The sequence below is a fragment of the Pristiophorus japonicus genome, chromosome 23 (genome assembly GCF_044704955.1).
Source record: "Pristiophorus japonicus isolate sPriJap1 chromosome 23, sPriJap1.hap1, whole genome shotgun sequence".
Classification (NCBI taxonomy): Eukaryota; Metazoa; Chordata; class Chondrichthyes; family Pristiophoridae; genus Pristiophorus; species Pristiophorus japonicus.
The window spans coordinates 57,969,353-58,105,958 of NC_091999.1; the positions used below are offsets into that span (position 1 = coordinate 57,969,353).

The window sequence follows — 136,606 nt, forward strand, 5'->3', positions numbered from 1 at the left end:
GCAGTCCATCAGGCCCTGGGGATTTATCGGCCTTCAATCCCATCAATTTCCCCAACACAATTTCCTGACTAATAAGGATTTCCCTCAGTTCCTCCTCCTTACTAGACGCTCTGACCCCTTTTATATCCGGAAGGTTGTTGGTGTCCTCCTTAGTGAATACCGAACCAATGTACTTGTTCAATTGGTCTGCCATTTCTTTGTTCCCAGTTTTGACTTCCCCTGATTCTGACTGCAGGGGACCTACGTTTGTCTTTACTAACCTTTTTCTCTTTACACACCTATAGAAACTAATGGACCAGCGGGGAGCTGGGGAGGCTTCATAAACAATCGGTGCTCACTGCAAGCGCGGAATAATAACCGGAATATCGGCGGTTGCAGCTTTGGGGCTTTCTCCCGGTCACAGGCCCAGGCCAACGGCGGCCATCTTGGTGCAGGAAGGCATGTTCACGCCGCCAATTTGATTCACTGAGCAGCACAGCGCAGGCATGGCCATCTTGGTGCAGGAACAAAGTGAATGATGTCAGTGTCTGGAACTGAACCCAGCCAGAGTCAGGACCTTCAGGGGAGGGGAACCAGTGAGTGTAGAACTGAACCCAGCCAGAGTCAGTACCTTCAGGGGAGGGGAACCAGTGAGTGGAGAACTGAACCCAGCCAGAGTCAGCACCTTCAGGGGAGGGGAACTAGTGAATGTAGAATTGAACCCAGCCAGAGTCAGCACCTTCAGGGGAGGGGAACCAATGAGTGTAGAACTGAACCCAGCCATAGTCAGTAACTTCAGGGGAGGGGAACCAGTGAGTGTAGAACTAAACCCATCCATGGTCAGTACCTTCAAGGGAGAGGAACCAGTGACAGTAGAAGTAAACCCAGCCAGAGTCAGCATCTTCAGTTGTGGGGAAAGAGGGGAGGGACGGAGGGGACCCAGTGATTGCAGAAATGACCCCAGCCAGAGACCGCACCATCAGGGGAGCAGAGGTAGGGAACCAGTGAGTCCGGAACTGAACACAACCAGACTCAGCATTTTCAAGGGATGTGGGGAACCAGTGAGTGTCGACCTGAACCCAGCCACAGTCAGAACATTCAGGGGAGGAGAGGGACGGGAACCAGTGAGTGTAGAACTGAACCCAACCAGAATTGGTGGTGAAAACTGGGAGTAGAGGAGAAACAGGCTAGAAATGTGTGTTGATTTGGATTTCAGCGCTGCAGGAGGGACACTGTGTGGGATAGGGATTTACAGCTTTGGATGAACAAGAGAGAAAAGAATGTTCCATGGAAACTAGATGTGTCTATCCTGAATTTGTGTCTTGTACTGACAGTGATGAGTTTTGTTATCTCCTTTTACAGCATATTAGAAGGGGAGATTTTCAGACAGGAAACACAAACCAAACATCGTGTCAAGATCTGACGGAGTCAATCGATTCATCAGGACCTGAATATCATCGGCCTTTCAAAGTGGAAGGAGAAATGTTTGTCTGTTCTGTCTGTGCGAAAAGATTTCAAATATCTGTGGAAAGAGCTTTAACCAGTTACACAGCCTGAAGAAACATCGCACCATTCACAGCGGGGAGAAACTGTAAACGTGTTGTGTGTGTGGGTGAGGCTTCAACTGATCGTCCAACCTGGAGAGTCACAAGGATACCCGCACCATGGAGAAACCGTGGAAATGTGGGGACTGTGGGAAGGGATTCAGATCACCATCTGTCCTGGAAATTCATCAACACAGTCATACTGGGGAGAGGCCATTCACCTGCTCTGAGTGTGGGAAGCGATTCACTCAGTCATCCGACATGCTGAAATACCAGCGAGTTCACACTGGGGAGAGGCTGTTCACCTGCTCGGAGTGTGGGAAGGGATTCACTGCATCATCCGACCTGCTGAAACACCAGCGAGTTCACACTGGGGAGAGGCCGTTCTCCTGCTCGGAGTGTGGGAAGGGATTCATTTGTTCATCCAACCTGCTGAAACACCAGCGAGTTCACACTGGGGAGAGGCCGTTCACCTGCTGTGAGTGTGGGAAGGGATTCACTTGTTCATCCAACCTGCTGACACACCAGCGAGTTCACACTGGGGTGAGGCCGTTCACCTGCTCTGAGTGTGGGAAGGGATTCACTCAGCCATCCATCCTGCTGACACACCAGCGGGTTCACACTGGGGAGAGGTCGTTCACTTGCTCTGAGTGTGGGAAGGGATTCACTCAGTCATCCCACCTGCAGTCACACCAGCGAGTACACACTGGGGAGAGGCCGTTCACCTGCTCGGAGTGTGGGAAGGGATTCACTTGTTCATCCAACCTGCTGGCACACCAGCGAGTTCACACTGGGGAGAGGCCATTCACCTGCTATGAGTGTGGGAAGGGATTCACTTGTTCATCCCACCTGCTGACACACCAGGGAGTTCACACTGGGGAGAGGCCATTCACTTGCTCTGAATGTGGGAAGGGATTTACTCAGTCATCCAACCTGCTGACACACCAGCGAGTACACACTGGGGAGAGGCCGTTCACCTGCTCGGAGTGTGGGAAGGCATTTACTCAGGCATCCCACCTGCTGACACACCAGCGAGTTCACACTGGGGAGAGGCCATTCACCTGCTCGGAGTGCGGGAAGGGATTCACTCAGTCATCCACCCTGCTGAAACACCAGCGAGTTCACAAGTGACGACAGGAGTTGGATTCTGCTGTTATTGAGGCTGTTAATCATATCCTGACTGAACCATGTTCATTCTGACAGTTGGGGTTTGTCTCTGTTGATGTTAATAACCCTGTAACTGGGCTGGACTTTAATATTCTGGATATATTGCTGATTGTGTTCTCAGGGCTGCAGTGTCCATTTAAGAAACACTGTGGGTTATCTTTCCCCTTAATTCAGCAATTCTCAACATAAATTTAGTTTGCAATAAAATGATGAACTTTTACTTTAATCCTAAATTGATCTTTGGTACAAAATCTACAATAGTGTGTGAAAGTTTCCACTGAATAAAATCTCCAATTGGAAAGAGCTTGCTGACAATTCTTAATGACTTGCTCATTACACACAGTGGCCCCTCCATATCCACCAGAAAGAAGGGGAATGGGAATTGGTGGGGAATCAGTGTACTCAAATGTTGTCCTTCCCATCTGGGTGTATCAATCCTCTCGGCACGAGAATGGAGACAAGTCCAGACCAAAACTGTGCGCAGTAGCCCAGGTGTGGTCTTACAGTTGTAGCAGTACTTCTCTACTTTTAGACTCCATCCCCTTTGCAATAAAGGCCAGCTGTACCTGCATGCAAACATTTTGAGTTTCATGTACAAGAATCCCCAGATCTCTCTGTATAACAGCATTTTATAATTGTCCACATCTAAATAATAATTTGCTTTTTTTTTCCTACCAAAGGAAATCACCTGATATTTTACCACATTATAGTCCATCTGCCAGATTTTTGCCCACTCACTGAGCCTATCTATACCCCTTTGTCGATTCTTTGCGTCCTCCTCACAACTTGCTTTCCCACCTATCTTTGTACCATCGGCAAATTTGGCTGCGTTACACTCGGTCCCTTCATCCAAGTCATTGATATAAATTGTAATTAGTTGAGGCCCCAGTACTTATCACTGCGGCACCCCACTAGTTACTGTTTGCCAACCTGAAAATGATCCATTTATCCGGACACTCTATTTTCTGTTAGTTCGACAATCCTCTATCCATGCTGATATATTATCCCCAACCCCATGAGCTCTTAGCATGTGCAGTAATATTTTGTGTGGCACCTTATCGAATTCTTTCTGGAAATTAAAATATACAACATCAAGTGGTTCTCCCTTATCCACTCTGCTCGTTACATCCTCAAACAACTACAGCAAATTTGTCAAACCTGATTTCTCTTTCATAAAACCATGCTATCTCTGCCTAACTGCAGTATGGTTTCCTAAATGTCCTGCTAGTACTTCCTTAATGATGAACTCGATTATTTTCCCACTGACAGCTGGTAAGCTAACTGATGTATAGTTTCCTGCTCCCTGTCTCCCTCCTTACTTGAATAGGCGTGTTACATTTGCAGTTTTCCAGTCCACTGGGACCTCTCCAGAATTCAGGGAATTTTGGTGGATTACAACCAATGCATGCATTATTTCTGCAACTAATTATTTTAAGACCCGAGGATTTATGCCGTCAGGTCCAGAGGACTTGTCCACCTTTAGTCACATTAGTTTGATTAGCACTTTATCTGTAGTGATAGTGATTGTTTTAAGTCATCCCCCCCACTCCCCCTCCGCAATAGCTCCTTGGTTATCAACTGTTGGTATGTTTCTAGTGTCCTCTACCGTGAAGCCTAATACAAAATATTAGTTCAAAATCTCTGCCATTTCCGTGTTTCCCATTAGTAATTCTCCAATGTCATCCTCTAAGCGAGCAATGTTTACTTTAGATACTCGTTTCCTTTTTATATCCCAGCAGAAGCTCTTACTGTTTGTTTTTATATTTCTTGCTAGTTTGCTCTCATCTGCTATCTTCTCTATCTTTTTCATTTTTCGTCATCCTTTGCAGGTTTCTAAAAATTCCCAATCCTCTGGCCTTCCACTGTCCTTCACAACATTATCTGCCATTTTTTCCAATTTGATACCATCCTTTACTTCCATGACGACACTTGTTGCACACGTGATTGACCAGGACATGAGAAGTGTGGTTGCTCCACAACGACAGGGTTTCATCTGTTTCAACAGAAACAACTACACTGTTTTATTTCCAGAAATAATCCCCGCTGTCTGGCCTGAATGAATCCATGTCACTACCAAATGCTGCAATGTTTCCTCCACCCCACAGAGTTCCATCTGTTTAAAGCCACGACAGAAATGTCCCATTTCCTCCTGGAGTTTGAGGGACATCAGCTTTAACAATGGGGCAGAGTTTCAGCCAATGAGCGAGATCCAGACCCAGCCCCGCCCACTGCGGGGCTGCAAGCCTCACCTCTCACACAGTCTGATTGGCTGGAGGACCAACCGCCTGCCTGGTCCTCCAGCCCCGCCCCCATTCTCCCTATTGGTCGGGAGCTGCTGTCAATCAGCCAGGCAGTGTGAACTGAGCATGCACACTGGGTGAGTCAGCAGGTGAGAGATGGGCGGAGGGAGGGAGCGGGTTAATAAAGAACATGCTTATTTGTACTGCCAAAATGGCCGCCACGCCGCACCATTTGTCTATGATTGGTCCCTTGGAGGATAAGCCACACCCTGAGATTTCACTGGAATGTGTAACTGGAACCGCCCATCCCAAGGTCTCACTGACTTTGCAAATTGAAACTTGATCCACTTTGAATTGCTGAAGTGCCAGAGGACAGAGCTCCCCATAAGATAGCAAGGGCCAGCCAAAGTACCTTGCCCCCATCCCAGTGCATGCCTCCCCCAGCCGAAGTGCATTACCCCAGTCCCAGTACATGCCTCCCCCAGCAGAAGTGCTTTACCCCAGTCCCAATACATGCCCCCCCCAGCAGAAGTGCTTTACCCCAGTCCCAATACATGCCTCCCCCAGCCAAAGGGGTTTACCCCAGTCCCAATACATGCCTCCCCCAGCCGAAGTGCTTTACCCCAGTCCCAATACATGCCTCCCCCAGCCGAAGGGCTTTACCCCAGTCCCAAGATATGCCTCCCCCAGACGAAGTGCCTTACACCAGTCCCAGTGCATGCCTCACCCAGCAGAAGTGCCCGACACTAGTCCCATTGCATTTCTCCTCCCGCCGAAGTGTCTTACCACCATCCAAGTATATGCCTCCCACAGCCAAAGTGCCTTACCCCAGTCCCAGTATATGCCTCCCCAGCCGAAGTGCCTTACCAAAGTTCAAGTGCATGCCTCTCCCAGCCGAAGTGCCTTACTCCAGTCACAGTGCATGCCTCCCCCAGCCGAAGTGCCTTACCCCAGTCAGAGTGCATGCCTCCCCCAGCCGAAGTGCCTTACCCCAGTCCCAGTGCAACCCTCCACCAGCTGAAGTGCCTTACCCCAGTCCCAGTGCATGCCTCCCCCAGCTGAAGTGCCTTGTCACAGTGTGAGTGCATGCCTCCAACAGCCAAAGTATTTTACCCCAGTCGCAGTGCATGCCTTGCCCAGCCGAAGTGCCTTACCCTAATCCCAGTATATGCCTTCCCCAGCCAAAGTACCCTACCCCAGTCCCAGTGCATGCCTCCCCCGCCGAAGTGCCTTACCCCAGTCCCAGTGCATGCCTCCCCCAGCCGAAGTGCCTTATCCCAGTCCCAGTTTATGCCTCCCCCAGTTGAAGTGCCTTACCCCAGTGCCAGTGTATCCCTCCCTCAGTTGAAGCGCCTTACCCCAGTCCAGTCTATGCCTCGCCCAGCCGAAGTGCCTTACCCCAGTCCCAGTGCAACCCTCCCCCAGCTGTGGTGCCTTATCCCAGTCACAGTATGTGCCTCCCCCAGCCGAAGTGCCTTACCCCAGTCCCATTGCATGCCTCCCCCAGCAAAAGTGCCTTATCCCAGTCACAGTGCATGCCTCCCCCAACCAAAGTGCCTTATCCCAGTCACAGTGCATGCCTCCCCCAGCTGAAGTGCCTTAGCCCAGTCCCAGTGCATGCCTCCACCAGTTGAAGTGCCTTACCCCAGTCCCAGTGCATGCCTCCACCAGCCGAAGTGCCTTATCCCAGTCCCAGTTTATGCCTCTCCCAGTTGAAGTGCCTTACCCCAGTGCCAGTGTATCCCTCCCTCAGTTGAAGCGCCTTACCCCAGTCCAGTCTATGCCTCGCCCAGCCAAAGTGTCTTACCCCAGTCCCAGTGCAACCCTCCCCCAGCTGTGGTGCCTTATCCCAGTCACAGTATGTGCCTCCCCCAGCCGAAGTGCCTTACCCCAGTCCCATTGCATGCCTCCCCCAGCCAAAGTGCCTTATCCCAGTCACAGTGCATGCCTCCCCCAACCAAAGTGCCTTATCCCAGTCACAGTGCATGCCTCCCCCAGCTGAAGTGCCTTAGCCCAGTCCCAGTGCATGCCTCCACCAGTTGAAGTGCCTTACCCCAGTCCCAGTGCATGCCTCCACCAGTTGAAGTGCCTTAGCCCAGTCCCAGTGTCAGTTGAAGTGCCTTAGCCCAGTCCCAGTGCATGCTTCCCCCAGCCGAAGTACCTTACCCAAGTCACAATATATGCCTCCCCCAGCCGAAGTAGCGTTTCTCAGTGCAAATGCATGCCTCCATCAGCCAAAGTACCCTACCCCAGTCCCAGTATATGCCTCACCCAGCCAAAGTGCCTTACCCCAGTCCCAGGGTATCCCTCCCCAGCTGAAGTGCCTTAGACCGGTCCCGGTGGAAGCCTCCCGCAGTTGAAGTGCCTTATTCCAGACCCAGTGTATCCCTCCCACAGTTGAAGTGCCTTTCCTCCAGTCAAAGTGTATTGCTCCCCAGCCGAAGTTTCTTACTCCAGTCCCAGTGTATGCCTCCCCCAGTTGAAGTGCCTTACCCCAGTGCCAGTTTATCCCTCCCCCAGTTGAAGTGCCTCCCCCAGCCATTGTGCCTTACCCCAGTCCCAGTGCATGCCTCCTCAGCCAAAGTGCTCTAACCCAATCCCAGTATATGCCTCCCCCAGCTGTAGTGCCTTAATTCAGTCCTAGTGTAACCCTCCCTCTGTTGAAGTGCCTTACCCCAGTCCCAGTGTATGCCTCCCGCAGTTGAAGTACCTTGTTCCTGTCCCAATGTATCCCTCCCACATTTGAAGTGCCTTACCCCAGTCCAAGTATATACCTCCCCCAGTTGAAGAGCCTACCCCGAGTCCCAGTGCATGCCTCCCCGAGTTGAAGTGCATTGTTACAGTCCCAGTGCATCCCTCCCCAGCCGAAGTACCTTACCCCAGTCCCACTGTATCCCTACCCAGATGCAGTGCCTTACCCCAGTCCCAGTACATGCCTCTCCCAGTTGAAGTGCCTTACTCCAGTCCGAGTGCACACCTCTGCCAGCCGAAGTCGCTTACACCCGTCCCAGTGCATGCCTCTCCCAGCCAAAATGCCTTGTCCCAGTCCCAGTATATGCCTCCACCAACCAAAGTGCCTTAAACCAGTCACAGTTTATGCCTATCCCAGCCAAAGTGCCTTACCCCAGACCCAGTGCACACCTCCCCCACAACCGAAGTCCCTTACCCCATCCCAGTGCATGCCTCCCCCAGCCGAAGTGCCTTGCCACAGTATGAGTGCATGCCACCCCCAGCCAAAGTATTTTACCCCAGGCGCAGTGCATGCCTTGCCCAGCCGAAATGCCTTACCCCCATTGCAGTGCTTGCCTCCCCCAGCCGAAGTACCCTACCCCATTCCCAGTATATTCTCCACCAGCCGAAGTGCCTTACCCTAGTCCCAGTGCATGCCTCCCCCAACCGTAGTGCCTTATCCTAATCCCAGTGTATCCCTCCCCCAATTGAAGTGCCCTTAACACAGTCTCAGTTTATGCCTCCCCCATTTGAAGTGTCTTATTCCAGACCCAGTGTAGCCCTCCCACAGTTGAAGTGCCTTTCCTCCAGTCCCAGTGTATCCCTCCACCAGTTGAAGTGTCTTACTCCAGTCCCAGTGTTAGCATCCCCCAGTTGAAGTGCCTTACCCCAGTCCCAGGGTATCCCTCCCAGCTGAAGTGCCTTTGCCCAGTCCTGGTGTAAGCCTCCCGCAGTTGAAGTGTCTTATTCCAGACACAGTGTATCCCTCCCACAGTTGAAGTGCCTTTCCTCCAGTCACATTGTATCGCTCCCCAGCCAAAGTTTCTTACTCCAGTCCCAGTGTATGCCTCCCTCAGTTGAAGTGCCTTACCCCAGTGCCAGTTTATCCCTCCCCCAGTTGAAGTGCCTTACCCCAGTGCCAGTTTATCCCTCCCACAGTTGAAGTGCCTTACCCCAGTCCCAGCGCATGCCTCCCCCAGTTGAAGTACCTTGTTATTGTCCCAATATATCCCTCCCACATTTGAAGTACCTTACCCCAGTCCCAGTGTATCCCTCCCCAGCCGAAGTACCTTACCCCAGTCCATGTGTATCCCTCCCCCAGTTGAAGCACCTTGTTCCTGTCCCAATGTATCCCTCCCACATTTGAAGTGCCTTACCCCAGTCCCAGTGTATCCCTCCCCAGCCGAAGTACCTTACCCCAGTCCATGTGTATCCCTCCCCCAGTTGAAGTACGTTGTTCCTGTCCCAATGTATCCCTCCCACATTTGAAGTGCCTTACCCCAGTCCCAGTGTATTCCTCCCCAGCCGAAGTGCCTTACCCCAGTCCCAGTGCATGCCTGCCCTAGTTGAAGTGCCTGAACCCAGTCCCAGTGCATGCCTACCCTAGTTGAAGTGCCTTAACCCAGTCCCAGTGCATGCCTACCCTAGTTGAAGTGCCTTAACCCAGTCCCAGTGCATGCCTGCCCAAGTTGAAGTGCCTTAACGCAGTCCCAGTGCATGCTTACCCGAGTTGAAGTGCCTTACCCCAGTCCCAATGTATCCCTCCCCCAGCCGATGTGTCTTACCCCAGTCCCAATGTATCCCTCCCCCACCGATGTGCCTTACCCCAGTCCCAATGTATCCCTCCCCAGCTGAAGTGCCTTACCCCAGTCCCAATGTATCCCTCCCCCACCGATGTGCCTTACCCCAGTCCCAATGTATCCCTCCCCCAGTTGAAATGCCTTACCACAGTCCCAATGTATCCCTCCCCCAGTTGAAATGCCTTACCCCAGTCCCAATGTATCCCTCCCCCACCGATGTGCCTTTTCCCAGTCCCAATGTATCCCTCCCCCAGTTGAAGTGCCTTACCCCAGTCCCAGTGCATGTGTCCCCGACCCGATGTGCCTTACCCCAGTCCTAGTGCATGTCTCCCCCAGCCGATGTGCCTTACCCCAGTCCTAGTGCATGTCTCCCCCAGCCGATGTGCCTTACCCCAGTCCTAGTGCATGTCTCCCCCAGCCGATGTGCCTTACCCCAGTCCTAGTGCATGTCTCCCACAGCCGATGTGCCTTACCACAGTCCTAGTGCATGTCTCCCCCAGCCGATGTGCCTTACCACAGTCCTAGTGCATGTCTCCCCCAGCCGATGTGCCTTACCCCAGTCCCAGTGCATGTCTCCCCCAGCCGATGTGCCTTACCCCAGTCCCAGTGCATGTCTCCCCCAGCCGATGTGCCTTACCCCAGTCCCAGTACATGTCTCCCCCAGCCGAAGTGCCTTCCTCAAGTCCTATTTCCCTGCACCACCTGCATGGAATGATTCGGGCTAGGAGGGGGCGGGGCTTGCCGCTTGTCAATCACAAAGTGCAGAACCAATAGTTTTCTGGGTTAATAAACCCGGGGAGTGAGTGGGGTCACACAGCCCGAGTGTGGGCCCAGGCCCGAGAGACAACACTCCGCACCATCCGCTTCACACACACCTGGGCTCGTCCCCAGGCCCAGAATCACAGCCTGCAGACCCCGTGTTTACCCACCGGTAACAGACACGGTCAATGAGCGTCCGGGGGAGTGGGCTCAGCGGCCATCATCTTGGTCAGGGCGGGGCGAGCGGGCTCAGCGGCCGCCATACTGGTCAGGGTGGAGGGAGCGGGCTCAGTGGCCGCCATCTTCGCCATCTTGGTCATGGTGGAGGGAACGGGCTCAGCGGCCGCCATCTTGGTCATGGTGGGGGGGTGGGAGATGGGCTGAGCGGCCGCCATCTTGGCCAGGTTGGAGGGAGCGGGCTTAGCGGCCGCCATCTTGGTCTGGGCGGATCTCGCGGCGCATGCGTGGCTTTTTCAGCAGGGACAATGGGTGGGCGGGGCTTCAGGTTGTCTGTCAGTTTGATTGGACCAGATGTTTGTGACCAGGTCAGTGGCCCCTGAAAGGGAGTCTTCTTGTGCTGATTGTTGCCTGGTGACTCTAGGCCAGCCCGACTCACCTTATTGGGCCAGCCTGGGCTCAACCGATTGGGCCAGCCTGGGCTCAACCTATTGGGCAGCCTGGGCTCACCCTATTGGTCCAGCCCAGGATCTTACTATTGGGCTAGCATGGGCTCATCCAATTGGGCAAGCACGGGCTGACCCTATTGGGCCAGCACGGCCTCACCCTATTGGGCCACTCAATTGCACTCTTTTGGGCCAGCCCAGGCTCAGCCTACTGGCCAGCCCGGGCTCACCTTATTGGGGCAGCATGGGTTCACCCTATTGGACCAGCACAAAAGACGCAGTGTCCAGCAGAGAGAATCAGCAGCTCATTGATTTTATTCTCACTCTGCGCACAGCGGGTGCAGAATTGAACCCAACCTTGTAAACTGGAAATGCATCATCACAGTCACATTGGGGAGAGGACGTTCACCTGCTCTGATTGTGGGAAGTGATTCACTCAGTCATCCAACCTGCTGACACACCAGCGAGTTCACAAGTGACTGCAGGGGTTAGATTCTGCTGTTATTGCTGGTGTTAATGGCTTCCTGACTGAATCTTGTTTCTTGTGTTGGTTGGAATTTGTTTCTGCTGATGTGAATAACCCCTATAACTGGGCTGGAGTTTAATAATTTGATATTTTAAATAACAGAGTGTGTCGATATTTGATGTCTCCAAGATAAGAGGGGACTAAGTTATTTCCTGTTACCGACTGCACCATTTTGTGCATTTTCTACTTTCTAATTCTCCATTATTTCAGTCTCATATCTTTGGTTACTCTCAGGGACAAGTCCCAGTTCCTCTTACCTTCCAGAGTACCTCTCCTTGCCTTGGTATCGAGCAAAGGTGTCAGAAACACGCCCGGGATCACTAAACACAATACACCGTCTCTTAATCACTTTCAGATACTGGACTGAGTGTGTGCCCCTGTTGGAGCGGATTTTTGGACATATACTTGATTAGTATACGGGACCAAATATTTGTTTTTATTTTCCCCTTGAATAAATTTTGTAAGGGACAATACTGATGCATTATGCTTTATATAAAAAAAGCGCAGTTAGACTTCAAGGTATGCTGGCCTTGAGTTATGGAGATAGGAAAGTGAGATAATGAACGACTGGAGAGATAAGTGGGGGTATGTTTGTTTATACCGGTGCCAAAAAGCCTGCCACTTGTTTTTTTGTTGATAAAAGGAGAACTAGTCCTCTTGGATGTATATAATTCCTGTCACAATGCGAGGCTGGTTTATATCAAGAGCTCAGCCTTGGACAGTAATTGTATGAAAAGCTTTGTAAACCTTGTAATGCGATGATTGGACTTAAGGACGTGATGTAAAGTGACATAATTTGTAAGATAAAAAATTTCACTGTAGATATCAAATTGAGAAGCTGGTTCAAAGACAGGGGTCTCTAACACTTCTCCCAAAGCTTTGTCTCCGATTTAATAAACCTCTCTTTATATATTATACAGTCTCGGAAATATTTTTCCACAACAAAATGGCGTCACAAACAGGATACTGTCCGATCAGACGTGATCACTTAAGACAGTATTTGGAATCTGGTGTTTGAGACTGAGAGAGAGGTGTATGAGCACGACGGGATAGTGTATAAGATACGAGTAAGTAGATAGCAGGAGGAGGCTGACTAACCAGTTTGACTTGTCCCTTTAGCAAATAAGGTCGGTGCAGAAGGGAGCTGATCACTCCAACCTAGAGCCGAAACTCCGGTGGTAAGGAAACACACTAGCTTTGTTGCGAAGACAAAGGGTCTCCACAGAGTAGTCATGGCCGTGAGTATTACAGAAACAAAGGGAAACGTCCAAGACTGGCGAACATGGAAGGTAAGGAAGGGAATGTAAAACGCGGGCTGCCCGGGTCATTAATTAATTCCTATCATTAATTGTAACTTGCGTAATTACATAATGCCATAAGAAATCTGATAGTGACTATCTTAAGTGACATATGGATCCAAAAATAGAACTGGCCAGACTGAAGCTTTGTTGAATGAAGAGAGACTTTTGTGAATGTCTATTTTGAATGAGAATACTTGAGTGATTTTGACTGCGGAATGAATGAAAAGCCTGTTTGGGAAGGTATGGAGTGGCTGACTGTTTTAGCTCCACCCACCTTTTCCAAACAGGGTGAAAGTTTTTTTTAACCCTTCGCAGTGTTGTCCTATATATGGGAAGTTTAAGAAAGTGTGAACCTTATGGTATTACATTTTAAGTTAGAAACGCAGGTGTGGATATATTCGGATGATAAGTTACAGAGCTAGGAAATGCACAAAGGATAGGTTTGTTCAATAAAAGATAAAAAATACATGGTCCCAGTAGTTAAAAAAAAAAGAATTTATTTGACACACTCACTTACTTGTCGAAAGAAAACATGCAATTGGGTTGAAAGACATAAATTTAGTCGAGGAATGAGATAAAGAATGCCTTTTAAAATGCTCCCATTTTCCTTTGTGTAAAACCTTGACACAAAAGCTTCTAGTTCAGTAAAAAAAAAGATTTAAATTGAGAAATACCTTCAGGGATCAGGCCAACTCCTGGGCTAGTGGTGAGCTATCTGTGAAGGTGTAAAAGGGACATTTGAAAAATGCTAAAACAGTAAGCTTTAGCAGTTTAGAAAAGAAAAAGATAAAGACGCAACTTTGAAAATAAACAAATTGAACGATTGGAAAGAAAAACTGTCTTCGATTGTCTGATGATTTTCAATACAAAACCTAATTTGAAGAAAGGTGATCTAAAAAAAAAAGACGTAATACAATAATTAGGTGCTGGAAAAAATAAAGGGGTGTTTGCGATGGGTAAAGACATAACTTACTAAATACCAGTTGATATCAGCTGTGAAAAAGATATTGGTTTAATTGGAAAAAAAAATTTGAAGAGGTAAAAAACACTCTCCATTGATAATGATTTTAAATTATTAAAATTAAGTCAGTGCTGCTGGAGCCCGAGACGAACAGATAAGTATTGAGAAACTACACCAGGACACTTCTGAGGAGGAAATAGGTATGTGGACAAAGCAGGGCGCAACGCAAGGGAAGGATAATGTTTGGAGACGAAATTACAAGGTAATGGCGCTTGAATGCATACAGAATACCTTATTGGAGTTGCATCATGGCCTGTCTCAATCAGGATGAGAGGCCATGACCGGGAGTCTTGGGAGAGATTGGTGGTGGAAAGGGATGGGGAGAGATATCACCAAACATTGCCATCGATGCATTACGTGCGCACAATATGATCCAGGCCGGCCCATTAAAATTAAAATGGGACACCAGCCCCGTCAACGGGTGCCATGGGAACATGTACAAATTGATTTCACAGGTCCTTTGTCCCCATCCCATCGAAAAAAGATATTGCCTAGTGATTATAGATCAACTTACCCGGTGGGTAGAAGTTTTCCCCACACGTGATTGCACTGCCTCAACAGTGGTAAGGATATTCTGACCAAGGCACCCACTTCACCAGGAAGATTGTAAAAACAATATGCCAGCTGATGGGCATAAAATAAAAATTCCACATCCCCTACCACCTGCAGAGTTCTGGGATGGTAGAGCGCATGAACCATACCCTTAAGAACGCCCTGGCAAAGGCCATGCAAACGTCAGGAAAAACGTGGACGGAAGTAGTACCCATTATATTGAGGAAGTTAAGAGCCACGACAAACTGGACAACCGGATTAACCCCTTATGAACTAATGACAGGAAGGGCGATGCAATTACCAGAGAACATCATAACAGGGGGGGCCGATGTAGGCCCATTAAAAGACAAAATAAAAAGGTGTGCCTTGGAACTAAGTACTCAATTAAAAGGGATGTGTAAATTAGTTAGGGACAATCAGCAAGAAAGATACGCGGAAGCAGAGCTTACAAAGCTCCCTGAAGTCCCGTTGGCGGGAAGTCGCGTTATGGTAAGGGTCCTCCCGGGAAAACTGGGGTTTGCCCCAAAATGGATAGGACCATATGAGGTTATAATCAGCGGGGACACTTGTGCCTGCATCGATGTTAAAGGGAACGGACAATGGAAGCATTGGACCCAGCTTAAGGTTTTTGAACCAGCCGTTTAGCACACGTATTATTTGTTGTTGTTTGTCTATTTACAGATTGACAGCGAGAGATTCTTCAAGCAAGCCATATGGCCATTTTGCCTTTGACTATTTGTTAATTATAGAGTAATAAGATGAAACTATATATTGTGACCGGTGCGATTATCATAGTTCATGTTTGGTCCGGCCTGCTAGCTAGACCGAAACGAGAGTTACATGTGAATACCTTTTTATACATGTCTTATGTTTACGCGCAAAATGGGAACTTTTCTGGTTGCTGGGTATGTTTGCACATCCCCATACATAGCAAAGGAGGCATCCCTTTGAGGTCAATCTCCCTCAACATTTCGGAAGTAGTGGAGTGGGTAATAAAGAAACGTGGAGATGGGGGGGGTTACCTTTTGGATGCATTGATGGATGGTACCAGCCGGAATACAATAGGTCGGTACGACACCCATTCATGGTTTTGACCAACACCTCAGGAGTTGGAAGGCTCACCGCTGACATTTGTTTCACTCGAAACCTGACTGGTGAGGAAACAGGTTTTGAGCAGGATATAGCAATTGTACGCAATACTTTAACCTCACCAGGTGGAACATAACAGACAGCGAAACAATAAACCAGGGGTTCCTTGAAATGAAGGGTTTGAAGAATCAGACAAGTAGCCAGGACTGGGACCCTGAGATTAGGTGGCGACGGGGGCTGAGAGAGAGAGATTGGGATCGAATCTAAAAGCATACAATGGCACTTATTTTGTGTGCGGGCACAAGGCCTACCCCTGGTTGCCACAGGATTGGAGGGGGTCCTGTTATTTGGGATATGTGGTCAGCTTTGTCAGACGGGTACATACTTTAGCAGAAGCACAGACACCAGGTCGAATATGACGAGCTCTTACCCCGGTAGAGAGGCTATTTGGGGTCATGATGCTCCCATTCGGGATAGGACGCACCATGGATGAATTACGTAACCTAGAGAGGGTACTGGAACAGATAGTTAACGACATTGCTGAAGCAATGGAGGGCATAACGGCTGAAATGGTAGCCATGCGCACAATGGTACTCCAGAACCGAATGGCCCTAGATACTAGCACAAAGTGGGGGCACATGTGCTTTAATTGGAGCTGAATGTTGCACTTACATTCCCGATAATTCAGAAAACATAACCAACCTCGCTGATCACATAAGAAGGGACGTAAAGAAGTTATCCACGACAGCAGGAGGATCTGGCTGGTTTGACTGGCTGTTAGGGGAATCCTGGGGGTCCTATCTTATGCATGGAGTAATTATTCTGGTTGTAATAATAATTACTTGCTGTCTGATTATCGGGTGTTTTAATATCTGCTGTAAAGTTATGATGGCCCGACTGATCCAGTAGCCAGTGTAATCGCCGAAGAAGCAGCAGCACACCTGATGGAAATACCTGAAGACACCAAGGATGAAGAAACAGACGACGTTGACACTGACCACTATCTTTGAAGGGTAGCCTAGAGCTACTGGCAAGGTGGACATACGGAACATCAGGGAAGTAACATACCCCAAAGGACGAATATATGACACCATGCTACGATCATTGTGGTCATCTAGATTTCGCGAACATCCTCCAGGACCAAAAGGGGGAATATTGTTGGAGCGGATTTTTGGACATATACTTGACTAGTATACGGGACCAAACATTTGTTTTTATTTTCCCCTTGAATGAATTTTGTAAGGGACAATACTGATGTAATATGCTTTATACAAAAAAACACAGTTAGACTTCAAGGTATGCTGACCTTGAGTTATGGAGATAGGAAAGTGAGATAATGAACGACTGGAGAGATAAGTGGGGGTATGTTTGTCTATACCAGTGCCAAAAAGCCTGCCACTTGTTTTTTTATTGATAAAAGGGGAACTAGTCCTCTTGGATGTATATAATTCCTGTCACAATGCGAGGCTGGTTTATATCAAGAGCTCAGCCTTGGACAGTAATTGTATGAAAAGCTTTGTAAACTTTGTAATGCGACTTAAGGACTAGTGCTAAAGCACGTGATGTAAAGTGACGTAATTTGTAAGATAAAAGAAGCTCACTGGAGATATCAAATTGAGAAGCTGGTTCAGAGACAGGGGTATCCAACACTTCTCCCAAAGCTTTGTCTCCGATTTAATAAACCTCTTTTTATATATTATACAATCTCGGAAATATTTTTCCACAACACCCCACAGCATCTCTCTCTAAACCAATCACATCAAATAATTGGCAAAGGTTTAGAATCAACTAGATGAATAAGTAAACAAATCACAGCCGAATAACCTAGCTCTATTTTCACAGGAGAAAGTCTGTTATCTAACGCCTCGAATGTGAATTGGTGAGATGAGCGACTGAATCACTTTCCACGTGCAACAGCATCCATTCCCACTGTCCCCACATTTACAGTGTTGAGTCAGGTGGGCGCACGAGTCTCACAGGCTGAACGATTGGTTGAAGGTACATTCACACACAGAACATGTGTCCTGTTTCTCCCCGCTGTGATTGGTGCTTTTACAAAGGCTGATGATAAGGTGATCCTAATCAATCCAGGGAATCTCTCAAATCTTGACGTGATGTCCGGTTTGAGTTTCCCAGCTGCAGATCCTCCTCTTCTAATACCCTGCAAATGGTGGTTACAAACGTTGTTAGATTAAGTAAAGGATTGAAATTCAGAACACACTATTCCAGATTCTACAGAACATCCTGTCCTCTCCTGTCCCCCCTAAGCTGTAAATTCCTTATTCAAGACTCTCCCCTCCATCCTCACTCTCTAAAATCAACATTCCTTTCATCGCCTGAGATGTATTATCTCCAGAAAGTGCTGAATCTGGCTGGGTGCAATTCCACAGACATTAGAAAACCTCTCGTGCCTCACCGTCAGTCGACACAGTGAGTGCCAGCAGGATTCCCACTTTGGTAGGCATCACAGCCTCAAATCCTGTCCTCAAATGACATCCACACTCTTCCCAGTTGACGTCACTTGATCGGTCTGAAGAGCAGGGGCAGTGTCTGATTTTTACTCTTATTTAGCCCAATGGTATTGAGGACAATTATAACGCCTGAACTGCTGCCTTGGCTGAGGTCAACCAACAGCCCAGATCAAGGATTAAACTTGGGACCTTCCCAGTCAGTATTGTAGTGTTCTAAAATTTGGGGGGTTGGGGAAGGATTAGAACAGAATATTTTGAAACAAATTTTACTCCACCTTTAAATGAAATCTTCCTCACACTGCACAATTCTGGACTCTTTCCAAATTATACAATTGGATCATCAAAATCAGTGAGACATTTTAGAAATGTTCAAGTAACTGAAATGGACAGCTTTACAATCACTGCACAGTACAGAAGGGAGCGACTGTCAATGGGAACTCTGTTAGTGAAGTCCTCCGACACCCCAAGATAAACTGGACTGTCCCTTTAACTATAAAGAAGCAGAGAAAGGGGAGTCCCGGTTCCTTTAAATACCTGCCCCATTCCCCCAGGCAGTGGGAGGAGGAACAGCGCACGGTCTCTTTATATCCTGACCCGGCAAGCACCGCCGGATGGGCTGCCGCAGGGTCCTAAAATGCACATCGTAAAAACGGTCGGGTTGAGCAGAACAATTGAAAAGGGCAAACACAGAGTCTTTGCTATATATATAAATATTTATGTGTGTTTGTAAACAAAACACGACACTCTTAATGTTTGCTAGTCAATTCCACAGAGATAAATAATTATTTTCACCAATTATTTTCCAACAATTTATTTCCATTCTGTTTACAATGCAATTGCGGGGTGTTTAATAACTTTACCATTTATTGATAACACATTGTCTTGTGTGCTCTTGTTCAAAAGGTGACGTCACATTGACCATTCTGTTACAAGGTGACCATGTCTGTCTGCAGTAATCAGTGGGAAAGTGGATTAAATCACATCGAGGATAATGAGCAGCCCCCACCCCCCCGCCCTCCCCGCCGTCTCTGCGCTTTATTGTCCAGTGATCATCGCACCGTCACACAGAAGCTCCTGAGATTTACCTCCAGTGGGAAAGAGGAGCTGGGGTGAGGAGTTGTATGTAGAGAGGGAGTTGAAGAGTCGGGTTGAAGGAGGTGTATGAGTGAAAGGGATTTACTGAAATTAATCACCTCTGTTGTGCTATGATGCGGTTCATTTTTATTTTAAAATGTTTATAATTCACTGAAGTTAAATGCGGGGCAGCAGTTACTTGTGGGCACTGGGTTGTTTCTGTTGAATTAATGTGGACCGTGTTAATTGGGAATAGACTGAGTGGGATCATTCTGTGCTGAATGCAATGCTGGGCTGCGGGTTTGCACTCAGTCCCAGTGACGAGGTGCTTTCGACAACAAATCCAAAAACTACTCGCATTGTGACACCAAACCCAGGGACCGCTTACACTGAGACACCAAATCCAGGGACCACTTACACTGAGACACCAAATCCAGGGACCACTTACACTGAGACACCAAATCCAGGGACCACTTACACTGCGACACGAGATCCTTGGACCAGTTATACTGAGGCACCAAATCCAGGGACCACTTACACTGAGACGACAAAATTACACAGGATTTACGACACACAAATGGGCCATTCGGAATAACCAGTCCATGCTGGCGTTTGTGCACCTTTCGGGAATTAGAGAGTCTTAGTGTGGGCAATGGTCATGATGCTGAAACCAGCTCTAGTGAGGGCAAAAGCTGAGTAATGGATGAAGATATGACGGTGGCATCACATGGTGACTGGTGGAGCCTGGTACAGGAACATAAGTAGGAACAGGAGTCGGTCACCTGGCCCCTCATGGCTGATCTGATCATGGACTCAGCTCCACTTTCCTGCCCGTTCCCCATAACCCTTTATTCCTTTATTGCTGAAAAATCAACGTATCTCCGCCTTAAATATATTCAATGACCGAGCCTCCACAGCTCTCTGGGGCAGAGAATTCCACAGATTTACAACCATCTGAGAGAAGAAATTCCTCCTCATCTCAGTTTTAAATGGGCGGTCCCTTATTCTGAGACTTTGCCCCTTAGTTTTAGTTTCCCCTGTGCGTGGAAATATCCTCTCTGCAAGCATATTGTCGAGCTTCCTCATGATCCTATATTTTTCAATAAGATCACCTCTCATTCTTCTGAACTCCAATGAGTATAGGCCCAACCTACTCAACCTATCTTCATAAGTCAATCACCTCATCACTGCAATCAACCCAGTGAACTTTCTCTGAACCACCTCCAATGCAAGTATATTCCTCCTTAAATACGGAGATGAAAACTGTATGCAGTACTCTTGGTTTGGATTCACCAATACCTTGTGCAGTTGCAGCAGAAATTTTCAGCTTTTCTAATCCATCCCCCTTGCAATAAAGGTCATCATTCCATTTGCCTTCCTGATTACTTGCTGTACCTGCATACTAACGCTTTGTGTTTCATACACAAGGACCAATAACTCCCTCTGTATTGCAGCACTTTGCAATTTTTCTCCATTTAAATTATAATTTGCTTTTCTATTTTTTTCAATTTTGTAATAGGTTATTGTCAGAAGCACTTTTCAGACAGGCTGATAATTTGATGTAACCAGCACAGCAAACGTATACGTCTGTTCTTGTTCCAAAATACCAAAATCTAATGTCCCTAATTAAATGTTCGGTGAGATTATGTAGAGAAGGGAGGAAATGAGGCTTGCAGGAAAGAAGGTTCTTTGAATGAACAGTTTGTGAGGCAGGTTTGTGACTCGTCTGCATGAGGTTAAAGGCATGAAATGGAAAAGGACACAACCAGTGACACTTATATTGTCAATAATGGTTTCTGTGTTAATTACTCATCATCATAGGCTGTTCCTCGGAATCAAGGAAGACTTGCTTCCACTCCTGTAGTAAGTTCTTTGGTGGCTGAACAATCCAATACGAGAGCCACTGACTTGTCACAGATGGGGCAGATAGTCGTTGAGGGAACGGGTAGGTGGGACTGGTTTGTGTACGCTCTTTCTGCTGCCTGCACTTGATATCTGCATGCTCTCGGCGTTGAGACTCGAGGTGTTCAGAGAATTACTATCTCCTAAGCCTCATCATCATCATCATAGACAATCCCTCGAAATTGAGGAAGAAATGCTTCCACTCTAAAAGTGAGTTCTCAGGTGATTGTACAGTGCAATATGGGAATTATAGTCACTGTCACTGGTGGGACAGACAGTCGCTGATGGAAAGTCTGGGTGAGGAGTCTGCTTTGTCAGATGCTCCTTCCACTACCTTCGCTTGTTTTCTGCATGCTCTCGGCGATGAGACTCGAGGTGTTCAGTGCCCTCCTGGAAGCTCTTCCCTCGCTTATGGTGGACTTTGGCCAGGGATTCCAAGGTGCCTAATATCCTACTGACTATCCCAACCACTAACCCCAATCCTAACAAATAACAACAACCACTAAACCCTAAACCCGCGCCCAAACCCAGTCCCGAATCAAAGGTTGTTCACAGGGATCAGTGGAGGAGCTAAAGACCCGATAATGGAAGTATTTCAACAATTATCTTGATGCAAGAAATTCTGCAAGCTATGTTAGTAACAAGAAATTATATCAACAAAACTATTACATCAGGAAAGACAGTTAAAAAGATCACACATTTCAAAGACGATTACATATAGTAACCACATTCAAAAAGCATTAAACAATGTACAAAATAATAGATTTCCAGTCTTAAGCAACATAATACTTTCAATGGTTGCTTGAAAGGAATGTCATATGAGTGTAATGTGAAACATTCCGGTTCAGTTTATGACACCCACAAGCCGTATACTCATAGAGAACAACCTTGGTATTTGATATCATAAAAGATCAACTGGGGTAGAAGTGAAATAATCTATAGTAAGAAAAGGCCCAAAATGGAACAGTCGGTAACAGAACATTAATTAGTTATTATTATGGAGAAATCAAACATTCGACACACTGTGTTTGAACCAAGCTGATTTATTCAATATTTATAGAAACATAGAAAATAGGTGCAGGAGTCGGCCATTTGGACCTTCGAGCCTGCACCGCCATTCAATGAGTACATGGCTGAACATGCAACTTCAGTACCCCATTCCTGCTTTCTCACCATACCCCTTGATCCCCCGAGTAGTAAGGACTACATCTAATTCCTCTTTGAATATATTTAGTGAATTGGCCTCAACAACTTTCTGTGGTAGAGAATTCCACAGGTTCACCACTCTCTGGGTGAAGAAGTTTCTCCTCATCTCGGTCCTAAATGGCTTACCCTTATCCTAAGACTGTGACCCCTGGTTCTGGACTTCCCCAACATTAATAAGAACATAAGAACAGAAGAACATAAGAATTAGGAACAGGAGTTGGCCATCTAGCCCCTCAAGCCTGCTCCGCCACCCAACAAGATCACCGCTGATCGAGCCGTGGACTCAGCTCCACTTACGCGCCCGCTCCCCATAACCATTAATTCCCTGACTGGTTAAAAATCTATCTATCTGTGATTTGAATATATTCAATGAGCTAGCCTCAACTGCTTCCTTGGGCAGAGAATTTCACAGATTCACAACCCTCTGGGAGAACAAATTCCTTCTCAACTCGGTTTTAAATTGGCTCCCCCGTATTTTGAGGCTGTGCCCCCTAGTTCTAGTCTCCCCGACCAGTGGAACAACCTCTCTGCCTCTATCCTGTCTATCCCCTTCATTATTTTAAATGTTTCTATAAGATCACCCCTCATCCTTCTGAACTCCCAACGAGTAAAGACCCAATCTACTCAATCTATCATCATAACGTAACCCCCTCTTCTCCGGAATCAGCCTCGTGAATCGTTCTGTACCCCTACCAAAGCTAATATATCCTTCCTTAAGAAAGGTGACCAAAACTGCACGCAGTACTCCAGGTGCGGCCTCAACAATACCCTGTACAGTTGCAGCAGGACCTCCCTGCTTTTTACTCCATCCCTCTCGCAGTGAAGGCCAACATTCCATTTGCCTTCCTGATTACCTGCTGCACCTGCAAATTAACTTTTTGGGATTCATGGACGAGGACCCCCAGATCCCTCTGCACTGCAGCATGTTGTAATTTCTCCCCTTTCAAATAATATTCCCTTTTACTGTTTTTTGTCCCAAGGTGGATGAACTCACATTTTCCGACATTGTATTCCATCTGCCAAACCTTAGCCCATTCGCTTAACCTATCTAAATCTCTTTGCAGCCTCTTTGTGTCCTCACACAACCCGCTTTCCCACTAATCTTTGTGTCATCTGCAAATTTTGTTACACTACACTCAGTCCCTTCTTCCAGGTCATCTATGTATATTGTAAACAGTTGTGGTCCCAGCACCGATCCCTGTGGCACACCACTAACCACCGATTTCCATCCCGAAAAGGACCAATTTATCCCGACTCTCTGCTTTCTGTTAGCCAGCCAATTCTCGATCCATGCTAAAACATTTCCTCTGACTCCGCGTACATTAATCTTCTGCAGTAACCTTTTGTGTGGCACCTTATCGAATGCCTTTTGGAAATCTAAATACACCACATCCATCTGTACACATCTATCCATCATGCTCTTTATATCCTCAAAGAATTCCAATAAATTAGTTACACATCATTTCCCCTTCATGAATCCAGCTTGCGTCTGCTTGATTGCAGTATTCCTATCTAAATGTTCCGCTATTTCTTCCTTCATGATAGCTTCAAGCATTTCCCCACTACAGATGTTAAACTAACCGGCCTATAGTTACCTGCTTTTTGTCTGCCCCCTTTTTTAAACAGAGGCGTTACATTAGCTGCTTTCCAATCCGACGGCACCTCCCCAGAGTCCAGAGAATTTTGGTAGATTATAACGAAAGCATTTGCTATAACTACCGCAATCTCTTTTAATACCGTGGGATGCATTTCATCAGGACCAGGGGACTTGTCTACCTTGAGTCCCATTAGCCTGTCCAGCACTACCCCCCTAGTGAAAGTGATTATCTCAAGGTCCTCCTTTCCCACATTCCCGTGACCAGCAATTTTTGGCATGGTTTTTGTGTCTTCCACTGTGAAGACCGAAGCAAAATAATTGCTTAAGTTCTCAGCCATTTCCACATTTCCCATTATTAAATCCCCTTTCTCATCTTCTAAGGGAACAACATTTACTTTAGTCACTCTTTTCCATTTTATATATCTGTAAAAGCTTTTACTATCTGTTTTTATGTTTTGTGCAAGTTTACATTCATAATCTATCTTCCTCTTCTTTATTGCTTTCTTAGTCATTCTTTGATGTCGTTTAAAATTTTCCAACTCTTCTAGTTTCCCACTAACCTTGGCCACCTTATACGCATTGGTTTTTAATTTGATACTCTCCTTTATTTCCTTGGTTATCCACGGCTGGTTATCCCTTCTCTTACCACCCTTCTTTTTCACTGGAATATATTTTTGTTGAGCACTATGAAAGAGCTCCTTAAAAGTCCTCCACTGTAACTCAATTGTGCCACCGTTTAGTCTGTGTTCCCAGTCTACTTTAGCTAACTCTGCCCTCATCCCACTGTAGTCCCCTTTTTTAAGCATAGTACGCTCGTTTGAGACACTACTTCCTCACCCTCAATGTGTATTACAAATTCAACCATACTGTGATCAATCATTCCGAGAGGATCTTTTACTGTGAGAACGTTTAGTATTCCTGTCTCATTACACAGGACCAGATCTAAGATAGCTTGCTCCCTTGTAGGTTCTGTAACATACTGTTCTAAGAAACTATCCCGTATGCATTCTATGAATTCCTCCTCAAGGCAAAGAACAAAAAGGGCCACTGTACAGCAAAATTGTAAAAGGACAAAGGGTGTTAAAAAAAAAGCCTGAAGTCTTTGTGTCTTAATGCAAGGAGTATCCGCAATAAGGTGGATGAATTAACTGTGCAAATAGATGTTAACAAATATGATGTGATTGGGATTACGGAGACGTGGCTCCAGGATGATCAGGGCTGGGAACTCAACATCCAGGGGTATTCAACATTCAGGAACGATAGAATAAAAGGAAAAGGAGGTGGGGTAGCATTGCTGGTTAAAGAGGAGATTAATGCAATAGGAAACACATTAGCTTAGATGATGTGGAATCTATATGGGTAGAGCTGCAGAACACTAAAGGGCAAAAAACGTTCGTGGGAGTTGTGTACAGACCTCCAAACAGTAGTAGTGATGTTGGGGAGGGCATCAAACAGGAAATTAGGGCTGCATGCAATAAAGGTGCAGCAGTTATAATGGGTGACTTTAATATGCACATAGATTGGGCTAGCCAAACTGGAAGCAATACGGTGGAGGAGGATTTCCTGGAGTGCATAAGGGATGGTTTTCTAAACCAATATGTCGAGGAACCAACTAGGGGGTTGGCCATCTTAGACTGGGTGTTGTGTAATCAGAGAGGATTAATTAGCAATCTCATTGTGCGAGGCCCCTTGGGGAAGAGTGACCATAATATGGTGGCATTCTGCATTAGGATGGAGAATGAAACAGTTAATTCAGAGAACTTAAAGAAGGGAAATTTTGAATGTATGAGGCGTGAATTGGCGAGGATAGATTGGCGAATGATACTTAAGGGGTTGACTGTGGATGGGCACTGGCAGACATTTAGAGACCGCATGGATGAACTACAAATATTGTACATTCCTGTCCAGCGTAAAAATAAAAAAGGGAAGGTGGCTCAACCGTGGCTATCTAGGGAAATCAGGGATAGTATTAAAGCCAAGGAAGTGGCAAACAAATTGGCCAGAAATCACAGCGAACCCGGGGACTGGGAGAAATTTAGAACTCAGCAGAGGAGGACAAAGGGTTTGATTAGGGCAGGGAAAATGGAGTACGAGAAGTAGCTTGCAGGGAACATTAAGGCGGATTGGAAAAGTATTTATAGGTATGTAAAGAGAAAAATGTTAGTAAAGACAAACGTAGGTCCCCTGCAGTCAGAATCAGGGGAAGTCATAACGGGGAACAAAGAAATGGCAGACCAATTGAACAAGTACTTTGGTTCGGTATTCACTCAGGAGGACACAAATAACCTTCCGGATATAAAAGGGGCCAGAGGGTCTAGTAAGGAGGAGGAACTGAGGGAAATCTTTATTAGTCGGAAAATTGTGTTGGGAAAATTGATAGGGTTGAAGGCCGATAAATCCCCAGGGCCTGATGGACTGCGTCCCAGAGTACTTAAGGAGGTGGCCTTGAAAATAGCGGATGCATTGACAGCCATTTTCCAACATTCCATTGATTCTGGATCAGTTCCTATGGAGTGGAGGGTAGCCAATGTAACCCCACTTTTAAAAAAAGGAGGGAGAGAGAAAATAGGGAATTATAGACCGGTCAGCCTGACCTCAGTCGTGGGTAAAATGATGGAATCAATTATTAAGGATGTCACAGCAGCGCATTTGGAAAATGGTGACATGACAGGTCCAAGTCAGCATGGATTTGTGAAAGGGAAATCATGCTTGACAAATCTTCTGGAATTTTTTGAGGATGTTTCCAGTAAAGTGGACAAAGGAGAACCAGTTGATGTGGTATATTTGGACTTTCAGAAAGCTTTCGACAAGGTCCCACACAATAGATTAATGTGCAAGGTTAAAGCACATGGGATTGGGGGTAGTGTGCTGACGTGGATTGAGAACTGGTTGGCAGACAGGAAGCAAAGAGTAGGAGTAAATGGGTACTTTTCAGAATGGCAGGCAGTGACTAGTGGAGTACCGCAAGGTTCTGTGCTGGGACCCCAGCTGTTTACATTGTACATTAATGATTTAGACGAGGGGATTAAATGTAGTATCTCCAAATTTGCGGATGACACTAAGTTGGGTGGCAGTGTGAGCTGTGAGGAGGATGCTATGAGGCTGCAGAGTGACTTGGATAGGTTATGTGAGTGGGCAAATGCATGGCAGATGAAATATAATGTGGATAAATGTGAGTTTATCCACTTTGGTAGTAAAAACAGAGGCTCAGACTATTATCTGAATGGTGACAGATTAGGAAAAGGGGAGGTGCAACGAGACCTGGGTGTCATGGTACATCAGTCATTGAAGGTTGGCATGCAGGTACAGCAGGCGGTTAAGAAAGCAAATGGCATGTTGGCCTTCATAGCGAGGGGATTTGAGTACAGTGGCAGTGAGGCGTTGCTACAGTTGTACAGGGCCTTGGTGAGGCCACACCTGGAGCATTGTGTGCAGTTTTGGTCTCCTAACTTGAGGAAGGACTTCTTTGCTATTGAGGGAGTGCAGCGAAGATTCACCAGACTGATTCCCGGGATGGTGGGACTGACCTATCAAGAAAGACTGGATCAACTGGGCTTGTATTCACTGGAGTTCAGAAGAATGAGAGGGGACCTCATAGAAACGTTTAACATTCTGACGGGTTTAGACAGTTTAGATGCAGGAAGAATGTTCCCAATGTTGGGGAAGTCCAGAACCAGGGGTCACACTCTAAGGATAAGGGGTAAGCCATTTAGGACCGAGATGAGGAGAAACTTCTTCACCCAGAGAGTGGTGAACCTGTGGAATTCTCTACCACAGAAAGTAGTTGAAGCCAATTCACTAAATATATTCAAAAGGGAGTTAGATGAAGCCCTTACTACTCGGGGGATCAAGGGGTATGGCGAGAAAGCAGGAAGGGGGTACTGAAGTTTCATGTTCAGCCATGAACTCATTGAATGGCGGTGCAGGCTAGAAGGGCTGAATGGCCTACTCCTGCACCTATTTTCTATGTTTCTATGTTTCTACCCCGTGTGATTTCATTTGACCAATCGATATGTAGATTAAAATCCCCCATGATTACTGCTGTTCCTTTTTCACATGCCTCCATTATTCCCTTGATTATTGTCCGCTCCACCGTGAAGTTATTATTTGGGGGCCTATAAACTAAGCCCATCAGTGACTTTTTCCCCTTACTATCTCTAATCTCCACTCACAATGATTCAACATTTTGTTCATTAGAGCCAATATCGTCTCTCACAACTGCCCTGATATCATCCTTTATTAACAGAGCTAACACCCCTCCTTTCCCGTCTTGTCTATCTTTCCGAATTGTCAGATAACCTGTATGTTTAATTCCCAGTCTTGGCCACCCTGCAACCTCGTTTCTGTAATGGCCACCAAATCATACCCATTTGTAATGATTTGTGCCGTCAACTCATTTACATTATTTTGAATGCTGCGTGCGTTTTGGTAGAGTATTTTAATACTAATTTTTACACCATGATTTTTAGTTTTGACCCCTCCTGCAGCCCCTTTATATTCATACATATTGTTCCTTCTTATCACCTTGTGGTTTCCACTTCCACCAGTGCTACTCTGCTTTGTTGCCTCCTGGCTTTTGCATTCTTTCTTGGGGTTCTGTTCATCTGAGCTCTCACCCACTCCAGCTAGCTCAGAGACCTCTCCTGGGTACCCATCCCCCTGCCAAGCTAATTTAAAGCCCTCCCAACTGTACTTTCAAAACCACGCGCGGGAACATTGGTCCCGTCGCTGTTGAGGTGTATCCTGTCCCGACTTGCACAGGTCCCACCTTCCCCAGAAGCGGTCCCAATTGTTCAGGAAACTAAAGCCCTCCCTCCTACACCAACGGGAGAGTGGAGAGCACCAGCTCCAAATGTCGCAGGAGAGAGAGTGGAGAGCACCAGCTCCAAATGTCACAGGATAGAGCGAGGAGAGCACCAGTTCAAACTATCACAGGACATTAATATAGAACATTAATCTCCAGCGCAGATATAGGGGTTATTAAGATCAGCAGAAACAAACAATAACTGCCAGAATGAATATGGTTCAGTGCCCAATGCAATCCCAGTAAATCCTGTTCAATTCACCAACGCAGTATTACACTTTGAAGTGTAATTATCCGACATCACCTCCTCACCCTTCTTTTTTCTCATGCATTCAGCAGCCAGAGGCAAATCCGCAATAAATACTGCAAAGCTCGAGCCAGAAAAAATGTAATTGCCTTTGGGAAGTGTCTGCTCTAGTTACATTAGACAATGCCATAGGAACTGTTCCTTTAACCATTCAATATTGCCAGGTGTCTAACAGCGTCATTTATTACTGTTCACTGGGTACAATGTGCTCTGTGCACAATGTGCATGGTTGAAAGCCGGCTTTTCCCATCTGTCAAGCTCCAACTTGACAGATCCTCCACATCTCAGCAGCCAGCACATTCGGATGGGCAAGATTGCGTTATTTATCCATATCTTGCCCAGTAAATGTCCTGAAAACTTGAACCTGATAAAAGCATTTGCATAGCCTTCTTTTAGAGGCATAGAGTTTTAAATCATAAAATTCATAGAAAAATAAAATTTAAAACACATTTTTTGTCAAAAGCCCTGCCCACTGAGGTAAGTTTATTTTAAAGTGGAAATTAAAAAAAACTTTTAAAAATTTGGAAAGTTTTTTTTAATTGGACAAAAATAGCTTTAATTTAAATAAATATTAAATATGTGGTGTATTTTCTATTTTTTTCTTTTTGTTTTGATGTTTGGCGGGTGTGTTTCTCAATCATAATAATCGGAATACCAACTTATGGAGTTCCCATTATTTTAAATGAGAAAATATTGTATCGTGATTGGCTGCCCAGGGCCATGTGATTCCAGCTCAAGCTTATGGACGTTAAGACGTGCACGCCTCCGCTGCACAGCGTGGAGGCCTCAAGGCCTGAATTGATGGTAGTCGCAGCATTTGAAGGTCGTTCTGCAACTTTTAAAATTTTTTAGTCAATCGCCTTCGGGAAGACCTCGACTGGGATTTCTAGGCCATTATTAAAAAAGAATGTAAAGATTGCAGTTGCGACTGTGTTTGCTGACAGAAATTTCGATGTACCACATGGTCGAGACCGTGCCTGTGATTGTATCAAAACCTAATGTGCAGCGTCAGGAAAACATTGTGCCAATTTGGAACAGTAAGAGGAGGGCAGACCTTCCAATGATGAAGTTTCTTCTTGAGAACTTAACTTTGGTATTTTTTGCCCAAGAGCGCACACTTTAATAGGTTTAAAGTCCATGTTAAGAAAATACACAAAGGAATGTATTACACATTTGTTCGTGTTCCTTTGTGAACTTTGCTGACCTGACGATTTGCCAGATCATTTTGCATTATCCTTTGATTTCCTCAGGGTTAAAATGGAGTAGGGAGTGGCCTCGTGTCAGACAGAGAGATTAAAGCTTGAGTAGAGTGGGCCTATATTCTCTGGAGTTTAGAGGAATTAGGTGATCCCATTGAAATGGGGACAATTTTAAGAGGGCTTGGCAGTGTCGATGATGAGAGGATGATTACCCTCGCTGAAATTCTAGAACGAGGGTTGATAGACCCAGCATAACGGGTCAGCCATTTAGGACTGAGATGAGGAGGGATTACTTCACTCAGAAGATGGTGAATATTTTGAATTTTTATGTTCCCGGGGGCTGTGGAGGCTCAGTCGTTGTATATTCGAGGCAGAGGCCAATAGATTTTTGGGCTCAAAACGAATATGGCGATGGGAAGTGGAGATGATGTACAAGTTCAGCCATGACCTTATTGACCGGCAAAGCAGGCTGGAAGGGCTACCTGACCTTCTCCTGCACATATTTCTTACGTTCTTATGTTCTTCAGAGGAAACTAGTCACGGACGAAGGGGGCAGTCTTGAAGGGAGCAGCAGTGCAAAGCTGGCAATAGCGAATCGGCTGCACATTTTACAAGGCCGACAAAGACCAATGTCATGACAGAATGTTAGACCGAAGAAAAGAAAGACACCAAGATATAATCCGAGTAGTAATTGAAGCCGACTCTTAAAGCTTTCCTAGTTTACTAACATTACAATTCGATTGCAAAAATATTTTGCCGCATGCTTTAACTCCTCCCTGAATTTTTTCTGAGTCACTTCATAAATAGACGTGTTGGTGCAGCAACTTAGGAGCTGGAGCATGTTTCCCCTTTCCTGGCGAATGAACCTGGGGTCATTGAAATTGGAACCTGCGAAATAAGATTCGTTTGTAATTTTCACATACAAGAAATCTACAACATACGTCATCCATAACAGGATAAAACTGCCCGAGATGGTGAAGAGTAAAATGATGGACTTTCTGCGCCTCTCCATCTCTGGATCACTCTCATTCTTTCCATTGATGTGGGCCCGGAGCCTCCTGCGGGCTCTGTTGGCTCCTACAATGTCTCTGACGGTCAGAGCATTCAGCAGCAAGATCAGGAAGAACGGGAGGCCTGGGTTTAAAAGACGAGCAAACCAATCATACGCTGTCCACGCGAGTGAAGTGTAGAAGCTGGATTTAATATTACAAAACCAAGGGACCTTGTTGATTATATCGAGTGGTTCGTATATAAAGTACCAGCGAACGCTTTTTAAACAGCTCAGTAAACAGACCGTTCATATAACCACAGCCGCTGTTTTCTCGGTGCAATAATTTGTTTTCAGCTTCTGGCAACAAATGGCTACAAATCGATCAAAGATGAAAGCGACCGTTAATCAGACCGAACTCTCCGTGGCTGCATACATTACCACAGTACTAAGAGTACACGCCGGGGTCAGGGACAAGAAACTAACTGGAAAATAAATGCCACTATTCCGATTGAATATCACAGCTGTGATAACGACCAGAAGATCCGTCACCGCCATGGACACAAGGTACCGAGTGATACATCTGGAGAGACCGCACCTTCCTCGGGACAGGATCACAATTGCCACTAAATTAACTGAGAGTAAGAAGAAAGTTAACATTGGGAAGCTACCAGTCAAAGTCTCAGCAAACACCTAAGTGTGACAGTTATTCTGTGACATTTTGAGACTTCATCCAACCACATCAGAACACCGTTTACAAAATATACCCCAAAAAATATTAGTGCGTTTCCAGTGTCACCTGTATCTCGACATTACTCGCGATAATTAGTTGTCAACTGTAGGATACAGTATAATATAACAGGAAAGTAGCTTCAAAATATAATCGTCAGTATTAATAACTTTGTATTATGAGAATGTATTATTTGATAGAGCCGACCACGGTTTAGATGTGGCCATTGGGATACTGCATGATAATACTCAGTAAGCAGGAGGATTCATGTTAATGCAATTTAAGGAGCATCAAAGGGTATGTGTAAGAATTCTCGCTTGTATGGAGCTAACACGCCTCCAAACTGTTCTAGATTCTGTTGATATCTGATCTTTATAACCAAACAAACTCGATATCTTCAACACAAACACAACTCTAATCCCAGCGAGACTGGAGTGTCTATGGTGCCACACTTCCATTTACAGGTGATGTGGCACATGACAACAGAAACACGACATGAGAATAATCTCAGAATTGATAGGTTCACAGCTACTGATCTCACATCTAGGTGTATAAATCGGCAAAAGCTCACGGAGCGAAATTGCCCTGCACCCTGATTGGTGTTGGTAACCTGCTGGGGTTGGGACGTCCTGCTCCCAGTGTGGAAGTCCCACCCCGATTGCTGAATTGTGCTTATTGCCGCTCAAATGAAATGGAGTGCAAACTCGCGCATTCCACTTACTTTAGAGGCGGTACCAGCAGCGCTAACAGGGTGAGTAGTGCAGTGCTACACAGATGCTCCACATAACGCTGATGCGGTTTAATGCCCCTACCCTTCGCCTAAAGCGGACGGCCTCTGTGCACTTTGCAAACCTCTGGTGGTCTCCACTAAACCGCCAGGACAGCGTGGAACCGGCCCTGCAGCCCGGCACCCAAAAGAGAATAACGGGCTCCACGATGGTGGCTCGGACCATAAGAACATAAGAACATAAAAAATATGAACAGAAGTAGGTTATACGGCCCCTCGAGCCTGCTTTGTCATTCAATAAGTTCATGGCTGATCTGATCATGGACTCAACTCCACATCACCACCCGCTCCCCATAACCCCTTATCCCCTTATCGTTTAAGAAACTGTCTATTTCTGAATTTAAATTATTCAGTACCCCAGCTTCCACAGCTCTCTGAGGCAGCGAAGTCCATAGATTTACAACCATCTGTAAGAATAAATTCCTCCTCATCTTTGTTTTAAATCGGCGGCCCCTTATTCTAAGATCATACCCCCTAGTTCAAGTCTCCCCCATCAGTGGAAACAGTCTCTCTGCATGCATTTTGTCAAACCCGCTCATAATCGTATACGTTTCGATCAGATCACCTCTCCTTCTTCTGAACTCCATAGACTATAGGGCCAACCTTCTCAGCCTTTCCTCATAAATCAACTCCAGAATTCCCGGAAGCAACCTAGTGAACCTTCTCTGAACTGCCTGCAAAGCAATGATACCCTTCCGTATATATGGAAACCAAATCTGCACACATTATTCCAGGAGAGGCCTCACCAAAACTTTTTATAGCTGTAGCAAGCCTTCCCTGTTTTTATACTCCATCCCCTTTGCAATAAAGGCCAAGATACCATTGGCCTTACTGATCACTTGCTGCACCTGCGTACTATCCTTTTGTATTTCATGTACAATTACGCCCAGGTCCCGTGGACTGCGGCACTTTGCAATCTTTTGCCATTCAAATAATGACTTGCTCTTTGATTTTTTTCGGCCAAACCCTCTCACACTTTCGAACATTTTAGTCCATCTGCCAAATGTTTTGTCCACTCACTTAGCCTTTCAATTTTCTTTGCAGATTTTTGTGTCCCACTCACACATTTGTTTTCCTCCCATCTTTGTATCGTCAGCAAACGTGGTTACGTTACACTCAGTCCTTTCTTTGAAGTCATGAACATAGATTGTAAATAGTTGGGGTCCCAGCGTGATCCCTGCATCACCCCACTAGTTACTGGTTGCCAACCAGAGAATGAACTATTCATCCCGACACTCTGTTCTCTGCTTGTTAGCCAATCCTCTTTACATGTCACAACCAAGTGAACTTTATCTTGTGCAGTACCTTTGACCATGCCAGATGGGTACATGTAGAGCCAACCCGAGAGTCGGCAAAACGAGGAAGATGATGTCGCCGGTCTCTGGCGACATTACTTTTAACTTCTGGCTGCAGCGGAAGTCAGAAGCTGGGGTTGGCACCCGCTCGCGCCAGCCTTGCGGGAAGCGTTCTCCAAATTCCCGTGCAATTTACCAAGAGCCAGGAGAGCCCCCATCACCCCACCTCCACCCCTTGCGAAAATAGTATTTTGCCCCGTTGGCACCCCTGGAGGCACTAACGGGCCTCTAAAAAGGGCAATTTGGCCCCAGCAGTTGTCCTTTGGGACTCCTTGCTGAGAATGATCCTGGGTTGATCCATAGTTCTTATAAACCGGTGGGTATCCTACTAGTAAGTGTAGAAGTATGACATTCTTGTATGTTCTGTCAAGATTAATAAAGTAAACAAGTTCGAGAATACATGTGGTTATAGATTTTCGATATATATATGTAGATAGAGAAATGGGAGGGGGAATGTGTGCGCGAATGCTCTGTTCAAGAGAGGATGGATCCTTATACTTTATTAAGAGTGTAGCATCGGCTGCGTTTCATTTCCATTTACTTCAATGTTGAACACAAACAGCGATCATTATAATGGGCAAAGTCGATGAAAATATATTGGTGTGCAAAAGGGGCTGAGATTGCCTGCGAGACATTTTTTGGCTGGCAGCAAAAGTAGGAATCAACCCAGTCCTACAATACTGATTCAGTATTATTATTCCTAGTTAAATAGAAACCGTTACTGAATTTGAGGAAAATAGTTGGTTGAAGATTTGGCGATTTTGTATCGTGTAAAGTAAGCTGCTGTGTAACACCAAACTAAAGCGCTATAACACCCTTTATGCCGGAATTGTGTAAGTAAATAGCAATGATTACAGTTAGCAGTTTCTATTAATGTAATGAAATAAATTCGCACACACATTTGCCAAAATATAAAAATGGAAAGTCACTTTCCTTTAGACACCAAGAGCAAGCATAAATATGTTTAGCATATTATTATTCAAGATTGCAATCGATAGATTTTTGCATATTGAAGGTATCAAGTGATATGGTGATAGTACGGAAAGGTCGAGTTGAAGTCGAATATCAGTGCTGTTGCTGTGATTTTGAAGCAACGGCCTCATTTAAGCCAGGCCGGCAATTCGGGTCGCCAAACAGGTGTCCCGATGCTGCTCCTGGATTGAGATCTCCCAATATCCGGACCCTACATTCCACGTGAATTTCCTGTTCATCACTCTTTCTATCTCAATTTTTTCTCAGAGTTTTGTGTCACACTCAATTCGATGCGAACATATTTTAGATGGAAATTTCATGCAGCTTACTGTTTTATATCAAACGTTCATCTATCACTAAAATATTATAGCTTCTCTTTGCAACTAAATATAATATTTACAAGACAAAAACATCAAACTTATTCAAAGTTTATTTAATTATGCGTGGCTACTAATGTACGGTTATTAAATAAATCTTAGCCAAAAACTTGTTTTGTTCTACTGGCCTACGACGAGGCCCTGTGCCCAACTCTCAACCTCACGACCGTTTCAAGACCTGTTCCAGCTTCCCCGATGTATGCCGACCCCTCCAACTCCCTCCACGGTCAGTATGCCGTGATCCATGTTAAATTCTAATTCTGTCTACTTAGCCTCAACGATTTTCCTGTCAAACCCATCACTTCTCGGTTATCTAGCCCGGTTTTATGCTGAACGAGCAAGCAGCATGTCTTCCCTGCCATCTTCCTTGCTCATCCACTTCTGGCCATCAGGAGTGTCTCAGAATCGAGCATCGCGAAATTACCCATTAACACTAAGCAGCCATACCTGAACAACGTTCTATCCAGTAAATAAACTATTCACCTTATTTGATAGTGATACTGACTCTCTCAATTAATAATTATTGTAAAAATTAAACATAATCACTTAAGTTAACTTACCCGATAAATGTAATCATTGATTGAATCATTGATTTAACAACCTCACTTTAAAAATTCTATCCGATACATGTGATCGTTCTCGTCTGATCTCTACATTGGTTTACAAAATGTTGTCTGTATTCAGTTTATATTCAGTCTTTCATTATCAGCAACGCAATCCTTTCCGCCAGGAAACCCACTAGAAGCCGACGAAAGATCCAATTTAAAGGCCACAATTAACGCATTATGAGAAATAATAATAAAAAGTGGGTAGCAAAAATGAACCAAAACCCTCTGAAATGAAACTGCAAATGCTGCAGCTCTGAAAATAAACCACTGAGATGGAAATGCACAACAACTCAATCAGCATCTGTAAAGAACACAGAAAGAATCTGGCTTCGGTTGCAGGCCCTTCACCAGAAATGATAAATTCCTCACCAATGACCTACACATCAACCCTTACATGTCGAATGCTCCTTACATTCGGGGACACACCTGTTATTCATGTGCAACATTTCCATGTTGTCATTTCATGCATACTGCACGACAACGAAAATATTGGAGATTGCAATCCCCAATAAAAGTAGCAACTAATTAAATAGGGATAAACCCCGAGATTTTATCTCTACTGGAATAGAAAATAAAAGCCAAGAGATAATAATGAAACTATATAAGAAAAGAAATTGCATTTATATTGCGCATTTAACGAAGTAAAGCGTCCCAAGACGCTTCACAGGAGTATCATAATGAGCCAAATATTCGGAACGATAACCAAATACTTGATCAGAGAGATAGGTTTAAGGAACGTCTTTCATGACGAGAGAGAGATAGCACGGTTCTAGAGAGAATTCCAGAGCTTAACGACTAGGGAGCTGAAGGCATGGCCACCAATGGTGGAATGAAGAACATTGGGGATGGGGGACAGGCCATAATTCAAGGAATGCATTCATGATCAAAGATAGTAGGGCTGAAGGAGGTTACAAAGTCTGGAGGTGTGGTGCAATGGAAGGATTCGACCAAGGCTGATAACGTTCAAATCAAAGCGTTGTTCGACCAGGAACTCGTGTAGGTCAGCAAGCACAGGGCATGATGGATGAAACGGATGGTGGGAGTTAGTATACGGACAGCATGGTTAACGAAATTTAGTTAAGAATACGGTATGAAGTATTGCAGCATCGGAAGGATAGTGAGGCAATAGAGAGAGCAAATCACGCGATGCTGATTGGCATGATGAGATACAAATATCAATAAATCTTCCAATTTTAATATGCCGCTTTTTGATTTCTCTGCCCTCCACTCTTACTTTTCTCCTACCTATCTTTTGCTTCTGCCGCCTTTTTACTTCCCACTGCCTCCCTACAAAAATACCCATCCCCCTGCCATATTCGTTTAAACACTCGCCAACAGCACTAGCAAACGCACCACCGAGGACCTCGGTCCCGGTCCTGCCCAGGTGCAGACCATCCGGTTTGTACTGGTCCCCACCTCCCACAGAACCGGTTCCAATGTCCCAGGAATTTGAATACCTCCCCCTTGCCCCAGTCCTCAAGCCACGTATTCATTTGAACTATCCTGCTGTTCCAACTCTGAATAGCACGTGGCACTGATTGCAATCCTGAGATTCTACCTTTGAGGCCCGACTTTTAAATTTAACTCCTAGCTCCCTAAATTCAGCTTGTAGAATGTCATCCAGTTTTTTACCTATATTGTTGGTACCTATATGCACCACGATAGTTGGCTGTTCACCCTCTCCCTCCACAATGCCCTGCACCCGCTCCAAGTCACCCTTGACCCTTGCACCAGGGAGGCAACATACTTCTCTGGAGTCTCGTTTGCAGCCGCAGAAACGCCTATCTCTTCCACTTATAATAGAATCTCCTCTCACTATATACCTTCCACTCTTTTTCCAGCCCACCTGCGCAGCACTGTTATTGCTGCTGCCATGAACTTGGCTGCTGCTCCCTTTCCCTGATGAGCCACCATCCTCAACAGTATCCAAAACTGTATAATTGCCCTACCTTCCTTCCCCTGCTCTTCCTGATGGTCACCCATTCCCTATCTGTCTGTGTCACCTTTACCTGCTGTGTGACCAACTCACTAAGCATGCTATCCAAGACATCATCAGCATCGTGGATGCTCCAGAGTGAATCCATGCGCAGCTCCAGTGCCTCAATGCGACCTGACAGGAGCTGCAGCTCGACACACTTCACGCACACATAGTAGCCAGTGTCCCTGGCTTCCCACATTCCGCAGGAGGAGCAGGACACGGCTCTGGGCTCTCCTGCCATGACTTAACCTTTAGATGAACATAATTTGGCAACAATGCCAAAGGTTTCCTACTAATAAGAAAAGAAAAAGAAAACGAAAAAATGCTTACCAATCAACCAGCCAAAAACTTACCCGCTTGGTTGTGACATTACTCTTCGATTTCATTTTACTTCTATTTTGCTTTTTGTTTTTTGACGCTACACCAGCTGTTCCTGTGACTGCTCTTCCTCCCGATCTGCCGCAGAACTTTTATCCGCCTCGATCCTCCCGCTCCCTCTAGCTCCTCCAACTGATGCTCCTCCGAATCAGAGATCAAGGTTTACTCACATAATACATGGTGTACTTATACAATGCAAGCTGAAATTACGCAATACAATCTATTCTCACACAATACAAGGTTTACGCACACAACCCCAAGGTGTAATCACATAATAAAAGGTGTACACATACAGTAAAAGGGGTGCTCATACAATACAAGGTGTACACATACAACAAAAGCTTTACTTTCACAATACAAGATGTACTTACACGATACAACGTGTGCTCACACCATAAATGTTAGACTCACACGATATAAAATGTGAACTCACACCATAATATCAATACTCACACTATATAAGCTGTATTCATACAACAAAGTCAATACTCACACAATACAAGGTGTACTCACACAATAAAAGCTTTACTTATAAATACATGGTGTACTCCCACAATACAAGATGTAGTCACGCAACACAAGCTGTACTCATGCAACACAAATTCTACTCACACAATATATCGTGACTTCACACAATACAAGGTGTACCCACACAAAACAACATATACGGACAAATGTTAATCTGTACTCACACAACACATTGCATACTCACCCGATACAAATATCATCATTGGCAGTGCATCGAAACGAGGATGACTTGCTTCCACGCCGAAAAGAATGATGAGTTCACAGATGTTTCAATGAAGGACCTAATATTCCAGGTTCCAAACTACATCCTGACGGGTGGAAGATGCTTGTGCATGGATTTTTTTAACGTGTGGTGGCCGTTACACACCAGCCGCCACACGGGCTTGACAGAGCTAGGTCTTATTCCAGTGGCAAGGGTAATCCTAGATGTGCTCTGCTGCGCGGACCTAGTGACCACTGTGTGGTCTGGCCCGCGCTGCCCAATGGCCCCGAACTCACGCCTCTGCAAGCTACAAGGCTACGGACTAAGAGCTGGAAAGTGGGATTAGGCTGGATAGCTCTCTATCAGTCTGCACAAACACGATGGGCCTAAATGGCCTCCTTCCGTGCTGTAAATTTCTATGGTTATATAATGAGAAATAATTTACAATTTCGGGGGTCGATAAACAGGTGTTTAAAGGCCATTCATTTCTCTCTTTCCATATCGCTGTTAGTTAAAGGAACACAGATTGATTTCCCCTCATTATGCATCTTTAGTTGTGAAACAAAATTCTTTCCTGTTAATAGAGAGCCACATTCTGCACTGGGGGATACGGCGGGTAGCTTCAGCCTTTAAAATTCTCCTCCTCTTGTTCAAATCCCGCCAAAACCTCGCCACTCCCTATCTCTTTAACCTCCTGCAGCCCACCAACCCTCTTAATGAGGGAAAACATTTTCAGTGTCAGACGGCTCGGTAGCCAGAGGACACCGAATTAAGATGATTGGCAAATGAACCAGATGCCACACGAGCGAAAAACATTCAGTCGCGAAATGTTATGGCCTGGAACGCACTGCCTGTAAGGGTGGTGGAGGCAGATTCACTCCTTACGTGCAAATGAGATAAATATTTGAGTTGCATAGATTTGCAGGGTTATGAGGCAGAGCAGTAGAGTGGATTAATTATACAGCTTAGGATGAGCAAGAGAGGAAAGAATGTTCCAGAGAAACTAGAACTGTCTGTAGAGAATTTATATCTTGGGCAGGCAGCTCAGTCCTTTGGAATGCACATCCTGGGCAGGCAGCTCAGTCCCATGGAATGCACATCCTGGGCAGGCAGCTCAGTCCCATGGAATGTACATCCTGGGCAGGGAAGCTCAGTCCCAAGGAATGCACATCCTGTGCAGGCAGCTCAGTCACAAGGAATGCACATCCTGGGCAGGCAGCTCAGTCCCATGGAATGTACATCCTGGGCAGGCAGCACAGTCCCATGGAATGTACATCCTGGTCAGGGAGCACATTCCCATGGAATACACATACTGGGCCATGTGGGAACACCTGGATGACCACGTTGCGGGAAGTGTCGCCAGCTCCCTAATTGACTGTGTGATGCCCTCCACAACATCACTACTACTGTTTGGATGTCTGTACACAACTCCCACTAACGTGTATTGCCCTTTGGTGTTCTGCAGCTCTACCCATATAGATTCCATATCATAGGGGTGCATTTTCAGCTCCGGGTTTCGGAGCTTGAGCGGTTGCTAGCGTCAATGCAGTCTATCCGCGGGGCTCAGAGCTTCGAGGATAACACATTTCAGGAGGTAATCACCCAGCAGCTTAAAATTGTGCAGGCATAGAGGGAATGGAAGATCGTCAGACAGACAAGGTGGAACTGGCATGTAGGACAGGAATCCCCTGACTCATTAACCGCTTTCCAGTTCTGGTTAATGAGGAGCACCATGGTTGCTCTGGGGTGTGAATCCAATGCCAAGTCCACGGAACCATAGGTGGCTCAGCTGCACAGAAGGGAAGGAAGAAGAGTGGAAGAGCAATAGTGGTAGGTCAATTGATACATGGGGAATAGACAGACATAGAAACATAGAAAATAGGTGCAGGACTAGGCCATTCGGCCCTTCTAGCCTGCACCGCCATTCAATGAGTTCATGGCTGAACATGCAACTTCAGTACCGCATTCTGCTTTCTCGCCATACCCCTTAATCCCCCTAGTAATATGGACGTTTGGCGGCTGCAGACGTGACTCCAGGATAGTTATTGCCTCCCTGGTGCAAGGGTCAAGGTTTGTCACTGAAAGTGTGCAGGACATTGTGAGGGAACCGGGGGGAGGGGGGTTAATAGCCAGAAGTCGTGGTCTATATTGTCAAAAATGACAAAGGTCGAAAGAGAGATGACGTCCTGCAGGCAGTTCTGAGGGAGCTGGGAAGGAGACTAAAAAACAGGACATCAAAAGTAGTAATCTCCAGATTACTCCCAGTACCACGTGCTAGTGAGTACAGGAATAGGAGGATCGAGCGGGTGAATATGTGGCTTGAGACGATGCAGGAGGGAAGACTTTAAATTCTTGTGGTATTGCGACTGTTTCTGGGGGCTGTATGACCTGGACAAGCCAGTCGGGTTGCACCTGAACAAAGCTGGGACCTAGATCCTCTCCAAGCTGGGGAGAGCCTCAGCTCGTTTGTGGGAAAAATTTTCGACGAAATGCTGATGGATAGGATAAATCTTCATTTGGGAAGACACGGATTAATCAAGGACAGTCAGCATGGATTTGTTAAGGGAAAGTCGGGTCTGTCTACCGATTGACTTTCCTGTATAGCCACTCAAAAAATTTAATGAGGGCAGTGCATTTGATGTAGTGTATATGAATTCTAGCAACGATGTTGATAAAGTCCCACAAGGCAGACTGGTCACAAAAGTATAAGCAATTGGGATACAAGGCAAAGTGGCAAGTTGGATTCAAAATTGGCTCAGAGTCAGGAAGCAAAGGTTAATGGTTGATGGGTGTTTTTGAGACTGGAAGGCTGTCTCCAGTAGCGAATCCATAGGGCTCACTACTAGGTCCCTTTTTTATCAATAATTTGGACTTGAATCTACAGGGTATGATTAGGAAGTATGCAGATGACACACAAATTGGTCTTGTGGTTGATAATGAAGAAGAAAGCTATAGACTGCAGGGAGATGTCAATGGACTGATCAGGTGGGCAGAATAGTAGCAAGTGGACTTCAATCCGCGGAAGTGTGTGGTCTTGCATTTGGGGAGGGCTAACAAGGCAAGGGAATACACAATGAATCGTAGGATACTGAGAAGTGTCGATGAATAAAGAGATCTAGGAGTGCATATCCACAGACCCATGAAGGTTTCAGGACAGGTAGACATTCTAAATATATTAAGTGGATAACAAGAGAAAGAATGGGGCCTATTAGAGACCACAAAGGAAATGTGTGTGTGGAAGCAGAAGATGTGAATCTAATTGTTAATAAATACCCTGCATTTGTTTTCACAAAAGAGAGGGGCGATGCAGATTTTGCAATGAGGGAGGAGTGTGAAATATTGGACGAGGTAAACATAGTTAGAGAAGAAGTATTAAGGGACTTAGCAGCTTTGAAAGTGGATAAATCCCCAGGCCCAGATGAAATGTATTTCAGGCTGTTAAGAGAAGCAAACGAGGAAATAGCAGAGGCTCTGACCATCATTTTCCAATCCACACTGGCTACAGGTGTGGTGCCAGTGGACTGGAGGACCTCTAATGTTTAACCTTTGTTTAAAAAGGGAGACAAGGATAGATCGATTTATTAAAGGCCTGTCAGCCTAACCTCAGTGGTGGGAATTTTTTTTGGAAAAATCCTGAATGACAGGATAAATCTTCATTTGGAAAGACATGGATTAATCAGGAACAGTCCGCACGGATTTGTTAAGGGAAGGTCATGTCTGACTAACTTGATTGAATCTGTCCCTTCTTCCCGTTCATCCATGCATATTGTAAACAGTTCTGGTCCCAGCACCGATCCCTGTGGCACACCACTAACCACCGGTTTCCAACCCGACAAGGACCCATTTATCCCGACTCTCTGCTTTCTGTTAGCCAGCTAATTCTCTATCCTTGCAAATACATTTCCTCTGAATCCACGTACCTTTATCTTCTGCCGTAACCTTTTGTGTGGCACCTTATCGAATGCCTTTTGGAAATCTAAATACACCACATTCATCGGTATATCTCTATCCACTATGCTCATTATATCCTCAAACAATTCAGTAAATTAGTTAAACATGATTTCCCCTTCATGAATCCATGATGCGTCTGCTTTATTGCACTATTCCTATCGAGATGTCCCGCTATTTCTTCCTTAATGATAGCATCAAGCATTTTCCCCACTACAGATGTTAAACTAACCGGCCTATAGTTACTTGCCTTTTGTCTGACCCCTTTGTTAAACAGAGGCGTTACATTTGCTGCTTTCCAATCCGCTGGTACCTCCCCAGAGTCCAGAGAATTTTGGTAGATTATAACGAATGCATCTGCTATAACTTCCGCCATCTCTTTTAATACCCTGGGATGCATTTCATCAGGACCAGGGGACTTGTCTACCTTGAGTCCCATTAGCCTATCCAGCACTACCCCCGTTGTGATAATGATTATCTCAAGGTCCTCCCTTCTCACATTCCCGTGACCAGCAATTTCTGCAATGGTTTTTGTGTCTTCCACTGTGAAGACCGAAGCAAAATAATTGTTTAGGGACTCAGCCATTTCCACATTTCCCATTATTAAATCCGCCTTCTCATCTTCTGAGGGACCAACATTTACTTTAGTCACTCTTTTCCGTTTTATATATCGGTAAAAGCTTATACTATCTGTTTTTATGTGTTGCGCAAATTGACTTTCGTCATCTATCTTTCCTTTCTCTTTTGCTCTCTTAATCATTCTTTGCTGTCGATTAAAATTTTCGCAATCTTCTAGTTTCCCGCTAACATTGGCCACCTTATACGCATTGGTTTTTAATTTGATACTCTCCTTTATTTCCTTGGTTATCCACGGCTGGTTATCCCTTCTCTTGCCGCCCTTCTTTTTCACTGGAATATATTTTTGTTGAGCACTATGAAATAGCTCCTTAAAAGTCCTCCACTGTTCCTCAATTGTGCCACCGTTTAGTCAGCGTTTCCAGTCTACTTTAGACAACTCTGCCATCATCCCACTGTAGTCCCCTTTGTTTAAGCGACTGTAATATAAATAGAGACAGGGTCTCGTGTAATGAAAATAGGGACAGGGTCTCGTGTAATATAAACAGAGACAGGGTCTAGTGCAATGTAAGCAGGGACATGGTCTAATGTAATCTCAGCAGAGACAGGGTCTAGTGCAGTAATCCATTTTAAATCTCCGGCTTGTGGTTACTGTCCGTCCTACCAGTGGCAAAGGTTTCTAACTATTTACTTGATTAAAACTCCTCATAATTTCGATCGCCACTATTAAATCTGCCTTAACATTCTCGGATATAAGGAGCACCGTCCCAGTTTCCAGCCGTTCTACTGATGCACCTCATGAACATCCAGATGAGGAGTCGCTAAGATTTGATCCCATTTTACAACAGTGCCAGAATATCATCCCAGGCAAGATAAGAGTATTATCCGAGGGAATTAAACCGACTGTGTAAGACTCGTCTCAGGCTTTGAACTTTGGACACTCTGAACTAAATGACAACATCTAAAAAATTAAGCTGTGACGTGCTAAAGCCCTGGTACAATGGGATCACTCTCACCTCTGAGTGAGAAGGCTGTGGGTTCACAACCCCTCTCCAGAGACTGAGCACATAATCTTGGCTGGCACTCCCGGTACCAGTACCGAAGGAGAAGGGGAGGGGGGCTATATTGACGGTGGAGCAGTCTTTCGGATGAGACGTTACATCTGCTGAGTCTTCGCTTACAGTTGGATGTAAGAGATTGAATGGCACTATTTTAAATAGCAGGGGAGTTCACCCCGAAGTCCATTACACATATTTATCCATTAACCAGCATCGCTAAAGAACAGATTCTATGGTTATTATCACATTATGTTTGTGGGAGTTTGCTGTGTGCAATTTGACTCCACGTTTCCTACATTACAAAAGTGACTACACTTCAAACGTACTTCAATATAAAGCACTTTTGGACATTCTGAGGACGTGAAAATCGTGAAAGTTATTTCTAAAAGTCAACATTTAAAATACACGTTGCAATGGGTGAATCCTCTGGTCGCATTGTTAACTTGTTTAGTTTAAGTGGCTGGAATCTTACGCTAAATGGACATTCAGTGAATTACTGATCTGTTCAGCGAGGTTCCATTGACTTTGGTAGCAGAATTTTCAGAATTGAATTATTAATTTTAATATGTTCCCTTTGATATAAATCATATCTCTTCTAATTGAACAAACCAAAAACCGATGTCACAGCTGGAGATATTTCCATTTCTTTGTACCAACTACCAATATTCATAAAATAAACCTGTGCTGTGAGTTAAAACTAATCAGTAAATTACTTTGTGGATCTGCTTTTGCTGCCATGAACACTTCATGGAAATCTGTGAGGTGTTTCTGTAAATAAACGCAGAAATAGAAGTCCCAGATTAGAATAGTGAACGACAGAATAGAAATAAACAGAGAAAGAAACGCTAATGTCTCAACGGATTCCAGCAACAATTGATGTTTGGGATATTTTTTTTCAGTTATTGGTGAACAAATCAACGATGTTATCCGCGGCCAGAATGGGGAAAGATTCCAGTCACCATACATAGTCACAGCTCAAATGTATTCGTGGCAATTCCCTGCATCCCCTCCCTCTCTGCCTCTCTCTAATATCCCCACCTTTTGCCTTGCCTGTAAAGAATGCGTCATTATTTTACCTCACAATAAGAAGTCAATGTCTAACAAAAATGTTCTCTAAGGTCTATTTCCAGGCCTCACACCAAATTGGTAGGTGTGCGGAATGGCAGCTTTATAATAAAATATGTCGTGTGAACTCAATGATCTTGGGTGTTTGATGTGACTCTGTAGCGGGAACTTTACTCTGCATCTAACTACGTGCTGTACCTGCCCTGCGAGTGTTTAATGGGACGGTTTCGAGAGAGCTTTGCTCTGCATAGATCAGTGATGTACCTGCTCTGGAAGAGTTTGATGGGACGGTATAGAGGGGGCTTTACTCTATAGCTTACCCGTGCTGTACCTGCCCTGGCAGTCTTTGCTGGGACAGTGTTTTGGGAGCTTTACTCTGCATAGACCAGAGCTGTACCTGCCCTGGGAGAGTTTGATGGGACGGTGTTGAGCAAGATTTACTCTCTATCTAAACCGTGCTGTACCTGCCCTTGGAGATTTTGATGTTACGGTGTAGAGGGAGCTTTATTGTTTTTCGAATCGTGCTGTACCTGAGCTGGGAGTGTTTGACGGGACAGCATCGAGGGAGCTTTTCTTTGCATAGACCCGCGCTGTCCCTGCCCTGGGAATGTTTTAATGGACAGTGTGATATCACTATCGCAGAAAATTGTTTTTGTCAGTGCAACTTCCTGTATATTGCATTTCGTGTTTACCTGTTTGACATCATCACGTCAGCAACACGTAAACAATGGGTGACGTCATTGTTTACAACAAAGCAGCGTCATCAACGTGATTTGGTCGCCATTGCTACATCAGTGCGACGTCTGACCCTCAGCCAAATGGATTGCTCGATTTGACCTATATATACACCAGGGTCTAGTGCAGTAATAACCGAGACGCGTCCAAGTGTAACATAGACAGAGAGAGGATATAGTGTAATATCTACAATGACAGGGACCAGTGTAAAAAAAAAAGACACAGCGTCTAGTGTAATATAAACAGAGACAGGGTCTTGTGTAATATAAACAGAGACAGTGTCTAGTGTAATATAGAAAATAAAGGGTATCGTGTAATATAAACAGAGACAATGTCGAGTGTAATATAAAAAATACATTTTCTAGTGTAATATAAACAGAGACAGTGTCTAGTGTAATATAAACAGAGACAGTGTCTAGTGTAATATAAACAGAGACAGTGTCTAGTGTAATATAAACAGAGACAGTGTCTAGTGTAATGTAAAAAATACAGTGTCTAGTATAATATAAACAGAGACAGGGTCTAGTGTAATATAAATAGAGACAGGGTCGAGTGTAATATAAATAGAGACAGGGTCTAGTGTAATATAACCAGAGACAGGACCAATCTATTATAAAGAGACAGGGGATAGTATAATATAAATAGTGACAGAGTCCAACATAATATAACAAAGGATAAAGTGCTCTAATACTAACTAATACATGAACTATTGTAGTAGAAACATTGACATTTTCTAGTGCAATATAAACTGAGACATGTCGAGTGTAATATAAAGCGAGACAGGAACTAGTGAAATATTGACAGAAACGTGGTGTACGGTCATATAAACAGTGACAGCGTCTAGTTCAGTAGTAACTGAGAATGGGTCTAATGTATTATAACGGAGGGTCCAGTACTGTGATAACTGATACAGAGCCGAGCATAATATAAACAGAGACAGGGTCTAGTGCAGTAATAACTGAGACAGGGCCTTGTGCAATCCGAAAAGAGAGATGTAGTTATAATTAAACAGGGTCCAGAGTAATTTAAACATATAGAATGTCTGGAATAATTTGATAGTAACATTCCAGCCATGCGAATCTTCATGTGGTCTGACTGTCTATCTGTCTGTCGTTCGGTCGGTCGGTCCATTCGTCTGTCCGTCCGTCCGTCGATTCGTACTTCTATCCATCTATCTGTACTTCTATCTAATATTACACTAGAACCTGTCTCTCTTAAGATCCTGTTCCTGTTAATATTACCCGAGACCCTGTCTCTGTTTATATTACCCGTGTCCATGTCTCTGTTTATATTGTACTAGACCCTGTCTCTGTTTATATTACACTAGACTCTGTCCCAGTTTTTATTATACTGGACACTGTCTCTGTTTATATTAGTCAAGACTCTGTCCCTGTTTATATTATAATGGATCCTGTCGGTGTTTAGATTATACTGGACCCTGTCCCAGTTTATATCGCACTAGACCCTGTTTCTGTTTATATTAAGTAGACTCTGTTTCTGTTTTTATTACACTGGACCCTGTCTCTGTTTATATTACACTAGACCCTGTCCCAGTTTATATTACACTAGACCCTGTCTCTGTTTATATTGTACTAGACCCTGTCTCTGTTTATATTACACTAGACCCTGCCTCTGTTTACATTACATTAGACCCACTCCCAGTTCATATTATACCAGAGACTGTCTCTGTTTATATTAGTCTAGACCCTGTCTCTGTTTATATTCTACTAGACCCTGTCTCTGTTTATATTACACTGGACCCTGTTTCTGTTTATATTAAACTAGACCCTGTCTCTGCTTATTTTACACTAGACCCTGTCTCTGTTTATATTCTTCCAGACACTATCGCTGTTTATATTACACTAGACTCTGTCTCTGTTTATATTACACTAGACCCTGTCTCTGTTTATATTGTACTAGACGCTGTCTCTGTTTATATTAAACTAGACCCTGCCTCTGTTTACATTACACTAGACCCTCTTCCAGTTCATATTATACTGGACCCTGTCCCTGTTTATATTAAACTAGATCCTGTCTCTGTTTATTTTACACTGGACCCTGTCTCTCTTCATATTACATTAGACCCTGTGTCCTTTTATATTAAACACGACCCTGTCTCTGTTTATATTACACTAGACCCTGTCTCTGTCTATATTCTTCTTAACACTATCCCTGTTTATATTGGACTCGACCCTGTCTCTGTTTATATTGAACTAGACCCTGTCTCTGTTTTTATTGCACTAGACCCTGTCTCTGTTTATATTACACCAGACACTGCCTCTGTTTATATTCGTTCTGACACTATCCCTGTTTATATTACACTAGACCCTGTCTCTGTTTGTATTACACTAGACCCTGTCCCTGTTTATATTACACTAGACCCTGTCTTTGTTTATATTCTTCCAGACACTATCCCTGTTTATTTTGGACTCGACCCTGTCTCTGTTTATATTAAACTAGACCCTGTCTCTGTTTATATTACACTAGACCATGTTTCTGTTTATATTCTTTCTGACACTATCCCTGTTTATATTACACTATACCCTGTCTCTGTTTGTATTACACTAGACCCTGTCTCTGTTTATATTACACTAGACCATGTCTCTGTTTATAATACACCAGACACTGCCTCTGTTTATATTCTTTCTGACACTATCCCTGTTTATATTACACTGGGCCCTGTCTCTGTTTGTATTACACTAGACCCTGTCACTGTTTATATTACACTAGACCCTGTCTCTGTTTTTATTCTTCCAGACATTATCCCTGTTTATATTACACTAGACCCTGTCTCTGTTTATAATACACTAGACCCTGTCTCTGTTTATATTAAAATAGACCCTGTCTCTGTTTATATTACACTAGACCATGTCTCTGTTTATATTCTTTCTGACACTATCCCTGTTTTTATTACACTAGACCCTGTCTCTGTTTGTATTACACTAGACCCTGTCTCTGTTTATATTACACTAGACCATGTCTCTGTTTATATTACACCAGACACTATCTTTGTTTATATTCTTTCTGACACTATCTCTGTTTATATTACACTAGACCCTGTCTTCCCTGTCTTTTTTTGTATTACACTAGACCTTGTCTCTGTTTATATGCCAGTAGACACTGTGTCAGTTTATATCACACGAGACCCTGTCTCTTTTTATAATACGCCAGGCATTGTCACTGTTTATATTATCCTCGACACTGTCTCTCTTTGTATTACCCAGATCATCTTTCCTTTTCAAATATATATTGATTTCCCTATTTGAAAGTTATAATTACATTTGCTGCCATCACCCTTTCAGACACTGCATTCCAGGTTATTACTACTCGCTGCATAAAAAATCTCCTTATCTCCCGTCTGGATTTATTTTTTCATTCATCTTAATCTTTGTGTTCTGGTTACCGATAGACCTACCGATAGAATCCCCACCTTACTATTAACTCAATGAAACCCCTTCACAATTTTGAAAACATCTGTTAATTCTCCCCTAAGCATACCCTGCTATAATAAGAATAAACCCATCCTCTCTCGTCTCCACAAAACTGAACTCCCTCATGCCTTCCACCAATCTCCTCTGCATCCTCGACAAGAGCCCGACAATCTTCTTAAAATGTGGATTGAAAAAAATGCAATCTTTATTTGTCCTTCAGATTATTTCTAAGGATACATGCTCCCTTCAAATTTGACTGACTGAGAAGCATTAATTATATTGTTTTACTTGTTTTGACAAAACGGACGGTGACTGAAATGCTCAGCAACATCTGTCTCCACATGACTCATGTATCAATATGATCTCTGTCGCCACCTGCTGATAAACGACATCTACTGCAAGCTCCAGAGCTTACTTTAAACATGATTCATAACACCCACTACAATAACTTGCTTGAACGTTTAACCAGAGGATTTTTTTTAGAACAAACCACAAGAGGTGCAGATGATCAGGAAGTATCAAGGGCGGAATTAGCAAAATTATTATTGCAAATTCACCTTCAGCTCATCATACAGAGCCGTCAGATTAGATAAACATCCATAATGAATAAAAACCTCACAGGAAAAATGGTCCAACCGTGGCTAACAAAGGAAGTTAAAGATAGTAATAGATGAAATTAACAGCCATGGAATGTTGACAAAAAGAGTAATAAGCCCAAAAATTGGGAAGATTTTGGAATTCTGCAAAAGATGCACATGCAACTGATAATATGGGAGAAATATAAAATTAAATAAGCTATCAATAATCTACAAACAGATTGTTCGAGCTTCTACACGTGTATAGAAAGATGACTTAAATTAGCGTACTTTACAATACAAAGGTAGGTGGGACAGTAAACAGTGAGGATGTAGTAAGGAGGCTGCAAAGGGATATTGACAGGTTAAGTGAGTGGGCATGAACATGGCAGATTGAGTATAATGTGGAGAAGTGTGAAGTTACGCACTTTGGTAGGACAAATAGAGACGCATAATAATTTTTGAATGCTGAGAAACTGGGTAATATTGTTATTCAGAAAGACCTGGATGGCCTTGTACACGAATCACAGAAAGCTAACATGGAGCCAAAGTGAGCAATTAGGAAAGCAAATGGTAAGCAACATTTTATTGCAAAGGGATTAGAGTATTAGAAAAAAGAAGTCTTCATGCACTTATATGGGGCTCTGCTGAGACTACACCTGGTGTATCGTGCACAGTTTTCTTCTCCTTATCTAAGGAAGGATACACTTGCCTTGGAGGGAGTGCATCTAAGGTTCATCAGACTGATCTGATTCCTGGGACGGCGGCGGGGGCGTGAGGCTGTTCTATCAGGAGAGATTGAGTATCTAATGTCCATATTTCCTCGGAAATCACAACATAAGAACATAGGAATTGGGAGCAGGAGTAGGCCATATGGTTCAGCGAGCCTGTTCCGTCATTCAACGGGATCATGGCTGCTCTTCTACCTCAACTCCCCTTCCCTGCACTATCCATATATCTGAATGGAAACATATGCAGGGCTTCAGGGAAATGGCGGGGGATTGGTCAATTATACAAAGTACGACAAGTGTGGTCTAACCAAGTTTAGCATAACTATTGCACTTTTCAATTCTATCCCTCTAGAAATAAACCCGAGTGTAAGTGTTCTTCTTTTTATAGCTTATTAACCTGCGTCGCTACCTTTAGTGATGTGCGTAATTGCATTCTCAGAGACCTGTGTTCCTCCATCCCGCATAGGTTCTTATTTTAAACGTGATGAGTGACCTCCTTATTTGTCTTACCAAACTGTAATAACTCATACTTGTCTGTGCTGAAATGAATTAGTCAATTCATGTATTATTTTAATTAGTTGCAGTGTTCCACAGTATTTACACGCCGACCCGCCCGCCCCAAGTGCATTGGTAAAATTTGGAAATTGTGTGTTTGACTCCAAAATCTAAATTGTTAATATAAGTTGTGAACAATAGTGGACCCATCACTGATCTTTGTGGGATCCCTCTTTCTATATATTAGTTTATCTGTTTATCTATCTATCTATCTATCTATCTATCTATCTATCTATCTATCTATCTATCTATCTATCTATCTATCTATCTATCTATCTATCTATCTATCTATCTATCTATCTATCTATCTATCTATCTATCTATCTATCTATCTATCTATCTATCTTTCTATCTATCTATCTATCTATCTATCTATCTATCTATCTATCTATCTATCTATATATCTATCTATCTATCTATCTATCTATCCATCTATCTATTACAGAGTTATGTGTGGTACTGATACTCCAGCTGACTGCTGCTACTGACATGGTGTCTGAGACTTTGGATATATTTCCTTTCCTGCAATATGTGAACAGTTACACACATTTACACAACGAAAAAATTTAACTTAACACCAGTTCTGTTATTGGGTAGATGTGTATATAAATAGGTCTTTTGACAATGTGAATGTTTTGAAGTTGGCTTCCAGGCATGCGGTCAGTAGTGAGAAAACTGACCTTTGATGGAGTGCACAGAACCCCAGATGCTTTCTGAAAATGACACTGGTGTTCGATGCTCGCTGACGGCAGTCGGTTTGGTTACTGCCAAATATTGTGCGGGTCAGATTAGCGTGAACAAGAATGAGAGAAAGATGGTATTTAACTATTTAAATATTACATTATTCAGTCGAACTTTTAAAATAAGAAACATTTTACATAGTATAACATCTCAAGAATGATTTTACGTAAATTGCATGCTCACAATATTACAAAACAGGATCGGAAAATAATGAATTGATCCACACGGTACCTAATGAAAACTATTTCCAAATAAAGACCATTCTAAATCTTTCAGTCGATTTATTCAGTACAGCATGAAATGCTGGAGAGAGGTTTAATGTCCTCACCCCACACTGTAATGAGATGAGTGGGATTCGGAAATTAACTAAAACAGGTTGAATTGCCTTGAATTATTCTCACAGAGAAGTGCCAGCTGCACTTCTTTAATATTCTCACAGAATTTTGCGCCTGGTCTAAACTAATGTCTCCATTATTCGTGATTAGTAGCCGCGCAGTGTGTCGTGTAATTTGAAATGATTTGGATCCCTGAACAAGCCCTGTCATAGCCCGGCTACCAGTGGGTGGTGAAAGGCCCCAGATTGTGATCTGTTTCTGCTGGAGATGAAGCATTTATTCCTGTGATATTCTGCAACATATCACTATGTCCTGATACACCGTGTTCCTGTTACCCGTGTCTGTTACACATTCGGTCGCTATTAAAGTTAGCTGCAAGGCTTTGGATGTCGAGGTTTGCTGATCACATTATCGATTCTGATTCACCAGCTTCTCTCATAAAACGCTGGTCTGAAGCGGGCGGGCCCCACTTTCTTATGTGTCTTCGTCAACTCACTCCTTAATCATCAGACAAGCGGACTTATTTTACAGCTAAATTTACAAACGGCTGTCTTAGAGTCACAGACTCAGGGGCAGTTAGTGAAATGCAGTGAGAGACAATTTTATAATGTGAGGAATATGATCTCATCTCCAGAACAAAAGTGTAGCTTCAGCCAAGTACACTGTAAATAGAATCACATTACCCATCTACCGCACTCGGTTACATAGAGTGATATCAATTCAGATTATAGGGGATACTTTATTGGTACAGTTGCATGGATAGATAGCGGGAGATGTAAAAGCACAAACTGGCAGTGTCTTTAGATCCTGATTAGGTAATTCATTCTCAAAGATTTACATCCCCTGTGAAAGAGTGAGGAATAAACGGATTTAATTTACAGTCCAGATGTGAGTCCATTCTGTTGGTGATGTGGAAGGAGTGACGTGGATCCAGAAACCGCTTCTATCAGGGAATCAATGGGTGGCGCCTTTCACCTCGCCCCCATCACCCGGGTATTTAGCTGCCGGCCACTGGGAGCGCAATACAACAGTCTGGGAGTGGGTTTGCTCAGTGAGTTCTTGCCGGAACCAGTCACCACACATTGCCATGAGGATGAGGTCGGCGATTGCTTTCGTTCTGTTGCTGGCTTTACTTTCCCGTGTGTAGATTTTATTGTCCAATTCTCTCATTGTTACTGTCTCAGTGAAAGTCTCTCTCTGGAATTTTACAGAGTCAGGAATCATTTCTCGAGGATTGATCCTCGGGGTATTTTGATTATTTTTACAGGTGTCCAGTCGGATGTGGTGTTGACTCAGCCCGAGGCAAAGACCAGGATTTCCTGAGGCTTCCTGAGACTGACCTGTAAACCAGCGGGTTCGATCTTAGCGGATATGGCATGAACTGGGTCCGCCAGGTTCCCGCACAGGAGCTGGAGTGGCTGGTTTACTATTACACTCCATCGAACAAGAATAACGTCCCAGGGATTGAGAGCCGATTTACTGTATCCAAAGACACTTCAAACAACATCTTCACGTTGGACATGAAGAACATGAGGAGCGAAGACACCGCCATCTATTACTGTGCAAGGAAGGACTACGGGAGTGGGTCACGGTGAAATACAGAGCGAGCTCTCCATACAAAAACCCCAGACAGGGAGTTTGCTCAAACCTGCGACCATTACCACGCCAGGAGCGTCGAAGGAACTGAGGCTTAAATAAAAATAATTAGAAATAAGTTATATATATATATATATTTAAATGTGTAACAGTTTTCTTCTTTATTACTATTGATTGCCATGTTGAACATGCACAGATGCTTCAGAAGTATTCCAATCATTTTTGTAAATATAATGAACGGTAAAAAATGAAATATCTCGCTGATTCACTCTTACGAGAGTCGGAATCGTGTTTTTAGAGCTGTGTGGAATTTAATCTCTGTATTTTACAGTTAACAGTCCGCCGGAGTATTTGACACAACGTGTCTCACTGTGTTACGCAATGGGCTACTGGGGACAAGGGACCATGGTGACGGTGACTGCAGGTAAGGAGCATTCACTGATTCAGTAACACTTGTATTTGTGTCTTTATTTTATATTTTTGTTTATTTTAATAATTACTTTGTTCACTGAAACTTGGGTTCGGTGGATTTTGTTTTGAGATTTTTTGCAATGTTCAATGTGATTCTGCTGCAAAGTGATTATAGAATTCAACTGTTTCTCCACAGAAAATGTTGTTGATGTGATTTGGTATTTATTTGCTGACGAGACTGTGTGTCTAGGTTACTTTAAATACTTAATGATTATTACACTGTTTGACGTTTCTGCAATGTTTAATCTTGGTGACCCATGATTGCTGCAGTTTTTCTGATCGAATGCAAACATTGTGTTTGAATGTGTTTAAAAGAACATTGTAGGCACAAAGCAGAAAGCTTAGTGATCAGTAAATACCCTTAAGGAATTTTAAGTTTTTTCATGAAAATTACATTGTCATCTCCTGACCGAATGTTCCCGAATGATCAGATTCAATACGTGAGCTGTAATTAAGAACTGAAAAATTAACATATTTCCAGCTGGAACACATTTAAATTAACATTATTATAACGTAGTAATATCACCAATTATTATTTAAATATGCTATACTTACAAATTAATGTATTTAACATGATCCATCGAATCACAATTCTCTGTCAGTATTTTATATTTCTGTTGAATTCAATCATTAGTTATTTCAGTGTGAGTCGGGTTCGGTGATTGTGTAATGAGATTTTTTTGCAATGATATATTTGATTCTGCTGAAAGGGTTTATAGAATTACGGATCTGCTCCATGAAAGGTTCTGTCGAGGGATTCCGCCCCTCAGCGATGTGATTTAGTGTTGATCTTCTGAGGAGAGTTCGTGCCTGTGTTACTCAGAATACTTAGAATTTGTGAAGCTGTTTGGCGTTTCTACCATGTTTAATATCGGTGACAGCGGGTAGCAGCAGGTTTCTGATCGAATCCAAACACGATATGTATTTTGAAACTGTTTGAAAACAGTAGGTAGGCAAAGAACAGGACGGGTTTAGACATCAGAAATCATTGAAAGGTATTTTAAAATCACAATTATTGAAGTGATAATTATATATTCAACTATTAATCTATGTTGACGATGCTGGTATTTTAATATGTGAAATGTAACTAGTTGCCATCTACATAATTAACTTATTCAGGTTGTAGTTGAATTAAATTACTATTAACCAACCGATTATAATGCAATAATATCTCCGAATGTTATTAAAATATGCTATAAGTCCAATGTTCATTTACTTAATATTATTCACCTTCAAAAATCCTGCTCTACACTGGGCACTATTAAGGGAAGCAGAAACTTTTAGAGGCTGGATACAGTTGTTAATTATGCCTGCAATTATTTCATTAACAACATACTGATTCCACCGCTGTGTTCAGTTTGAGTCGGGAGTTCAATTACTTGCTACCTCCTGTTTACACAGATGAATGACTGAGTGCAATTAATTATAACTTGAAGCCGTGTTGCAAATTGCATTTTGTCAATTTAATATATCTGCCGGGGTGTGACATTCTCACTGTGTAGCCGAAATTTGTTATTGAATCAATATTGTGTGTTGTTTGATAAAATTATCACTAAGTTAATCTCGAACACTTTGCAAGAACAAAAGCTGAGAGAGAGGCATCGCTGGCAGTCAAAGAATTGTTCATGTAATTATATTGAAATTCAAGGCAGGTTCCGACTGCGTATGGCTGGAGAAAGCAAATAATCCATTGAAATTCAAGCAGATTAATTTACTTACAAAAGGTTCATCTGATTTCGAATTTGATACAAAGTCCTATCTCCCAAAACGCTGCTGTATGCGGAATAGAACGGTAGACAAAGCACAAATCATATCTGAGTGCTATGTTTAATTCTTATTAATATTAAATTGATGAACAAAGTCTCTCCTCCATTTGCTCATTCAGTTTCAGTGCCCCAGATGGTCTGAATGAATTGTTATCCTCTAGTTTTACACTGACCATTCTGGAAACTATTTTCAAGAAGTAGCAGAATATATTTAATCATTAACTTACGGGCATTTTGTGAATAACTGGAGTGTTCACCCATGAACTCATTGAATGGCCTACTCCTGCAGCTATTTTCTATGTTTCTATGAACTTTAAAAGATTGTCTGTCTTATTAAGTAGCGGAGGCTCTGCTACTGACTGCAAAATGCAAGGATATATTTTAATTAATAAAAACTTTTTTGGGGATTAAGGTTGAGGAGAATATTTCAGCTCGAGATTCCAGCATTAGTAAACAAGCGGTTTACAGCCCATCGGAGTTGTGACCCCGGCTGGACAGAGAACTATTTAAATTAGTCCACACCCAAATCCATCATGTGAAATATTCTCTGCGAATAGACGCAGATTATGCGATATTATAAACATGCAGAGTTTAAAAAGGTGTCGGTCGAGAGCGGGACAATAGTAGAAATGCGTGATTATTGTCAATTATTCAAATTTGATTCCATTTAAGTAAAAATAAAGTATATTTATGAGTAGTTATGTATTAATATGCTGCTTAATATTGTAATATTGATTAATTGTTATGGTAAGTTAAGTAAACCATAATATATCACAAGTTATCAGGCAGAAAAGGTTTTAAAATTATTAATAATTACTTGTATTTGTATGGCTGAAATTCAAGCACATTAATTTAATTTCAAAAGTTCCAGGTAGGTATGCTTCTGAGGAGGAAGGGCCAGACTGGCACTCAGATTATTTTCAATATTCAGCTAACATGAACATTAAATTAGAATGTAACATAAGTGCTAATTCATTAAAACGTAAGCGAGCCCTTACAATTGTTTTGCATACTGGTCAGTATTACAATTATTGCAACATTTCAAGGGTTGGAGATAATGTTTAATTCATTCATAAATTAATTTAGAAAACAATGCATTGATAACTCGGCTGTGCTGAGTTCGACAAGGTGTCGCTGCAGATTTTAGTGAATTAATTTCCTGTTTTGCCGCGATGATATTACAGGTTATATTTACTGATGAAAACATATAAAATCAGTGGGTGATTAGGTATCACTGTATATGTCTCCTGGATTGCGACATTCTTACTCTGTCACCGAGTCCCGTGTGACGGGCAGACAATTCCCGTGGAATGTGAATTATTTCCAGATACTTGCTTTCAGGGAAGTTAATCTTTGCACGGTTTACAAGATAGTTGACAGAGATGGGGAAATGGCTGGATGTTGAAGAGTCTCTCAAATTAATATCACATTAATTTCAAAGAATCTGCAGCGTTGAGGTGGTTGGAAATTGACAAGAAATAAACTAGAAATCAAACAACTTCATTGAAATTAAAAGATTGAACTGGTCTCTCTCTGCCTGGAGCACCCTTGTTACACCGTTTGTGTCTGTTCTGTTTATGTGCGCCTGCTCACTGTGTGAGAATCAGGAGTCCTCCTGACGGGTTGTAAACCTTCGGGGTTGTGATCCTGTATTGCGGGGAGTGTCACTTAATTCAGTTATTTAAGAAACTGGTATATGTGAGAAACGTGAAAGATTGACTTTAAGGTTGAGGAGTCGCCGTAGAAATGAGATCAGTAACCCAGATTGTGACAGTCAGAAGGAGCAGTTCCGAAACACTACGGTGAGACAGTCGAAGGAGCTTTAATCAGTTTCTAACCCGGTTGTACCTGCCCTGACAGTGTTTGATAGGAAGCTTTACTCTGCAACTAACCCGTGCGTTATCTTATCTGGCAGTGCTTTATGGGACATTGCAGAGATAGCTTTAATCAGTATTTAACCTTTTCTTTACAAGGACGTGGAACTTAATTGCGTCCTTCAATATAGAATGATCTTCTATTTAATCAGAGCTTTGGAGGGGTGGTGCGCTTTAATGGGAGAGTGTATTGGAAGCTTTTCTTTGTACTCGTCATAATTGTGCTTAATTAATCGGTCAATTTGATAACACATTTTATGGGGAGACATTTCGTAGCACATCTCTGCAGTACTTGAGCTGGGAATGTTTGACGGGATAGTATAGATAACATATTACTCTGTGTGCAACACTTGCTATACCTGTCCTGACCACACGGCAGCATAGCGGGAGCTTTGCTCTCTTATCCGTGCTGTATCTGACCTGAGAGTGCTTGGTCAGGCAGTGTTCTAGTCATCGTTATCTGCGACTAACAGATAGCAGATAAACTGCTCGTGCCAGATATATACAATAATTCGTCCCATTGCCCAGATTAAAAAGCGCACATTCTTTGATGTTTATATTCTTTCTGAAAAAATGCCCAATTTTTAATGAGTTATTAATGTTTGAACATTTTGAGCATCAGATTACTAATGAACATGATTGGCCTGATCCTCAGCTCACTTTCAGAACAAACAGTTTGAGGAAGTGAATAACGCTCCAGAAAGCAGCGCCTGTTCTGATCTGATGGGAGGTTACAAGTTATTTCCACAATTAAAATAGAGAATATCGAGACTCCCACTTCAAATAACCGTCATGGGGACCTCATGTTTAGAAACATTATGTTGTCCAATTCTTCCTGAGAAGGTTAAAGGCAGGGACAAACTGTGACGAGATGCAGCTAATAGCCTGGGTCACAACACAAGGCACACAGTCACTGGGCTGCAATTCTGTGAATCATTTAAAGAGAGAGAGTCAACCTGCAATACGTCATCATTCGCAATGAATTTAAGCCTTTCTAACAGCATGCGATTGACTAATTTGCGTCAGATTCATAAGATCCCTTTATTTTAAATATCCTCTTTCATTATAACGAACAATAAAAATAGATCTGGTAGAGGTATCGAAAATATGAAGTGTTTCCTTCCATGAAATCTAGAAGAACTATTCCCACTGACTCGTGTAGACTGATAGCATCTCACAGCATTGGAAGAGGCCATTCAGGCATTGTGCCTGTGCCGGCTCTGAAAGAGCTGTCCAATTTAGTCCAACTCCCCAGAGTTAACATTATAAACGTGCAAATGAGTCCTCCTGACGTACAGGAGATACTGCCTGGAGCATTCCTGAAATTACCAACCCTCTGTGTGAAAAAAATCACCTGAATTTTACCTTCTGATCTTTTCACAATTATTTTAAAACTGCGACATTTGGTTACCCACCTATTTTCCAGCGGAACAATTTCTCCCGAGTTAGTATATCAAAACCTGACATAATGTTGAATATCTCTCTTAGGTCTCCTCTTAACCTCTGCTCTAAGGAGAATATCCCAGCTTCTCCAATCTTTCGACATAACTGAAGACCCCATCCCTGGCATCATCCAGCTAAAAGCCTTCCCTTTACACTCCCCAAGGGCTTGACATCCTTCCTACATTGTGGTTACAAAATTGTACGCAATAGTCCAGCTGAAGCCTAACACGTGATCTGTAAGTTTAGCATAACCACCTTGATTTTGTAGTGAATGCCCCATTTACAAAGTCAAGTATCCCATACGCTTTCCTAACAGCCTTACCAGTTTGCCCTGCCATCTTCAAAGATTTGTGAATATGTACATCCAGATCTCTCTATTCGTGCATCCCCTCAAAATAATACTATTTAGATTATACTGCCTCTCCAACTTCCACCCAATCTGCATCGCTTCTCAATGATTCGCATTTAATTGTAATTGCCATGTCCCAGCCTATTTCACTGGTCCATCTGTCTCCTCATGGAGTCTGCTGCTATCATGCTCACTATTCTCTACGTTGCCAGGTTTTGCATTATTTTTGAACTTCGAAATTGTATTCCCTGTAACCAAGTCCATGTCATTGTTATACAACAAGAACAACAATGGGAATTGAAACGGGCCATTTAAGGAGTAACTTCAAATTAATCGGATTTTGGAATGGTATTTTATTCGGATTATTAATTGAGTGGCAGGAAGCAGGCTACTCAAGAGACATGCATATAATAGGATGGAATAGAGCTCAGATCACAGTGCGCTGAAGGACATCGCTCTCCCTCAAATGCTGAGAAAATAAGGAATAAATTCGACTCAATCGCGGTTCATTTACAACTTGCATCTTAGAAACTAGACTATGGAAATGCTACCTGTTGAATTATGTGGTAGGCAAGTTTGGAGGGTTTTTTGCTAACGTCCGAAGCAGGAATTCCGATGTTACTTTGAAGTGCAGTCACTGTTGTTTTGTACTGATAAACCGCAGGCAACGTGCACAGAGCAAATTTCCCCAAACTGCAATTAAATAAAGGACAAGAAATGGTGCTGATTGAGAAATAAATGCAGGCCGAAATAACAGGAACATTTCTCTGTTTTGCTATTGTATGATCCAATGAAGGCGTCTTTATTGACGAGTTGTGCAAAGGTTCTTGTTGTGTAATGTGATAGAGCTCGGTGATAGAGAGGTGCGTTCCTGACCAGCGCATTGACAAGTGCTTACGATAGAACTGACAGAAGCTCAAATGCCTGTGTAGTCTTTGATGGAGAAATGGTGGAATTAGTTTATTCTGCAGTCAAATTTCGATTTGTTTATTTCTTTTATAAGCACGGATTACAGAGTCTAACTTGTTCAATGGGCCATTCCTTCCCAGTAACACGGTCTCCCCCCACCCTCTGCGCCCTGTTCCCTCCTGTGAACAACCCAGCACCGATGGCTCCATCACGTAGGGCTGTTTGGTGATGGACTACTCCCCTGACATCATCAGACTTTTCTGGAAGGAAGATAAAGAGCCGATCACCACTGGATTGAAGATCTACCCGTCATTGATCAAAAAGAATTGAGCCTACACACTGAGCAGCCAGTTAACCATCACCGAGTCCGAGTTGGGGAGCAGCACAATTTGCTGCGAGGTTCGACGTGGTGGATCGGTGTGGAACATCACAATGTCAGGTTAATGATGTGAGATACAGGGCAAACTCTGATAAGGTGAGAAGTTATGTTCAACTTGTATAGAAACTTGGTTAGACAACAGTTAGAGTATTGTGCATAGTTCTGGTCTCCATATAATACTTAGAATACTGTGCACAGTTCTAGTTTCCTTATCACATTTAGAATATTGTTTACAATTCTGCTTTCCTTCTCATACTTAGAATACTGTGTGAACTTCTGGTCTCCATATCATACTTAGAATAGTATGCACAGCTCTGGTCTCCCTATCACACTTAGAATACTGTGCATGGTTCTGGTCCCCATATCGCACTTAGAATATTATGCACAGTTCTGGTCTGCATATTACACTGAGTATACTGTGCACAATCTTGCTCTCTTCAAATGCCAGGTTAGTGTGAATCTGACAGCAAAGAACTTGTTAAAATATAAGGACACTTTGCATTTCTTAATCATTTATTTTACAAGCAATGTCAATAAAATGCCTTCTCGTAAACGTCCTGAACGGATCATCGTTCCTCCAATTGTTCTCCTCTTGCTAAGCTCCACTGAACAAATCATCAGCAGCAGATATGCAAGCGCCATGTGTTCAATCATCGAATTAAGGCCAAAGTCACTGACCATGAATTGGCTGAAGAGTGAACAACTCCTGGATTCGGGCTTCACCACCTCTCCCGCCTTTGAGATGAACAGAAACGTTTTGACGGCCAGTCGGCTGACACTCCCCGACAGGGAATGGTTCACCGGCTCGGTCTACACCTGCCAGGTCACTCATGAATGGGGCACACAAAGCCGTAACTTCAGCAGATCTCAGGGTAAGAGGCACAATCCAGGGAGGTTCCAGACCATTCTGAGCGTTGATCTCAGTCAGGACTTTGATTGAAATTAGTAGAAAGCAGAGGAATATTCCTAATTTCCAATCATGCAGTTTGTGTATTCTTGCGATACAATGTTGCCTTTATACAGCGCCTTCAGCGACCACAGACTGAACCAAAGCGCTTGCCAGGCAATGAATTAAGTTGTGAAATGTGGTCACAGTTGTAATGTATAAAGTGCAGCAGTCATTTAGTGCACAGCAAGCTCCCACAAACAGCAGTGTGATAACGACTATTTTTTTTGTTTAGTGTTATTTCTTGAGGTATTAATATTCCCAGGACACCAGGGAGAACTCCTCTGCTTTTCATTGAAATAATTCCAGGGGAACTTTTACCTCCACCTGAGAGGCTAGACGGATTCTTGGTTTAACACATGATCCGAAATACGGCACCTCTGACAATGCACCACGCCCCCAGTACTGCACTGAGAGACTCAGCTTACATACTGTGATCAAATAACTGGAGTGAGACTTCAACCCACGATCTTCTGGTTCAGGATTCCTCATTGCTCAGGGTTTATTATCCTCGCCAAAGAAGCTTTCCCCTTGCTCTGGTGTCAGGCAGTGAGTGAAGTGTCCTTAGTCTCAGGTATATCCTGAGTTGGCTGATCATATACGGAATGGCAATAGGAGTCTGGAATCCTTTAATGCTAACTGTCCAGGAACCCACTGCAAGAATGGGCATCTACCCTATTCAGAGTACTGAGCCCAATTCTGGGCTCCGCACCTGAGGAAGGATATACGTGGAGGTGCTAAACTGCAGGTTTACCCGAATTATACCGGGGCTAATAATGTAAAATGATCAGGTGGTGAGTATAGAACGTCAAGAGATGATACAATTGACGTGTTTAAGTTGATAAATGGAATTGTATCGATTAGTTATAGAAACATTTATTTAGTTTGATGTGAGAGTCCACAACAAGTAGCAGAACCTTAACATTAGAGTTAGGCCGTGCAGAGGTGATGTCAGAAAGGATTTTCTCACAGGAAGAATAGTGCAAGTCGGGATTTCCCTCCCCAAAAGCTGCTGACACTTGCTTTCAATTGAAAAGTTGAAAACTGAAATTGATAGATTTTTGTTCGGCAAGGTTATCATGGGTTACATAACCAAGGCGTGAAGATGGTGTTGAGTGTTGATCAGCCATGATCTAACTAGATGGCGGGACAGAATGGATGGGCTGAATGGCCTTCTCCTATTCCTATGTTACTATTAATGCCCTGAGGTCATAGTGCTTTCTGAATCTCTCTCACCAGACATGATAAATGTTCAGTAATTACAGATATTAACAAACTACCTCACATCATTACAAATGATGCCCCACCACAAAAGATTCCTTGCAACTCCATTCTCCGGAATTTGCACTTCTTCTCTGACGGGGGATGTGACTGGTTCGTGCACATTTTCATCGCAACAAAAATAGCAGCAAAAGACTAGAAACTTAACTTTGTTTCCTGTTGTCCCATAAATCCTGAAATTAATTTGACACTGGTTTTGAACAAGTATAATGCTAGTGTAGACCTCTTGAACTTGGGCTATTCGGGCTTCAGCTATTATAACCAGTGGAGATGCACTTGGGTGCAATAATCTATAGACGGGCGTAAAGGAGCAAAGGATTTCAGAAAGAGCGCTATTCAGTGCCTATCACAATTGCGTCCCAATGTATTGCCATTTTACGCCAGGTATTTGTTTCATAGCCCATTACAGGTGGCTCTGGCTCAAATACACAGGAAATATTACAGACCTCCCGGAATCGTTGCCAATTCATTGTCCTTCCATAACGACGGTGTTCAAGCAATAGCGAGAGGTTGATATCTCAAAAGTGAGAATTTCCCCTTGAAAGAGTTAAGGCTAATTATTGGTGTCCTGATTCTGAAGATGCGGCTTTTCCTGACTTTCATTCCTGTTTCGCAGTGGATGTCCCATGCAGCGATTAAAAATCACTCTTCGCCCACCGTAATTGGAACAGGTTTTACTGGAGGCAACGGTGACCTTAACGTTTGTCGTGTCTGACGCTCCTTATGGGCTCACCGTGACCTGGACCCGAAAAAACGAGACTTTGAAATCAGAGATTGCCGTCCAACCCAGAGAGGATCCCAACAGTGTGATCAGCAACTTAAACATCTCGACAAAAGACTGGCTGAGTGGGGATAAGTTCTACTGCGTGGTGAGCCATCAGGATATGCCGATTCCTCTCAGAGATTCCAGCCACAAGGAAAAGGGTGAGCGGGGAGATTGTTGCAATAAGTGAGAAACTGCGACAATTTCGATGCGTGTGCAAGGGCCAATTGATTATATAAAGTGTTTAATGGCTACTCTGATCATTCAGGTTGGTAATTCCACCAACTCAGCACTCTGGGACCTGAGATTATGTATTTTGGGGGAAACTGGATAAGTCCATGAGCGAGAAAGAAATAGAAGGGTATATTATTAGGTTTAGATGAAGTGGGCTCGGAGGAGGCTTGTGTGGATCACAACCACCGGCATAGACCAGTTGGCCAAATCTCCTCGTTCTGTGCATTAAATTCTATGTCATTTTCCAGTCCAACGCTTCAAGATTTCAGAGAGAAAGATCACGTTCCCTTTGATAAGGGATGGAAAACCAGAGAGGCAACAGAGGGGAAAAGGTAAAACGTTAAAATGCAATGCAGTGTCCATTTCTCTCACATCTAACCATCGGAAAATGGCTGAATTTAAATGAGGTAGGCGAGTTGTGGGCGTTGGTCTCACAGGCCACCAGTGAAAGCGGGAGGATTGGAAGCCGAGTGAGGAGGTCGCGGATCGCGGGCGATGGGTTAGGCAGGGACCCTGGATCCAGGAGGTCGGTGTAAGGGCAATTACCAGCTGGGCGCAGCAATCCCCGCCTTGCTGTAACTGCTGAGATTTACACAGTTTGTCAAGCCGGACCAGCGACAGTTAAACACCAAATGGTGGTTAAAATAGAGGATTCCAATCTCATTTAAATATATTACTCAAATATAATATTACAACTGGAAGTAGGCGTGTTGAGGTCGGGATTCTGATTTTTACCAATTTAACAACCTCCACGCCCACAACCCGCCCGCTGTATTGGGTTGAAATTCCCCCATTGTCTCTGGAACTATCCAGTTCATTGGCCTTTGTTGTAACTGTCCTACAGCGAAAGATCCGCGGGAACCGGCCATGTCTGTCCTCCTGCCCTCAGCAGAAGAAGTCTCTGCTCAGAGGTTGGTCAGCCTCACCTGCTTAGTGAGAGGTTTCTCCCCCCGAGAGATCTTCGTCAAAAGGACCGTCAATGATAAACTGGTGGATTACGGCAACTACAAGAACACCGAGGTGATGGCGGAGAACGGCAGCAGCTCCTTCTTCATGTACAGCCTGCTATCCATTGCAGCCAAGGAATGGGCCAGCGGCGACTCTCACTCCTGTGTGGTGGGACATGAAGTGATCCCATTGATAATCACCAACAGAACCGTCAATAAATCCAGTGGTAAAGCATTTCCCTTGTTCTGATGGACAACGTCATAAGAACATAAGAACATAAGAATTAGGAACAGGAGAAGGCCATCTAGCCTCTCGATCCTGCTCCGCCATTCAACAAGATCAGGGCTGATCTGGGCTTGGACTCAGCTCCACTTACCCGCCCGCTCCCCATAACCCTTAATTCCCTTATTGGTTAAAAATCTATCTATCTGTGAATTGAATACATTCAATGAGCTATCCTCAATTCCTCCCCTTTGCAGAGAATTCCACAGATTCACAACTTTGTTGGAGAAGAAATTCCTTCTCAACTCAGTTTTAAATTGGCTCACTCGTATTTTGAGTCTCTGCCCCCTAGTTCTAGTCTCCCCGACCAGTGGAAACAACCCCACTGCCTCTATCTTGTGTATGCCTGTCATTGTTTGAAATGTTTCTATCGATCACCCCTCATCCTTCTGAACTCCAACGAGTAAAGACCCACTCTACTCAATCTATCATCATAAGGTAACCCCCTCATCTCCTGAATCAGCCTCGTGAATCAACTCTGTACCCCCTCCAAAGCTAGTATATCCTTCCTTAAGTAAGGTGGCCAAAACTGCACGCAGTACTCCAGGTGCGGCCTCACCAACACCCTATACAGTTGCAGAAGGACCTCCCTGCTTTTGTACTCCATCCCTCTGGCAATGAAGGCCAACATTCCATTCGCCTTCCTGATTACCTGCTGCACCTGCAAACTAACATCTTGGGATTCATGGACAAGGACCCCCAGATCCCTCTGCATCGCAGCATGTTATAATTTCTCCCCATTCAAATAATATTCCCTTTGCGTGTTTTTTTTCTTCAAGGTGGATGACCTCACACTTTCCGACATTGTATTCCATCTGGCAAGCCTTAGCCCATTCGCTTAACCTATCTAAATCTCTTTGCATCCTTTCTGTGTCCTCTGCACAACCCGCTTTCCCACTAATCTTTGTGTCATCTGCAAATTTTGTTACACTACACTCTGTCCCCTCTTCCAGGTCATCTATGTATATTGTAAACAGTTGTAGTCCCAGCATCGATCCCTGTGGCACACCACTAACCACCGATTTCCAACCCGAAAAGAACCCATTCATCGCGACTCTCTGTTTTCTGTTAGCCAGCCAATTTTCTATCCATGCTAATACATTTCCTCTGACTCCGTGTCCCTTTATCTTCTGCAGTAACTTTTTGTGTGGGACCTTATCGAATGCCTTTTGAAATCTAAATACACCACATCCATCGGTTCACCTCTATCCACCATGCTCGTTAACTCCTCAAAGAATTCCAGTAAATTTGTTAAACATGATTACCCCTTCATGAATCCATGCTGCGTCTGCTTGATTGCACTATTCCAATCTAGATGTCCCGCTATTTCTTCCTTAATGATAGTTTCAAGCATTTTCCCCACTACAGATGTTAAACTAACCGGCCTATAGTTACCTGCCTTTTGTCTGCCCTCTTTTTTTACACAGAAGTGTTACATTAGCTTCTTTCCAATCCGCTGGTACCTCCCCAGAGTCCAGAGAGTTTTGGTGGATTATAACGAATGCATCTGCTATAACTTCCGCCATCGATTTTAATACCCTGGGATGCATTTCATCAGGACCTGGGGACTTGTCTACCTTGAGTCCCATTAGCCTGTCCAGCACTACCCCCCTAGTGATAGTGATTGTCTCAAGGTCCTCCCTTCCCACATTCCTTTGACCAGCAATTTCTGGCATGGTTTTTGTGTCTTCCACTGTGGAGACCGAAGCAAAATAATTGTTTAAGCTCTCAGCCATTTCCACATTTCCCATTATTAAAACTCCCTTCTCATCTTCTAAGGGACCAACATTTACTTTAGTCACTTTTTTCCGTTTTACATATCTGTAAAAGCTTTTACTATCCGTTTTCATGTTTTGCGCAAGTTTATCTTTGTAATCGATCTTTCCTTTCTTTATTGCTTTCTTCGACATTCTTGTCAATGAGAATGTCTCGATTGCATTTCAGTACTTGAATAAAAAACAATAAAGGTCTTTTCTTCCAATCGTGAGTTAAACACACAGCCTTTACAATTAATTATGTTTCCTATTTTGGCCAATGTGAGGGCTGTTTATCTGAAATAGGGTGTTTGCGGATCTCGTTCCCAAGGCTTGTACAGCCAGCGCTCCCAGCTCAGATACAGCATGAGTTAGAAACTGGGTGGAGTTCTCTCATTACAGGATTCCTGAAGGTAACTTCAGCTGAGAGGGAGTAAAGGGTAATTTTAACTCACTGTACCTCTCACACGCACCAGCGAGAGGAGAAAGGGAAACGTGTAATTCATGTAACCTCCACTGCCCCTCCCGCAGGGAGATGGGAAGTGAACCACTCTCTTTGAAATGCAGTAAGTTGCCATCGTACGTTCTAACCCATGCTCTAAAGATTTTAAACTTTCCATATGAGTATTATATTCTGAAATAGCTATTTATTCCACGTAATATTTTTAAATAGGGTTGGGGGTGCAAAAGTCCCTGTTAATTGTAAACTAACATGTTGAATTCTAATGGGCCATGTCTAAACTGGTGATTGAATCCTCTGCGGGTTTCTCACAGTTGTGTCCCTGATGTTGCTGAAGCCCATCGGTTGAATTGTTGCATTCGTTCGGCTGATGTCACATTGCGCCTCACACAGAACACATTTACACAGAGCGGAGGAGAATACATGTGAAAGTGAGTTTGTGTGTGTTCACATGTGAGTGTTTTGATGATTTTGTATAAGTTTGTGTTTTTGTGTAAGTGCACAATTACACATAAACACACATAGACTTACATATAAAGACATACTAACAACCTGACACGTAATATTATACATAACTAGAATATAATGAAAACCATCATTGTCAAATCCAGTTATTGGTACTCTCGGAAACTTTGAACAATAGCAATAATAAACGTCAATCGAAACGTACACTTGCACAACTGAAACTTATACACACTTACAAAAACATAGACACACATATCAATCCAGACACACACTAACACAAAACACACTTACACACATTTACACACATATCAACACATACATCAATCCACACACACATTAATACAAAACACACTTATACATACTTACACACATATAAACACACACATCTATCCACGCACACACTTGCACAAAGCAAACTTACACACACATAAACACACACATCAATCCACACACACACTTACACAAAACACACAAACAGACTTACACACAGATAAATATACACGTCAATCCACACACAGACTTGCACAAAACACATACACACTCGTACACAAACGCATCAATCCAAATACAGATATACACAAAACACACACACGCTTACATGCAAACACACTATTGCACTTATACACACGCATCAATCAAAACACACACTTACACGAAACATACACACACATACACACACAGACTTACATCTAAACATGAACAACATTGAGACATAACCATACACTTGCAGGAAAACACACACCTCAACACACTTACACAAACATGAACATGCATATAAATCCAAACACAAACTAACACAAAACATACACACACACTTACATGTAAACACAATGTTACACGAAAACTCAAACACACTTACACCTCAACATAAACAAACATTTCGACATAACCATACTTATACATGTCCACACATGAACAAAGCATCACGTTAAATTGAGTCATTATTATTTTATCCATTTTTGTAACTGCTGATAAAGCTTCATTTAGAAATAGAAAGATCAAGGCCAAAATTATTATTCAATAACATAAAGGTATACATTGCGTACCAGTTCTTGTCATATCTTTGTAAAGCCAAGCTCAGTAATGAATTCTGTGTGACCATGGTCTGTATAATTGTTCTCAGAGAAGTGATTCGTGCCACAGAGAGGGAGGGAGATAGAGATAACATAGAAAGTCAAAGGCAATAGATAATATGATCTATTGTAAGGCTACAACAGCTGTAAATTTTCACAGCTTTTGAATGGGAGAAAAATGGTATAAGGTAACAGCTCTTCTACTCAGAAGGCAGTGCAAATCAAGCGAACAGGAGATAAGGAGTCGGCACCACGGTCAGCTCGAGAGGACGTTATCGAGAATTAGGCTGCGACTATAATTTGTTTAGTGTTACTTTTTGTAACAGAATGTAATTTACTTGATAAAACACTGTTTTTACTCACTATACCTCTATTAAAAGCATTTGGTATGATCTGAACAAGAGTCTCCCAGTTTGAATTAAATATATACCCTGAAAATAGTTGAATTGCTATAGTTAGCAAAGCGGCAAAAAGCTGCTCATTGGATAAAAACTACATCTGGCGACCACGAAGGAACAAAACAAAGAGATATTGAACAAAATGCAATATACTCAATAATCAAGTTAATTGGGAACTCTTGTAATTTTTTCTGTCTATTTGAAAACAAGTTGTTGTGTATCACCAGCAGATGCAAGGCAGATCGTTTGATCACCGATCAAATCTTGTGTAAGGTTGATTTAAGTCAACTGCTAGTGACTGTTATCTTCATTAAGGAAGCTTGCTTAAAAATAATTAATTTTCAGATGCCGGAGGAGTGTCTCTTGGAAGAGTATCAGAAAAAGATAGAAAAAAGATGGGACGAAACGCAAGTGCAGACACAGTTGCTAGATTGCCTCGGGAAGAATCCGAATGCATCCCTTAAGGATGTGGTCACTTTTATTTATGAACACATTAAAGCTAAGAAATGGAATCTGGGTAAGACGATGCGTCTAGTCACCTGTGCAGCTTCGTACTTCCGAGGACGTCAATCAAAGGTCAAGAAAGAATTAGAGGATAAAATATCAGAACTGAAAAAAAAAATCGGCTAAGAATGAAGAATTGCAGAAAATAGATTCAGACATTAAACAGAAAATTGTGAATTTGCAGAGTCAATTTGCCTCAGCTACTGCAGTAATCCAACAGCAGAGTATCAATGCAATTCACGTCGGGGCTGCAGTGCAAACAATTCGGAAATCTTGAGGTGTAAAACGAAGATCTAAGCAGAGAGAATAAACGTCTCACTAAACAATGAGAGGACTCATGGGGAGCAATGATGGAGGATTTGCATCGACCCCTTCAATGGATAAATTGTAAGGTTGCAAATAGGAGCTCAGAATTATGATGAAGGTCTTGAACTTATAATTGCTATGTAGGTAACACTTGCTTATGTAGGTACAGCGCAAATGTATAACACATTGAACTGAATCCGTAACCTCTGTAATACTTAAACAGCCGGTCAGCAGTTTTTTTAAGTCCCTGAGGAAGAGATAAATAAGCAAGTACAGCCACTCTAACCGTCGGATAGACTGGGGTAGAGGGCAAAATGGAACAAAACAATGATGAGAGATGGACTGTTGCATTTACCACTCAGAGCCCGTCGGATAAGTGTCGACAAATCAATGTAACTTTGCTGATATCAATAGACCTATCGATGATATTGCAGGAGGATAGCTCCTCTCCAAAACCTGTATAAGTTATGCTTGAAAACTTTTCTTTTTCGGAGGTGCCACGACTGAACCTTCCCGTGCAATTGCTCGTAATAAAAGCCAGTTCATCGTGGGATTTCGTGTGTTAACTTCCGTGGTCGTTATATAGTGGGAGAAAGGTGAGGTGTCGATGAACTTTATCAGTTAGTCCACGTCAAAGAAGATACGCCTCCTTTTTAACCCCAACATTTGGCGTCATGAACCGAATGCAGACCTTCCGACCTGGATCACGTGACAGCTAAATGGTAGTGAGCATGTTTTTTACCACATGCAGCTGTAGCATTGACGGGGAAGGAGTTAATTTGTATAAATGATTAGAAGGGTTCAGCTGTCGGACAACTTATAACGAACCACAGATGGCTGAAAACCAAGGGTGGGATAGGTGTATGCCTGAAAAAGAAGGAATGCAACCGCGGGGGGAGTGGACCCCAGCGATCGTTATGGGAAATATAAGGCGTATGTCCTGAAGCGTGACGTGGTAATAACACTGTGAGGCTGGTATTGATCGTGTGCGGTGCAAACAAGAAGAAATACAACCTAAACCGTGGGCTTGGACCCCAGGATCCAAAATAAACTGGCCAGTGGGTTAAAATGCTCGCTGAGATACATGGAAAATTAATAAAAGAAAAGAAAAATGTTGGAAATCAAATTGAATTTACAAAGGACAGTTTGTTTTTATCAAAAGATAGAAATATGACCTTGAAAGCTGCAGAGAAACAAAGATGTTGAGGAAAATGGACTGGAGGAAGATCATCAAAATACAAAACCAAATTTGAAGAAACGAGATTTAAATTGGCTGTGAAAAAGATATTGGTTGAAATATAAAAATTTATGAGTTAAACCCGACAACGCTTTGTGCCGAGAAAGAGAAACCAAGATGTTTAACTATGGACTGGAGTAAGGTCATCAAAAAATGATTAAGTTCAGATTCAAAAGGGGGAAAAGGTCTAAGCTTTGTGAACTCAGCACAGAAAGAAAAAACTAGGAATTACAGGATTCTTAAAAAGATGGACCGGCACTGAAGTTTAGATTTTGTGCTGAGAGAAATAAAACACAAGATTTGCTCAGTGAACGGGACCATAAAAAAACAAAATGCTGGAATGTATATAGCTTGCGTGGAAATTGGATTTCTGTAAACAAAATAGCTATTAAAATGTGTGGTCTCGCTTTAAATCAATGAAAAACTCGTTGGCAAGTATTTGAATTGGATGTGTAGAGAAATTGGAGTTTAATCTAAAATGCTGCCTTTCCCGCTGAGAAGGTTTTATTTTGACAACTTTACTAATAATTTATACTATTTTAACGGATTCCTAATTTCTTAGCAAGTTTTGAAAGCACAAAGACTTGGGAAAAATTTGCAGATGAATACCCGAAGTCACGTAATGACGCCAGGCCTTCTTACAAACCTGTAAAAGAGTTAACCCTTTCCATTGAAAGCGGTTTTATACTGGACATTATTAATTTGGATTTCTTAATAAAAGAAAAAAGACTCACCTGACAGACAGAAGAAATGTGGGGATATTCAGAATGAAAACAAAACGAAGAAAGCCTATGTAACAATATTCACCTGCTGCAGAGGACAGATAGATACTTAAACGCATCAAATTCAAGAGTTAGAAGCTAAAGATAAATAATCTGGCAGAGAAAAAGACAGGACCAGATGGATAGTGCAAAGCACAGACATAGCACCATCACCTACGGTAATAGAGATAACGTACCCCAAGGTGGGTAAGTGCAGTCCACAAACCCAACCTAACAGTCAATCAGAGAGGGATAATGAGTTTGGAGTAGAGGTGGCCCCGGCACATGATGATGGCTATTTATCAGTGGCACTGATACGTACGACCACCATTCGCTCCAGTGGGAGTAGAGCAGCCCAAATTACCATAAAGGAGGTGCCCCTCAGCCCACAGGAGACAAATTCTATTGAATAAGTTACCACCCGCTAAAGCAAAATAGTAGAGATACAGAACTCTGACAAAAGATTGGAGTAGAATACTGTGACTCAAGAGGCAGGGAAAAGGGTTGGGGAGTACGGGGAACGAAAGTGGATTGAATACAAAAACCACTCTGGGGCTGATGACCGCAACATAAATGATGCAGCATTCTTGAAAATGTTTAAGGATGGACGAGGAAAGGCACATCAAAAGATAATTAAGTGATTATTTAAGATTGGAGATGATTATGATGAAACTTTGGAATGGGCAGAACATGTAGAGGGGTTAAAGATAGAACAAGGGATAAAAGAGCAAAAATAGCAACAACAGCGTTAGCAACAGAGACGAAGGAGGAAGAGACACACTCCTGCGCAGCTCCACTGATATGTTTAAACTGCAATCAGGAAGGCAAGTTCAATAGGGATTGCCTGCAGAAAAGCAGAGGTTTCGGCAATTCTAAAGGGAGATGTCAAAATTGTGGTAAACTTGGACATCTGGCCAAAGATAGCTGGAGTTATGAGGAAGGCGCTGGATGGCGAGACCACAAACAGGCACAGAAGGGAATACCATTAATCAGGGAAGATCTGATGGACACGCTCAGACAGGTACCAGCACCACTGGTACCACTGCCACCACCGCCCCAACCAGAGAACACCCAATAACCAACTTAGATTTGCACCTGACCCATAGGACCATCAACATACAAGGAGAGAGTGGGGCATATCAGAATGCAACCCTAAGTGAGATGGTGTTGTCGAAATACAGGGGTAATGCTACCTGCTCAGTTTTGGTGCTGTCAGAATACAGAAGGCAACATAAAGAAGGTATACAGAAGGCAGCGATACATTAAGAGAGATAGGGGTACTAATAGCTCTTCAGCGTAATCGGATAATTTTGGGGGATCAGCACGAAAACCGAATTAAGTTCGAAAACTCGGGACACCAGCAGCAACGAATGGCAGGAACAACCATAATCCAACCCGAGTGGGATTCAATGGCTGTATTGGGTAGCGTGTGCCAATTATACCCGACTCTGTGGGCACAATGCAAACAAGATTGTGGATTAGCAGAGATATCACCCATCAAATTTCCTGGACCCGAACACAAAGCTCACCGACCGTACCAATTAACACCCGAAGCTTAGATAGCGGTCTGTCAGATAGTGCATGAATTAGAGGAGCAAAGTATATTGAAATATGTAATAGCTTCCATTAATTCACCTGTGTGGCTGATGAAGAAACCCGACCGGTGTTACCGACTGACTATCGATTATACCACCCTGAATAAGGTGACTTCCGGACAACACCCAATAGTGGCAAGTCCGGCCACAATTTTTAATGGCCTGGATCCAGATCATAAGATATTCACCATGCTGGATATAGTGAATGGAACTTGGACGATTCCCTTAGCCAAAGAGTCTCAAGGAAAATTTATCTTCATGCTAAATGGATAACAATACACATGGGCCAAGGTACCACTGTGATTCAATAACAGCTGGAGCATATTTCATCGAATATTGTCAGGGATTTTGGAACCAGTAGACTTAGGAGAAAGAAGGAGCGAAGTAACATATCTGGGATACATAATATCGTAAGGGAAGAGACAGATGCCCGAGGACAGTAAGGAAGCAATTCAATCAATCCCCAGACCAGGAACCGTGAAAGGGGTCAGGCAGATACTAGGGCTATTAAACTACTGCAGAAATGTTATTCCCGAATATGCCAAGGTGGCCGAACCTATACAGAAACAGGTCAAAGGATGGGAACCCTCCTAAGAGCCACTAAACTGGGATCTAGATCAAGAAACTGCATGTGTGCGGTTAAAACAAACTCTCACAAGTGCTCCAGCCCTGGGACTACCAGACCAGAATAGGCCCTTTTACGTCTCTTCCTACCATATTAACCATCATTATAACGCGGTAGTGATTCAATTACATGGCGAAAGGCATAGCCCAGTGCCATATTACTCAGATAAACCGCAACCTGTAGCTGCAGGACTGTCCAGTTGCGTTGATGCCCTCGACTGTGCTGCTTGGGCCATCAGAGTTAACGAACCAATAATAATGCCAGGATGCATTATTCTACAAACCCAGCGTACCTTAGTAGAATTACCTAACACTGGAAGGCTAAAAAGGTATTCGATGCACAAATGGCGAGGTGGTAAATAATGCTCTCCTCCCTCCTCTCCCGCCACCCCCCCCCCACCCACACAACGGGACGGTAACAATAATAAAATACAGAGGGAGAGGAGCATCAGTGTAGCACAACAGAAGAAGATGAGAGAAGTAGTCAGGCAAATAAAACCCCGCTTGAGGAGGCAGACATGGATCTATATGTAGATAGGTTTTGGCGCTATATCAATGGGACACCACAGACAGGATGGGCCGTGGTAGATCGCAGCGGTCAGGCCAAAGGGGAAGGACGGTTAGAAGAGAATCTATCAGCTCAAGTGGTTGAATTAGTGGTTCTCACTGAGGCTCTGAGGCTGGCTAGGGGAAAATGAGTAAACGTCTATACAGACAGTCGAAACGCTTTCGGATTAGTGCATGATTATATGATAGCCTGGAGCAGACGGGGATACACGCCCTCAGGAGGAGGACCGATTAAACATGAGGACATTGATAAACATCTAATGGAAGCCTCCCACCTACCCCAGGAGTGTGCGATAATAAAGATTAAAGCACATGTAAAAAAGAATGATCAGTATGAACAGGGGAATGCATGGACAGATGAAGCAACCAAGCGAGTGGCAGGTACACTGGCCGGGGAAGCCCAAGGCAGAGCATGTAAAATCAGGCCTGAGGAAGTAAATATGCTTGAGGTACAGGGAGAGGCCAATCCGCAGGAACAGGAGGGATGGAAGCAGAGATGGGCCAAACAAGGGACCGACGGGATATGGAGAAAAGATGGGAATGTGGTGGCCCTGGAATGCATCCAGGGGAGCCTATTAAATTTATACCATGGGTATGTGCATATAGGTAGAACCAACATGATAAGCTCGATGTCCAGATGCTGGTGGTGGAATGGAATATTTAGAGATATAGAGGACCTCTGCAGAAGGTGCGTGATATGCACAAAATAAAACCCAGTGGGGAAAGTAAAGGTCAGAATGGGACATTAGCCCCGACCGAAGGGACTCTGGGAAAATTTGCTGGTAGATTTTATTGGACCATTATCCAGCAACAGGGGGAAAACATACTGTTTAGTTATAATAGAATTGATATAGAGTAAAAGTTTAGAGATCAGCAAATCAAGGATTTAGAGAACGACACTAAGAAACAGAAGTTCCAAACACCCCAAATATGCAGTCAAGTGATTACCCCAGAGAGGTTCGAGATCGCATCCAAATGGATCGGTCTCTATCAGGTAATCATAGTACGTTATGGTACTTATAAGGAGTATCGGCAAGTGGAAACACTGGACCAAGTTAAAAAAGCATGGTCACTAACTAACCAGTGACGACCGGAAAATATTGCTTTTTGCAGGACTCGAGAGCTCATGGAAATAACGTGGAGTAACGCAGCCTCATATCAGGGACAACAGACTGAGGGATGGCAAGGCCTGTATTACAGGGACTCGGACGACATTAGTTTAATAAAACATCAAAAACACTGATGGTGTCGGACGGAGCAACAGTAGAGTTAAATAACGGGCATAAAACAATGTTACAAGGAAACGAAACAACATTGGGGATGAGCCAATAATATAGAACCATAATTAGTGGGAATAAGACCGCGGTGTGTTTTTAATCAGGAGGGACAAACATATTGCAACAGGGGAATGGGGTGCAGATTTCATGAACATCTATGAATGGTGGTGGAGGGATATCTCCAGAGATAGACCCACCAACACGGACCCATCCACTACTTTAGCAACAGTGAGCGCTACCAGGCCCTCGACCATCACACCCTCAGCGCCACAAACGCGTCCAACTGTGAACACTGGGGCAAAAGAGAAATTGATAAGGCAGACCAAGGATAAGATACACTTCAGGGTACGTCAGCGAATAATTACTGTATTCCTAAAATTAAACAATAAAGCTACCCCAACATCTGCGGGTTAAACAGTATAAGCCTGTATAGAAACCTGATCCTTCGAGCACTTAAAGGTGCTGAATCCAAAACCATGAAGTTTAATGTGGAAAGAGGGTCAGGTAAAAAAAGACGGGATAGGGGAAAAAGAGGGATACTAGAAATGGCACGAGGCAGGATACACGGCAGGATACGTGGCAGGATACACTGCAGAATACACGGCGGGATACGTGTATGTGGCGGGAGTTGCAAAACGATAGACCTGCACACGCTAGATGATTGAGTTAACGCCTTAACATTAACCTGACAGGGATTGCTGGAAAGGGATAAGGATAATGAAAAGATACAGGTACAGCTGGGTAATGGCGCAGAAAGCGAATTATTACAGTGGCCCACACATTGCGAGACCACACCAGAACTATAAATGAATAGAGCATAACGCAACTTAAGTAAAACCATACAGACAGAACTAGTACGTGCAGGATATGGAGCATGGTTGCTCAATGGAATACAACATAACATAGAGTAGCTTCAGAATAGAAATGTGCCGGATTGGATAACATTCGATATATTTACCAACTGGACCTTAGACAAAAACATGACTCATGCCTGCGAGGTGCAGAGAAACAGTCATGCTTGGGTTTCAAAGGCCAGCTGTGTTACCAGACATTTAAATAGATTTTGTATTATCTATACGACAGTATGATATGACAACAGGAGATCCTCTATACCAAACAATGTAGGAGAAATAAGGAATCAAACTCGCGTGCGGTACGATGAAAAACCAGAAATTTAATTGAAGAGAACAACAGTACTAAGAGTCTCAGCATATGTAGATTGTTATAAAAATAACCAAGTTGCTTTATGTCGAGATCCACTACGAATGAGAAAAGATGACTGTGGATATAACCAAGTGGACGGGTGCACCTTGAGTATCACCCCCACTAACACAGGATTACTAAATTATCGCTGTAGTACGAGGATATGGAGATTGATGTGTGAGCACCACGGCAACTGAAATGAATGAAGGAAAACCTCATGCACCATTATGGATATTGACTTCTGCTTTACTCCACTTGATGAGACAGATATAAATGGGTTTATTATAACCCCTGAGCTAAAGGAGGAATGATCGATGGGACAATGATGGACATTGCCTGAGGAGGTTATGCGAAGACCATCGGGCCACAAGGAAAACCGATACTAGAATTGAAAGAGAAACAAACACCATTCGACAACATAAAGGATACTCCAGGCGGAGCAGAACTTCGGCAGAACAGTGAAGACCCCAAGTGGAGGGAAGATAGATGAAACAGCAGAAAACGCAGGCGTGGCATAATTCGAACACCGAGAAAATGTTGGCTACAAAGGACTTATACACGAACGAAGCTGGACTCAATGTATTGGTTGTCGTGCAAGGGGGCTCACCTTGATATCCTTTAAAAAGCTGTAACCGACGTAAGAGGTAGGCCCTAGCCCGTACTATCGTTAAAACATTGAAGAAAGGGAAAACAGACAGTCCTGCAAAAAGGACTTACATAGTATAACCTTGATGGGAAAGCCAACAGGTAGATCCATGAACTCGGGAAGTAGCCATACCCAAGTGAAAGGACACCCCTGGAAGCTCACCCATGTGGAATTAATTGCGAAATTGCCTATCTGGGGCAAATAGCCTGGGCCATTAGGGGGGAATTGTAAAGGATAAATAGTAAGGTTATAGAAAGGGGGTCAGAATTATGCCGAACGTAGTGAACTTATCAATTGTCGATGTATGTAACACTTGCTTATATCGGTATAACACACTTATACGCATTATATTATAGCTTAACCTTAGTAACACTGAAACAGCCAAAGTCAGCAGTTTTGTTTCAAAGTCGCTGATGAAGAGATAAATAAGCCAGAACAACCACACTAAGCGTCGGATAGACTGGGGTAGAGGGCAAAATACAATAAAACAATGATGAGAGATGGGCAGTTTCATGTACCACTCAGAGCCCGTCTGATAAGAGTCGACAAATCACTGTAACTTCGCTGATAGCAATAGACCTTTCGATGATTTTGGAGGAGGATAGCTCCTCTCCAACACCTGTATACATTATGCTTAAAAATTCTTCTACTTCGGAGGTTCCAAGACTGAACCTTCCCGTTCATTGCTCGTAATAAAACTGGTAAACCTGAGGTTTCGTTTGTTTACTTCCGTGTTCGTCATACAGTGGGAAGCTGGGCGATGTGTCGGTTAACTATATCAGTTGGTCCATCCCGAGCGAGAGAAGCCTCTTTTTTACCACAACAGCTCCCCTCCTCACCCTCCATCTCCTCTCCTCTCTCCTCACGTCTCTCCTCTGCGCACCTCTCTCCTCTCCTCTACCATCTACCCTCCTCTACTCTATTCTCCTCTCCCACCCTCGCCTCTACCCTCTCCTCTCCCCAGTCCTCCCCTCTAATTCCCTACCCTCTTCACTCCGCTTTCCTCTCCTCTCCTCTCATAACATCCACTATCCGTTCCACAACTCTCCCCTGCTCAGCTTTCTTCTCCCCTCTCCTCCCCTCGTCTCTCTTTTCCTCACCTCTCCACTACTCTCCTCCTCTCGCCTCTCCTCTCCTTCACACTCTTCTCCTCTCCCCTTTGCTCACCTCCTTATCCTTTCATCATCTCTCCTCTCCCCTCTCCTCCCCCATCCTCTCCACTCGGCTCATCCCTTCTCCCATCTCCTCCTCTCTCCTCTCCACTTCTCTTCTCACCTGTCTTCCCGTTCTCTCCTGTCTCCTCTCCTCTCTCCTCTCCACTCTCCGCAACTCTCCTTCCCTTTCAGCTGTTCTCCTCAACTCTCTTGTGCCTCATTTTCTCCCCTCTTGCCTACCTATTCCACGCCTCTACTCCATTCTCCCCTCTCCCCTACACAATTCTCCTCCCCTTCCCTCTCCTCCATTCTCCTCTCATCTCCTCTGCTCTCTCATCTCCTGTCTTCCCCGATCCACCCCTATCCTCACCTATCCTCTCCTCTCTCCTGTTTTCAGGTCGCTTCTCTGTCCACTCTCCTCTCTCCTCTCCACTCGTCTCCACTCCAATCATCGCGACTCCTTTCCCCTAAATTCTCCCCTCCGCTCCTCACCCCTCTCCTCTCCTCCTCACCTATTCTCCCCTTTCATTTTAACTCCTCTCCTCACTTGTTTCCTCTGATGTTCTCTCCTCTCCTCTCCTTCCCGCTCCTCTCCTTCCCTCTGCTCTCCTGTACCCTGTCTAGTCCTCTCTTCTCCACTTCTCTCCTCCCCCTCCTACACTCTCCGCCCCTCTGCCCTCCTTTCCTCTACCCTCTTTTCACCTCCTCCTCTCATGCACTGTCTTCTCTCTTCTCTTCTCTCCCCTAACTCCCTCCCCTCTTCTCCACTCACCTCTACTCCCCTCTCCGTTACCCACTCTTCTATCCTCTCCTGCCCTCGCTTCTAAACTCCTCCCTTGTCCCCTCTCTTCTCCTCTCCTCTCCTCTAATCTACTACCTCCTCTCTCCACTCTGCTTTCATCTTTTCTCTCCTATCCTCTCATCTCCTCTATTCTCCTCTCCATTGCTCGAATCTCCACAGCTCTTCTCTCCTTCACTCTCCTCTCCGCTTCCCCTCTCTTCTCCCCTCTCCTCCCCTCCCTTCTCATCTCTTCTCGCCCCTGCTCTCCCCACTCTCTTCCTCTCCTCTCCTCTGTTGGTCGCTCCTCTGCTCTCCCACTGCCCTTCCCCTCTCCTCTGCTCTACTCTCCTTCTCTCTCATCATCTCTCACCTCTCCACTTCTCTCCATTCCTCCCTTCTCTCCTACGCTCCTCTCCTCCTCTCCCCGCTACTCTCATCTCTCTTCTGTCGCCTACCTTCTCCCCACCTCTACTCCACTCTCCTCTCCACCCCTCTACCCTACACTCTCATCTCCACTCCCCTCGCCTCTCCTTTCCTCGCATCCCTCTCCTCTCCCCTACCTTCTCCTCACCTCTATTCCACTCTCCTCTCCATCCATCTCCCCTACACTATCATCTCCTTTCCCCTCCTCTCCTCTCTTCCGCTCTCCTATCTTCTCTTCAACTCTCCTCTGCTTTCCTCTACTCATCTCTGCTCTGCTCTCCTCTGCTCGCCTCTCTACTTCCCCTTTCATCTATCCTATCCTCCACTAACCTCTCCTCCCCTTCCTGCTCATCTTCATTCTTTCCTTCTCCCACCTCTCCTCTCACCTCCTATCCTCTACTCTGCTCTGCTGTCTTCTCCACTCCACGCATCTCCTCTCCTCACCTCTGCCCTCCTATTCCCCTCCTCTCCTCTCCTCCACACTCATCTCCTCTCGTCTACTTCCCTCCCACCTCCTGTCCTCTCTCTTCTCCTCCCCTCACCTCTCTGCTCCTTTCATCTCTATTCCTCACCTCCAGTCTCTACATTCCCTGCTCTGAGGAAAATAAACGATTTGATGGCGTGTGACTGTCAGTATGGCATCGGTCGCCATGAATCCTTAATGACCATTGTAATAATAGCACACGCGTATCCTTACTGACCAATATGTTATCTGTCCCCATGTGCCCTGACTGACCACTGTATTATCTGTCCCCATGAACCGTTACTGACCAATATATTATCTGCACCATGTCCCCTTACTGACCACTGTATTATCTGTCCCCATGTATCCTTACTCACAATTATATTAACAGTCACCATGTACGCTTACTGACGATTGTATTATCAGTCCCCATGTACCCTTACTAACCACTGAAATATCAGTCCCCATGTACCCTTACTGACAATTGTATTATCAGTCCTCATGTACCATTATTGACCAATATATTATCTGCCCCATGTACCCTTACTAACCACTGTATTATCAGTCCCCATGTATCCTTAATTTGAACTGTACTGTCAGTCCCCGTGTATGTTACTGACATTTACTTAGCCTGCCTCTATCCTTCCATTTGTTTTATTTCACTTGTGTTACCCCGAGAAGTGAATTGAAAATCTGAAATTACAGAGCTATTTTACATCTCAGTAATAATAGAAACTCCCTAAATGAAGCTGCTCCCTTCACATGCATGCTGTGATTCTGTGGAGTTAACTATTTCTGCTTTTACCAATAGTGCTTGGTTTTGGATAAAGTTTTTTGATCTGAAAGCCACGTTGCTTTTAAGATATTTTGCAATTGAAAGTGATGCAAAGAAAAGGTTCGGACAACTTGTTTATTCAGTGACTGTGATTAATATCCTTCAGTATGCAGTTTAATTGTCTCACTGGAGAGTTCCCTCAGGCTATAAATAGGTATTTGTTTTCAGTCTATACAGCAATGTTTGACTGAAGTTGTTGTTTAAAACGAACAGCGCTCATTGGAGCTCACAGAAAGTCAAGTCATGTTCTGGGAGATTCCAACTGAGCTTTGGATCCTGTGGGCACTTTTGGATGTAGAACGTATTTATTACCCGCTCCTCGCTGCTGTTGGTGTTCCTGGTGAGTCCTTCATCTGCAATAATTTATGTAACCCATGTTTCTCTGTATTTGCTGTCCTTGTCCTTTAGTTCTAGTTATTAATTGTATTCAATTTAACCATCTTGTTCTTTGTCTGGCAATGCAAAGAAGTTTCTGTCATGTAATGTTTGATCGTTTGTTAATTCGCTGCTCCCAGTTCAATGAACAGTATGTTGTTTCCACAACTTGCTTCCAGTGATAGTGGTTTACAGGATTTGAGAGAAATTTGATTTTATTGACACAGATATGTTAGTGAACGATTATATTATTGAACAGCTTGCAATCAGCTTTCTGCACTGATGCCCAGTGTTGGATAATAAATATGTGTTCAGCGGCAACAAGTGTTTTAAGGTCCACTGGTTATTGTTAATGACACTGATCTGTGGAAATCAGCGTTGAGAGATCCTTCACAAATACACTGAGATATGAGACATTATTCACTAATGATTCAGCTTTAGACAGTTGTCGTAATTTCCACCGCCTCCCGCTCTGCCTCACAATGACTAATTCCAGATGATCAGGACAGGGTTAAAACTGCAATACGTCTTCCAGTAAAATGTTTATTCAGTTGTGTTTGAATTGATTTATTTCCCTTATTCAGCCACAGTTCCGGAGAGCTCGGGGTGGGCCGCACGGTAGCAACTATTCAAAATGGAGCACTATATTGTGAAATATTTTGATATTTCCAGTCTCAAACTCTCTCTGTCAACTGGAAGTCTGTAATTTACTCACACCAGGTGAAAGGCAGTTGGTTGACACAGTTCCAGCTGTAAACAGACACGTTCGTAAAGCGACAGTCCCTTCTTTAAAGATTATTTGCAATATTCGTGGAAAGTCAGCTTAAGCCAGTTACAAAGTGTACTTTCAAAACAATGGTTGGAAAGGTTCTGATTTCGACACATAATACATTTCAAGTCATCTTCTTCAGCTTACGACACAACCGCAGTAACCTCGCCAAAGACTGCATTCCCCTCTCAGCCACAGATTTCATTCCCCAACTTGGCCACAGACTCCATTCCCCTCACTGTACACAGATTCGATTCCCCTTCGTGGACAAAGAATCGATTCCTCTCCTTGGCCACATACTCCATTCCCCTCCCTGTCACAGACTCCATTCCTTTCCTTGGCCACAGACTGCATTCCCTCCCTTGGCCCCCAATTACATTCTCCTCCCTGGACACAGATTTCATCCCCCTCGCTGTCCCCATACTACATTCCCATCCCTGGAAAATGACTCTATTCCCCTCAATGTTCGCAGGCTGTTCACAAATTCGCGGCTTATTGTGCTGAATTATTGCTCCCTCTGACTTGGATATGGCGTGATATCAGAGTCTCATTCGGAGCTTTATCCACCTGGCAAAAGTCCAATACATTAATTCTTTCAGTCATGACCCAGCACCCACACATCACATCCACCGCTTCATTCACTCCCTGTCACAACACCCAAACATCCCATACACTGGCACATTCAGTCCAGAGCCAACACCCACACGTCCCATATAGTGGTTCTTTCAATAACTGTGCCAAACACCACACATCCCATCCGCTGGTGTAATCAGTCCTGTCCCAAACAGCACACGTCTCATCCGATGATTTCATCAGTCCTGACCCAAATACCACAAGTCCCAATGGCTGGTTCATATAATCCTGACTCATTTCACACATAATACTTTGAGACAGCTGTTGTTGCTCTCAATCTGAAATATAAATTCCCTCTTTTTCTCTTTCTTACAGTGAACTTAGTGACGATAATGATCCTGTCTCAAGGAAGGTGCGGTCTCTCCAAGTGTGTCACCCGTTACCTGGTGGCAATGGCAGCGGCGGATCTACTGGTCGTTATCCTCGACCTGATATTCAGGCAGATTGCTATTCGTTATTCAACCGTGTTTGTGTTCATGTGGAAGGTTAATGTTTGTAATATCCATGCCATCCTGCTTTACGCAGTCACGGACTGTTCCGTCTGGTTCACAGTTGCTTTTACCTTTGATCGATGTATAGCCATTTGTTGTCAGAAGCTCAAAACCAAATACTGCACCGAGAAAACGGCGACTGTGGCTGTGGGAACAGTGAGTGCGCTGTTCTGTGTAAAGAACACTTTCTGGTACTTTATGTATGGAGGTATGTATAATATTTCCAATAGTCCCTGGTTTTGTTTTGTTCGATTGGAAGTCTATGAGTCAGTATCATGGGCAGTAATTGAATTCCTTCATTATATTATAACACCGTTTATTCCATTTGTTCTGATCCTTCTGCTCAATACTTTAACTGTCAGACACGTTTTAGTGTCGAGCAGAGCCCGCAGGAGACTCAGGGCCCACAGCAGTGGGGAGAATCCCAGTGACCCAGAGATGGAGAAGCGAAGGAAATCCATCATATTACTGTTTGTTATATCCGGCAATTTTATCATCTTATGGGCAGTGTTTCTGTTGTATTTTGTGGTTGAACGATTGTATTCGTTAAACGTTATTCCTGTATCTCTACCTAGATATGTACAGGAAATGGGATTAATGCTTCAGCTCCTGAGTTGCTGCACCAACACATGTACTTATGCCGTGACCCAGACGAAATTCAGAGAGGAGTTGAAGAATGTGGTGAAATATCCCTTTACTGTAATTGTTAAATGCATTAAATTATAAGAATCACACAATGTTTTGGGCGGGTGTTCTGCCCAATCCGCTCATCTCTGTGATATACACAGAGTGAGGCATGTTTTGATCTTTCACTGCGCGGATTCAGCGACTCACAAAAATGGTAGAGATGGGGAAGTCCACGGAGATCAGTCCCGCTGGACTCCTGCAGGTTTTATCCCCGCTAAGACGTCTGCTGCGGTCTCGGACGGGTTTATAAAGCTCCCGACCGCCAGGCTCGTGTCAGATGTGTTTACCCAAAGGGAGCGGCACGGGGAAGGTGGCTCTGTGACTTTTCAGTCCACGGGCGGAAGGGCCGCTCAGTCCCCAGCACTCCCAGGGAAAGCTGGGGGGAAATGGCCTGGGACCAAACAACAGCCAGGGAGGCAAGGTTTCAAAGGCTCAAAGGTCAGTGCTTTCATCCTTTTGCAGGCTCCTTGTGTTTTTCTCCCAGTGGGGTTTAACCTGAGCAGCCCCAGCGCCCGGTGATAGCGACGTATCCTTGTTTCAGATAATCTACCTTTGGGATTAACGGGCCTCCTGCAGATGAAGTATATTCCAGTGAAATTCACAACTATAACATTCCTTTGTAAGTTTTCCTGAACAATGCGGTGAGCTGCAGGATGAAGTGTTCCCCGCACACACTCAACACACATTAAACTCAGCTCCTCCTCACTCTCTGTAAAATCTCCTTGCTAAACATAGCCCATAATATGCAGTGTTCAGGGAGGGTGGTAACGAGCTTTGTAGCTCGGTATTGCAGTATGTGTGATGTAATAAAGCAGGGAAACTCACATGACACTGTGCCTGAGTATTGTGACATCACAGACCTGCCCTTCTGACCATGCCCTGGTCTGTGGTTGACCCAAAATTGCATTTCAGACATCCCTTCTCCTTCACACATTACTTTACATACAGTTACTTAATGTCTGCAGCAGAGAAATAGGCCATTCGGTGCTCGCGGCTGCAAACTGGTCTGAGGCTGTTCCCCTGAGGTTTCCCTGGGGGTGCTGGGAGTTAGCAGCCCATCTGCCTGTGGACTGCAAATTTACAGAGCGACCTTCCCCACCCCGACCCTTTCGGCCCAGCAAAGCATGTCAGAGCTTACTCTATCACCACATCATGATCTTAAACGGAGTGCACAAAGAGAGTTTTAAACTTGGGAACGTAGAGAAAGTGAGATTCAGTGGTAAGTCCGTGGTGAGTCTGGCTGAGTATTAGCTGTAAAAAGGGACATTTCGATTAACGTTTTGAATTGAACTTAGAACTTTAAATACAGAAGTTAGCAGAAACTGCCTGTTAGTGGTAGTTAACTATCAGTCAGCTGTAAGTGTTAGTCTTAAATATGTGCTAATTACTGCGAGCAATGGGCATGGAGCTGAGACAGCACTTGTAACTTGTGTGTGGCTCCAAAGATATAAAACTAAACACTAACTGCTGATGCACAGTGTGTTCTGCACAGTGATATTAAACGGAATTTGGTGAGAGTTTGAATGGGAACAGTGGTTGAAGGAGGTGCTGCTTTGGCCTCCAAAATACAGCAGGTTGATGAACGTTTGGAGAGTATTACCTTTTTTCTCGAAGCTTGGTCCACACTAAGACCTGGGAGCAATAACAATACTTTATTAAATTAATAATTTAACTATAATTACTAATTAATTAATATAATTATAAATAACCATTGAATAAAAACTAAGTAATTAAATTAATTCAGTGTGTAATAAGCAAATAAATTTATAAAAAATAACTAAAGATGGCAGGGTAGGCAATGAGACGAGACTGTAGTGTGTGTGAGTTTGTGGACATCAAATCTGTCCCACATTCCCACATCTGCAATAAATGTGTATTCTTTATTCGCTCTGGCTCAGGGTAATTGGGCTGGAGTGCGAGTTCGACACACTCTGAAACACACAGGAGGAGTGATTTAATCCAGAAAACAGTCACATCCCACAGAAAAGCGCAGGTTCAGGAAAGTCCGTGGCTGATTGGGTGTCGTGTGGCGAGAACTGAGGAGAGGCTGAGAATGAGACAATGCTCCTGCCCAACGATAGGGATAAAGATTGCGTGGAGGACATCCACAATACATACCAAGGTACGTGGCTCACAATGTTGTCCACAGACAGAGATAGGAAGAAATATTAAACAACTACTTTGCATCAGTATTTATCAGGGAGTCAACACATGTGGACATGATATTGGATGATATTAGAAATGAAATAACTGCATTTAAAATAACAAGAGTAAAATATTATATAAACTAATCAAACCGAAAATGGATAAAATGCCGGCTTCGGACAAATTACATCGAGGGAAGAGATAGCAGAGGCATTAATAAACATATTCATTATTTCGCTAGAATAAAGTGCAGTGCCAGAGGATTGGCAGATACCTAATGTAATACCAATTTTTAAGAAGTGAGGTAGAACGTGTCTGAGGAACTATAGTCCAGTTAACTTAACGTCGTTGGGAGGATAAATAATGGATTCCCTACTAAAGGAGAAAGTGGAAGAACAACTAGAATCCAAAAATGAATAGTCAGCATGGATTATAAAAGGGAAAGTCTTGAATTGACCAAATTATTTGAATTTTTCGAAGAAGTAACAGATAGCGTAAACTAACGTAATGTAGTAGATGTAATTTATCTAGATTTCCAAAGGCCTTCGATAAGATATCCCATAATAGACTGAAAGGGCAGATGACAAATCGTAATTCCAATTAATAATAATAATTGTGATGTTTTAAAATGGAGTTAACAGATTTTTAAAATGGATCCCACAGCCTGTTCTTCAGATTGTGAGAAGCATGTGTGGGATGCCTTCCACAGAGGAGCAGATGTTCCAATTCATAGAGCAAAGGCCTTGGGAGCTGGGCACAGACACAGATAACATAGAATTTGAATTCTGTCATAAGATACAAGTTAAGTAAAAAGAATCATAACAACATGTATCCTGAATTACTAATTAAACATATAGAGGCCTGATTGGAGGAAGCAACCTACCAGATAATCATGTATTAATCAATCAGCACATATTAATTGTAACTTGCATAATTAAGTAAGACTATAATCTGAAACTGTATAAAATAAGATGTCTCTGGCAGTTTCTCTGAGCATTCATTCAAGGATAGCTCAACTGGCAGCTTGTATCTTTTATTAATAAAAACTGCATTTACTTTAAGGCAAATGGACTCCGAGTATGGTTTGAAGTTAACTCTAACAACGTGGCGCAGTCAGCAGGATCTACTGGACGGGCAGATTAGACTCAAAAAGCCAAACCAACCGAATAACAAGTGAGTAGAGAATTACCTTGAGAAATTCTCCTCGCAAAGTAACGAGAGATCCAACGAATCTGAGGTAGAGTCCATGCAGCCAGTAAATCCAGTTGAGGGGCGCGTCAGGACACTGTAAATAAAGACTGTAAGTTTTGGTACAAAAAGTACGTATACAGGAAAAGAGCTTCAGTGTAAATAGTCCCACATAAGTAAAAGCGGAAAAACAGCACTAGGTAAAAAGCCTTGGTTTAAAAAGTTCTGCTTAAGTAAAGATGGTAAAACAGGAACTGGGGAAAAAGCCCCAATGTATGAAATGGCAAAGGAATCTGCCAAGGCCCTTGGACGGCTGAGGTATAAACTACCAGAATAGTTTCTGAGAGATAAATCTGAAAAGCTCATGAAGATGGTTAAGGCAGGATATGATGAAGGGAAAAAGATCATTTTAAAAGCCGAAAAGATGAATAGAAAGATACCCGAAGGTGAGATGGACAGAGAAAGTGACAAAAGACCACAGGATGTAAGTATAAAAATAGATATAGATGACAGAAGGGAATGGACAGAGGAATTTGGCCCAAATTTGTATCCCCCACTAATAGGGTTATGATTAGGACCTGAGGAAAATAAAGTAATGATTGGGGGCCAGAAGGCTCGCTTAGTAGATATTTTCCCGAAGTCCACAACAAAAACTATTATGACTTTCTTAAGTGAAGTATGGATACAAAAATAGAGCCGGCCAAACAATAAGCTTTGTTGAATGAAGAGAGATTTTTGGGATTGTCTGTCTTTGAATGAAAGTGCTTGTGTGATTTTGGACTTCGGAATATTTGAGTTGGGAGTTAATGAATTTTTCATGTGTCTGAAAGCCTGCTTCAGAAAGTGGTAGAGCTATCTGTTGTTATGGCCCCAACCACTTTTTCAGACAGAGTTAATTTGTTTTAACCCTTTGCAGTGTTGTCCTGTATGAAGGAAGTTTTAAGAAAGTGTGAACCTAGAATTGAATTACATTTTAATTTAGAAACCCAGGTGTGGATTTATTCAGATGATATGTTATGGAGCTAGGAAATGCACAAAGGATAGGTTTGTTGAGCAAAACATAAAAAATGTGTGGTCCCGATGGTTTAAAAAAAAAATTTCGACACGCTCATTTGTCAAAAGAAAACATGTAATCATTGATTACATTTGTTTGAAAGACAATACATTTAGTCTAGGAACGAGATAAAGAATGGAGAAGGTAAATTTTAATGCCTTAAAAAAGAATCCTGCATGGGTGTCTCAAGGCTGCGTGCTTGGGAAGTACGCCCCCATATTTCTTTTTGTAAAATCATGATACGAAAGCTTCGAGCTCAGTAAAAAGATTTTTAAATAAAAGATTGGCATATTTGAGTTGGGATTTTGAGATATTTCTGGTGATTCTCCTTGATAAACATTTTGGTTGTATTGGAAAATCTTGGGTTTGGAAAGATTTTTAATAAAAGTAAACATACTGCGTCAGACGCTGAAGCTCAAAAAGATTAAATTTATGAGATACTGTATCACAAAATTGAAGTTACAACGCAAAAGATTAGAGTTTTTGATGTTCATCTTCTAAAACAGAAGTTTGGCACGTAATTATAAAACAAGTACTTTGCATTCTGTGATCTATGAATCACTACAAAGCATAAATGATAAGTCCGATTAAAAAACAGTATTACCATATTTGACATTTCATAATCCAACAAAAAATACAAATACTACAAAAGGGGAGCAGAAATCAGGATGGGAGCAGTGAATAGTTAATTTTGTTGTGAATATTTCAAGTACCACTGTTTAAGAAAATACACAACAAAATGAAATACATTTAACATAAAAAGTTAAATCTGATCTCATTAAAAAAAAATAAAACTATAATGTTTGAAAACAATATAGAAATACCTTCAGGGATCAGGTCAAACTCCTGGGCAAGTGGGGAGCTATCTGCGAAAGTTAAAAGGAATTTTGAAAAAAATTAAATGTTAAAACGGCAGGCTTTAGCAGTTTAGAACAAAGGAAAATATAAGTTGAACTTGTGACTTAAGATACAGTGATTGAAGAACCACAGAAAGTGAGACATAAAGGCTTTGAAACTGGAACATTTGAGATAACGGAAAGCAACAATCAAAGCCTCCGTGCTAGACTCTGTTCCAGTTATGGAAAAATCATTTAAGATAACGGAAAGCAGGATTTAAAGTAAATCCCAAAAAGGCACAAATCGGACAAGCTGTGGTACAGTACCTGGGACATGAAATATCCCAAGGAACTCGGACCATGTCCAATGACAGGAAGGAGGACATTAGGATTATGCCCCGACCAAAACCAGCCTGAGGGGTTTGTAAGGTACTGGGGTTCTTTAGCTATTGCAGGAATTTTGTGCCTAACCACAGCAATTGCAGAACCAATACAGTGGCTAGTGAAAGGAAAATCCGGTTGAAATGGAAATGGTAAGACTCTAACTAAAACCTGGAATATCCAGGATGTGTTTTATCAACGGAATATAAACGTGATCATCACCATCCTTCAGATTGTACAAGGACAAGCTACAAGGCTGCCCCGAGGTTGCCCAGAAGCATTTAACCACAGCGGAGGGTACAACAACTACGTAAGTCAGCCTCTAGAGGGCGACATCTAAGTATCAGGAGCGTTTGTCTTGAAGCCATAAGATAAGTGTGTAAAAAATGTTACCTGAATATTGTAAACCAGGGGAATTAAACTTGGGAAATTGTCTGGTAGTTAAACCTCGAACAGAAGTAATGTTGTTATTTGACAATGTGCAGCATGAAATGTTACCTGTGAGTATAAATGAATCAGCCCTATACCTGCCAGAAAAAATTAGCCACAAGACTAAAGCGTTGTAAATACGATTGCTAGACACAATCCTGAGAATAGCTAGTGACACATCAGGAGGAAGAGAGTAACACAAGAAGCTGAGACACAAAGAAGGAAGACAGAGGAGATTTACAGCGAATGACGTATTAACTTTACAGGGACATTTCTAGTAAATGCACCAGATATACAGGCGATCCAGACACGTGTAGATAGTTTGAGGGGAACAACGGAGGTACTAATCAGGAAACAGGCCAGGATTGGGATAGAATCTTCAGAGTTAGGATCTAAAAGATCCAAAACAAATGCTAGAGGGTGTATCCGTATTGGAAGGCCATGCACGAACAATTAAAGAGCAAAATAAGCAGGAATTGAGAGGACGATGCCGAGGACAGGAAAATAGACACATGTCATGCCTATGGTAGATGGATGATTGGTCAGGTGAGACACAATATGGATCAGATACAAAGCGGGCGAGTTAAAGTTTCAATAAATAGCACCCAGTTGAAAGAAATGGCACAGCACACTGGGCCATTAGATGCATGCACCATGAAACATAGAAACATAGAAAAAAGGTTGCAGGAATAGGCCATTCGCCCCTTCGAGCCTGCACCAACATTCAATAAGATAATGGCTGATCATTCACCTCAGTACCCCTTTGCTGCTTTCGCTCCATACTCCTTGATCCCTTTACCTCAAGGGCCATATCCAACTCCCGCTTGAATATATCTGATGAACTGGCATCAACAACGTTCTGTGGAAGAGAATTCCACAGGTAACAACTCTCTGAGTGAAGAAGTTTCTCCTCATCTCGGTCCTAAATGGCTTATCCCTTGTCCTTAGACTGTGACCACTTGTTCTGGACTTCCCCAACATCGGGAACGTTCTTCCTGCATTCAACTTGCCCAGTCCATGCAGAATTTTAAGTTTCTGAGGTCCCCTCTCATTCTACTAAACTCCAGTAAATACAGACGCAGTCGATCCAATCTCTCCTCATATGTCAGTCCTGCCATCCCGGAAATCAGTCTGGTGAACCTTCGCTGCACTCCCTCAATAGCAAGAACGTCCTTCCTCAGATTAGAACTAAACTGAATACAGTTTTCCAGGTGAGGCCTCACCAAGGCCCTGTACAGCTGCGGCAAGACCGCCCTGCTGCTATATTCAAATCCCCAAGGATATTGGGCCAACATGCTATTTGCCTTCTTTCTGTCTGCTGCACCTGCATGCCAATCTTCAATGACTGATGTACCATGACACCCGGATCTCGTTGCACTTCCTCTTTTCCGAATCTGTCGCCATTCAGATAATATTCTGCCTTCGTGTTTTTGCCACCAAAGTGCATAACCTCACATTTATCGTTATTACAGAAATCTGCCACGCAATTGCCCACTCACCGAACCTGTCCAAGTCACTCTGAACCCTCTTAGCATCCTCCGCACATATCACAACGCCATCCAGCAGAATGTCATCTGCAAAATTGGAAATATTATGCACAATTCTTTCATCTAATTCATTGATGTATATTGTAAATTACTGGGGTCCCAGCACTGAGCCCTGCGGCACCCAACTAGTCACTGCCTGCCATTGTGAAAAGGAACCGTTTATCCCGACTCTGCCAACCAGTTCTCTATCCACATCAATACATTACCTCCAATGCCATGTGCTTTAATTTTGCATATCAACCTCTTGTGTGGGACCTTGTCAAAAGTCTTTTGTAAGTCCCACTGCACCACATCCACTGGTTCTCCCCTGTCCGCTCGACTCGTTACATCCTCACAAAATTCTAAAAGATTTGTCAAGCATGATTTCCCTTTCATAAATCCATGCTGATTTGGACCGATCCTGATAGTGCTTTCCAAATGTGCTGCTGTTTCATCTTTAATAATTGATTCCAACATTTTCCCCACCACTGATATTCAGGCTAACTGGTCTATAATTACGTGTTTTCTCTCTCCCTCCTTTTTCAAAATGTGGTGTTACATTCGCTACCCTCCAGTCCATACGAACTGATCTAGACTTGATGGACTGTTAGAAAATGATCACCAATGCATCCACTATTTTTAGGGCCACTTCCTTAAGTATTCTGGGATGCAGACCATCAGGCCCAGGGCATTTATCGACCTTTAGTCCCACCAATTTTCCGAACATAATTTCCCACAAATAAGGATTTCCTTCAGTTCCTGCTTCTCACTAGCCCCTCGGTCACGTACTATTTCCAGAAGGTTATGCGTGTCTTCCTTCGTGAATGCAGAGCCAAAATATTTGTTCAACTGGTCGACCGTTTCTTTTTTCCCCATTATAAATTCACCTGAATCTGACTGCAAGGGACCTACGTTTGCCTTCACTAATCTTTTTCTCTTCACATATCTATAGAAGTTTTTATGTTCCCAGCAAGCTTCCTCTCATACTCTATTTTCCCCCTCCGAATTAAACGCTTTGTCCTCCTCTGCTGAATTCTCAATTTCTCCCCGTCCTCAGGTTGATGCTTTTTATGACCAATTTATATGCCTCTTCCTTGGATTTAACACTATTCTTTATTTCCCTTGTTAGCTACGGTTGAGCCACCTTGCCCGTTTTATTTTTTTACTCCAGACAGGGATTTCCAATTGTTGAAGTTCATCCATGTGATTTTAAATGTTTTCCATTGCCTATCGGCCTCAACCCTTTTAAGCATCATTTCCCAGTCTATTCTAGCCAATTCATGTCTCATACCATCGAAGTTACCTTTCCTTAAGTTCAGGACCGCAGTCTCAGAATTAATTGTTTCACTCTCCACCTTAACAAAGAATTCTACCTTATTATGGTTACTCTTCCCCAAGGGGCCTCGCACAACAAGATTGCTAATTAGTGCTTTCTCATTACACATCAACCAGTCTAGGATGGCCAGCCCTCCAGATGGTTCCTCAACATATTGGTCAAGTAAAACATCCCGTATACACTCCAGCAAATCCTCCTCCACAGTATTGCTACCAGTGTGGTTAGTCCAAACTATATGTAGATTAAAGTCGCCCAATAAACTTCTGTACCTATATTGCACACATCCCTGCTTTCTTGTTTGATGCTGTCCCCAAACTCACTACTATTGTTTGGTGATACACAACTCCCACTAGCGTTTTCTTCCCTTTGATATTCCGCAGCTCCACCCACACAGAATCCACGCGAATGTCCTTCCTTACTATTGCGTTAATTTACTCTTCAACCAGCAATGCCACCCCACCTGCTTTTCCTTTCTGTCTATCCTTCCTGATTGGTGAATATCCCTGGATGTTGCGTTCCCAGCCTTCGTCACCCTGGAGCCATTTCTCCGTGATGCAAATTACATCATATTCATTAATTGCTGCCTGTGCAGTTAATTTGTCCACCTTATTACGAATACTCCTCGCATTGAGGCACAGTGCCTTCAGGCTTGTTATCTTACCAAACCTTGTCTCTTTATAATTTGGCTTCAATGTGGCCCTTTTTGATTTTTGCCTTGGGTTTCTCTGCCCTCCACCTTTACTTTTCAGCATCCATTATACTTCCCTCTGTCTCCCTGCATAGGTTCCCATCCCACTGCCATATTCGTTTAACCCCTCCCCAACAACACAAGCAAACTCTCCCCCGTGGACATTGGTTCTGCCCAGGTGCAGAGCGTCTGGTTTGCACTGGTCCCAGCTCCCCCTGAACCGTTTCCAATGTCCCAGGAAATTGAATCACTCCATTCTGCACCACACATTCATCTGAGCTATCCTGCGATTCCTACTCTGACGAGCAGGTGTCAGTGGCAGCTATCCTGCAATTGCTACCTTTGAGGTCCTATTTGTTAATTTAGCTCCAGGCTCCCTAAATTCAGCTCGTAATTCCTCAGACAGAGTGAGTCAGACTCAAACACAAACACATGAAGAGCTCTCTTAAAACAGAGAGTGAGAGGCACAGAAACATTGCATAATCCCATTTCTTTGTCAGTTGAGAATGTTATAAAGTCATCGACATGTACAGATTCAACAGAATACATTTGCGTATTACTGAGCAGAATGGGAGGAAATCGGTTTCAATTTAAAGATTTACCAAGAGTGGGGTATCGAACCCACACAGCTACACACCCATTGGATTTTACGTCCAACGCCTAAACCACTCGGCCATCCTGGTTTTGTCAGTATTCGGATTTTGTCTCTGTGAGAATATGGGCTGCAGCTCCACTCTCACAGACAGAGGTTTTCAATGAGCATTTTCAAATATTTACAGCAATATTGACACAGGGGCAACTCTTCTATTCTTTTTCGAGTAATGCTCTGGGAACTTTCACATCCACCCAAGGGTGCAGACGGAGCTTCAATTTAACATTTCATCCGAAAGTCAACAGCTTCAACAATGCAAAATTGCCCAAGTACTGTATTTGAGTGTCAGCCAAGATTAAATGCTCAAGTCTCAGGGGAAGGACTGACACACACAACCTCCTGATTCAGCCGAGAATGCTGCCACTGAACCAAATCTCACATCCGTATTACTTTCCCCAAGTCTTTTCATAAAGTTCCAGGACATTTGAAGCAATATTCAACATTTTGAAAAAGCTCCACCTTCATCAGGGCATTGAACCCCGACCTCACGAGTGACAGGAAGGGATACTTACTACGACACTAACGAGGAACTGACGGTCATTTGTTTTGTCAGAGCAGGAATCGAGCTGTGAACAGAACTGGACAACATGAGAAGTCGACAGGCACATTGAGAGACAGAGACAAACCGACAAACAGGGAGAGACAGACAGCGAGATAGAGACAAAGTGAGACAGAAAGTATGAGACTGAGAAGGAGAGGCAGACTGAGTGAGAAAAAGACTCAAACACACACATATACAGAGATGCGTGTGTATGTGCTCTTTTAAGAGAGAGAGGGAAAGAGTGAGAGAAAGACAGTGACAAAGACAGTGACAAAGAGAGAGACAGAGAAAGAGTGAGTGACAGATCGAGAGATAGGCAGAGATATAAACAGAAAATGATGAAAATACTCAGCAGGTTAGAGACAGGAACTAACAGAGACAGGCAAAGAGAGAGACAGGTAGAGACATGGACAGACAGAGAGGTTGGGAATGAGAGCGACAGTCAGACAGAAAGACTGAGAGAATCCCATGGGAACAGAACTGGACATCGTGAGAAAGAGGCAGATAAGTTGAGAAACAGGGAAACGGGGAGAGACAGACTGTGAGATAGAGACAAAGAGAAACAGAGACTTTGAGACTGAGATGGAAGGTCAGACTGAATAACAGAATGACTCATACACGTACATATACAGAGATGTGTTTGTGTGCTCCATAAAGAGAGGGAGGCAAATAGTTGTGGGGTTCGAACCCGCGCAGTTATAATTCCATTGGATTTTAAGTCCAACACATTAACCACTCAGCCATCCTGGGCCTGGCAGAAACGGGCTTTGTCTCTGTCAGAATTTGGGCTTCAGCGCCACCCCCACAGACACACACACACACAGAGGGTTTCAGCGAGGATATTCGAACATTTTTAGTGATATTGACACGAGGGCAACTCTCCTATTCTTTTTCTAGTAATGCTCTGGGACCTTTCACATACATCCAAGGGTGCAGGCGGAGCTTCAATTTTACATTTCATCCGATGGTCAACAGCCTCAACAATGCAAAATTCCCGAAGTACTGCATTTGAGTGTCAGCCAAGATGATGCGCTCAAGTCTCAGGAGAGGGACTTACACACACGACCTTTTGAATGGAGCCACTGAAACAAAGCCGATACCAAAGATCACAAGCGTATTATTTTCCCCAAGTTTTTTAAAAAGTTCCAGGACATACCAAATTCTTGGTGATGATTTCCATAGACAGTTGCACAGACACAGAGACATACATACAGATAGACATAGACAGACACACACACACATAAAATAACCAAAAATATACACGCATCAACATAGAAACATAGAAATTAGTTGCAGGAGTAGGCCGTTGGCCCTTCGAGCCTGCACCACCATTCAATAAGATCATGGCAGATCATTCAACCTCAGTACCTATATCCTCCTTTCCCTCCATATCCCTTGAGCTGTAAGGGCCATATCTGACTCCCTCTTCAATATATCTAATGAACTGGCTTCAACAACTTTCTGCGGTAGATAATTCCACAGGTTAACCACTCTCTGAATTAAGCTCTTTCTCCTCATCTTGGTCCTCAATGGCTTACCCCTTATTCTTAGACTGTGACCCCTGGTTCTCGAACTCCCCAGCAACAGAAACATTCTTCCTGCCTCTCACTTGTCCAATCTCGTCAGAATTTTATATGTTTCTATCAGATCCCCTCTCATTCTTCTAAACTCCAATGGATACGAGCAGAGCTGATTAAGTCTATCCTCATATGTCAGTCCTGCTATCCCTGGAATCAAGCTGGTGAACCTTCGCTGTTCTCCATCAATAGCAAGGACGTCCTTCCTCAGATTTGGAGACCAAAACTAACAAAATATTTAACGTGTGGCTTCACCAAGGCCCTGTACAACTGCAGGAAGACTTTCCTGCTCCTAAATTCAAAGCACCTAGCTATGAAGGCGAACATGCCATTTGCCTTCTTCACCGCCTGTTGCGCTTGCATGCCCACTTTCAATGAAAGATGTAGCATGACACCCAGATCAAGATGTACACAGAGTGCCTTAGACAAATAGACGGATAGACAGGCAGGGTCACTGTCGCTGCTTTGGCTGGCCTTTGCATTTGTCCGTCGAGAATGCTGCCACTGAACCAAAGCCAATGCAAAAGTTCGCAAACGTATTATTTTCTCCAAGTCTTTTGAAAAAGTTCCAGGACATACCAAATTCATGGTGATGATTTCCACAGACAGTTGCACATACACAGAGACATATATACTGATAGACAGACACAGACACACACACACACACTCACACACACACACACATAACCAAAAATATACAGGCACCAACGGACATGCACAGATGACTTAGACATATCGAGGGATAGACAGGCTGAGTCACTACTTTGGCTGATTTTTGCATTTTTCTATCCGTATGTATCGTGAATATTGCAGACTAATAGAAATGTGAAAAAAATGTCAGTGTTGAAAGGTGTGGGACGTTATTCCATCTATCTCAAGATCAGTTTTGCCAAAACCTGGTTAAATTGTAAAGAAAAATGCTGAGAATTGTAGTCGGCAGGATTCGAACCTCCGCGCAGAAAACCCAAAATATTTCTAGTCCATCGCTTTAACCACTCGGCCACAATTACTGCGTCTCTGGCACTTTAAATGTTACTCAGAAAAAACTCAGTCGTCCATCTCTGTGCAGCACACGGCAACAGAATCCTGAAAAAGTCTCCGTTTGCATAAAAACCTGGAAGAGGCAATCTCCTCTTGCTGTATTTTTACTGTTCTATATTGCTCTGGAACTTTTTAATAAAATCGAAACCAAGAAACAGAAGGAAAATTCGACATTTTGAAAAAACTGCTGCGACGTCGGGAAATGGAACCCGCTTCTCCCACATAACTAGCGGGGATAATCACCACTATACGGACGAGGGTACGGGTTTCGTTAGAGCAGTAATCGAGCTATGAACAGAAGTCGACAGACACATTGATCGACAGAGACAAACCGACAAACAGGGATAGACAGACAGCGAGAGAGAAAGACAACGCGAGACAGAAAGGGTGAGACTGAAAAGTGAGGCAAACACAGTGAGAAAAAGACTCAAACACCTACATATACAGAGATGTGTGTGTGTGATCTATAAAGAGAGAGAGGGAAAGAGTGAGAGAAAGAAAGGGACAAGGAGAGAGACAGATAGAGAGAGAGACAGATATAAACAGAAAATGATGGAAATGCTCAGCAAGTTAGAGGTAGCAACGACCAGCGACAGGCAAAGAGAAAGAGATCGGCAGAAACATAGACAGACAGAGATGATGAGAAAGAGTGAGACAGTCAGACAGAGGGACTGAGTGAATCCATTTCGAACAGAACTGGACACCGTGAGAAAGAGACAGACAGATTCAGAACCAGAGACAAACAGGGAAACAGGGAGAGACAGACAGTGAGATAGAGACAAAGAGAGACAGAAAGTTTGAGACTGAAAGGGAGGATCAGACTGAATGAGAAAAAGACTCAAACACATACATACACAGAGATGTATTTGCGTGCTCCAAAATGAGAGGGGGGGCAAATAGTGATGGAATGACAGAGAAAAGGACAGGGACAAAGAGAGAGAAAAAGAGGGTGACAGATAGAGAGAACGACAGATAGAGAGAGAGAGACATAGAGACAACACAGAAAATAATGGAAATACTTATCAGGTTAGAGACAGGGACTAACAGAGACAGGCAAAGACATGGACAGACAGAGATAATGGGAAAGAGAGAGACAGTCAGACAGAGAGTCTGAGAGAATCCCATTGCAACAGTACCAGACACCGTGAGAAAGAGACAGATTGAGAGACAGCGACAGACAGAGTGGGTCAGAGAGAGACAAAGACTCAAACACACAAACACATGCACAGCTCTCGAAAGAGAGAGAGCGGCAGAGACATGTCACAATTTCATTTCATTATCTGCTCAGAGTGTCACATTGTTACAGAAAACTAGAGATTCAGCAGATGAAAATCGGGTATCACTGAGCAGGATGGGAAAAATATCTCTTTAATTAAGGAATTACCAGGAGTGGGGTTCGAACCCACGCGGGTATAAACCCATTAGATTTTAAGTCTAACGCTTTTCCCACTCGGCCATCCTGGCCCTGATCCTGTCAGAGGTTGGACTCTGCCTCTGCGAAAATCTGGGCTTCAGCTCCAGACATATCGGATTTCAGGGAGCATTTACAAACATTTTTCGTTATATTGACACGGGCGCAACTCTCCTATTATTTTTCGACTAAGGCTCGGGGAACTTGCACATCCACCCGAGGGTGCAGATGGAGCTTCAATTTAAAATTTCAGCTGATGGTCAACAGCTTCAAGAACGCAACATTCCCCAAGTACTGCATTTGAGTGTCAGCCAAGATTATGGGTTCAAGTCTCAGGAGTGGGACTTCCACACACAACCTCCTGATTCAGTCGAGAATGGAGCCACTGAACCAAAACCGATACCAACGTTCACAACTGTATTATTTTCCCCAAGTTTTTTAAAAAGTTCCAGGACGTACCAAATTCATGGTGATGATTTCCACAGACAGTTGGACATACACAGAGACAGACATACAGAGAGATACACAGACACAAGCACACACAATAACCAAAAATATACACGCATCACCATAGAAACATAGAAATTAGGTGCAGGAATATGCCATTCGGTCCTTCGAGCCTGCACTACCATTCAATAACATCATGGCTGATCATTCAACCTCAGTACCCCTTTCCTGCTTCCTCTTTATACCCCTTCATCCCTTTAGACGTAAGGGCAATATCTAACTCCCTTTTGAATATATCTAATGAACTGGCCACAACGACTTTCTGCAGTGGAAAATTTCAGAGGTTATCCACTCTCTGAGTGAAGACGTTTCTCTTCATCTCGGTTTCTAAATGGCTTACCCCTTACTCTCAGACTGTGATCCTTGGTCTCGAACTCCCCAGCAGCGAGAACATTCTTCCAGCCTCTAAGCTGTCCAATTTCGTCGTAATTTTTCATGTCTCTTCTGGTCTCCTCTCATTCTGCTAAACTCCAGTGGATACCAGCCCAGTTCATCCAGTCTGTCCTCATATGTCAGTCCTGCCATCCCGGGAATCATGCTGGTGAACTTGCGCTGTACTCCCTCAATATCAAGGACATCCTTCCTCAGATTCGGAGACCAAAACTGAACACAGTATTCCAGGTGTGGCCTCACGGAGGCCCTGTTCAAATGCAGTAAGATCTCCCTGCTCCTATACTCAAATCCCCTAGCTATGAAGGGGAATATCCCATTTGCCTTCTTCACCATCTGCTGCACCTGCATACCAACAATCAATGACTGATGTACCATGGCACCCAGATCAAGATATACAAAGATTGCCTTAGACAAATAGATGGATAGACAGGCAGGGTCACTGTTGCAACTTTGGCTGTCTTTTGCGTTTTTCGGTCGAGGATACTGCCACTGAACCAAAGCCGATACCAAAGTTCACAACCGTATTATTTTCCCCAAGACTTTTTAAAAAGTTTCAGCACATACCAAATTCATGGTGATGATTTGCACAGACAGTTGCACATACACAGAGACATATATACAGAACGACAGACGCAGAGACACACACACACATAACCAAAAATATACTCGCACCAACAGACATGCCTTAGACATACAGAGGGATAGACAGGCTGAATCACTGTCGCTAATTTGGCAGATTTTTGTGTTTTTCTATCCGTATGTATCATGAATATTGCAGTTTAATAAAAATGAGAAATAGATGTCAGTGTTGAAATGTGTGGGACATTATTCCGCCTATCTCAGGATCCATTTTGCAAAAACCTGGTTAAATTTTAAATGGAATGAAAAATGCGGTGAATTGTAGTCGGCAGGGTTCGAACCAATGCGCAGAAAACCCAAAGGATTTCCAGACCATCGCTGTAACCACTCAGCAAAACTACTGCGTCTCTGGCACTTTAAATGTTGCTCAGAAAAAACTCAGTCATCCATCTCTGTGCAGCAGACGGCCACAAAATCCTGAAAAAGTCTCCGTTGCAAAAAATCTGGAAGAGGCAATCTCCTCTTGCTGTATTTTTATTGTTCTATATTGCTCTGGAACTTTTTAATATGAATCTATACCAAGAAACAGAAGAACAATTCGACATTTTGAAAAAACTGCTTTTCCGTCAGGAAATTGAACCCGGTTCTCCCGTGTAACAGGGAAAGCATAATTACCACTATACGAACGAGGGAATGGGTGGCGCCAGTGCAGTAATCAAGCTGTGAATAGAAGTCGACAGACACATTGATCGACAGGCACAAACCGACAAACAGGGATAGACAGACAGCGAGAGAGAGACAACGAGAGACAGAAAGGGTGAGACTGAAAAGTCAGTCAGAGACAGCGAGAAAAAGACTCAAACACCTACATATACAGAGATGTGTAAGTGTGATCTATTAAAAGAGAGGGAAAGAGTGAGAGAAAGACAGTGATAAAGACAGTGACAAGGGGAGAGACAGATAGAGAGAGAGCGACAGATAGAGAAAGAGGCAAAGATATAAACAGAAAATGATGGAAATACTCAGCAGATTAGAGACAGGAACTACCAGCGACAGGCAAAGAGAGACAGACAGGCAGAAACATAGAGAGACAGAGATGATGGGAAAGAGTGAGACAGTCAGACAGAGAGACTGAGAGAATCCCATTCGAACAGAACTGGACACGGTGAGAAAGAGACAGACACATTGAGAACCAAAGACAAACAGGGAAACAGGGAGAGACAGACAGTGAGATAGAGACAAAGAGAGACATAAAGTTTGAGTCTGAAAGAGAGGATCAGACTGAATGTGAAAAAGACTCAAACACATACATACACAGAGATGTATTTGCGTGCTCCATAAAGAGAGGGAGGCAATTAGCGATGCAGTGACAGAGAAAAGGACAGGGACAAAGAGAGAGACAAAGAGGGAGACAGATAGAGAGAAAGACAGATAGAGAGAGAGAGACATAGAGACAAAAACAGAAAATAATGGAAATACTTATCAGGTTAGAGTCAGGGACTAACAGAGACAGGCAAAGACATGGACAGACAGAGATAATGGGACAGAGAGAGAAAGTCAGAAAGAGAGTGTCAGAGAGAGGCAGACTGAGAGAGACAAAGAATCAAACACACAGACACAAACACAGCTCTCGAAAGAGAGAGAGAGCGGCAGAGACCGAGCGACACAGATATATTTCACAATTTCATTTCATTATCGGCTCAGAGTGTCATATCGTTACAGAAAATTGCAGATTCAGCAGATGAGAATCGTGTATCACTGAGCAGGATGGGAAAAATCTACGTTTAATTAAGGAATTACCAGGACTGTGGTTCAAACCCACGCGGGTATAAACCCATTACATCTTAAATCCAACGCCTTTACCGCTCGGCCTTCCTGATGCTGATCCTGTCAGAGGTTGGAATCTGCCTGTGAGAATCTGGGCTTCAGCTCCACACCCACAGCGACACACAGACACATCGGATTTCAGGGAGCATTTACGAACATATTTCTTAATATTGACACGGGCGTAACTCTCCTATTCTTTTTAGACTAAGGCTCTGGGAACTTTCACATCCACCCGAGTGTGCAAATGGAGCTTCAATGTAAAATTTCAGCCGATGGTCAACAGCGTCAACAATGCAACATTCCCCAAGTACTGCATTTGAGTGTCAGGCAAGATGATGTGTTCTAGTCTCAGGAGTGGGACTTACACACACAACCTCCTGATTCAGTCGAGAAAGGAGCCACTGAACCAAAACCGATATCAAAGGTCACAACCGTATTATTTTCCCCAAGTTTGTTAAAAAGTTCCAGGACGTTTCAAACTCATGGTGATGATTTCCATAGAGAGTTGCACATACACAGAAATATACATACATGTCGACAACACAGACACACGCACATACAATAACCAAAGATATACACGCATCAACATAGAAACATAGAAACATAGACATTTTGTGCAGGAATATGCCATTCGGTCCTTCGAGCCTGCACCACCATTCAATAAGATCATGGCTCATCATTCAATCTCAGTACCCCTTTCCTGCTTTCTCTCCATATCCCTTGATCCCTTTAGCCGTAAGTGCCCCTTTGAATATATCTAACGAACTGGCCTCAACGACGTTCTGCGGTAGAAAATTTCACAGGTTAACCACTCTCTGAGTGAAGAAGTTTCTCCTCATCTCGGTCCTAAATGGCTTACACCTTATTCTTAGACTATGATCCTTGGTCTCGAACACCAGAGCAACGGGAACATTCTTCCAGCCTCGAAGCTGTCCAATCTCGTCAGAATTTTATATGTTTCTATGAGATCCCCTCTCATTCTTCTAAACTCCAGTGGATACCAGCCCAGTTGATCCAGTCTCTCCTCGTATGTCAGTCCTGCCATTCCGGGAATCATGCTGGTGAACCTTCGCTGTGTTCCCTCAATAGCAAGGACGTCTTTCCTCAGATTTGGAGACCAAAACTGAACACAATATTTAAGATGTGGCCTCACCAAGGCCCTGTACAATTGCAGTAAGACCTCCCTGCTCCTATACTCAAATCCCCTCGCTATGAAGGCGAACATGCCATTTGCCTTCTTTACCGCCTTCTGCACCTGCATACCAACAATCAATGACTGATGTACCATGACACCCAGATCAAGATATACATAGGTTGCCTTAGACAAATAGATGGATAGACAGGCAGGGTCACTGTCGCTACTTTGGCTGGCTTTTGCGTTTTTCAGTCAAGGATGCTGCCACTGAACCAAAGCCGATACCAAAGTTCACAACCGTATTATTTTCCCCAAGTCTTTTTTAAAAGTTCCAGAACATACCAAATTCATGGTGATGATTTCCACAGACAGTTGCACATACACAGAGACATAGATACAGATAGACAGACACAGAGACACAGACACACACATAACCAAAAATATACATGCACCAACGGATTTGCACAGATGCCTTATACATATAGAGGGATAGACAGGCTGAATCACTGTCGCTACTTTGGCTGATTATTGCGTTTTTCTATCCGTATGTATCTTGAATATTGCAGATATTGAGATATTGCATAACAATGAGAAATAGATGTCAGTGTTGAAAGGGGTGGAACGTTCTTCTGCATTTCTCAGGATCCGTTTGGCAAAAACCTGGTTAAATTGTAAAATGGAATGAAAAATGCTGAGAATCGTAGCCGGCAGGATTCGTTCCAGCGCGGGGAATACCCAAAGGATTTCTCAACCATCGCGTTAACCACTCGGCCACAACTACTGCGTCTCTGGCACTTTAAATATTACTCAGAAAAAACTCAGTCATCCATCTCTGTGCAGCAGACGGCCACAGAATCCTGAAAAAGTCTCCGTTTGCAAAAAACCTGGTAGAGGCAATCTCCTCTTGCTGTATCTTTACTGTTCTATATTGCTCTGAAACTTTTTAACATGAATCTATACCAAGAAACAGGAGTAAAATTCGACATTTTGAAAAAGCTGCTTTTCTGTTGGGGAATTAAATCCAGTTCTCCCACGTAACAGACGGGGATACTCACCACTATACGGACGAGGATACAGGTTGTGTCAGAGCAGTTATCGAGCTGTGAACAGAAGTCTGCAGACACATTGAGAGACAGAGACAAACAGGGAGAGACAGATAGCGAGAGAGAGAGACAACGAGAGACAGAAAGGGTGAGACTGAAAAGTCAGGCAGACTCTGAGAAAAAGACTCAAACACCTACATATACAGAGATGTGTGTGTGTGATCAATAAAGAGAGAGAGGGAAAGAGTGAAAGAAAGACAGTGATAAAGACAGTGACAAGGAGAGAGACAGATAGAGAGAGAGCGACAGATCGAGACTGAGGCAAATATATAAACAGAAAATGATGGAAATTCTCAGCAGGTTAGAGACAGGAATTACCAGCGACAGGCAAAGAGAGACAGATAGGCAGAAACATAGACAGACAGAGATGATGGGAAAGAGTGAGACAGTCAGACAGAGAGACTGAGACAATCCTATTCGAACAGAACTGGACACCGTGAGAAAGTGACAGACACATTGAGAAACAGAGAAAAGGACAGGGACAAAGAGAAAGACAAAGAGGGCGACAGATAGAGAGAAAGACAGATAGATAGAGAGAGACATAGAGACAAAAACAGAAAATAATGGAAATACTTATCAGGTTAGAGACAGGGACTAACAGAGACAGGCAAAGACATGGACAGACAGAGATAATGGGACAGAGAGAGACAGTCAGACAGAGAGTCTGAGAGAATCCCACTGCAACAGAACGAGACACCGTGAGAAAGAGACAGATTGAGAGACAGAGACAAACAGAGAAACAGGGACAGACAGAGTGGGTCAGAGAGGTAGACTGAGAGAGACAAAGACTCAAATACACAAACATAAACACAGCTCTCTAAAGAGAGAGAGCGACACAGATACATTTCACAATTTCATTTCATTATCGGCTCAGAGTGTCACAGAGTTGCAGAGTTACAGAAAATTGGAGATTCAGCAGATGAAAATCGGGTATCACTGAGCCGTATGGGAAAAAACTCTGTTTAATTAAGGAATTACCAGGAGTGGGGTTTGAACCCACGGGGCAATAAACCCATCACATCTTAAGTCCAACGCCTTTACCACTCGGTCATCCTGGTCCTGATCCGGTCAGTGGTTGGACACTGCTTCTGTGAGAATCTGGGCTTCAGCTCCACCCCCACAGCGACACACAGAGACATTGGATTTCAGGGAGCATTTACGAACATTTTTCGTAATATTGACACGAGCCCAGCTCTCCGATTCTTTTTCGACTAAGGCTCTGGGAATTTTCACATCCACACGAGGGTGCAGATGGAGCTTCAATTTAAAATTTCAGCCGATGGTCAACAGCTTCAACAATGCAACATTCCCCAAATACTGCATTTGAGTGTCATCCAAGATGATGTGTTCAAGTCTCAGGAGTGGGACTTACACACACAACCTCCTGATGCAGTCGAGAATGGAGCCACTGTACCAAAACCGATACCAAAGTTTACAACCATATTATTTTCCCCAAGTTTTTTTAAAAGTTCCAGGACATACCAAATTCATGGTGATGATTTCCACAGACAGTTGCACATACACAGAGACATATATACAGATAGACATACACAGACACACGCACACACAATAACCAAAACTTTACACGCATCAACATAGAAAGAAAGTGACAGAGAAATTAAGTGCAGGAATATGCCATTCGGCCCTTCGATCATGGCTCATCATTCAACGTCAGTACACCTTTCCTGCTTTCTTTCCAGACCCCTTGATCGCTTTAGCCGTAAGGGCCATATCTAACTGCCTTTTGAATTTTTCCAACGAACTGGCCTCAACGACTTTCTGCGGTAGAAAATTTCACAGGTTAACCACTCTCTGAGTGAAGGAGTTTCACCTTATCTAGGTCCTAGATGGCTTACCCCTTACTCTTAGACTGTAATCCTTGTTCTCATCCTCCCTAGCAACGAGAACATTCTTTCACCCTCTAAGCTGTCCAATCTCGTCAGAATTTTATATGTTTCTGTGAGTTCACCTCTCATTCTTCTAAACTCCAGTGGATACCAGCCCAGTTGATCTAGTCTCTTCTCATATGTCAATCCTGCCATCCCGGGAATCATGCTGGTGAACCTTCGCTGTACTCCCTCAATAGCAAGGATGTCCTTCCTCAGATTCGCGGAACAAAACTGAACACAATATTCCAGGTGTGGCCTCAACAAGGCCCTGTACAACTGCAGTAAGACCTCCCTGCTCCTATACTCAAATCCCCTAGCCATTAAGGCAAACATGCCATTTGCCTTCTTCACCGCCTGCTGCACCTGCATGCAACTTTCAATGACTGATGTGCAATGACACCCAGATCAAGATATACACAGGTTGCCTTTGACAAATAGATGGATAGACAGGCAGTGTGACTGTCGCTTCTGTGGCTGGTTTTTGCGTGTTTCAATCCGTATGTATCGTGAATACTGCAGATTAATGAAAGAAAGAAAACAGCGGCTGCGTCGAAAGATGTTGCTTCATCTATCTCAGAATCAGTTTTGCAGTAACGTGGTTAAATTGTGAAACAGAATGAAATATGCTGAGAAACATAGTCGGCAGAGTTCAAACCTGCGCAGAGAACCCCTGATGGATTTTTTGTCTATTGTCTTACCCACTCGGCCACGACTACTGGCTCGCTGCATCATTAAATGTTACTCAGATAAAACTCAGTCATCCATCTCTGTCCAGCAGACGGCCGCAGAATCCGGAAAAAGTCTCCGTTTGCTAAATATCTGGAAGAGGCAATCTTCTCTTCCTGTATTTGTACTGGGTCTGTATCACTCTGGAACTTTTTAATATGAATCAACACCAAGAAACAGAAGTACAATTCTACATTTTGTAAAAGCTGCCACCGCGTAGGGAAGTAGAACCACGGTCTCCGGCAGAACAGGCGGGGATACTTACCACGATACTAACGAGCATGAGTTCTATCAGAGCAGGAATCGAGCTGTGAACAGAGCTGGACACCATGAGAAGTCGACAGACACATTGAGAGACAGAGACAAACCGACAACCAGGGAGAGACAGACAGCGAGATAGAGACAATGAGAAACAGAAAGTGTGAGACTGAGAAGGAGAGGCAGACTGAGTGAGCAAAAGAATCAAACACATACATATATCGAGATGAATGTGTGTGATCTATTAAGAGAGAGAGGGAAAGAGTGAGATAAAGACAATGATAAAGACAGTGACAAGGTGAGAGACAGATAGAGATATAGAGATAGAGACTAAAACAGAAAATGATGGAAATACTTCTCAGGTTAGAGGCACGGACTAACAGAGACAGGCAAAGACATGGACAGACCGAAATGATGGGAAAGAGAGAGACAGTCAGACAAAGAGTCTGAGAGAATCCCATTGGAACAGACGTGGGCACCGTGAGAAAGAGACAGATTGAGAGACAGAGACAAACGGAGAAACAGGGACAGACAGAGTGAGTCAGACTGAGAGAGACAAAGACTCAAATATTAAAACACAGATACAGCTCTCTGAAGATAGAGAGAGGCAGAGACCGAGCGAGACAGATACATTTCACAATTTCATTTCTTTATCGGTTCAGAGTCTCACACAGTTGCAGAAAATTGTTGATTCAACCGATGAAAATCGGGCACTACTGATCAGAATGGGAGGAAATACATGTTAAAGTAACGAGATACCAGGAGTGGGGTACAAACCCACGCCGGAAAAACATATTGAATTTTACGGCCAACGCCTTAACCACTCGGCTATCCTGGTCCTGTGAGAGCTTGGATTGTGTCTCTGTGACAAACTGGGCTTCAACCCCAATCCCACATACAAACGCATGCACATCGGCTTTTGGTGAGCATTTACGAACATTTTTAGTAATATTGACACGGGGGCAATTCTCCTATTCTGTTTCGAGTAATGCTCTGGGACCTTTCATATCCACCCGAGGGTACAGACGGAGCTTCAATTTAACATTTCATCCGAAAGTCAACAGCTTTAACATTGCAAAATTCCTGAAGTGCTGCACTTGAGTGTTAGCCAAGATGATATGCTCAAGTCTCAGGAGTGCGACTTGAACACACACACACCTGATTCAGTTGAGGATACTGCCACTGAACCAAAGCCGATACAAAAGTTCACAACCGTATTATTTTCCCCAAGTCTTTTTTATAAGATCCAGGATATACCAAATTCATGGTTATGATTTCCACAGACAGTTGCACATACACAGAGATATATATAGAGATAGACAGACACAGAGACACACACACACATAACCAAAAAATTACACGCACCAACGGGCATGCACAGATGCCTTCGACATCTCGAGGGATAGACAGGCTGAATCTCTGTAGCAAATTTGACTGATTTTTGCGATTTCTTTAAACGGATGTATCATGAATATTGCAGATTAATAAAAACGAGAAAAAAATTTCAGTGTTGAAAGGTGTGGGACGTTATTCCATCAATCTCAGGATCAGTTTGGCAGAGAACTGGTTAAATTGTGAAATGGAATGAAAAATGCTGAGAATCGGAGTCGGCAGGATTCGAACCTGCGCGGTATAACCCAACGTATTTCTAGTCCATCGCCTTAACCACTCGGCCACTACCACTGTGTCGCTGCTTTGTTAAACGTTACTAAGAAAAAACTCAGTCATCCATCTCGGTGCAGCAGACGGCCAACGAATCCTGAAAAAGACTCCGTTTGCTAAAGATCTGGAACAGGCAATCTCTTCCACCTGTATTTTTACAGTTCTATATTGCTCTGGAATTTTTAATATGAATCTCTACCAAGAAACAGAAGTAAAATTCAACATTTTGAAACAACTGCCTCCCCGTCGGGCAATTGGACCCCGGTCTCCCACGTACCAGGCGGAGATACTCACCACTGTACTAACGAGGAACTGACCGGTACCTTCACTGTCAGAGCAGGAATCGAGCTGTGAACAGAACTGGATAACATGAGAAGTCGACAGACACATTTAGAGACAGAGACAAACCGACAAACAGGGAGAGGCAGACAGCGAGATAGAGACAACGAGAGACAGATAGTGTGAGACTGAGAAGGAGAGGCAGACTAAGTGAGAAAAAGACTCAAATACATACATATACAGAGATGTGTGTGTGTGATCTATTAAGAGAGAGGGGGAAAGAGTGAGAGAAAGACAATGATAAAGATAGTGACAAGGAGAGGGACTTATCGAGAATGAGAGATAGAGACTAAAAGAGAAAATGATGGAAATACTCAGCAGGTTAGAGACAGGGACTAACAGAGTCAGGCAAAGACATGGACAGACCGGAATGATGGCAAAGAGAGAGCCAGTCAGACAAAGAGTCTGAGAGAATCGCATTGGAACAGACGTGGGCACCGTGAGAAAGAGACAGATTGAGAGACAGAGACAAACAGAGAAACAGGGACAGACAGAGTGAGTCAGACTGAGAGAGACAAAGCATCAAACATTCAAACACAGATACAGCTCTCTGAAGAGAGAGAGATGCAGAGACCGAGCGACACGCAGCTCCCATTGCACCTCCCCTTTTCCTAATCTGCCGCCATACAGATAATATTCTGCCTTCCTGTTTTTGCCACCAAAGTGGATAACCTCACATTTATCCACATTAATCTGCATCTGCCATGAATTTGCCCACTCACCTAACCTCTCCAAGCCACCCTGCAGCCTCTTAGCATCCTCCTCACAGCTCACGCCGCCACCCGGTTTGTATTATCTGCAAACTTGAAGATATTACACTCAATTCCTTCTTCTAAATCATTAATGTATATTGTAAATAGCTGGGGTCCCAGCACTGAGCCCTGTGGCACCCCACTAGTCACTGCCTGCTTTTCTGAAAAGGACCCGTTTATCCCGACTCTCTGCTTCCTGACTGCCAAACAGTTATCTATCCATGTCAGTACATTACCCCCAATACCATGTGCTTTAGCTTTGCACACCAATACGTGTGTGGGACCTTGTTGAAAGCCTTTTGAAAGGCCAAATACACCACATCCACTGGTTCCCCTTGTCCACTATACTAGTTACTTCCTCAGTAAATTCCAGAAGATTTGTCAAGCTTGATTTCCCTTTCAGAAGTTCATGCAGCTTGGACCGATCCTGTCACTGCTTTCCAAATGCACTGCTATTTCATCTTTAATAATTGATTCCTACATTTTCCCCACTACTGATATCAAGCTAACCGGTCTATAATTATCCATTTTATATCTCCCTCCTTTTTTAAAATGTGGTGTTACATTAACTAATCTCCAGTCCATACGAACTGATCGAGAGTCCATGGACTGTTGGAAAATGATCACCAATGAATCCGCTATTTCTAGGGACACTTCCTTAAGTACTTTCCAATGAAGACGATCAGGCCCCGGGGATTTAGCGGTCTTCAATCCCATCAATTTCACTAACACAATTACCTGACTGATAAGGATTTCCTTCAGTTCCTCCTTCTCGCTAGGTCCTCGGTACCCTCGTATTTCTGGAAGGTTATGCGTGTCTTCCTTCGTGAAGACAGAACCAAGGTAATTGTTCAACTGGTCTACCATTTCTTTGTTCCCCATTATAAATTCACCTGAATCTGACTGCAAGGGACCGACGTTTGCCTTCTCTAATCTTTTTGTCTTCACATATCTATAGAACTTTATTATGTTTCCAACAAACTTCCTCTCATTATCTATTTTCCCCCTCCTAATTAAACCCTTTGTCCTCCTCTGCTGAATTCTAAATGTCTCCCAGTCCTCAGGTTGCAGCTTTTTCTTGCCAACTGATATGCCTCTTCCTTGCATTTAACACTATCCTTAATTTCCCTTGTTAGCTCCGGTTGAGCCAACTTCCCCGTTTTATTTTTACTCCAGACAGGGAAATACAATTGTTGCAGTTCGTCTACGTGATATTTAAATGTTTGCCATGGCCTATCCACCGTCAACCCTTTAAGTATCATTCGCCAGTCTATTCTAGCCAATTCACGTCTCATACCATCGAAGTTACTTTTCCTTAAGTTCAGGACCCAAGTCTTTGAATTAACTGTGTCACTTGCCACCTTAATAAAGAATTCTACCTTATTATGGTCACTCTTCCCAAGGGGCCTCGCACAACAAGATTGCTAATTTGTCCTTTCTCATTACACACCACCCAGTCGAGGATGGCCAGCCCTCTCGATGGTCCCTCGACATCTTGGTCGAGAAAACCATCCCTAATACGCTCGAGGAAATCCTCCTCCACCGTATTGCTTCCTGTTTGGTTAGCCCAATCTACATGTAGAGCAAGGTCGCCCTTGATAACTGCTGTATCTTTATGGCACGCATCCCTTATTTCTTGTTTGATGCTGTACCCAACCTCACTACTACTGTTTGCTGATCTGTACACAACTCCTCGAGCGTTTTCTTCCCTTTGGTATTCCGCAGCACCACCCACACATGTTCCACATCATCCAAGCTAATGTCGTTCCTTACTATTGCCTTAATTTCCGCTTTAACCAGCAACACTTCGCCAACACCTTTCCATTTCTGTCTATGCTTCCTGAATGTTGAATTCCCAGCCTTGGTCACCCTGGAGCTATGTCTCCGTCATGCCAATTTTATCATATTCAGTAATTGCTGCTTGTGCAGTTAATTCATCCGCCTTATTACGAATACTTCTCGCAATGAGGCACAGAGCCTTCAGGCTTGTTATTTTAATACATTTTGACCCTTTAGAATTTTGCTGTAAAGTGGCCCTATTTGATTTTTGCCGTGGGTTTCTCTGCCCTCCACCTTTACTTTTAATCTTTCGTTCTGCGCCCATTCTACTTCCCTGTCTCCTGTCGCCCTGCTTTAAACACTCCCCAACAACGCTATCAAACACTCCCCCTTGGACATTGTTTCTGGTCCTGCCCAGGTGCAGACCTTCCGGTTTAGATCTGGTCCCACCTCCCCCAGAACCGGTTCCAAAGTCCCAGGAATTGAATCCCTCCCATCTGCACCACATTTCAAGCCACGTATTCACTTGAGCTATCCTGCGATTCCTGCTCGCACTAGCAGGTGGCACTGGTTGCAATCCTGAGTTTGCAACCTTTGAGGTCCTACTTTTTAATTTAAATCCGAGCTCCCTGAATTCAGCTCGTAGGTCCTCAGACAGAGTGAGTCAGAGAGTGACAGAGACTCAAACACATAAAGATATACAGGCCTCTCTAAAGACAGAGAGTGAGAGGCACAGATACATTCCACAATCCCATTTCTTTGTCAGTTGAGAGTGTGACAGTGTTACTGATTCAACAGAAGGCATTCGGGTAACACTGAGCAGAATGGGAGAAAATCGGTGCAAAATTCAAGAGTTACCAGGAGTGGGGTTCGAAACCACGCGGAAATAAACCCATTAGATCCTAAATGCAACGACTTACACATTCGGCCATTCTGGACTTGTGAACCTTCACATTCTGTCTCTGTGAGAATCTGGGCTTGAGCGCCACCCTCACAGACACACGCATACACTCAGGTTTTCAGTGAGCATTTCAGAATATTTATATAAAAATGACACCGGGCAACTCACTACTCTTTTTCGAATAATGCTGTGGGAACTTTCACATTCACCGGAGAGAGCAGACGGAGCTTCATTTTAAACTTTCATCCCAAAGTCAACAGCTTCAACAATGTAAAATTCTGCAAGGACTGCACTTGAGTGTCAGCCAAGATTATATGCTCAAGTCTCAGGAGTGGGACTTGAAGTCGAAAATACTGCCGCTGAACCAAAGCCGATATCAAATGTCACAACTGTATTATTTTCCCCAAGTCTTTTTAAAAAGTTCCAGTTCATACCAAATTCATGGTGATGATATCCACAGACAGTTGCACATACACAGTGACATACATACAGATAGACAGACACAGAGACACACACACACACACATAACCAAAAATATACACGCACCAATGGACATACACAGAGTGCCTTAGACATAAAGAAGGATCGACAGGCTGAATCACTGTCGCGAATTTGGCTGATTTTTCCGTTTTTCTATCCGTATGTATCGTGAATATTGCAAATTAATGAACATGAGAAAAAAATGTCAGTGTTGAAGGACGTTATTCCACCGAACTCAGGATCCGTTTTGCAGGGATCTGGTTAAATTGTGAAATGGAATGAAAAATGCTGGAATCAGTAGTCAGCAGGATCGAACCTGCGCGGTGAAACCCCAATGGGTTTCTTGCTCCATCGCCTTAATCACCCAGGCACGACTACTGGATTGCTGCCTCTTTAAATGTTACTCAGACAAAACTCAATCAATCATCTCTCTGCAACAGAACGCCGCAGAGTCCTGAAAAAGTCTCCGTTTCCTAAAAATCTGGAAGTGCCAATCTCCTCTTGCTGTATTTTTACTCTTCTATGTAGCTCTGGAACTTTTAATATGAATCTATACCGACTAACAGAAGTACAATTCTACATTTCGAAAATGCTTCCTCCCGCATGACAGGTGGGGATACTCACGACTATACTAACGAGGGACTGACGGGTGTAGATTTTGAGACAGCAGGAATCGCGCTGTGAAAAGAACTGGACACCATGAGAAAGAGACAGACACATTGAGAGACAGACACAAAAAGAGAAACAGGGAGAGACAGACAGCGAGCTAGAGAAATAGAGAGAGAGAGCAAGTGTGAGACTGAGAGGAATCGGCAGACTGAGTGAGACAAAGACTCAAACACACACATACACAGAGATGTTTGTGTGTGTGCTCCATAAAGAGAGGGAGGCATGTAGTAATGGAAAACCAGAAACAAAGACAAAGACATGGAAAAAGAAAGCGACAAAGAAAGAGATAGAGATAGTAGTGAGAGAGAAGATAGAGAGAGAGAGAGACAGAGATAAAAACAGAAAATGATGGAAATACTCAACAAGTTAGAGACAGGGTCGAACAGAGACAGGCAAAGAGAGACAGGCAGGCAGAGACATAGACAGACAGTCATAATGGGAAAGAGAGAGACAGTCAGACAGAGAGACTGAGAGAATCCCATTGCAACAGAACTGGACACTGTGAGAAAGACACGGGCAGATTGAGAGACCGAGACAAACAGAGAAACAGGGAGAGACAGAGTGAGTCAGAGCGAGGCAGAGTGAGGGAGACAAAGTCTCATACACGCAAACAAATGCACAGATCTCTAAAGAGACAGAGGTAGAGAGTGAGACAGAGACTGAGAGACACAGATACATTTCACGATTCCATTTCTTTACCGGTTCAGAATGCGATAGAATTACAGTAAAATGCAGATTCAACAGATTCTTACTGCAGTCGTACAGGGCATTGGTGAGGCCTCACCTGGAATATTGTGTTTAGTTTTGGTCTCCTAATCTGATAAAGGACGTTCTTGCTATTGAGGGAGTGCAGCGAAGGTTAACCAGATTGATTCCCGGGATGGCTGGACTGTCATATGAGGAGAGACTGGATTAACTGTTTTTTTATACATTGGGGTTTAGAAGGATGAGAGGGGATTTCATAGAAACATAAAGATTCTGGCGGGACGGGACAGGTTAGATGCGGGTAGCTTGTTTCCGATGTTGGGGAAGTCCAGAACCAGAGGACACAGCCTCAGGACAGCCATGTCTCCGTGGTGCCAATTATATCATATTCATTAATTGCTGCTTGTGCAGTTAATTAATTCACCTTATTACGAATACTCCTCGCATTGAGGCACAGAGCCTTCAGGCTTGTCTTTTTAACACACTTTGTCCCTTTAGACTTTTGCTGTAATGTGGCTCTTTTTGAAAGGAATGACAAATGTGTATGCGGTTGCAGGAGTATGTGAGGGGAAACAAGCATGATACGAGGGGAAGAGTACATCCGCGATGGACCAGTATGAGATAAAAAAAAATGGAAATATAAGGGGAATATCGTTATCCGTGTGCCAGAGAGGAGGAAGCCTAACTATAGGTCCTCGCACAGTGGGAGATGGGAGCAGGATAGATGCGGGTTTGACAATACTACGGAAGGATGCGTCATTGGAATAAACCCTGCCCGAACCTACATTACACCTATCAAGGGCAAGGAGAATATTGTGTGGTAACTAGCCTGGGAACTTACGTTACTCCAAGATTGTCGGTGGCAGCGGGAAGAGCAGGCATGACATGCCAGGAAGACAGTGACATGAAATATAAACGGTGAGATTAAGCAAGATATTGATGTTTACATGTAAGAGCAAGCACAATCAATTCCCCTGTTACTTGAAGATTTAACTAGCTCAAGAAATAACATTAAAAGATATTAAGAGCTGAAGGAGAAAGCTGAAGAACTGGACAGTGAAATAAAGGATAAGCTGAAAAACCCGCCTTGGTACTTGAGATTATACACCCCTGGATAAGGATCCTTTCCCATACCCTAGTGGCAGTACAGATAGAAATAGCCTTGAGTTGGTTGGTGATGTTATGTAACAAGTGCAAAGACAGGCGAGGCTTACCCGAGCAAAGTTATAAGATCGGGATTAGAAATATATCCCATGTGTTAGTCCTAGTGCAGCTGATAGTGGTGTTGATGCTACTGGGAGACTGTACAGGCAGATACAAGAGACGCAGAATGAAGAGATTGGCCAAGACCCGTAACCAAGAACGCAGAAAGCATTTGCTCGATCCAAAGCGGGTTAATCAAACAAAAAGGCGGCATGAATACCTGATCTGAGTCGTGAGTGTCCCAATCCTATCGCCTGATCAACGAAACGGAGGCGGGAGACATAGGAATCAGGACAGGATAAGGCAGGGAAAGGAAAATTGTTGTTCTTGGTGGGGTATTTTTAAGGGCTGATCACCTAAAGCCTACGCAGTCCTCAAATTGATGTGGCATTCAATTGTGGTAATAATGGTAGTGGAAGGGATATGTATCGTGATCCAACTATATCTGATGTGCAAGAACAGAGAGTTATACAACCACGTGGATCTAGCCGATCAGCAAACAGCCTTGTAAATTATGTAATGTAGCCATGATAGGGAGGCGAGTGACTTTGTAACTCGTTAGGGAAACAACCAAGACCCCCGAGCTTATGCACTGTATGTACAAAAAGAAATATAAGTGGCGTACCAATATCCCAGGGAAATGGTCAGGGGTAGTATCTAAAGACTCCGCAAAAGATGGAACTACGAACGATCCCAGGGATATGGACTTGATATCACCATTCCCAGCAGATGGTTCAGAACATATGTGTGGTCAGCTGATTATTTAGAAATAATCAGGGACCAACAGGAGGACTGAAAGGGCAGATTACAAATGGTAATTACAATTAATAATAATAATTGCGATGTTTTAAAATGGAGTTAACAGGTTTTTAAAATGGAACCCACAGCCTGTTTTTCAGACTGTGGGAAGCATGTGTGGGATGCCTTCCACAGAGGAGCAGATGTTCCAATCCATAGACCAAAGGCCTTGGGAGCTGGGCACGGATGCAGATAACATAGAATTTGAATTGTATAACAAAATAAGATTTAAATGAAAGAATCATAACAACAGGTATTTGGAATTGCCAATTAAGGCATATAGAAGGCAGATTGGAGGAAGCGCTCTTCCAATCAATCATGTATTAATCAATCAGCATGTATTAGTTGTAACTTGCGTAATTACTTAATGCTATAATCTGAAACTGTATAAAGTAATATGTCTCTGGCTCTATCTTCGAGCAGTCCATCAAGGATAGCTCCCCTGCCGGCTTGTATTAATAAAACCTGCATTTACTTTAAGGCTAACAGAATCCTAGTGGTGGTTTGAAGTTAACCCGAACAATGTTAGAGAGATAGGGAGAGCTATAGGGGCTCGAGAGGTTCGAGAGATAGGGAGGGGTGTAGGGCTGGAGGAGGTTACGGAGATAGGGAGAGGTGTACGGGCTGGAGGAGGTTACAGAGATAGGGATGGTTGTAGGGACTGGAGGATGTTACAGAGATAGGGAGGGGTGTAGGGACTGGAGGAGGTTACAGAGATAGGGAGAGGTGTAGGGGCTGAAGGAGGTTACAGAGATTGGGAGGGGTGTAGGGACTGGAGGAGGTTACAGAGTTAGGGAAGGGTGTAGTGGCTGTAGAAGGTTACAGAGAGAGGGAGGGTTGTAGGGGCTGGAGGAGGTTACAGAGATAGGGAGGGGTGTAGGGGCTGGAGGAGGTTACAGAGAGCGGGAGGGGTGTAGGGGCTGGAGAAGGTTACAGAGATAGGGAGGGGTGTAGGGACTGGAGGAGGTTACAGAGATAAGGAGGGGTGTAGTGGCTGGAGAAGGTTACAGAGATAGGGAGGGGTGTAGTGGCTGGGGAAGTTTACAGAGATAGGGAGGCGTGTAGGGACTGGAGGAGGTTACAGAGATAGGGAGGGGTGTAGGGGCTGGAGGAGGTTACAGAGAGAGGGAGGGGTGTAGGGGCTGGAGAAGGTTAGAGAGATAGGGAGGGGCAGGGCCATCTTGGAGTTTGAACAGGAGGCTGAGAATTTCAAAATCAGCGCCTCGCTGGGGCCGAGGATGGGGTAGAAATGTAGAAACACAATCCCCTCACTATCTACCCTGCACTAACCCCCATCACCTGTTAAATCACCGGGAGTTCCAGCGACACTCCTCCCACTCTCTCTTGGTATTTATCCACTCACTGCCTCACTCAAAGCTTATCTCCCATTGACAATCCATGTGAGTGCCCTCGTTGTCACATAATTGCTCCCCGTGGACACCGACTGACCTTCCCCATGCCTCCGCCGCCCTCCTCCTGTTCCATGCTGGCCGACAAATTCAGGTTGTATTCAAGTCAGCAAGCAAAAGATCGGGGCTGGGGGGGAGGGGTCATATAAATTAAAACACGTTGCGGCCGGAGGAAGAGGCTTGCGGGACCATGTCTGTCCCGCGGGCCGCATGTTTGACATCTCTGATCTGCACTGTCAAGCCCTGTAAGAATTTTGTATGTTTTAAAATGAGATCACCGCTCATTCTACTATCCTGTCCAGAATATAGGCTTAGTCTACTCAATCTCTCCTCACAGGACAATCCCCCATCCCAGGAATCAGTTTGGTGAACCTTCGTTGCCATCCTCAATAGTAAGTACGTCCTACCTGAGGTAAGCAATCAAAACTGTACACAATACTCCAGGTGTAGTCTCACCAGGGTCCTATATAATTGCAGTAAGATGTCTAGGAGCAAGTTATTATTTAAATGGAGAAAGATTGCAAAGTGCCGCAGTAGAGCAGGCCCTGGGGTTACTTGTGCACGAAGCACAAAAGGATAGTATGCAGGTACAGCAAGTGATCAGGAAGGCCAATGGTATCTTGACGTTTTTTGCAAAGGGGATGGAGTCTAAAAGTGGGGAAGACTTGCTCCAGCTATATAAGGTTTTGGTGAGGCCACACCTGGATTATTGCATGCAGTTTTGTTTTCCATATTTACGAAAGGATATAATTGCTTTGGAGGCAGTTCAGCGAAGGTTCACTCGGTTGTTATAAGGGATCAGCAGGTTGACTTAAGAGGACAGGTTGAGTAGTTTGGGCCTCGACTCATTGGAATTAAGAAGAATGAGAGGTGATCTTATCGAAACATATAAGATTATAAGGGGGCTTGACAAGGTGGATGCAAAGCTGATGTTTCCACTGATGGGGGGAGACTCGAACTAGAGGGCATGATCTCAGAAGAAGAGGCCGCCCATTTAAAACAGATGAGGAGGAATTTCTTCTCTCAGAGGGTTGTAAATCTGTCGAACTCGCTGCCTCAGAGAGCTGTGGAAGCTGGGATATTTAATACATTTAAGACAGAAATAGTTTCTTAAATGATAAGGGGATAAGGGGTTATGGAGAGCGGGCGGTCAAGTGGAGCTGAGTCTATGATCAGCTTAGTCATGATCTTATTGAATGGCGGAGCAGGCTCGAGGGGTATGGCCTACTCCAGTTCCTATTTCTTATGTTCCTTTTCTTATGTTTACTATTATCCTCAACTCCTCTTGTAATAAAGTCCAACATACCATTTGTTTTCTTAATTGCTTGCTGTGCCTGCATGTTAACTTTCAGTGATTCGTGTACAAGGACACAACGGTCCCTCTGAACACCAACATTTCCCAATCTCTCACCATTTCAAGTAGCTGTTTCCAGTCCACTTTGGCTAAACCACATCTCAGTTTAGTAAAATTGGCTTTTCCCCAATTGCGAACTTTTATTCCTGGTCAATGTTTGTCCTTTTCCATAACTACACTAAATTTAACTGAATTACGATCACGAGCACCAAAATGCTCTCCCACTGATACCCCTTCCACCTGCTCAGCTTCAGTCCCTAATACTAAGTCCAGAACTTCCCCCTCTCTTGTTGGGCTTGCTAAATACTGGTTAAAAGTATCTGCTGGTGGTTGATCCCTCTGCGAATGGAAATAGGTCCTTCCTCTCCACTCTATCTAGGCCCCTCATAATTTTATGCACCTCATTGACATCTGCCCTCAGCCTCCTCTGTTCCAAAGAAAACAAACTATTAAGAGTGTTGGTGGGCTGGAGGAGGTTACAGAGATAGGGAAGGGTGAGACCCTGGAGAGATTTGAACAAGAGAATGTGTATTTTAAAGGCTGATGCCACCAGCCATCTCGCCCAGCACAGAATGTAACTCACTTCCACAGTAAGGATGTTACGTTTACTACTGCGCATGCATAATGAGAGAAAATCAATCTCTGTCCCTTTAACTAACAGCGACATGGAAAGAGGGAAATGCATGACCTTTAAACACCTGGTCCACTTGGCACTGAAGTGACTGAAACTCATAATAGGAACACCAGGAAAACAAAATACTGACAAATGTTAAACTGTTTTTGTTGACAAATGAAATCTCGATTTAACTTTTAAAAGATGAATAGTTTAACAGGGTTCACACAGACTCACCTGACAGGCCGTCTCAGGATCCACCACTCAAGCTCCGCGATTTGTTGCAGAACACGCTGCTCCCTGGGCCCTCCGGCCTCTGACCTCTCTTCCTGTTGGTTCCCAAGGCAATCAATCACCACTCGCCAACATTACACTGCCACTTTAAGTTGAGAGGCTCAGAGGAAGAAATAAAATGAGGCTGTGAATCTGAGTTGAAAAATACAATTAGAAAAGCATGATTAAATGAACGAGGAGAGACAATATAAACTAAAGGGTACAATCCTAAAAAGGCTGCATGAACAGTGAGACCTGCGGGTATATGTGCACAAATCGCTGAAGGTGGCAGGACAGGATGGGAAAGCAGTTAAAAAAGCTTGCAGGATCCTGGGCATCACAGAGTACAAAAGCAAGGAGGTTATGATGAACCTTTGTAAAACACTGGTTCGGCCTCAACTGGAGCATTGTGTCCAATTCTGGGCATCGCACATTAGGATGTGAAGGCCTTAGAGAGGCTGCAGAAAAGATTGACAAGAATGATTCACGAGATGAGGGACTTCAGTTCCGTGGATTGACTAGAGAAGCTGGGGTTGCTCTCCTTGGAGCAGAGAAGGTTGAGAGGAGAATTGATACAGGTGTTCAAAATCATGAGGGGTCCAGACAGAGTAGATTGAGAGATAGTGTTCACATTGGTGGAATGGTCGAGAACCAGAGGAGACGGATTTAAGGTGGATGAGCAGAAGAACCAAAGACAGTGTAAGAAAAATCTATTTTATGCAGTGAGTCGTTCGGATCTGGAATGCACGGCCTGAAAGGTTAGTGGAGGCAGACTCAATCACAGCTTTCAAAAGGGAATTGGATAAGTATCTGAAAGAAAACATTTGCAGGACCGGGGGAAAGGGCGGGCAATGGGAGCAGCTGGGAGCCGGCAAGGGCTTGACGGGCCGAATGGCCTTCCGTGCTGTAACCATTCTCTGATTGTGTGAGCAGAACCACTCTGTTCCTTGACTCAATCCAAAGCTTTCCTAAGTGTGAGCACCTCTGTTCAACCTGTCTACCTCACCTTCAAATATATTCAATGACCAAGCCTCCACAGCTCTCTGGGGCAGAGAATTCCACAGATCACAACCCTCTGAGAGAAGAAATTCCTCCTCATCTCAGTTTTAAATGGTCTGAGGAGAAAAGCTGCATTTGTAAATAGAACAGGATTTACTGGGATTGCTTTGGCACTGAACCATATTCATTGTGGCAGCTCATGTTTGTTTCTGATTATCTTAATAACCCCTATATATGGGCTGGAGATTAATATCTTGTATAAATGTTGAACAAATTATCTTCGTTTCTAACACAGTGTGTCGAATATTTGATTCCTCCATGATCAGAGGAGACTAATTGATGTTCTGTTCCCGACTGTTCCATTTTAGGGCTATTCCTTAATCTCACTTACATCACTTCTCACCGAGTTCACCTTCTATTATATCAAACCCCAAACTTGTTCCGTTTGAGTACACGAGTTGTAGTTGTAGTAGACTTAACTGCAGTGTCTTACTTTAAACTCAGCTGAAATCCTTTGAACCGCCCCTTTATTGAACTGCCTTGCATAAGATTTGAAATCCGTTACTTTCTGTAACCTGGTTTTGGAACCGATTGAATTTTAAAATGCATCCACACATTTGCACGTGATAGCCTGTGAAATATTCTGAATTTGTAATTTTCATTGCCACAAACTCAGTTCCCTGGCCACCGACTCAATCCTTCTCCCCAACTTGTGTCTGTGCCTGAACCGGACTGTTTGCAACCTTGGTGCCATACTTAACCCTGAAGTATGATTTTGACCAGATATCCACAGCATAATTAAGAATACATATTTCCACCTCTGTAACATCGCCCTTGCCTCAGCTCATCCGCTGCTGACCCCTCATCCCTGCCTTTGTTACTTCTGGACTTGACGATACCAACGCACTCCTGCCACATTCTCATCTGCATAAACTTGAGTTGATCCAAAAATCGGTTGCCCGTGTCCTTACTCTCACCAAGTCCAGCTCATCCATCAGCCCTGTGCTCGCTGAACTACATTGGATTCTGGTTCAGCAACGGCTTGATTTCAAAATTGTAATACTTATTTCCAAAACTCTCCATGGCCTCGCACCTCCCGAGCTCTGGAAACTCCTACAGCCCCAACCAGCACCACACCGCCACCAGCCCCGCCCCCCCCCCCACCCCGCCCATGAAATATCTGTCTTCCTGAGCATCCCTGATTATAATTGGTGGCTGTGCCTTCTGTTGTCCAGGCCCCAAGTTCTGGAAAACCCAGCCTAAACCTTTCTGTCTAACCCATGCTGTACCTGCTCTGGCAGTTATTGATGCGATAGTGGAAAGCAAGCTTTTCTCTCTTATCTAATCTATGCTGCATCTTTCCACGGAGTGATTGATAGGAGAGTGTAGGGTGAACTTTATTCAGTATCTAACCCGTGTTGTTCCTCCCCTGTGTATGTTTGATGGGACGGTGTAGAGGGAGATTTACTCTGTATCGAACCCGTGCTTTACCTGTCCTGGAAGTGTTTGATGGACAGTGTCGGGGGAGCTTTACAGTGGATGTAACTTGTGCTGTACCTGCGCTGGGAGTGTTTGATGGGACAATGTCGCAGGAGTTGTACTCTATATGTAACCCATGCCGTAACTGCGATTGGAGTGTTTGATGGATCAGTCTATGGGCAGCTTTACTCTCTGACTAACCCATGCTGTGCCTATTGAGCGAGTGTTTGATGGCACAGTGTAGAGGGAGATTAACTCTGTATCTAACCGATGCTGTAGCTACCCTGGGAGTGTTTGGGACAGGCTAGAGGGAGATTTAACCTTCAATAACCAAAGCTGTATCTGCCTGGGAATGTCTGGTGAGACATTGTAGAGGGAGCTTTACTCTGCATCTAACCTGTGTTGTCATCATCATCATCATCATCATCATAGGCAGTCCCTCGGAATCAAGGAAGACTTGCTTCCACACCTGAAGTGAATTATTTGGTGGCTGAACAGTCTAATACGAAAGCCACATACTCTGTCACAGGTGGGACAGATAGTCGTTGAAGGAAGGGGTGGCTGGGACTGCTTTGCAGCACGCTCTTTCCACTGCCTGCACTTGTTTTCTGCATGCTCTTGGCGATGAGACTCCCGGATGCACTTCCTCCACTTAGGGTGGTCTTTGGCCAGGGACTCCCAGATGTCAGTGGGGATCTCGCACTTTATCAGGGAGGCTTTGAGGGTGTCCTTGTAACGTTTCCGCTGCTCACCTTTGGCTCATTTTCCGTGAAGAAGCTCCGCATAGAGCACTTGCTTTGCGAGTCTCGTGTCTGGCATGCGAACTATGTGGTCTGCGTAGCGGAGCTAATCAAGTGTGGACAGTGCGTCAATGCTGGGTACGTTAGCCTGGACGAGGACGCTGATGTTGGTGTGCCTGTACTGCCAGGTGATTTGTAGGATTTTGCGGAGACATCATTGGTGATATATCTCCAGCGAGAAAAAATGTCTACTGCACATTGTCCATGCCTCTGAGCCATACAGGAGTGCGGGTATTCCTACAGCCCTGTAGACCATGAGCTTGGTTGTACCTGCCCAGGGAATGGTTAATGAGACAGTGTAGAGGAAACTTTACTCTGTCTCTAACCCATGCTATATCTGTCCTGGGAGTGTTAGATGGGACAGTGTAGAGGGAGATTTACTCTGTATCTCACCTGTGCTACACCTGCCCCGCGAATATCCACTGGAACAGTATAGAGGGAGATTTTATCGACATCTGACAGATGCTGTATCTGCCCTGGAATGGCTGGGACAAGTTAGAGGGAGATGAAGTCTGTGTCTAACCTGTGCTGTACTTGCACTGGAAACGTTTGATGCAACAGTATAGAGGGAGCTTTATTCAATATTTAACCTGTTAAGTCCAGAAAACGTAACGTGATTGAGTACTGTAGACGTGAGTGTAACTTCAGAGTGCACGTACAACATGTAATGTCTGCTTATATACAGTGCTCCCAAGGGAGGCTGGGATCCCTTGGGACTCCAACAGATATGCCCTGTGGTGGTGGTAGAATTCTGATTACATAGGGTTGTATACATAACATCACTCCCTCCCAAAGTCAATAGTACACTTATTTGCAAGTTGAGGCGATCTGGGGCTTTTCACTCCCGAGTCGATCGTCTCAGTTCAAATGCAGGTGCAGGTGAGTTGGTTGGTTCTTCGCTTGGCTGCTGCGCAGCTGACCTTGCTGGGCTGCTGGGGATGATGAGTTCAGCTTCGTGGTCAACCATGATGTTGGTTGCCACTTGTGTGTGTGTCGGATGGTCGAAATTGGTTGCTAGTGGCTGTCTGTGAATCGCAGTTTGGTTTGGTCCAAATGCTTTCTGCAAGTTATTCCATTTGCGAGTTTGACCTGAAACACCCTCCTCCCTCCTTTGGCTATGACAGTGCCAGCAAGCTATTTGGGACCAGGTCCATAGTTAAATACAAGTACAGGGTCATTGATTCCAATATTGCGTGACAAATCTGTGCGATCACGGTACATGCTTTGTTGATGCCGCCTGCCCTCGACTTGATCATGGAGATCAGGGTGAACGAGAGAAAGCCTTGTTTTGAGCACCCTTTTCTGGAGCAGCTCAGCTGGGGAACCCCGGTGAGAGAATGGTGTCCGGTGCAGTGGCTGAGCAGGACTCGGGACAGGTGGGTCTGCAGGGAGCCTTTTGACATGTGTTTCAAGCTTTGCTTGATGGTTTGGACTGCACGTTCTCTCTTGCCATTGGATGCGGGCTTGAATGGGGCAGATGAGATGTGCTTGATCCCATTGAGTGTCATGAATTCCTTGAATTCAGCGCTGGTGAAGCATGGCCCGTTGTCACTGACAAGGACATCAGGCAGGCCTTGCGTGACTCGTAGATTTTCGAGGATGGCAGTGGACGTGCTTACAGACATTATGACACACTCAATCCAGTTAGAATAAACATCCACAAGAACGAAGAACATTTTGCCTAGAAATGGGCCAGCAAAGTCAACGTAGATCCTAGACCACGGTTTGGAGGGCCATGACCACAAACTTGGGTGCCCTGGGTGCACGGCTTAGTTATGAGCAAGTGGTGCATTGGCACACGCAAGACTCCAAATCTGAGTCAATATCGGGCCACCACACATGGGGTCTGGCTACAGCTTTCATCTTTACTATGCCTGGGTTGGCACAATGTAGGTCAGGTTTGAACATTTCTCTGCCTTTCTTGGGCAAAACCACGTGATTAACCCACAAAAGACAGTCCGTCTGTATGGACATTTCGTATTTAAGCTGCTGGAACAGCTTGATCTCTTCATGCATCTCCGCTGGGGAGCATCACTAGCTCCCATGGAGGACACAGTTTTTACAAGGGACAGTAAAGGATCCTGGCTGGTCCAGGTCCTCATCTGGTGGCCGTAACGGGTGACTTTTCATTTTCAAATGCATCCATCACCAAGAGCAAGTCTGCAGGCTGTGCCATTTCCACCCCAGTGGTGGGAAAAGTAGCCGACTGAGGGCATCAGCGCAGTTCTCTGTGCCTGGCCAGTGGTGAATTACATATTTATATGCATACAGCGTGAGCGCCCATCTTTGGATGCGAGCAGAAGCATTTGTATTAATACCTTTGCTCTCTGTGAATAGCGATATGAGCGGCTTATGGTGAGTTTCTAACTCGAACTAAAGCCCAAAATGATACTGGTGCATTTTTTCACCCCGTAAACGCATGCCAGAGCTTCTTTTTCAATCATGCTGTAGGTCCTTTCGGCCTTGGACGATCTCCTGCTCGCATAGGCGACCGGTTGCAATGTTCCCAATTCGTTTGCTTATTGTAACACACGCCCGACCCTGTACAAAGATGCATCGCAAGCTAACACTAAACGTTTACATGGATCATAAAGGACAAGCAGTTTGTTGGAACATAACAGATTTCGGGCTTCCTCAAAAGCAGTCTCTTTTGATTTTCCCCATGCCTAATAATCCCCCTTGCGCTGCCACATGTGTAGAGGTTCTAGCAAGGTGCTCAACCCGGGTAGGAGATTAACAAAATAATGAGGAGCCCCAGGAAGGACCACAGCTTCGTCACGTTCTGTGGTTTCGGCACGTTCTTGATGGCCTCCGTCTTGGTGTCAGTGGGTCTGATGCCATCTGCCACGATTCTTCTCCCTAAAAACTCGACCTTTGGCACCAGGAAAACAAACTTCGAGCGTTTCAACCTGAGACCCACATGATCAAGCCGACTTAGAACCTCTTCCATGTTCTGCAATTGCTCGATGGTGTCCCGACCTGTGACCAGTATATCATCCTGGAAAACCACGATGTGCAGCACCGACTTTAGCAGACTCTCCATGTCCCTTTGAAAAATAGCCACGGTCGATCGAATTCCAAACGTGCATCTAATGTCGATGAACAGACCTTTGCGTGTTGATGCAGGTGAGGCCTTTTTAATATTCCGCCAGCTCCTGCATCATGTGGGCCGAGGTCAGGTCCAACTTGGTGAATGTCTTTCCTCCTGCCAGTGTCACAAATAGTTTGTCTGCCTTGGGTTGTGGGTAGTGGTCCTGCAGCGAAAAATGGTTAATCATTACTTTATAGTCCCCACAAATTCTGAGCATGACATCACCCTTGAGAACCAGAACAACCTGACTGGCCCACTCGTTGAACTCCACCAGTGCGATGATGCCCTCTCGTTGCAGCCTGTCTAACTCGATCTCCACTTTCTCTCGCATCATATATGTTACTGCCCGTGCCTTGTGATGGATGGGTCATGTACCGGGAATCAAGTGGACCTGCACCTTCACCCTCAAGAAACTTCCGATCCCTAGCTCAAACAATGACGGAAACTTGCTCAGAACCTGGGCACATGAGGCGTCATCGATGGATGAAAGCGCTCGGATGCCATCCCAGTTCCAGCGTATTTTTCTCAGCCAGCTTCTGCCGAATAATGTGGGGCCATCTACTGACACTATGCTTAGTGGTAGTTCGTGTACGGTTCCATCATAAGATACTTTTAATACTGTGCTGACAATTACTGGGATCAGCTCTTTAGTGTAAGTTTTCAGTTTGGTGTGAATGGGGCTCAGCTTGGGTCTGTCGAAGGCCCTTTTCCCATGATGGACTTGACTCACACCCATGTCCAATTCCACAGCTACTGGAATTCCGTCCAGTTCAATATTTAACATGATCGGTGGACATTTCCTGATGAAGGTGTGCACCCCGTACACTTCTGCCTCCTCGATTTGAGTCACTAGTTCAGTTTGATCCACCATGGATCGGTCTTCCACTGCAATGTGGTGCTTTGCAGTGTTTGCAGCTCATCTGCATATTCGCTGGAGGTGTCCCATTGTTCCACAGCCTTTGAACGCATAGTGTTTGAAGCTGCATTGATGGGCTCGATGATCACCTCCGAAGTGCTAACAAGCTGTTAACTGCCTCGCATTAATGCTTGATGGCAGACTCTGAGTCACCTGAGATCCTGCAGCTGCAGGCGTGTACATTCTGCCATAAGCATTCCTGCCTGAAAACGCTGTTACTTTGTGTACAGTACTTGCCAAAACATCTGTACGCTGGGAAATCTGTTTGGTGTTATCGCTGGTGGACATAAATGCCGAGGCTATCGTTATGACTTTATCAGGTGCTGTGTTTCAACAGTCAATAGTTTGTGAAGGATATCCTCATGGCCAATGCCAAGCGCAAAATATCTCTCATCATTTACTCCAGGCATCGATCAAATTCGCAATGTCCTGCAAGGTGCCTTATTTCACCGACGTAGCTCGCCATTTCCTGGCCTTCAGACATGTGTAAAATCGACACCTTGCCATCAGAATGTTCTCCTTCGGATTTAGGTGCTCCTGGACAAGCTTGCACAGTTCTTCACACGATTTCGTTGTTGGCTTCACCGGAGCAAGAAAATTCTTCATGAGGCCACAGGTTGTTGCCCCGCAGAGCGTGAGGAGGATCGCCCTTTGTTTGGCAGCATTCACATTCCCTGCCAGCTCGTTGGCCATGAAGTATTAGTCGAGTCGCTGCATGAAGACCTTACAATCGTCCCCTTCTGAGAATTTCTCCAGGATATCAACTGTTCTCTGCATTTTTGCATGATGGTTCATTATCTCGTCGCCAATTGTTATGTCCAGAATAAAGTAACGTAATTGAGTACTGTAGGCATGAGTAAGTGTGAAATTGGTCTTTTTTTTTAACTCCAGAGTGCACGTACAGCATGGGAGGCCTGCTGATATACAGTGCTCCCAAGGGATGCTGGGATCCCTTGGGACTCCAACAGATATGCCCTATGATGGCGGTACATTGCTGGTTACATAGGGTTGCATACATAACATAACCCATGTTGTACTTGCCCTGGGAATGTCGGATGGGACAGTGTAGAGGGAGCTTTAATCTGTATCTACTCCATGTCCGTTGTACTCCGTAGAGGACGAAATCCACATTGTGACTCCAGGAGGAGGTCCTCAGCCACAGGGGAAGACGGTTGAGGAGGATTCTAGCGATGTATTTCCCAATGGCTGGTAACAGGGAGACTCATCTGTAATTGCCACAGTCGGATTTGTCCCCTTTGTTCAAGATGGTCACGATTACTGCATCTCTGAGATCTCCAGGACTGCTCTCCTCCTTCCAGATGAGAGAGATGAGGTCATGCATTCATGCCAATATTGCCTCTCCACCATACTTTAGTGCCTCAGCGGGGATTCCATCCGCTCCCATTGCCTTGTTGTCCTTGAGCTGGCGGATGGCCTTTTCTATCTCGTGCAGGGCTGAGGTTTTGCTGAGATGTTGGCGGGTAGCATGCTGCAGGATGGAGTCGAGGACATGCGAGTCAAAGGCAGAGTCTCGGTTAAGGACATCTTCGAAGTGTTCCTTCTAGCGGGTCCTGGCTGCCTCAGTGTCCTTGATGAGTGTTTCCCCATTCTTGGCCAGCAGTGGGGCGGTGCCTTGGGTGCTTGGGCCATAGGTGGCCTTGACTGCGATGAAAAATCCTCGCACATCATGGCTGTCGGCCAGCTGCTGAAACTCCTGTGATTTCTCCACCCACCATCTATGCTTTCGCTCACAGGTCTTTAATTGGACCGCGGTCTTAAGCCGTCTGTAATGCTGCTTTCTGCTCCCGAGTTGGGTTGTTGTTTTAGGTTCAGAATTGCCCTGTGCTTGTGATTAATTAGCTCTTGCATCTCCTGGTCATTCTCATCAAACTAGTCCTGGTGTTTCCTCGATCAGGCCATATCCCCAGCATCGAAGCACTGACCATACTCGACCAGCTGCATTGGGTGGGCCACATTGTTCACAACTATTTTAAGTAGAACGATAATCAAGTTCCCCTGATTAAAGGGGGGAGGGGGGTCACACTCCAGAAACTTTCATTAAAGTGCCCCCTTGTTTTTTTTTGGTAACAAAAAACACAAATTAACAATTCAACATAAAGTTAACTATTGTCAAATCAAATCGAATGAATTAAAATTACAATTCTGTTCCCTCTGGAATGATGCATTCCAGTCTCTCTGGTGCTCACCTCTCATGGAAGGCCACGAGTCTACCGGTGGACACTGCATGCTCAATCTCCAGGGACACCCTGGATTGACACATTGTTCACATGCATGACACAAGTCTCCCAAAGCAAGGCTCTACTCGGAACTCTTACATGGCAAGCGAGCCTACAGTGGGCAGAGGAAACCTTTCAACGACACCCTCAAAGCCACCTTGATAAAATTCAACAACCCCCCGATACCTGGGAGTCCCTGACAAACGTCCGCCCAAATTGAGGAAGTGCATCCGGGAGGGCTCTGAGCACCTCGAGTCTCATCGCCGAGAGCATGCAGAAACCAAGCGGAGGAGCATGCGGCAAACCAGTCCCACCCACCCTGTCGTTCAACGACTGGCTGTCCCACCTGTGACAGAGACTGTAATTCCCATACTGGATTGTTTAATCACGTAAGAACTCATTTTAGAGTGTGAGCAAGTCTTCCTCGATTTTGACGGACTGCCAGTGATGATGATGATGTGTACCTAACTTGTGTTGTGCCTGTCCTGTGCATTTTTGGATTGGCTGTTTAGAGAGAAGTATACCCTGCATCTAAATTATGCTGTACTTGCCCAGTGGGACAGTGTAGACGGAGCTTCACTCCGTATCAAACATGTGCTGTACATACCCTGGCAGTGTTTGATGGGACAGTGTAGAGGGAGCTTTACTCTGTATCTAACCCGTGCTGTACCTGCCCTGGGAGTGTTTGATAGGTCACTGTAGAGGGAGCTTTACTCTGTATGTAACATGTGCTGTACCTGCCACCAGTACGCTTGCAGCCTTCTGTAATAGGTCGGCACCGGAGGGACTGGAGTGTATCATCACCTCAAGCAATCAAATTTTAATTTGATTTAAGTTTACCGTCCAAAGTTTAATTGGTTTATTTTTTCGGTTAAGGTTCCCCTCCCTCCTTTAACCAGGATGCATTTGATTTACAGGTCAACAACAAAATAGTTGTGCTGTACCTGCCCTGGGATTGTTTCTTGGGACAGTGCAGAGGGAGCTTTATTCTGTATCTAACCCGTGCTGTGCATACCCTGGGAATACCTGGTGGAACAGTGCAGATGCATCCTTACTGTGTATTTAATATGTGCTGTACCTGCCCTGGGAGTGTTTGATGGTCAGCGTACAGCAAGCTTTAAATTGTAACTAACCCGTGCTGTACCTGCCCTGGGATTGTTTAGGACAGTACAGAGGGAGCTTTACTCAGTATATAACCCGTGCAATATCTGGCCCACTCCTGCTACGATTTCTCATGGTCCAATGTACCCAGCGTGCCCCTCGGGGTAGAATATGCCGCACCCAGACAACAGGAGCACAGTGCGCAGGCGCGGGCCCACGCAGTGTTTGGAGCATGCGCGGTGCATGTAATGGCGGAAAAGACATGTTTTTGAGAGGTTCCTCAGAAGTGTCTATTTCGGCGGGGCGGAGGGGAGTAATCGACCAGCAGGGCGCCGTGGAGGCTTCATAAACAACCGGTGCTCGCCGCAAGCACGCAATAATAACCGGATTATCGGCGGTTGCAGCTTCGGGGCTTTCTCCCGGTCACAGGTCCAGGCTAACGGCGGCCATCTTCGTACAGGAAGGCAGGTTCAGCGCACCGCCATTTTGATTCAGTGAGTAGCACCGCGCATGCGCAGCCATCTTGGTGCAGGAACAAAGTGAATGATGTCATTGTCTGGAACTGAACCCAGCCAGAGTCAGTACCTTCAGGGGAGGGGAACCAGTGAGTGCAGAACTGATCCCAGCCAGAGTCAGTACCTTCAGGGGAGGGGAACCAGTGAGTGTAGAACTGAACCCAGCCAGAGTCAGTACCTTCAGGGGAGGGGAACCAGTGAGTGTAGAACTGAACCAAGCCAGAGTCAGTACCTTCAGGGGAGGGGAACCAGTGAGTGTAGAACTGAACCCAGCCAGAGTCAGTACCTTCAGCGACCAATGATTGATTGGTGCCGTGGCCCCGCCCCCCTCCACGGATCGGCGCAGAGCGGCGAGCTGGTGCCCCGCTCCGCCTCGCCATTGGCTGCGGGCTGAGTGTTGGGGGCGGGCGGTTGGGTGGTTTGTTGGTGGGCTCCGCTCACAGCCTTTGAGCTCGGGGCCCAGGTGAGGCGGGGCGGAGTTGTGCGCAGGCGTGGGGCAGCCTATTGTGCGAGGTTAGCTGCGGACGGACGACTATTTGCCCCACCCCGCGGAGGAAGGATGATCAGCCTGGGCAGTGCGCTCAGCCTCCCTGAGGACTCACAGACTCACGGACACGCGCGGACGGTGAGATTTGGGTGGCGGCTGTGGGGCACCTTCGGGCGGGGACGGGCCTTGGTTATTGTCGGGGGTTGCCGGGAGTTCGGCCGCCAGCTTTGGGCAGCAGGGGTCCGCCCGCCACGGGGAGCAGGGAGCAACAGTGGCGGGGCTTCCTCGACATCACAATACTTTCCATTGTCCCGCTGCAGGGCAGGGAGCATGCACGGCGGCCATCTTACTGCATGGAGCAGGTGCAGGATGGGGACCAGTGACATGAACACATGAGAACATCAGAAATAGGAGATGAGTCGGCCCTTTGGCCCCTCGAGCCTGCCGCCATTCAATAAGATGATGGCTGCAGCATCTGGGGTGGTTCTCCTTGGAGCAGTGAAGGTGCAGGGCAGGTTTAACAGGTGCTCACAATCAGGAAGGCTTTCGATTGAGTCAGGGAACAGAGTGGTTCTGCTCACACAATCAGAGAATGGTTACAGCACGGAAGGCCATTCGGCCCGTCGAGCCCTTGCCTACTCCCCTCCCTTTCCCCCGGCCCTGCAAAATGTTTTTTTTCAGATTCAACTTCCTTTTTTTTTGAATGCTGTGATTGATCTGCCTCCACCACCCTTTCAGGCCGTGCTTTCCGGATCCTAACACCTCACTGCGTAAAATAGATTTTTTTGATGTCACCTTTGGTTATTTTGCTATTCACCTTAAATCCATCTCCTTTGGTTCTCGACCCCTCCACCAATAGGAACAGTATCTCCCTATCTACTCTGTCCGGACCCCTCATTACTTTGAACACTTCTATCAATTCTCCTCTCAACCTTCTCTGCTCCAAGGAGAACAACCCCAGCTTCTCGAGTCAATCCATGGAACTGAAGTCCCTCATCTCGTGAATCATTCTTGTCAATCTTTTCTGCACCCACTCTCAGGCCTTCACATCCTAATCTGCGGTGCCCAGAATTGGACACAATGCTCTAGTTGAGACCGAACCAATGTTTGAAAATGTTCATCATAACCTCCTTCCTTTTGTACTCTGTGATGCCCAGGAGCCTGTAAGCTTTTTTACCTGCTTTCTCAACCTGTCGTGTCACCTTCAGTGATTTGTGCACATATACCCGCAGGTCTCACTGTTCATGCACCCCCTTTGGGATTGTACCCTTTAATTTATATTGCCTCTCCTTGTTTATTTAATCATGCTTTTCTAATTTTATTTCTTAACTCAGATTCACGGCCTCATTTTATTTCTTCCTCCGAGCCCCTCAACTTCATGTGGCAGCGTCATTTTGGCGAGTGGTGATTGATTGCCCTGGGAACCAACAGGGAGAGTGGTCAGAGGCCGGAGGGCCCAGGGAGCAGCGTGTTCTGCAACCAATCACGGTGCTTGAGGGGTGGATCCTGAGTCAGCTTGTCAGGTGAGTCTGTGTGAATCCCTGTTAAACTATTCATCTTTTAAAGTTAAATCGAGATTTCATTTGTCAACAAAACAGTTTAACATTTGTAAGTATTTTATTTCTATTTATGAGTTCCTATTATGAGTTTCAGACACTTCAGTGCCAAGTGGACCAGGCGTTTAAAGGTCATTCATTTCCCTCTTTCCATGTCGCTGTTAGTTAAAGCGACAGAGATTGATTTCCTCTCATTATACATCTTTAGCAGTTAAAGTAACATCCTTCCTGTTGGTAGTGAGTTACATTCTGTGCTGGGCGAGATGGCTGGTGGCATCAGCCTTTAAAATATTCATCCTCATGTTCAAATCTCTCCAGGGTCTCGCCCTTCCCTATCTCTGTAACCTCCTCCAGCCCACCAACCCTCTTAATAGTTTGTTTTCTTTGGAACGGAGGAGACTGAGGGGATGTATAAAATTATGAGGGGCCCACATAGAGTGGATAGGAAGGAGCTAGTTCCCTTCACAGAGGGGTCAGCAATCAGCAGAACTTTTTAGCCAGTACGTAGCAAGCCCAACAAGAGAGGGGGAAGTTCTGGACTTAGTATTCGGGACTGAAGCTGGGCAGGTGGAAGGGGTATCGATGCGACAGCATTTTGGTGATAGTGATCGTAATTCAGTTAGATTTCGTGTAGTTATGGAAAAGGACAAAGATAGACCAGGAATAAAAGTTCTCAATTGGGGAAAAGCCAATTTTACTAAGCTGAGATGTGATTTAGCCAAAGTGGACTGGAAACAGCTACTTGAAATGGTGAGAGATTGGGAAATGTTGGTGTTTAGAGTGACCTTGGAGTCCTTGTACACGAATCACTGAAAGTTAATATGCAGGTACAGCAAGCAATGAAGAAACCAAATGGTATGTCAACCTTTTATTGCAAGAGGATTTGAGGATAAGTGTAAACATAAGAACATAAGAAATAGGAACAGGAGTAGGCCGTACAGCCTCTCGAGCCTGCTCCGCCATTCAATAAGATCATGGCTGATCTGATCATGTACTCCGCTCCACTTACCCGCCCACTCCCCATAACCCCTCATCCCCTTATCCTTTAAGAAACTGTCTATTTCTGTCTTAAATTTATTTGATGTCCAACTTCCACAGCTCTCTGATGCAGTGAGTTACACAGATTTATAACCCTCAGAAGAAATTCCTCCTCATCTTTGCTTTAAATGGGTGGCCCTTATTCTAAGATCATGCCCTCTAGTTCGAGTCTCCCGCATCAGTGGGAACATCCTCTCTCCATCCACCTTGTCAAGCACCCTCATAATCTTATACATTTCGATAAGATCACCTCTCATTCTTCTGAATTTCAATAAGTAGAGGCCCAAACTACTCAACCTTTCCTCATAAGTCAACCCCCTCATCCCCAGAATCAACCTAGTGAACCTTCTCTGAACGGGTTCTGAAGCAAGTAAATCCTTTCGTAAATATGGAAACCAAAACTGCATGCAGTATTCCAGATGTGGCCTCACTAATACCTTATATAGCTGTAGCAAGAATTCCCTGCTTTTATACTCCATCCCCTTTGCAATAAAGGCCAAGATACCATTGGCCTTCCTGATCACTTGCTGTCCCTGCATATTATCTTTTTGTGCTTCATACACAAGTGACCCCAGGTCCCACTGTACTGCAGCATTTTATAATCTTTCTCCATTTAAATAATAACTTGTTCCCAGACATCTTACTGCAATTATATAGGACCCTGGTGAGACTACACCTGGAGTATTGTGTACAGTTTGGCTGTTTACCTAAGGAAGGATGTACATACCATTGAGGATGGTAACGAAGGTTCACCAGACTGATTCCTGGGATGGGGGGATTGTCCTGTGAGCAGAGATTGAGTAGACCAGGCCGATATTCTCGACAGTTCAGAAGAATGAGAGGTGATCTCATTGAAACATAGAAAATTCTTACAGGGTTTGACAGTGTAGCTCAGGGGTGTCAAACATATGGGCCGCGGGCAGGACACGGCCCCCCAAGCCCCCTTCCTCCAGGCCCTCCGCG

General features: G+C 44.1%; 2 non-coding genes and 2 pseudogenes across 2 annotated transcripts; 2 read left to right on the forward strand and 2 right to left on the reverse strand.

The window, feature by feature from the left end:
* Positions 1-1,360: 1,360 nt before the first annotated feature.
* LOC139235559 (zinc finger protein 256-like) lies at positions 1,361-31,080 on the forward strand (annotated as a pseudogene).
* Positions 31,081-31,434: 354 nt separating this feature from the next.
* Positions 31,435-61,281, forward strand: LOC139235560 (igW heavy chain V region W26-like; annotated as a pseudogene).
* A 34,166-nt stretch (positions 61,282-95,447) lies between these two features.
* trnal-uaa (transfer RNA leucine (anticodon UAA)) lies at positions 95,448-95,531 on the reverse strand. Its single transcript has one exon. It is a non-coding gene; the product is annotated as a tRNA-Leu (tRNA).
* Positions 95,532-100,040: 4,509 nt separating this feature from the next.
* On the reverse strand, positions 100,041-100,123 carry trnal-uaa (transfer RNA leucine (anticodon UAA)). Its single transcript has one exon. It is a non-coding gene; the product is annotated as a tRNA-Leu (tRNA).
* Positions 100,124-136,606: the final 36,483 nt, after the last annotated feature.